The 117,814-nt window shown below is 39.2% G+C and overlaps 3 protein-coding genes and 3 pseudogenes across 7 annotated transcripts; 2 read left to right on the top strand and 4 right to left on the bottom strand.

Annotated features, from left to right (window-relative positions):
- Positions 1-1,504: 1,504 nt before the first annotated feature.
- LOC112848766 (SKA complex subunit 2) lies at positions 1,505-1,866 on the bottom strand. Its single transcript, XM_025912568.2, is given in 2 exon segments — positions 1,505-1,551; positions 1,554-1,866. Coding segments are annotated over 2 exon segments (360 nt in total).
- A 7,470-nt stretch (positions 1,867-9,336) lies between these two features.
- ARNT (aryl hydrocarbon receptor nuclear translocator) lies at positions 9,337-88,727 on the top strand. Of its 3 annotated transcripts, none has more exons than XM_086718137.1 (23): positions 9,337-9,520; positions 35,883-35,994; positions 43,408-43,452; positions 50,522-50,566; positions 54,237-54,281; positions 56,736-56,949; positions 61,272-61,485; positions 62,616-62,718; positions 64,415-64,480; positions 64,895-64,980; positions 66,810-66,880; positions 72,187-72,327; positions 74,902-74,976; positions 78,269-78,420; positions 80,911-81,021; positions 81,213-81,285; positions 81,427-81,550; positions 81,727-81,829; positions 82,219-82,360; positions 83,570-83,732; positions 84,327-84,493; positions 85,208-85,307; positions 88,615-88,727. In XM_086718137.1, exons 1-22 carry the CDS (start codon positions 9,496-9,498, stop codon positions 85,295-85,297), a joined length of 2,367 nt encoding a protein of 788 aa, XP_086574263.1. In that variant the 5' UTR covers positions 9,337-9,495; the 3' UTR covers positions 85,298-85,307; positions 88,615-88,727. The 3 variants fall into 3 exon arrangements, with proteins under 3 accessions (XP_086574263.1, XP_086574261.1, XP_086574262.1); XM_086718135.1 differs by having other exon boundaries at positions 9,338-9,520; positions 82,213-82,360; XM_086718136.1 differs by having other exon boundaries at positions 9,339-9,520; positions 82,213-82,360; positions 83,573-83,732.
- On the bottom strand, positions 28,597-28,670 carry LOC112848986 (U2 spliceosomal RNA; annotated as a pseudogene).
- Positions 75,336-76,921, bottom strand: LOC112872253 (small ribosomal subunit protein eS1 pseudogene; annotated as a pseudogene).
- CTSK (cathepsin K) lies at positions 88,616-98,231 on the top strand. 3 transcript variants are annotated; one of them, XM_025934796.2, is made up of 8 exons: positions 88,616-88,735; positions 90,190-90,313; positions 90,785-90,907; positions 90,993-91,148; positions 92,139-92,357; positions 96,339-96,504; positions 96,768-96,873; positions 98,001-98,231. In XM_025934796.2, the coding sequence occupies exons 2-8, from the start codon at positions 90,191-90,193 to the stop codon at positions 98,098-98,100; spliced, it is 993 nt and encodes a 330-aa protein (XP_025790581.1). In that variant the 5' UTR covers positions 88,616-88,735; position 90,190; the 3' UTR covers positions 98,101-98,231. The 3 variants fall into 3 exon arrangements, with proteins under 3 accessions (XP_025790581.1, XP_086574265.1, XP_086574264.1); XM_086718139.1 differs by having other exon boundaries at positions 90,136-90,313; XM_086718138.1 differs by having other exon boundaries at positions 88,617-88,735; positions 90,080-90,313.
- Positions 98,232-107,703: 9,472 nt separating this feature from the next.
- LOC112871743 (glyceraldehyde-3-phosphate dehydrogenase pseudogene) lies at positions 107,704-108,908 on the bottom strand (annotated as a pseudogene).
- Positions 108,909-117,814: the final 8,906 nt, after the last annotated feature.

Raw genomic sequence — 117,814 nt, 5'->3', positions numbered from 1 at the left:
ACCAACGGAATGGGAAAAGATATTTGCAAATGACATATCGGACAAAGGGCTAGTATCCAAAATCTATAAAGAGCTCACCAAACTCCACACCCGAAAAGCAAATAACCCAGTGAAGAAATGGGCAGAAAACATGAATAGACACTTCTCTAAAGAAGACATCCGGATGGCCAACAGGCACATGAAAAGATGTTCAGCGTCGCTCCTTATCAGGGAAATACAAATCAAAACCACACTCAGGTATCACCTCACGCCAGTCAGAGTGGCCAAAATGAACAAATCAGGAGACTATAGATGCTGGAGAGGATGTGGAGAAACGGGAACCCTCTTGCACTGTTGGTGGGAATGCAAATTGGTGCAGCCGCTCTGGAAAGCAGTGTGGAGGTTCCTCAGAAAATTAAAAATAGACCTACCCTATGACCCAGCAATAGCACTGCTAGGAATTTATCCAAGGGACACAGGAGTACTGATACATAGGGGCACTTGTACCCCAATGTTCATAGCAGCACTCTCAACAATAGCCAAATTATGGAAAGAGCCTAAATGTCCATCAACTGATGAATGGATAAAGAAATTGTGGTTTATATACACAATGGAGTACTACGTGGCAATGAGAAAAAATGAAATATGGCCTTTTGTAGCAACGTGGATGGAACTGGAGAGTGTGATGCTAAGTGAAATAAGCCATACAGAGAAAGACAGATACCATATGGTTTCACTCTTATGTGGATCCTGAGAAACTTAACAGGAACCCATGGGGGAGGGGAAGGAAAAAAAAAAAAGGGGAGGTTAGAGTGGGAGAGAGCCAAAGCATAAGAGACTGTTGAGAACTGAGAGCAAACTGAGGGTTGATGGGGGGTGGGAGGGAGGAGAGGGTGGGTGATGGGTATTGAGGAGGGCACCTTTTGGGATGAGCACTGGGTGTTGTATGGAAACCAATTTGACAATAAATTTCATATATAAATAATAAATAAATAAATAAATAAATAAATAAATAAATAAATAAATAAAAAGAAATAAGGGGAAAAAAGTTAATAAAAAAGTTAATAAAAGTTCACAGTAAAAATTACCCTGAAGGATGTAAAAGTGTGTATGTGTGTGTGTACACATTAAAATAATTGTGGGCACTGGGCACTAAAGTGTTAATAGTGGCTGTTGCAGCTTTGAATTTCTAACGATTTTTGCTTCATTTTGCTTTTATGTTTTGATTAAATTTCATTTGCAAAGCACATTTTATGATTATATAAACAGAACAATAACTAATGAAGGATTTCTGACTGGAGGGCAGTCAGACCTGAGGGATAAGAAGAGGGAAGGGGAAGAGTCTTCCATATGCACAAGAAGATGCTAAGAGACTCTGTATTGCAGCAACTGTTCATAGTTTTTTCTTCCCTAAAGTTATTGACATGTTAAATAAAATCACAATTTGTTATGGAAAAAAAAATAAATAAAATTTTCTGGAATGGATCTCTTCTCCATGAGAGTTCTCTTTGGCAAGTCCATTTCTTCATAACTCTGACATGTGAGATTTTAATTGCTCTGCCACAGTTTTCTTTTAGTCCACAGTGACAGCTCCAAGTCTGTTTGCTTTTGTAGTTCTTGTATTATGGTCATAGTCTTAAGGACAGTGGCACAAACACAGCTCTTAGTCTCTTTCTCCCCAACAGCTAATGGCTTAAAGCATGCATGCAAAGTTTGATACTGAGACTTTATTGCTAATGATTCCGTTAAGAGTGTAACTGGATTTTTCTTGCTTGCTGACTCAGGATGATTAGTCTTGATTTCATATTCTGGTCTGTACTGAATGTAATCTGGATCAGAGTCAGTTTTCTGGAACATCAGTTTCATCTTGTTGACCTCTGCCTCCATCTTGAATAGTTGACATTCCTCAGACTGAAACAGGCATTTCTTGAGGCATTTTTTGTGTCCTTTAGCCTCTCTCTTTTAACTAAGGTGCTAGCATTCTATGAAACCACAGTGTCTTGCAGTTGGTGAAGTTTACATCTAGGTCCCAACCTCTCTTTTGGGCAGATGCCCTATGATTTCATATGCTTAATAAGCATTTTTACCTGGCTGTCCTACCAACCAATCCAACAAATAAATATGAACAGAACAAACCTGAACTTCCAGTTAGCCCCTATCTCTGTTATTGATATTATCCCAAATCCTTCTTTTGACGTCACAGCTTCCTTTCATTCCATACACGTACAGTTCCATGGCAAACCTTTTTGATTATTTGTCAAAACGGTACTTGTGGCAATCATTGTCTTTTCAGTTTCATTGACCTGTGTCAGATCCTTGTAATTGCTGTCCTGGGTTTCTGCAGTAGCTACTTACCTAAGTGGACTTTCTGCCTGCAGTCTCTCCCCAACCCCCCCCCCCCCCCCCCGCCGGCAAAAACCTGGATCAGTGTTCCTTAAAATTTTAACCTCCAGGAGTAGGGTTTCTGGATGAAAGATGAATGTTTAAAAACACATAAATATGTCCTATGCAACATTTGGAACATACTTTTACCAAAAAAAGTCACTTGTGGGGCATCTGGGTGGCTCAGTCAGTTAAGCATCGGACTTTGGCTCAGGTCATGATTTTGTGAGTTTGAGCCCCGCATGGAGCTCTGTGCTGACAGCTTGGAGCCTGGAGCCTGCTTTGGATTCTGTGTCTCCCTCGCTCTCTGCCCGTCTCCTGCTAGCACTCTGTCTCTCTTCTCTCTCTCAAAAATAGATAAAGTTAAAAAAATTTTTTTAAGTCATTTGTCATTTATCTGAAGTTTAAATTGACTAGGCAACCTGTATTTTTATTTGCTAAATCTGGTAACTATATATGGAGACACTAAAACTGGTGCATCCGCAGATCACCATTTTAAATAATTAAAAAAACTGCCTTGCCATCATTATCAAGGTAACAAAACAACTTGTAACAGGTAAAAAATTAATAGTAGCAATAGTAACTTTAATATCGGTAAACTGAAAACATGTGCAATAGGTCATTTTTTAAACAAATTTTTAACAGTGTTGATTTTTGAGAGAGAGAAAAAGAGAGCGTGTGTGCAAGCACGCGAGCATGAGCGGGGAGGGGCAGAGAGAGAGGGAGACACAGGATCCAAAGTGAGTTCTGGGCTCTGAGCTGTCAGCACAGAGCCCGATGTGGGGCCTGAACTTGTGAACTGTGAGGTCATGACCTGAGCCAAAGTCAGACACCTAACCAACAGAGCCACCCAGGTGCCCCAGTTATTTCTTAATCAACTTCTTAATTTTCATTTCTACTAGAATTAGAAAATCTGAATTCACAGTGGGTTGTCAGATATTGCAATGAGTGGGGCTATCATCAGGTCATTCTGAATGAATGGTTTTTTTATCTAACATGGACTTTGTATGATGTAGAGTTTCTTTTTAATTTTTTAAATGTTCATTCATTTTGAGAGAGAGAGAGAGAGCCAGACAGAGCATCAGTGGGGGAGTGGTCAAGAGAGAGGAAGACACAGAATCCAAAGCAGGCTCTAGGATCTGAGGTGTCAGCACAGAGCCCAACGTGGTGTTCAAAGTCAGGAACCGTGAGATCATGACCTGAGCCAGTTGGTTGCTTAACCAAGGTGCCCTGATGTAGGGTTTCTAACTGAAGGACATGTGTAGAAGGGCATACAGCATACAGCAACCTCAAAAGTGGAATGTTTCAATTTGGGAGAGAGCAGGAGTTGTATTTAGTTGTATGGGTTACATTCAACTTTGAAAAGTTTTTCTCCCCCCATTCAGTTGTGACATTTTGATGTGGTTAAAACATGTTCAATCATGTGTCATTCTTTTTTTTTTTTTCTCCAGTGAAGAAATAAAATTATCATATATTGGGAAATCATAAACTCTTGGTGGTCAAGGCATTTGCACAACTGTCTGGTTTTCTTACAAAATCCTGATACTTTGTTCTTAAAATTAAAAGTCATGGCATTTTTAACTTGAAGTCATAAATTCAACTTAGTGAAAATACTGAAAACGGTGCTCAGATAAATCTACTTGGAAAAAATGCTTTTTGTTGGTATTATCTGTATAGTAGAAAAGGGATATTCTACTCCAGCCCTTGTGACAGCATCTTCGCCATTACTTGCCCCTTACTTTACTGCAGAAAAAAGTCTTCCAACATTTACCCATTTCTTTTCAAAGATTATGCTCACTGGATGCTATTTTACTATATTTACAGTTTTTACTAATTTGTTCTATACTTAAGCAGGCTCAGGAGAACTACTCCTTGGCTACCAACTGTTCCCTGAATAAAACAGAAAGTGGACTGACATTTTCTTTTTTGTAGAAATAATGGCCTTCCCTCACCCAAGGCTACAACTCTATCAGTGTTGATCCCAAGATATTTTTTCAGACTTTCTCACACCTCACAAAATAATTCTATTTTATTTTATTTTATTTACTATTTTAATGTCTATTTATTTATTTTTTTTTTTAATTTTTTTTTTCAACGTTTATTTATTTTTGGGACAGAGAGAGACACAGCATGAACGGGGGAGGGGCAGAGAGAGAGGGAGACACAGAATCGGAAACAGGCTCCAGGCTCTGAGCCATCAGCCCAGAGCCCGACGCGGGGCTCGAACTCACGGACCGCGAGATCGTGACCTGGCTGAAGTCGGACGCTTAACCGACTGTGCCACCCAGGCGCCCCATAATGTCTATTTATTTTTGAGAGAGACAGAGACAGAACGCAACTGGGTTGGGGCAGAGAGAGAGGGAGGCACATAATCTGAAGCAGGCTCCAGGCTCCGAGCTGTCAGCACAGAGCCTGATGCAGGACTCAAACTCATGAGCTGTGAAATCATGACCTGAGCCAAAGTCGGATGCTCAACCGACTAAGCCACCTGGGTGCCCCTTTATTTATTTATTTTTTAACGTTTATTCATTTTTTGAGAGACAGAGACAGAGCGTGAGTGAGGGAGGGGCAGAGAGAGAGGGAGACAGAATCCAAGCAAGCTCCAGGCTCTGAACTGCCAGCACAGAGCCCGATGTGGGGCTTGAACCCACAAACCGTGAGATCATGACCTGAGCCCAAGTCAGACGCTCAACCGACTGAGCCACCCAGCCGCCCCCAAAATAATTCCTTGTTAAATGAAAGTTTTTCTAAATGAAAAGGTCTTTTTCTGCAACTTCAATTTTTTTTTTCTTTTTTACTGTGTCAGTGTTTTTATTTCTCTTAGCATTCTCCAGACCTACATATAAGCTTTCTACCTTTCAAAATATTACAAAAAAATTCAGTGGAAACTAAGAGTTTCTCCCATTTAGACTCCAATTTGTTGCCCTGGAACTAAGTATAGGTAATGGTTTTCTGTGCATCCTTTCAAAAGTTTTCTTTTTTCTTATCTTTACTATGACATATACTTTAGCAATGTATAAAATATATATGATTTTTATTTTATTTTATTTTATTTTTTTAAATTTTTTTTTCAACGTTTATTTTTATTTTTGGGACAGAGAGAGACAGAGCATGAACGGGGGAGGGGCAGAGAGAGAGGGAGACACAGAATCTGAAACAGGCTTCAGGCTCCGAGCCATCAGCCCAGAGCCTGATGCGGGGCTCGAACTCACGGACCGCGAGATCGTGACCTGGCTGAAGTCGGACGCTTAACCGACTGCGCCACCCAGGCGCCCCGATTTTTATTTTATTTTTAAACAAATTTTTATTTATTTTTTAATTCCAGTATAGTTAACATACAGTGTTATTTCAGGTGTTCAATACAGTAATTCAACAATTCTATACATTACTCAGTGATCATCAGAGGAAGTGTACTCATTATCTCCTTCACCTATTTCACTTCTCTCCCCCCCACCCCAACCCTTTTGGCAACCACCAGTTTGTCCTTTATATTTTGAGTCTCTTTTTTTCTTTGTTCATTTGTTTTGTTTCTTAAATTCCACATATGAGTGAAATCATATAGTATTTGTCTTTGACTTATTTCACTTAGCATTTTATTCCCTGGATCCACCCATGTTGTTGCAAATAGCAAGATTTCATTCTTTTTTATGGTAATATTCCATTGTATACCACATCTTTATCCATTCATAGGTCCATGGACACTTGAATTGCTTCTATATCTTGGCTATTGCAAATAATGCTGCAGTAAACACACAGGTGCATATGTCTTTTAGAATTAGTGTAACTTTAATTTTGAATGATAATCCTAACAGGAAGTTTCTGGGCATTTTTCCTTATGTACTGCATATATGCTGTGAAATGGTTCATATTATGTACATTGGTGGTGTCCACTGTTAGCAAGTACAGGGCTAATATTGCCCTTTCATGCTCTATACCATGATTCTGTGTGGTATTTGATTAGGGATTTTTGCCAATAGCTTGTTAAACTTTCTCTAAGCAAAACATTTATTGTTAACTTTTTTAAATTTTATTTTTTATTTTTTAAAATTTACATCCAAATTAGTTAGAATGTAGTGCAACAATTATTTGAGGAGTAGATTCCTTAGTGCCCCTTACCCATTTAGCCCATCCCCCCTCCCACAACCCCTCCAGTAACCCTCAGTTTGTTCTCCATATTTATGAGTCTCTTCTGTTTTGTCCCCCTCCCTGTTTTTATATTATTTTTGTTTCCCTTCCCTTATGTTCATCTGTTTTGTCTCTTAAAGTCCTCATATGAGTGAAGTCTTATGATTTTTGTCTTTCTCTGACTAATTTCACTTAGCATAATACCCTCCAGTTCCATCCACATAGTTGCAAATGGCAAGATTTCATTCTTTTTGATTGCCGAGTAATACTCCATTGTGTGTGTGTGTGTGTGTGTGTGTGTGTGTGTGTGTGTGTGTGTGAGAGAGAGAGAGAGAGAGAGAGAGAGAGAGAGAGAGAGAGAGTGTGTGTATAAATAAATAAATATATATATATGTATATACATACCACATTTTCTTTATCCATTCATCCATCGATGGACATTTGGGCTCTTTCCATACTTTGGCTATTGTTGATAGTGCTGCCGTAAACATGGGGGTGCATGTGTCCCTTAGAAACTGCACACCTATATCCCGTGTATAAATTCCTAGTAGTGCAATTGCTGGGTCGTAGGGTAGTTCTATTTTTAGTTTTTTGAGGAGCCTCCATACTGTTTTCCAGCGTGACTGCACCAGCTTGCATTCCCATGTTGTTAACTTTGTAGCTAGTTGTACAAGCATTGCTGAAACAAAATGACTTTTGCCATTTTTAAACCAGGGATGTAACTTGATCTTTTTTATCCACAAATTCATCTATTTCATACTGGAAAACATTATTTTGCATTCATTCTGGAAAAATACATTTTACATGGCAATGAGGTCATTGTATTTGGTTCAAATATGACTTGAAAGCTTTGATGGCTTTTTGAGTCACTGACAAAAGTTCCTAACAGCCAAAATGTAGCAGGCAATAGACAAATGGATTGCTGGCCCAATAAAATCCAGTTTTTAGTTATTCATAGTTGTACTTTCTATTTACATTTTTATTTATTCATTTATTTATTGCTGCTTGGATGAACTTACCACATGAAAAGGCACAAAACTTACAGTCTATATAACTGCAGACTTTTAAAAAATGTTTGTTTGTTTGTTTGTTTGTTTGTTTATTTATTTATTTATTTATTTATTTATTTATTTATTTATTTATTTAAAGAGCTTGTGTGTGCACAGGGAAGGAGCAGAGAGGGAGAGAGGGAGAGAGATAATCCCAAGCAGTACCCGTGCTGTCAGCATAGAACCCAAAACCAGGCTCAGTCTCATCAACCATGAGATCATGACCTGAGCCAAAATCAAGGGTTGGCTGCTTAAATGTTGAGCCACCCAAGCGCCCCCTAAACTGCGATCTTGTTTAATAGCTGGCTATCTTTACTACATAATTTTGATTGTTTTTTTTTTTTTTAATGTTTATTTATTTTTGAGAGAGAAAGAAAATAGAGTGTCAGCTGAGGAGGGGCAGAGAAGGAGACACAGAATCCAAAGGAGGCTCCAGGCTCTGAGCTGTCAGCACAGAGCTCAATGTGGGGCTCCCACTCAGGAACCTTGGGGTTTGAACTCAGGAACTTTGAGGTCATGACCTGAGCCTAAGTCAGACACTTAACTAACTGAGCCACCCAGATGCCCCTAGCTTTACTACACAATTTTGAATTGAAATACTGTACTTGTGACTTTTTTTTATCACTACTTTTTATTTTTCAATATACTTCTTTTGAGTGGGTGATTTTTCTTTTATGATGAACTGGAAATACAACACAACAAAATAGCAACAAAGAAAAAATTAATTTAACAAATGTAAACAATCATATACAAATTATGTTAAGCTACCTCAGCTAAGATAAACTGTGCTGTTAACTAAACGAGAGAAATGGATCAATGTAATCCTTGTATTACATATATAACCTATAAGAATGCAAAGATGCTCAATAGCATGACGGAGTTTGTTAAAATTCGAATTAAATTTATATTAAACAATTTGTGAAAGATATGTAAGGTGAGCTAAAACTGTAGTGTAAAACATGTCCCTGGAGTCAAACTTCTCCAGTTTGCCTCGCACACCATTACTTACTAGTTGGTTATCACTTGCTTAATCTCTTTGCTTCTGTTTCCTTCTCTGCAAAATGGAAATAATAATAGAATCTACATCACTGTGTTGTGAGGACCGAATGAGTAAATACACATAAAACAGTTTGGACAGCTTCTGGAGCGAATGCTCAATGCTTTCCGATTATTAAAAAATTTGTTCAGTACTCATCTTAGCACTTCCCTACTAAAATCCCAGCAGTATGTCCCTAAGTTTGACCAAAGGAAGTCATCCCACTCACTTCTGCATACATTGCCTTCCGTTTTCGCAGTAGGTATCTATCTCCCTTACCAGACCTTAAATACCCAGATCCTTTTACACTACCAGTTCCATAGCAAGCACTCAAAAATTAGTTATTGAACTTTTTCCACCAGGGAAAAGATCCTTAAAGGAGAAAAAAAAAAAAAAACTCTAGAAAGGATTACAAATCACTGGGTAAAGTTCAAGCATTAGAAGATTTACAAAACCAATCGTCTGCACAGCGGTCAGCCAGCGAAACCACTACTTAGCGAAGCTTTTTAGTAAAATTGTTTTTCGCTGACGTCACTTGATCACTGACCTCTGACGCACAGGAGGCGGGATTAGAGAGACAGCTGGACTTCTTTTTCAGGGCCCCTCCTCCAATGAACCGGCAGGCACAGTGGCCGGCCCTACCTCTTGGCGTTTCTATTCGCCAGTTTCCCCGAGCAGGCGGGTCTCGGCGAATGACTCCACCCACTCTGTGGGTGGGGTCTGTGCTCCTCAGGGGCTGGGGCCGAAGGGGCGGGGGGGGGGGGGGGGGGAGCCGCAGCCGCCATCTTAGATTCCGCGGTAGCGGTGGTGGCTGTAGGGTACCGCGTTTGGGGAGTGGCTCTCCCCTCCCCCTTCCCCCAGTTCGGTGGCGGCGGCTCCTCCCACTGGGAGGGGGGTGGTGCGACGGCAGTGGCATCTGCGGCCATGGCGGCGACTGCTGCTAACCCGGGTGAGTAGAAGGAGGACTGGGGCGCCTCCAAAGAAGAGGGGCTGAAGAGGTTGGCAGCTGAGGAGACCCTGGGCTGAGGGGCCGTAGTTGGGGCTGAGGGAGCTAGGACACGCGGGGACAGCGAGGGTGTTGTGGGGGAGGGGAGGAACGGGGGGAGGGGCCGACCTAGGGAACTGGGGAGACCCGGGGTGGAGGGAGGGAGCGTGCGGGTGGGACTTGCGTGGGGCGAGTGCTGCTGGAGCGGCTCCCCGCGCTGGGCTTGGCCTGCCTCCGCTCTGCTGGCTGCGTGCTGGTGTGCGATGTGGTCGTCTTTCAACTCTGCCCGCGGAACGGCTTGATACAGAATGACTGTGGGCAGAATGGCTCGTTTTACCTTAAAAGTAATTCGGGTTTAGAAACACTGGACCGCCTTGCTGTTTAGCTGAAGTGTTAAACTTCCAAACGTTTAAACATTTACATTTAAAATAAAAAATCTTTGGATACTCTGTTTCTCTAGGCTGTACCCCCCCCCCCCCCCCCGAAACTGGTATTCACGTATTTAGTGCCTCTAGTATCTTTAGCTGCTGAGGACTGAAGTTTGAGTAATGGTTGTTCAGGGCAGATCTTGCCCTACAGCAAGAACCCCAGGTTTAAATCTTGTTTGGTGTAGACCGAGGCAGTCCCCATTCTTTAAGAAAAGTTCAGTTCCTTGTCATTTTTCAGTGAACATCTCTTCTAAAGGGGGAGCTTGAACATTAACAACAACAAAAAAAATCTAGCCAATCATGTCTAAGTGATGGATTGGGGTGTAGTGCAGATGAGGTCTCTAAATTCCTAGCCTCTTTCCACTATATTGCAGTTATTTATCCCTGGGAAGTATTTCATTTTAGGGATCCTAGTTTACCTTGCAGACTTTGGCGATTCTCTTGCAAAATAAAATCCTTAAAAAAAAATGCTTAAAAAAGAAGCCAGAAGTTGGTGGTGAGTTGCTTGAAAATACAGCAGGGGAAGGGATTCACTGGTGTTCCCACCTTGAAACTGAAATTGGATTTTTTCCATGTCTGTGAACTGCAGTATTATTTTGTGGTACCCAGGTTTTGCTATAAAAGTTGTCACTATCAAATTTATTACCTTTACTACCATGTTTTTGGGAACAGAGCTATTTAAAGAAGTTAATTTGTCACATGTCAATATCATATTTGTCACATGTCAATATCATATAATCTTTTTAAAAATTTAGAGGAAAAGTAGATAAAATTAATGGCTAAAGTTCTATTGTGGGAAGTTCTGAATGATGGAATAAAATTGGAAAGATGCTATTATTACGGCCACCTGACCTTATAGAAGAATAACCTATGTGTTAAAACTAGGGAGTAAATAAACATGATTTTAAACTGATAACACATTGCAAAATAGTTACATAACCCTAGTCAAGTTGCAAAGCATTTCTCTTATTAAGAGGTGGCCTTGGTAAACAAGTTTAGTGCATATGTCAGAAGCTTTTTTCCAGCAGTGTGGGTGGGGCTGCTTTATTTTGTTTTTTTAAACAACAGTGACCAGAATGACAGTCTTTTGACCACATTTCATTAGCTGATCGATATCAGCTTAAATCTGAAGCAGAAAATAGTATTTATTTGTGCAGAATCCTTGCTGATGAAACATTTAGTTTTGTTTAATATCCTTTGACAGCCTGTTTCTGTATTTTGTAGATTTCCTTTTTGATGTTGAAACATTCTCACATCTCTTCCAAGTTATTGATACATTCCACACCTGATAATTAAATTAGAAAATGTATTTTCTTCCCTCCTTTCTTCTTTTGCCCCTTTATTTCAAAAGGAAGCAGTCATAGATGCATTGTGGACTTTTATAGCCTGCTGTGTTTTGGGATATGCGGACTGAGTGGAGGGACAAGGGTGGAAATGTACTGTGCTCAGTGAAAAGAAAGTAAATGGTTTTCAGGTCAGAATTTTTTATTGCATGGTCAAATCTTTCCTCAGAGCCATTTTAGGGACTAGAGACATTATACCTATTTCTTTGATTTTTTTTCTGTTTTATCTTTCTGCTTTTTGTTAAGATTCCCTCCAATTCTTGCTAATTCCATCTTCACATATGTCTGCAAAAGATGTTTGTGATCATTATTTAACTTTTCTAAGGTTCATTTAAGTTCATCTGCAGTGTTAATAATGCGTGAAGATCGTGTCAATTGTACGTAGAGTATGATTTAGGGACTGTTGGTCGCCATTCCGTATCTTGCAGGGAACCTGGTTCCTTTGCATTTTCACTATGTCTTAACATGGTGCTGGATCACAAGTAGAGTAAGATGTGGTTTATACTCTACTCTCTTACAAGTTATGTTAAAGTAATAGGTCTAATGCGATAATGCCTTTTTCTTTGCATGAATTGATAATTCCCCATATTCTGTTATTGTTCACTAATTCTACTTACCGTTGGCAAGTAGAAGTGGGTGGGTAGGTAGTTAATGAAGGTAGGCTGGCTGTTTTTTGTCTGTGGAACACTAACAATTTTGAGGAACACTTTTTAAATTGCATGCATGATTCGTAATGCATTGGCTAAGGTGCTGGTTGGGGAAAGAGCAGGTATTTGACTTCTAATTCAGTATTCATACCAGAGATGTGAATGAAAGTGTAGGAGTGTAGGTATTTCTTCCCTTGATTCTGGTATTCTCATTAGTAGACATCTCCTCTTGTGCTATTAGGTACCACTTATTGTGGATAGAGAATGTAGCGGAAGGTAAAGGAAGGAACACTCTTTGGGTTTGTGAGGCTGACATTTAGGAAGAATTTTTCTTTTCAACAATTTAAATTATAGCTTTGAAAACATTAATTAACAAAATTCTTACCCATTACTTTTACTTTTTGCCACTTATTTATTTATTTTTAAATTTACATCCAAATTAGCATATAGTACAACAATTTCAGGAGTAGATTCCTTAGTACCCCTTACCCATTTAGCCCATCTCCCCTCCCACACCCCCTCCAGTAATCCTCAGTTTGTTCTCCATATTTATGAGTCTCTTCTGTTTTGTCCCCCTCCCTGTTTTTATATTATTTTTGTTTCCCTTCCCTTATGTTCATCTGTTTTGTCTCTTAAAGTCCTGATATGAGTGAAGTCATATGAAATTTGTCTTTCTCTGACTAATTTCACTTAGCATAATACCCTCTAGTTCCATCCACGTAGTTGCAGATGGCAAGATTTCATTCTTTTTGGTTGCTAAGTAATACTCCATTGTGTGTGTGTGTGTGTGTGTGTGTGTGTGTGTGTGTGTATATAATATATATATATATTTATATATATATACTATATATACATTTATATATATATATATACACACACACACACACACACACACACACACACACACCCCACATGTTCTTTATCCATTCATCCATCAATGGACATTTTGGCTCTTTCCATACTTTGGCTATTGTTGATAGTGCTGCTATGAACATGGGGGGTGCGTGTGTCCCTTAGAAACTGCACACCTATATCCCTTGGATAAATACCGAATTACCGAATAGTGCAATTGCTGGGTCATAGGGTAGTTCTATTTTTAGTTTTTTGAGGAACCTCTATACTGTTTTCCAGAGTGGCTGCACCAGCTTGCATTCCCATGAAAAGTATATTAAATATAATTTACTAATTCAGCATTTGAAATACAATTAACATTTTTTAAAAAGAACCTTCATCCGCATATTAGATCTGTGCAGATCTATGATTTAGATTTGTGGCATCAACTGGAATCTTCTCTTTTCTTAGAAATTAAGAAGTAGATACCACTGCATTATTGGAACTCTAGTTTTCTTATTGTTATAAAATAGTGGTCTCTAATCTTAGTTTTTGCATTCCAGCCCTACCCCTCTACTCAATCCACTAACAGATGAGAACAATATGCTGTTTATGGATATTTTATGAAAAGTTTTTTGTGGTTCTCTGCTGTTGATGACTTTCTTAAGGCAATAACAGTAGGGATTTTCTTTTCTTTTTTTTTTTTAAATTTTTTTTTTAACGTTTATTTATTTTTGAGACAGAGAGAGACAGAGCATGAATGGGGGAGGGGCAGAGAGAGAAGGAGACACAGAATCGGGAAGCAGGCTCCAGGCTCGAGCCATCAGCCCAGAGCCTGACACGGGGCTCGAACTCACAGACCGCAAGATCGTGACCTGAGCTGAAGTCGGACGCTCAACCGACTGCGCCACCCAGGCGCCCCCAGTAGGGATTTTCATAGCGCCAAGTGGTGATCTTCAGAAACTAAATTGTAATAGTCAAGGAAACAGACCCTTTTTTTTCCCCTTGATTTTACTCAGGTCATGACATATTATGGGTATTTCATTCCAAAACTAGTAAAATTTGAATCCTTGATAGTGGAAACTGTTTTCGGAGCCATCCTTTTTTTTTTCCTTCAAGCTGTTCACTCACAGTATTTATTTTAAAGGTTAATTCCTTAGTGGTACAATCCTATGTAGGGGTGCAAGGGTAACATTTCTATCTATAGTGGTATAGCAGATTTCATTTAGATGGAACAGAAAAAGAATACATTTTTTTTAAAAACTTCTATTTTTTTTTTTTAAGTTTTGAGAGAGAGAAAGAGAGAGAAAGCATGTATGTGTGTGCAAACGCACATGTGGGAGGGGTGGGAGGGGGTGGTGTAGAGAGAATCCCAAGCAGGCTCTGAGCTGTCAGCACACAGCCCAACAGGTGCCTCCATTCCATGAACCGAACTGTGAGATCATGACCTGAGCTGAAATCAAGAATTGGATGCTCAACTACTGAGCCACCCAGGCGCCCCAGTAAAAAAATACATTTAAGACCTTTCTGAAATCCAAGGCTTGAGCTCGCTGGATTGTATCTGGTGGGTCCATCATGCACACCCAGTGATAGGCCTTGCTTGTAGAGCCATCTATTTTTAGGAATGATTAAACATTTATTAAGTTCCTACTATAGGCCAGGTTGCACTTTTTGTTTTGTTGTTATTCTGTATGTTAGAAATGTCTCTCACTTTCCAAATTAATTTTCTAAATTTACATCTCTTCATCCCTTCTTTCTTTCTTTCTTTCTTTCTTTCTTTCTTTCTTTCTTTCTTTCTTTCTTTCTTTCTTTCTTTCTTTTTAAATAATCTCTACACCCATTGTGGGGCTCAAACTGACAACCCTGAGATCAACAGTTGTATGTTCTGGCAACTGAGCCATCCAGGTGCCCCTCTTCATCATTTTTTCATTTTGCATTTTCCCCTCTACATTTTCACTATAGTTGAATGGACAAAGTTTATGACTTTTACAATTAATTAGAATTTAAGTTCCATGAGAACAGGATGTTTACCTTCCTTTTTCACCACACTCTCCACTGCTCCCAGTGGTGCCTAGGACATTCAGTGAGTATTGGTTGAATAAATGAATGTTGGGGTTCATATCTTTATGCACTGTTAACGTGAAAATATCTCTGAAAGGGTAGTACTAATAAAGTCATTAACATCATGAATTAATTTATAATAGCATTTATTAATATATGCCAGTTATTCTAAATGTATTATTTCATTTAGTCTTCATATATATGTATGTATTATTTAATTTTTGCAACAGTCTTATGAGGTATGTATTATTGTTTTACAAATGAGGAAACTAAGGCACAGAGTGAATAAGTGGTTTGTCTGAAGTCTCATAACTAGTAGGGGGTAGAGACAATTTGATTGTTGGCAATTTGTCTACATTGTCAACATTTAAAAAAAATATTTTTTTAACATTTATTCATTTTTGAGAGACAGAGAGACACAGAATCCGAAGCAGGCTCCAGGCTCTAAGCTGTCAGCACAGAGCCCGATGAGGGGCTGGAACTTGTGAACTGCAAGATCGTGACCTGAGCCGAAGTCGGAGACTTAACTGACTGAGCCACCTAGGCACCTCTATATTAAAGATTCTTAAAAAAAATTCCCAAAAATTTTTATTCCTGTTCTCTCACATAAACTTCTTTTCTATATTTTCATCTGTTTAAGAGCTATCTCTATTTGAATAATATTTAATACACTATTTATGTATATACTCACAAGCATTTCCTTCAAATGTGTTGCCCTTCCTGACTTTTCTGTATCTTTCACGACTGTCACAGTTTTTTCAGTTCCCCAGGCTAAGCAACTAGAGGTGTTTTAGGTTCTTTCATGTATTTATCTGATTGGTTATCACGTCATCTTTTTTTTCTCCTCCATAAAACATACGTATATTTAAACATATGAAATGTTTTAATCATGTAAATATATTTAAAATATTTATTTAGGGGTACCTGGGTGGCTCAGTTGGTTAAGCGTTGGACTCTTGATTTTGGCTCACATCATGATCTCACGGTTTGTGAGTTTGAGCCCACATCAGGCTCTGTGCTGACAGTGCAGAGCCTGCTTGGGATTCTCTCTCTCCCCCTCTCTCTGCCCCTCCCCTGCTCATGCTCTCTCTCAAAATAAATAATAAAATAAATAAACATTAAAAAAAATGAAATAAAATTGGGGCGCCTGGGTGGCTCAGTCGGTTAAGCATCTGACTTCAGGTCAGGTTGTGACCTTGCGGTTCATGAATTCGAGTCCTGTGTTGGGCTCTGTGCTGACAGCTGGGAGCTTGGAGCCTGCTTTGGATTCTGTGTGGGTGTCTCTCTCTCTCTCTCTGTCTCTCTGCCCCTCGCCAACTTGTGCTCTGTCTCTCCCTGTTTCTCAAAAATGAAGAAAAAATTTAAAAAAATGAATTAAAATACATATATTTAAACATTTAAATGTATGTTTGTTATTTTAATCAAAATTATCCATGCATTGGGGCGCCTGGGTGGCGCAGTCGGTTAAGCGTCCGACTTCAGCCAGGTCACGATCTCGCGGTCCGTGAGTTCGAGCCCCGCGTCAGGCTCTGGGCTGATGGCTCAGAGCCTGGAGCCTGTTTCCGATTCTGTGTCTCCCTCTCTCTCTGCCCCTCCCCCGTTCATGCTCTGTCTCTCTCTGTCCCAAAAATAAATAAACGTTGAAAAAAAAAAAATTTAAAAAATTATCCATGCATATATTTAAAGACTTAGTTTTACGTGATTTCTTACAAAAACAGTCCTCTACTCCCTCTCTCAGTTCCTTCTCCCCAGTAACAACCATTTTCATCTCTTTTAACCAAGCTTTGTTGTTTTTGTTTAAAAGAATGTTCCAGCAGTAGAAGACATGAGTTTTCAAATTGAAAGGGACAGACCAGTGAATGAAAACACACCCACATCAAGGCACAATATCATGAGATTTCAGCATCAGATACAAAGAGTATCCTGCAAGCTACAGGGAAAAAAAAATTGGTCAGTTCAAAAGAATCTGGAATCAGATTGGTCTTGCTTCTCAGTAGTCACACCCGACAGTAGAAGACAATGGAGCAATGCCTTCAGAATTCTTAGGGGAAATAATTTCCGACGTAGAATTGCATACCTAGGCAAACTATCAGTTAGTGAAATATAAGAAAGATGTTTTCATATATCCAAGCTCTCCCTTACACTGTTTCTCAAGAGCTTAGTAGAGGATACTCTTCACCAGTAGGAGTAAACCAAGAGGAAACATGGAATACAGGGAAGAGGCAGTACAGCAAGGGAAGAGTGAAGCACCCATTTTGCATACGCTGCTGTTAGTTTCCCTGTTTTCAGTATGGTACTCTCACTTCCAGCTTTGCCTGGTTTCCCCCGACTAGGGCAAATAGATCAAAATGATTTATACTCTCCAGAGAACAAATCAGTCTTTTGACAGGGTGGAATTAGGGCAGTTTCTTTCTTTTCTTCCTTTTTTTTTTTTATCAGATAGTCAATAAGTTTAAGAAAAGGTGTTCAACATCATTAGTTAAAGATAAACATCATTAGGGAAAGATAAGCCAGGACGCCTGGGGGACTATTGGTTAAGAGTCTGACTTCTGCTCAGGTCATGATCTCACAATTTGTGGGTTCGAGCCCTGTATCGGGCTCTCTGCTGTCAGCACACAGTCTGCTTTGGATCCTCTGTCCCACTCTGTCTCTGCCCCTTCCCTGCTCAATCTTTCTCTCTCTCTCAAAATAAATAAATAAACTTATTTTAAAAAGATGAACCATGATGAGATACATTATCAACCATCAGTGCACACCAGAATGGCTAAAATTAGAAGGACTGATGAGCAACTGGAATCCAATACACTGCTGATAGGAGTGTAAATGGGTATGGTCACCCTGAAAAATAATTTGGAAGTATCCACTAAATGAAGCATATGTTTGCCATATGTCCCAGAAATTTAAATTCTGTGTATACCCAACAAAAATGAATACATATTTGTGTTCCCCAAAGACATATATAAGAATGTTCATAAAAACTTCATTCATAATAGTATGAAACCGGAAACAATCCAAAGGTCCAGTTACAATAGAATGTATAAAATAAATTATGACACAGTTGCATAACAATATTACACAGCAATAAACTACTATTTTGCAAAATATGGATAACTCTCATAGATGCAATACTGTGTGAAAGAAGCCAGATATATTCCATATGATTCTGATGATTTGAAGATAAAGGTAGCAAAATTAACCCATAATAAACATAGGTCAGAAGAGTAGTTATTTTTATGATGGAGGGGGTAAGGACAGTGCACAAGAACGCTGTCTGGGGGCGCCTGGGTGGTTCAGTGGGTTAAGCATCCAACTTCGGCTCAGGTCATGATTTCGTGGTTTGTGAGTTGGAGTCCCACATCGGGCTCTGTGCTCACAGCTGAGAGCCTGGAGCCTGCTGCGGATTCTGTCTCTCTCTCTCTCTCTCTCTTTCTTTCTCTCTCTCAAAAACAAATAAATAAACTTTAAAAAAAACCTAAAAAAAAGAAAGCTGTCTGGAGTGATGGTATTCTGTATTATCTGGGTTGTGGTCACATGGGTATATACATATATAAAAATTAATTGAGTTGTGTAATATTTTTACACTTTGCTCTGTGTAAGCTATACCACAATTAGAAATGAAAGGAAGGGGGCACTGGGGTGTCTTTGCTGCTCTGCTTCTATTTCCTTTAGGTGTGCTGTTAGATTTTGTATTTGGGATTTTTCTTGTTTCTTGAGATAGGCCTGGATTGCAATATATTTTCCTCTCAGGACTGCCTTTGCTGCATCCCAAAGCGTTTGGATTGTTGTATTTTCATTTTCGTTTGTTTCCATATATTGGTCAGTTTCCCTGCTAGAAGGAACAGGGTGAGGACCTGGAAATCCACCTGCTGCTTAAGCAGATGTTGAAGCAATCCTTTTTTTTTTTAAATTTTTTTTAATGTATGTTTATTTTTGAGAAAGAGAGAGAGAGAGAGAGAGCGCACGCGAGCACAAGCAGGGAAGGGAGAAGGAGACACAGAATCCAAAGCAGGCTCTAGGCCCCGAGCTGCACAGAGCCCGACACAGGGCCCGAACCCATAAGCCATGAGATCATGACCTGAGCCGAAGTCAGACGCTTAACTGAGCCACCCAGGCACCCGGAACCAATCCTTTTTACTTTAGCTTTCATTCATACACACCTCCCACTACTATACCTGGAGTCACCAGTTCCTGAGACTTTGGGGGATTCTAACATATATTGAGGTAGTTTTCTGCTTCTCCCTTTGTTGGCTTAGGATTCAGTTCTTTTTTCTTTTCTTTTTTTTTGAAAGAGAGAGTGTGCATGTGCGAGTGTGCCAGAGGGGGAGAAGCAGAGAGAAGGGGGGACAGAGGATCCAAAGTGGGCTCTCTGCCGACAGCAGAGAACTGGATACGGGCCATCAACCAGAGCTGAAGTTGGATGCTTAACCGAATGAGCCACCCAGGTGCCCTAGGATTTAGTTCTTGTGGGTCTATCAAGGCAAAGGTTCCAGTTTCCAAAAATTTGTTGCTCTTTTCTTTCTTCCATTTTTTCTATCCATGGATTTTATGTCTTGTATAAAATTGTTTTTCTTCTTTATATAAATGTTTAGTGGAAGAGAAAAAAAGTAGATGTATACACTTACCTCACTATTTTTTTTTTTTAATGTTTATTCATTTTTTTGAGAGAGATGGAGTGTGAGCCGGGGAGGGACACAGAGAGAGGGAGACACAGAATCTGAAGCAGGCTCCAGGCTCTGAGCTGTCAGCACAGAGCCCGACATGGGGCTCGAACTCACAAAACTGTGAGATCATGACCTAAGCCGAAGTTGGACACTTAACCTACTGAGCCACCCAGACACCCCTACCCCCTTATTTTTATTCAGAAGTTATATAGCTTAAAATTATAGAGGTTCCTTTACTTTTTATCCCACTGTCATACTATGCCTTTATCACCTCATTTTGGTTAGTCTCATTCATTTCCCTGCTTCTATTACTTCAAACTTTAAATATGTCAGATTAATCTTTAATTTACATTTTATTTTTGTCACTCTCACTTAAAGATATATTTTGTCTTTGTTAAATCAAATCTAAGATTTTATCTTGTCATTCAAGGCCTTCTCACAATTAACACTTGAGATCTTTTTTTTTTTTTTTTCCCAAATACAGACTCTGTGCTCTGTATAGGTCTGACAGTTCTTCACAACTATTTTCATACCTCCCTTTAGGATTTGCTTATGTCCTTTGTCTATGTGGAATGCCTTTTTCCTCTCCTTTACTTTTTCTGAGGCCCACATTCACTTTACTTTTTTGAAACTGCTGGCTGGCTGCCCTGTTTCCTTTACTTTTTCCTGTTACTGAGCACCTTCTCTGTGCTACAGACTGTGCTGCATCTTAATTTAAACCATTTCAGAATCATCTTTTCTTTCTCTAAATTCCTCTAACTCATGGATTCTATATAAACCTATTACTAGAAGTGAGCTTTATTTTTTTATGGGAAGATTTTGCTTTTTCTTAGGGATGTTACATGTAATCACTATTTAAATTTTATAGGATGAAATAGAAAAAGTATTAGCAATAGTATAAAAATATACTCAGTCTTACTAATAACAGATAAATGAACATTAAACCAACAATGATAATCATTTTATACCTAGAAAATCAGTAAAAATTTGAAGGATTGCCAGAACCCAGGGCTGGTGGACACATGGATAATTTGATATTGTTGGTGAGGCTCTTCATTGGTGTAGCTTTCTTGGAGGGTAATGTGCAAAGTATTAAATATGTTCCCTTACATCCAGGGAGTCATTTTCAGAAATTTGTTAGTGTAGAAATACTGTTACCACGCATAAAGATACACAGTTATATTTATTGAAACATTTATGATAGTGATAGTTTGAATGTCATAAATGTATACATTTGTACTGTGAAGTACCGTATAACTATTAAAAAGAGTGTGCTACCTGTATTTATTGACATGACACACCTTCCAGTATATTATTACATGGAAAAAACAAGATTCAGAATAAATATAATATGATCTCTCCCTGTCTTATGTAAAAATTACCCACGCTATAATATATGATATATAGAAAAAGATTTGGAAGGTTTCAGAATACTAATACCATAGGGGGGAGGTGGGATTGGAGTACGTGTGTAGAGGATTTTACTTTTATTTTATTTAATCTTTTTTTTTTTTTTTTTAAGTTGTCTCCATGCCCAGTGTGGGGCTTGCACTCATGACCCTGAGATCAAGAGTTGCATGCTCTAAGCCAGCCAGGTGCCCCAAGGATTTTACTTTTGATTGTTTGCTTCTGTATTGTTGAATATTTTTAGAGACTTTCACATTTGGTTTTCTGGATATGTATAGCATTTTCTGTATATCTATAATATTGTGTGTGTGTGCAGTATATATATATATATTTTTCTAAGTAGGCTCCACACCCAGTGTGGAGCCCAGTGTAGAGCTTGAACTCAAGACCCTGAGATCAAGACCTGAACTGAGATAAAGAGTCGGATGCTTAACTGACTGAGCCACCCAGGCACCCTATATATCCGTATTTTAATATATTACTTTTGTAATGAAAAAGTTAATAATCGCAAAATCAGTTAACATTTTGGTGTTTGATATATATTTATAAAGCTACTATTTAAGTACTACTTACACTGTGTCAGATGCTATGCTAAGTACTTTTCACTTGCAGTATCTAATATAATCTTCCCCAAAGGTAGGTATTATTATTAGTTGCATGTTACAGATAAACTCAGAAAGATTAAGTAATTTGCTTATGTTCATACATGTGGTAAGTGGTAACCCTAGGATTGGAATCCAGGTTTATCTAATTGTAAAGTTTGAGCTGTGTTCTCTCAGATTTTCAATGCATGCCCCCCCACCCCCCCACACACACATTCATTTTCTTTTTTAAAAACTTGGGGCGCCTGGGTGGCGCAGTCGGTTAAGCGTCCGACTTCAGCCAGGTCACGATCTCGCGGTCCGTGAGTTCGAGCCCCGTGTCAGGCTCTGGGCTGATGGCTCAGAGCCTGGAGCCTGTTTCCGATTCTGTGTCTCCCTCTCTCTCTGCCCCTCCCCCGTTCATGCTCTGTCTCTCTCTGTCCCAAAAATAAATAAACGTTGAAAAAAAAAAAAACAAAAAAAACTTGGGATCGGGGCGCCTGGGTGGCGCAGTCGGTTAAGCGTCCGCCTTCAGCTCAGGTCACGATCTCGCGGTCCGTGAGTTTGAGCCCCGCATCGGGCTCTGGGCTGATGGCTCAGAGCCTGGATCCTGCTTCCGATTCTGTGTCTCCCTCTCTCTCTGCCCCTTCCCCGTTCATGCTCTGTCTCTCTCTATCTCAAAAATAAATAAACGTTAAAAAAAAAAATAAATAAAAATAAATAAAAACTTGGGATCATGTATTTCCCAGTTATAAAAGTAATATATGCTTAATGTAAAAGACAAAATAATATGGATATACAGAAAATTAAATGTAGAAGTCTCTAAATGCCATCTCAGAGATAACCACTATTAGTTTATTGTGTAACCTTTGCTCACTTCATTCTAGCCATGATATCATCCATACTATTTCTAGAACTTAACAGGCATGTTCTCACCCTGTGTCTTTGCACTCTGTCTGGAATGCATTTTCTCCAGATACCTGCATGGTTAATTCCTTTATCTCCTTTTCTTATCTCCTATTTCCTATTACCTTTTCAATGATGTCTTTCCTCACTATCTAAAATTGCTGTCCTGGGGCGCCTGGGTGGCTCAGTCGGTTGAGCGTCTGACTTCAGCTCAGGTCACGATCTCGCAGTCTGTGAGTTCGAGCCCCGCTTCGGGCTCTGGGCTGATGGCTCAGAGCCCGGAGCCTGCTTCGGATTCTGTGTCTCCCTCTCTCTCTGCCCCTCCCCCGTTCATGCTCTGTCTCCTTCTGTCTCAAAAATATATAAATGTTTAAAAAAAATTAAAAAAATAAAATTGCTGTCCTCCTATCCTTCAACCTTGTATACTTCTTTTTTTTTAAATATATATTTTTTAATGTTTATTTGTGAGACACACACACACACACACACAAGGAGTGCGAGCAGGGGAGGGGGAGCGAGAGGGAGACACAGAAGCTGAAGCAGGCTCCAGGCTCCCAGCTGTCAGCACAGAGCCCTATGCAGGGCTCAGACTCATGAACTGCAAGATCATGACTTCAGGTGTAGTTGGACAGGGCTCAAACTCACAACCTGCAAGATCATGACTTGAGGTGAAGTCGGCTGCTTAACTGACTGCGCAACCCAGGTGTCCCGACCTTTATATACTTCTGATTTGACTTCCTATAGTTTATTTTTCTCCCTATTTATCACTGTATAACAAATTATTAGTTTGAACCATATGAAATTTGTTATTTACCTATTTTTTCCTGTAAAATGTCACTTTCATATTGTCATCCGGTTTACATTTTAATTATTTCTCTTGTTGATTTCTCTCTCCCACTAGCATATAAAGTTCGTAAGTATTGGGATCTTTGTTCTATTTATTGCTTTATATCTGGGATCTGCAACAGTGCCTGGCATATAGTAGGCATGCAGTTAATATTAAATGAGTTCTTCCAGGCTTTTGTTATACATATAAATTTTAAAAAAGAACATTTTATATGTTTTTTTCTGTAGCTTATTTTTTCTATAATCATATATGGTAGATAACCTTCCATTTCAGTGATACAGAGCCACTTCAAAATTTTTCTGGAAAAAAATTTTTTCTGATATATTATAGTTTTTTTTTATTGTGGCAAAATACACATAACATAAAATTTGCTACTTTAACCATTTTTATGTGTACAGTTCAGTGCCCTTAGTATATTCACATTGTTGTACAGCCATCACCACCATCCACCTCCAGAACTTTTTTCATCTTGCAAATTATCTTCAAGAAGTTACGAAATTCATTGTCATGATACTTTCCTCCTGTGCTTTCTTCTAAGAGTTTACTAGCTTTAGTTCTTACATTTAGGTGTTTGATCTATTTTGAGCTGATTCGTATATGTGATGTAAGTAAGGGTACTTTTGTATGTGGATATACAGTTTTTCTTGTGCCATTTGTTAAAAAAAAATATATTGAATTGTCTTGGAACCCTTGTTAAATCATTTAACTATACATATAATGGTTTATTTTTAGACTCTCTAATCCACTGGTATGTATATCTTTGTGCCAGTACCATACTGTTTTGATTACTGTAGTTTGCAATGATGTGTCATCATTTTATTTTTTTTTAAAAATTTTTTTTTTTCAACGTTTATTTATTTTGGGGACAGAGAGAGACAGAGCATGAACGGGGGAGGGGCAGAGAGAGAGGGAGACACAGAATCGGAAACAGGCTCCAGGCTCCGAGCCATCAGCCCAGAGCCTGACGCGGGGCTCGAAGTCACGGACCGCGAGATCGTGACCTGGCTGAAGTCGGACGCTCAACCGACTGCGCCACCCAGGCGCCCCGATGTGTCATCATTTTAATTGTATTTAAGTACATTCTTTATCCAGTATTAAGGGCAGTTATAAATGCCTGGACTTATAATAAAAGACATGCATAAAAGAGGTTTTGTGTTTTTAGGTTAGGTGCAGTTTATTGTAAATATAGTTTGGAGGTAGATTTTATTTTATTTATTTATTTTTTCCCACCTTTTTTTTTTTTTTTTTTTTTTTTTTTTTTTTTTATTTTTGGGACAGAGAGAGACAGAGCATGAACGGGGGAGGGGCAGAGAGAGAGGGAGACACAGAATCGGAAACAGGCTCCAGGCTCCGAGCCATCAGCCCAGAGCCTGATGCGGGGCTCGAACTCACGGGCCGCGAGATCGTGACCTGGCTGAAGTCGGACGCTTAACCGACTGCGCCACCCAGGCGCCCCTGGAGGTAGATTTTAAGAATAATAAAGAAAAAATTAAAAACATATCCAAAGTAATTCATATTTTATTTTGCTTAAAGTTTATGTATTTATTTTGAGATAGCACGACTGGAGGAGGGGAAGAGAGAGAAGGAGACAGAGAATCCCAAGCAGGCTCTGCACTGTCAGCATAGAGCCTGATGTGGGACTTGAACTCACGAACTGTGAGATCATGACCTGAGCCGAAATCAAGAGCCGGACACTTAACCGGCTGCAGGTGGCTCTCAAAGTGACTCATATTTTAGACATTAAGAATATGATGGATTATTGTTCCAGTATTTCTTTATGAACAAATGTTCATATTATGTATTCAACTTTTTTCTTTTATTAAGAGAGAAAGTGGGAGAGGGGCAGAGGGAGAGGGAGGGGCTTGATCTCACAACCTTGAGATCATGACCTGAGCTGAAATTAAGAGTTGGATACTTAATTGAGCCACCCAGGCACCCCTTGTCTATTCAGCTTCTAATGCTTTTTTATCAGTTCTGATTTCCTCAGTCCTGTTTTCAGTGAACTTAGTTTTGTATTATTCTCATATTTCAGGAAAGGAAGTTATGTTTAGAAGTAGCTTTTTGGTAAATCTGGGAGACTATGTTGACTGACTAAAATATGTTATATTTATTGTTTTTCTGTAATTTCTGTCAAATTGTGATCTGAGTAGAAGGTACTTGACTTCAGTGGAATAAGAATATTCCTTAACTATGCTATCCTAAGTTCTTCTTCCATTTAAAAGGAGCTAATCTTGGGGCGCCTGGGTGGCTCAGTCGGTTAAGCGTCCGACTTTGGCTCAGGTCATGATCTCGCGGTCCGTGAGTTCGAGCCCCGTGTCGGGCTCTGTGCTGATAGCTCAGAGCCTGGAGCCTGTTTCCGATTCTGTGTCTCCCTCTTTCTCTGACCCTCCCCCATTCATGCTCTGTCTCTCTCTGTCTCAAAAATAAAATAAAAACGTTAAAAAAAATTTTTAAAGGAGCTAATCTTAGTAAATCAAATCCAGAGTATGTTAAAAGAATCATACATCATTATTGTATTAGTTTCCCAGGCCTGCTGTGGCAAATTCACATACTTGGGGATTTAAAACAAACAAACAAAATACTCTTTCACAGTGCTAGAGGCTCAGAATATGAAATGAAGATGTTGGTAGCTTTGGTTCCTTCTGGAGTCTCTGAGGCAGAAATCTCTCCTTCTTCTCTAGCTTATGGACATGTCACTCCGTTTTCTGTCTCCCTGTATCTAGGTTTCTCTCCTTGCTCTTATAAAGAGAGTAGTCATTGAATTTAGAGCCCACCCTAACCCATTTCGACCCAGTCTTAGCTAATTATATCTTCAGAGACCCTGTTTCCAAGTGAGGTCCCATTCTGAGATTCTAGGTGGACATGGAGTTTTAGATTATTCAGTCTTCTGGAATTATTGAGTAAGGTTTAGTCCAGGAACTCAAAAGATGGTTCAATCTGAGAAAACTTCTATAATTTATGTCATTAGCAAACTAAAAGAAAAAACTTTTATATTAATAAATACTTTACAAAAGTATTTGCTTCAGATTAAAAAAAATCCATTCCTGATTTTTTAAAAAAAGCTGTTAAATCCATAGAACTACCCCCCCCCCCCCAAATTAAGTCCAATGAAATCATGAATAAGTCAGATATATCCACGTTTGCTTTGGAGATTGTCTAGATCAAAGTTGCTTAACCTTTTGTAGGACGTGGACGTCTTTGGTGAGAACTGTTGAACCCTTTCTCACTTCCTTTGGGTCATTATGGGAATAAATGAGAGGCACACAGGTTGTTCACAGTAGTGCCTAACCCACAGTGAGGGCTGAGAAAAAAGTGTTAGGTATTACTATCCATGCACTCTCTACTCCCCCTTTACTCCTTGTAAAACTCAGGAGCAGAACTTCTGCTTTGTAGGTAAAAAAAATTCTTACCTCACTTTTATGTCACCCTTACCCCTAAATAAAAGGCTCTGCTTCTTCGGCCATGTTGGAACCCTTAGACTCAGCTGGCACGTGCTTGGAAAAGCTGGAATACAAGGAGACAGCTTGCTCTCCTTGTTGAACCTTTCTTAGATAATCCCTTAGTTATTCAGTGCATAAAATAGCAATATATAGTGGAACTACTAGAGATTGAAAAGTTTTATCTCCTGGCTTACTGCATCTTTTCTAATTTTTCTATAGTAATGCACTTAAATAATAAAAATATTTAAAAATGTTAGTATTACAGGGGCACCTGGGTGGTTCAGTCGGTTAAGCATCTGACTTTGGCTCAGGTCATGATCTCACAGTTTGTGAGTTTGAGCCTGCATCTGGCTCTGTGCTGACAGCTCCGTGCTTAACGGCTCTGAGCCTGGAGCCTGCTTCGGATTCTGTCTCCTTTTCTCTCTCCCCTCCCTTGCTCGCTCGCTCTCTCTCTCTCTCTCAGGAAAATAAATGTTAAAAAAAAAAAGTTTATTTATTTTAAATGCTTGTGCATGTACAAGCAGGGGAGGGGCAGAGACAGGGAGAGAGAGAAAATCCCAAGCAGGCTCTGTGCTATCAGTGCAGAGCCTGATATGGGGTTTGATCCCACGACCCTGGGATCATGACCTGAGCCGAAATCAGGAGTTGGAGGCTCAGCCACTCAGGCATCCCATAATTACCCTATTTTTGAGTAGTATTGGATGTTAATCCTAAATATTTTTAGTAATTGTGATATAAAAATATCTGATTCCTACTGATGACAGTCACAGTTACTAATACTGTGGTGGTTTACTGTGTACTTTCATGGTTGAAGGAAATGCTAGATTTCAGTTAGAGATTAATGAGAATAAAGATAAAATTTTTCCTCCAAGTTCACAAACCAGCCTCCCCTGGTGGAGGGAGGGTTTTATCCATTGACCCATGGATTAAGAACCTTGCAATAATGCTGTAAGAGAAGAAAACAAAATACTGTAAATATTGAGTAAGGAAAGGTAAAATAATCATTCCTTGTAGATGATGTGATTTTATACTAAAAAAATCCAATAAATACTTTTAGGTAAGACAAATTAGTAATTTGGATACAATATAAATATACTGAAATCAATAGTTTTGTTTTATTCTAGCAAAAACCAGTTAGAAGTTGAAATGGAAAAATGATTTAATTCACAATAATACTAGTAACTATAAATTACCTAAAAATAATTAGAGGAAGAAATACATAAGACTTAGGAAGACTATAAAATTTTATTAAAGGACATTAGAAAAGATCTGAATAAATGTAACACATACCATATTCCTGGATGAGGAAATTCAAAGTCATGATGCTCTTCTTCTTTCAAAATTACTATATAAATTTAATGTCATTGAATTAATTTCATGAATTGTTTAATAGTACTTGACCGATTTTAAAGTTCAAAAGGAAGATGAAGTATATGACTTTAAAAGTGTTTTGGGGCGCCTGAGTGGCGCAGTCGGTTAAGCGTCCGACTTCAGCCAGGTCACGATCTCGCGGTCCGTGAGTTCGAGCCCCGCGTCGGGCTCTGGGCTGATGGCTCAGAGCCTGGAGCCTGTTTCCGATTCTGTGTCTCCCTCTCTCTCTGCCCCTCCCCCGTTCATGCTCTGTCTCTCTCTCTCTCCCCAAAATAAATAAACATTGAAAAAAAAAATTAAAAAAAAAAAAAGTGTTTTAAGGGGCGCCTGGGTGGCGCAGTCGGTTAAGCGTCCGACTTCAGCCAGGTCACGATCTCGCGATCCGTGAGTTCGAGCCCCGCGTCAGGCTCTGGGCTGATGGCTCGGAGCCTGGAGCCTGTTTCCGATTCTGTGTCTCCCTCTCTCTCTGCCCCTCCCCTGTTCATGCTCTGTCTCTCTCTGTCCCAAAAATAAATAAAAACGTTGAGAAAAAAAAAAAAAGTGTTTTAAAAACCTTTACACTTGATCTTAGCCAAAAGGCCGAGAAGCGATAAAAGTGTTTTAAAAACTTTTAAACTAAATGTTACTATTATTTTAATGTTTATTTTTGAGAGAGAGCGACAGAGACAGTGTAAGCAGGGGAGGGGCAGAGAGGGAGGGAGACACAGAATCTGAAGCAGGCTCCAGGGTCTGAGCTGTCAGCACAGAGCCCAAAATGGGGCTGGAACCCACAAACTGTGAGATCATGACCTGAGCCAAAGCTGGACACTTAACTGATAGAGCCACCCAGGCGCCTCCAAACCTATTATTATTTTTTTTTTTAATTTTTTTTTCAACGTTTATTTATTTATTTTTGGGACAGAGAGAGACAGAGCATGAACGGGGGAGGGGCAGAGGGAGAGGGAGACACAGAATCTGAAACGGTCCAGGCTCCGAGCCATCAGCCCAGAGCCTGACGCGGGGCTCGAACTCACGGACCGCGAGATCGTGACCTGGCTGAAGTCGGACGCTTAACCGACTGCACCACCCAGGTGCCCCCAAACCTATTATTTTTAAAGTTTTGCTTATTTTTGAGAAAGAGAGTGTGTGTACCAGTGGGGGAGGGGCAGAAAGAGAGGGGGACAGAGATCCGAAGCAGGCTCTGTGCGGACAGCAGCAAGCCCCATGTGGGGCTTGAACCCGCAAACCGTGAGATTGTGACCTGAGCCGAAGTTGGACACTCAACTGACTGAGCCACTCAGGTGTTCCCAAACTTCTTATTTTGAGATAATTTTAGGTTCATATACAGTTATGAAAAGTAATACAGAGATCTCCTACCCTTAACTCAGTTTCCCTCAATGATAGTGTCTTGCAAAACTAATAGGCACCATCACGACCAAGACACAGATTTCTGCCATCACAAGGGTCCCTAATGGTGCCTTTTGAAAGCCACACCTTTCTTTGTGCCCTCCCCCTCCCTCTGGGCAACCCCAATCTGTCCCTTATTTCTATAATTTTGTCATTTCAAGAGTATTTTATGAATAGGATTATACATAATGTAAGCTTTTATTGTTGGCTTTTTTCACTCACGTGATTCTCATCCAGTTGTGTGTAGTAATAATATTCCATTCCTTTTTGTTGCCGAGTAGTATTCAGTGATTTGGGTGTATATCACAGGTAGTCCACCTATTAAAGGACTTACCACCACCACCCCCACCCCCAGTTTTTGGCTATTACAAATAAAAGTATTATAAACATTTGTGGACAGGTTTTTGTGTAGATACAGTCTTCATTTTGGGGGATAAACACCCACTGGTGTAGTGGTGGTTTGTATGTTAGTGGCATGTTTATTTTTTAAAGAAACTTCCAAACTATTTTCTGGAGTGGCTGTGTGGCTGTACTATATTACATCCACCAGCAATATATAAGTGATCTACTTTTTTTTTTTTTAAGTTTATTTTGAGAGAGATCGTACATGCTCGAGCAGGGGAGGGGTAGAGAGAGAGAAAGAGAATGCCAAGCAGTCTCCGTGTTGTCAGCACAGGTTTGATGTGGGGCTTGAGCTCATGAACAGAGCCATGAGATGTGAGATCATGACCTGAGCTGAAATAGAAAGTTGGATGATCAACTGGTTGAGCTACCCAGGCACCCCTCCTTAGGATTTTCTACAAAGACAATCATGCCCTCTGTGAATGGGGACAGTTTTATATCTTCCTTTTTGATCTTTATGCCTTTTGTTTCCTTTTCTTGCATTTTTGCACTGGCTAGAGCTTCCCACACTATGTTTGATTTAGTGATGAGATGGAACATTCTTGCCTAGTTGCCAATCGTAGAAAGCATTGTCTTTCACCGTTAAGCATAATATTAACTTTAGGCTTCTTTACTTACTTATTTATTTTTATTTTGGGTTTTTTGGTGGTAGGGGGTAGATTCTGTTACCAGGTTGAGGACATTTCCCTCTATTCTTATTTTTCTGGTTTTTTTTTTTTTGTTTGTTTGTTTTGTTTTGTTTTTTTAAGCAGAATTAGTGTGGAATTTTATCAAATGCTTTCTTGCATAAGTTGATGGATCATTTGTTATTTTTCTTCTTTGGCAGTATGGTGGATTATGTTGGTTGATAATTAAATGTTGAGCCAGTATTCTTGCTTCTCTAGAATAAATCATATTTGGTCATGTTGTATAATTCTTTTGCATATTGCTAAATTTTATTTGCTAGTAGTAAGAATTTTTGTTCCTTGGGGCACCTGGGTGACTCACTTGGTTGAGCATATGACTCTTGATTCCAGATCAGGTCATGATCTCACCATTCGTGGGATTGAGCCCCACATTGGGCTCTGTGCTGATAGCGTGGAGCCTGTTTGGGATTCTCTCTTTCCTTCTCTCTCTCTGCCCTTCCCCTGTTCACATGTGTGTACTCTCTCTGTCTCTCAAAATAAATAAACTAAAAAAAAAAAAAAAAGTTTTGTATTTGTTTTCATGAGGAGTATTGATCTCTAGTTTGTTTTTATGTAGGCTTCACAGCCATTGCAAAGCCCAACGTGGGGCTTGAACTCACAACTGTGAGATCAAGACCTGAGCTGAGATCAAGAGTCGGATGCTTAACTGACTACCCAAGGGGCTACCCAAGTGCCCCTGAGCTCTAGCTTTTTGTCAGTTTTGTTTGCTTTGTTTTTGTAGTGAGTTTGCCTGGTTTTGGTATCAGGGTAATTCTAGCTTCATAAGGTGAATTAGTGTCTCCTTTCTCAACCAGTTTCTGGAGCAGATTGTGTAGAAATGATATTAACTCTAAATGTTTGGTAAAATTCATTCCGTCTGGACCTGGAGATTTCTTTTTTGAGAGTCTTTAAATTATGGATTCAATTTCCTAATAATTGTGGGATCATTCAAGTCATCTGTTTTATGTGGGGTCAGGTGTTTTAGTTTGTTTTTGTTTTTGTTTTTGTTTTTAAGGAATTGTCTGTTTTGTCCAAGTTGTCAAATTTACATTTGTAAGTTGTTCCTAGAATTACCACTTATCTCTTTGGTTTCTTCAAGGTCTGTAGTGATATCCCTTTTTTTGTTTCATTTTTTTCCTTCTTTTCATTTCTGATATTGGTAGTGGGTTTTTTTGTGTCTAAATGAGGGCTTGTCAATTTTATTGATCTATTTAAAGAACCAGCTTTTTATTTATTTATTTTTTAAAAATATTTTTCTGGGGCGCCTGGGTGGCGCAGTCGGTTGGGCGTCCGACTTCGGCCAGGTCACGATCTCGCGGTCCGTGAGTTCGAGCCCCGCGTCAGGCTCTGGGCTGATGGCTCAGAGCCTGGAGCCTGTTTACGATTCTGTGTCTCCCTCTCTCTCTGCCCCTCCCCCGTTCATGCTCTGTCTCTCTCTGTCCCAAAAATAAATAAACGTTGAAAAAAAAAAAATTAAAAAAAAATAAAATAAAATAAAAATATTTTTCTGTTTTCAAATTCATTGATTTATGTTGTCTATTACTTCCTTTTGGGTTTATTTTGTTCTTTTTTTTTTTTTTGAGAGAGGGAGACCACACAGCCCAAGTGGGGGAGAGGGACGGAGGGAGAAAGAGAGAATCCTAAGCAGGCTCCACACTCAGCCTGTGGCTCAATCCCACAACCCTGGGATCATGACCCAAGCTGAAACCAAGAGTTGGACGTTCAACCAACCAAGCCACCCAGGCGCCCTGATTTTGTTCTTTTTCTAGGTTCTTAAAATGGAAACTTAGATTATTTGACTTTTCTTCTTTCCACTATAAGCATTTTAGCACAATAAAATTGTCTCTAAGTACAGCTTTTGCTGTGTCCCACAAATTTTACTGTTTTGTGATTACATTCATATTTTATTTCTGTGTACTTTGTATTTCCTTTGAGACTTCATTTTTGATTCATTGATTTTTTTTAGAAGTGTGTTGTTTAGTGTCCAAGTGTATGGTGATTTTCCTGTTCTCTTTCTGTTACTGAGTTCTAGTTTAATTCCATTGTAGTTGGAGAATACAATCTGTGATTTCATTCTTGTAAATTTGTTGAGGTTTGTTTAATGGCTCAGGATATATTCTATCTTGGTTTATATTCTGGGGACAGAATATAAAGAATATAAGAATGTGTACCTGCTATTGTGTGGTGGAATCTTTCTGTAAATTTAATTAGACCCTGTTCGTTGAGGCTGTCATTTTTTTTTTTTTTTTTAATCTTTGCTGATTTTCTGTCTAATTGTTCTGTCAGTTGAATGAGGGGTGTTGAAATCTCCAACTATAATTATTTTCTTCTTTCTGTTATGTCAGTTTTTGTTTAACAGATTTTGGAGCTCTGTTGTTTGGTACATACATACCAACTGTCTTCTTGGTGGCTTGAATATTATATAATGTGCTTTGTCTGTGGTCGGTTTATCTGATTATTAATATAGCTACTCTTGCTTTCCTTTGATTGGTGTTTACATGATATATCTTTTTTCATTCTTTTGCTTCCAACCTGTCTCTGCTGTTATATTTGAAGCAACTTTTTTGTGGACTGCATGTAGTTGGGAGTTGGGTTATGTTTTTTAATTTGCTCTGCCAATCTCTGTTAATTGGTATATTTATATTAATTACATAAAATTATTAATATGTTAGGGCTTAAGTTTGCTGTTTTATTTTTTGTTTTCTGTTTGTTTGGGTTTTTATTTCTGTGTTTTTTTTCTCTGCCTTCCTGTAGGTAATTTGAACATTTTTTAGAATTCCATTTTGAGGGGCACCTGGATGGCTCAGTTGGAAGAGTGTGCATTTCTTGATCTTGCGGTTGTGGGTTTTAGCCGCATCATATTGGGAATGGAGATTACTAAAAAACAAACAAAAAACCTAAAAAAAATCTTAAGTAAGAATCCCATTTTGATTTGTTTATGTTTGCTGGTGTATCACCTTGTATACCTTTTCCAGTAATTGCTGTAGTGAGCATTGCATTATGTCTCATAACATCACAGTCTGTTGGTGTCATTTTAACACTTTAAGTGTTGACATCTTACCACCCTTTAATATCCCCATTTGTAATTGGTATTAATTATTTTTTCTGTATTCATTTAGAAACAGATAGTGTTGTATTTTTTTGCTTCAATCATTAAACATAATGTAGAGGACTCAAAGGAGAAGGAAAGCCTATTGATTTTACCCATATTTTTGCATATTGTGTGTTTTTTTATTTCTTTGATATATGTTGATGTATTGTGTTCCAAAATTCCTTGTTATGTAATTTCTTCCCTGTTTAGAGAATTTTGTTTAGCCATTCTTTTAGGATAGGTCTGTTGGTGGCAAGTGCTCATTAGTTTTAAATCATTAGAGACTGTGTTGATTTCTCCTTTGTTCCTGAATGATATTTTCACAGGGTGTAGGATTCTGGGTTGACTTTTTTTTTTTTTTTTTAACTTTAAAAGATATCATGCCACATTTTTTTGTCTCCATGGTTTCTGATGAAAACTCTGCTGTTGTGAATTATTTTTCTTCTATAAGTAAGGTATCATTTATCTCTAGCTACTTTTTAGAAGTTTAATTGTTATGTATTGGGATGGATTTCTTTAGGTTTGTCCTTTTGGGGTTTACTCAACTTCTTGAATCTGTAGGTTACATCTCTTGACAAATTTGGGAACTTTTCAGATATTATTTTTCAGCTTTGTCCTCTTTCTCTTCTCTTTTTCAGGACTCTAATGGGTAATTTCTAGTGTTGTGTCTTACATTTCACTGATTCTTCTCTTTGTTCCTTTTATTCTGCTGTTGAATCAATCCACTTAACTTTATTTCAGTTATTTTTCAGTTCTAAAATTTCTATTTGATTCTTCTTTATATCTTATCTTTGTTTAGACTTTCTTTGCTGAGGCTTTCAACTTGTGTATTTGTTTCAACTGTGTTAGTAATTGTTGAAGCATTTTTATTGTGGCTGCTTTTAGAATCTTGTGAGATAATTCTAACATTTATGCCATATTGTTGGCATCTACTGATTGCTATTTTTCATTCAATTTGAAATCTTCTTGGTTCTTGGTATGATGAATGGTTCTTTCTTTTTTTTAAATTGAAGCTTGGATATTCTTGTGTTATGTGACATTGGATCTCATTTAAACCTGTTTTAGCCAGCTTTCACTGGCAGCACTTTAGGAAGAGAAAGGTGAGTGAGGCTTTGTTATATTGCTAGGTAGAGTTAGAATTCCAGTTTGTTTGTTTGTTTGTTTTTCATTTTCCAAATAAAATAAGTGAAAGGATATGTTACATGTTTGCTGCATGAGTAAAATGTATAAACTAATTTTGTGTGTGTGTGTGTGTTTTAGATTAACATTATGTCACTATCACAAGCTTTTTTTTTTTAATTTTTTTTTTTTTTTACTGTTTATTTTTTATTTTTGAGACAGAGACAGAGCATGAACAGGGGAGGGGCAGAGAGAGAGAGGGAGACACAGAATCTGAAACAGGCTCCAGGCTCCGAGCTGTCAGAACAGAGCCCGATGTGGGGCTCGAACCCACAAACTGTGAGATCATGATGTGAGCTGAAGTCGGACGCTTAACTGACTGAGCCACCCAGGCGCCCCTCACAAGCTTTTAAAAATTTTTTTTCAATGTTTTTATTTATTTTTGGGACCGAGAGAGACAGAGCATGAACGGGGGAGGGGCAGAGAGAGAGGGAGACACAGAATCGGAAACAGGCTCCAGGCTCCGAGCCATCAGCCCAGAGCCCGACGCGGGGCTCGAACTCACGGACCGCGAGATCGTGACCTGGCTGAAGTCGGACGCTTAACCGACTGCGCCACCCAGGCGCCCCCACAAGCTTTTAAAAGTAAAGGCTGGGGCGCCTGGGTGGCGCAGTCGGTTAAGCGTCCGACTTCAGCCAGGTCACGATCTCGCGATCCGTGAGTTCGAGCCCCGTGTCGGGCTCTGGGCTGATGGCTCGGAGCCTGGAGCCTGTTTCTGATTCTGTGTCTCCCTCTCTCTCTGCCCCTCCCCCGTTCATGCTCTGTCTCTCTCGGTCCCAAAAATAAATAAAAACGTTGAAGAAAAAAAAAATTTTTTTTAAAGTAAAGGCTGCAGATAGAATATAGTACTCCCTTTTCCAAACTCTGTGAAGCAGGGAGAAGTGAAGTAGGGAATGTATACTTTCACCAGTGTAAGAATTTAAGAAGAGCAATGTGGATATGAGCATAAGGGTTTTCTAGCAAACTACTGAGATTTACCCATAGCTTGAGCCTTTCTTCCAAGAAGCTAACTTGATGATGATGATGATAAGAAGACAGGACTATCTTTTTTAAATGTATATTTCCATTTTTCTTTGATAGAAATGACATCAGATGTACCATCACTGGGTCCAGCCATTGCCTCAGGAAACCCTGGGGCTGGGATTCAAGGTGGAGGAGCCATTGTCCACAGGGCTATTAAGCGGCGATCAGGGTGAGTTTGGATATCATGTGTTGTGAGTGTCTCTCCTGTAAGCCAGCCTGATTTAGTTAGTGGCTGAATCCTCTTGGCTATGCTTAACCCTTTCACTTCAACTGGTTACTTACTACACTGCTGTCAGATATCTTTCTTTAGTTCCTGGATTTTTTCCTTACACAGAATTAACATTTTTATCTAACTTTCTTTTGTGCAGGTTTTTTTTTTAAATTTTTTATTAAGTTTTTTATTTTAATTATTATATAGTTAACATATAGTGTTATATTAATTTCAGGTGTACAATATAGTGATTCAACAATTCTGTACATCATTACTCAAGTGCTCATCATATGTGTACTCTCAATCCCCTTCACCTATTTCACCTGTTCCTGCCACGTTCCCTCTGATATGCTTTATTTTATTTTTTAATGTTTATTTATTTATTTTGAGAGAGAGAGAGCAGGGGAGGGGCAGAGAGAGAGGAAGAGAGAGGATCCCAAGCAGGCTCCACACTCAGTGGAATATAGTGCAGGGCCTGATGCAGGGCTTGATATCACGAACTGTGAGATCATGACCTGAGCCGAAATCACGAGTCAGACTCTTGACTGACTGAGCCACCCTATGTCCCAATATGCTTTATTTTAAATGAGTACCCTGAGTTAAAGTGTTTTTTTTTTTTCAAAAAGAGCATTTCTTAATGATGCATACTTGAGAATATATGGTTCTAAAAGATATAATATATAAAACATTCCATCCAAGAAAAATAGAGTGCACATTTTCTTCAAGTACACATAGAAGTACACATAGAAGAATCCATTGGTTAATTCACTTAAGAAAAGGCATAACAAATATTACAAATTTAAGAAAACTGAAGTCATACCAAGTGTATTTTCCAGCCACAATGGCAAAAAACCAAAGATCAACAGTAAAACAAATCTGGAAAATTTACAATGTAAATTTACGTTAAATATTTAATATGTAAAAACTAACACACAACTGCATGAGCAGTGGGCAAAATAAGAAATCAAATGGCAAATGAAAATATGTCTCAAAACAAAAAAAAAGAAGACACAATATTGCAAAACTTATGGGATGCAGCAAAAACAGATGTTAGAGTGAAATTTGTGCTGTCAATCTTTGTATTAAAAACTCAAGACAAGTTAACATTACACCACAAAGGACTAGAAAAAAAAAGAAACATAGCTGAAATTTAGGAGATGAAAGAAATAACAAAGAAAAATCAGAAATAAAGACCATAATAAACAGTAGCATAACATTGAAAGTAATGACCAGTTTTTCCAAAAAAGTAAACAAAATTGGAATTATTTTAACATTAACTAAGGGGAAAAGACTCAAAAACTACAATGAGTTGGGGCGCCTGGGTGGCGCAGTCGGTTAAGCATCCGACTTCAGCCAGGTCACGATCTCGCGGTCCGTGAGTTCGAGCCCCGCGTCGGGCTCTGGGCTGATGGCTCAGAGCCTGGAGCCTGTTTCCGATTCTGTGTCTCCCTCTCTCTCTGCCCCTCCCCCGTTCATGCTCTGTCTCTCTCTGTCCCAAAAATAAATAAACGTTGAAAAAAAAAAAATTAAAAAAAAAAAAACTACAATGAGTACCAAAATGGAAGAGAAAACAATACAACGGGTAACCACAGAAATACAATAGATAACATAGATTACTATAAACTATTATATACTAACAAATCTGATAATTTAGGAAAAAAACAAAAACAGATAATTCCTAAAAACATACAAGTTACCAAGATTGAATTATGAGTGTTTTTTTATTAAAAAAATTTTTTTTTTAAATGTTTATTTTTGAGACAATGCGAGAGACAGAGTGCAAGCAGTGGAGGGGCAGACAGAGGGAGACACAGAATCTGAAGCGGGCTCCAGGCTCTGAGCTGTCAGCCCAGAGCCCAGTACGGGGCTCAAACTCACAAACCGTGAGATCATGACCTGAGCCGAAGTCAGACGCTTAACCAACTGAGCCACTCAGGCGCCCCTGAATTATGAGTCTTGAATGCAACAAGTAGGAAGTCTTCTTAGATCACTGACGTGAATGAAAGTTGAATTTAGGAATCAAAAATCTCCCAGCACAGAAAACCTGAGGCACATGGCTTCATCGGCAAACCCCACCAAACATTAAAAAAAAAAAAAAAAAAATTAATGACAATCTTCATCAAAATCTTACAAATAATGGAATAAAGGGAACACATTCAGAATCATTCCACCAGGTCAGTACTACCCTGATACCAAAGCAGGACTAAAGCAATACAAGAACAAAGAAGTCTACTTTATCTGGTATAAGTATTGCTACTCTTTCTTTTGATATCCATGTGTGTGCTGCTTTTCCACTTCCTCACTTTCAGTTAGCAGGTATCGTTAGGTCTAAAATGAGTCTCTTGTAGGCAACATATAGAAGGGTCTTGTTTTGTTTTTTAAGTTTTTTTTTAATGTTTATTTATTTATTTATTTTGAGAGAGATTGCAAGCAGGGAGATGTAGAGAGTGAGGGAGAGAGAATCCCAAGCAGGCTCCGTGCTGCTCCCATGTGGGACTGGATCCCATGAATTGGGAGATCATGATCTGAGCCAAAATCAAGAGTTGGATGTTCAACCGATTGAGTTACCCAGACACCCCCAAGGGTCTTGGTTTTTATCCATTCGGTCATCCTATAATCTTTTGATTGGAACTTTTAGTCCATTTACATTCAAAGTAATTATTGGTAGATGTGTATATTGCTACTTTATTGCTTGCTTTGTTGTTTCTGGAGATTTTCTTTGATCCTTTATCACTTTTGATCTCCCCTTTGCACTCAAAGAGTCACCCTTAATATTTCTTTTTTTTTAAATGTTTTTATTTATTTTTGAGAGAGAGAGAGCGAGAGTGAGACACAGAATTCGAAGCAGGCTCCAGGCTCTGAGCTTTCAACACAGAGCCCAACACGGGGCTCAGACTCATGAACTATGAGATCATAACCTGAGCCGAAGTTGGACGCTTAACGACTGAGCCACCCAGGCGCCCCATCCCCTTTAATATTTCTTGTAGGCCTGGTTTAGTAGTCACGAACTCCTTTAGTTTTTATTTGGGAAACTCTTGTCTCCCCTTCTCAATGATAGACTCTTGCTGGTTAGAGTATTCTTGGCTCCAGATTTTTCCCATTCAACACTGAATATATCATGCCACTCCCTTCTGGCTTGCCAAGTTTTTGTTGATTAATCTCCAGCTAGCTTTATGAGTTTTCCCTTGTACATTAAGGACTTCTTTTGTCTTGGTGCTTTTAGTATTTTTTATCAGTATAGTTTGCAAATTTAATTCCAGTATGTCTTGGTGTTGTCCTTTTATTGATTTTGATGGGAGTTCTTTGTGCTTCTTGCATCTGGAGGTCTGTTTCCTTCTCCAGATTAGGGAAGTTTTCTGCTTTTGTTTCTTGAAATAAATTTTATGCCCCCTTTTCTCTGTCTTTTTCTGAGACTCCTATAATACATATGTTACCATTGTTTGATCGAGTCCCTGAGTTCTAAGTCTATTCTTGTCTTGCATAATTCTGTCTTTTGTTCAGCTTTATTACTTTCTATTATTTTGTCTTCTAGATCAGTAATTCATTCTTCTGCTTTTTCCAGCTTCCTGTTCATTGCATCAAGTCTGTTTCCAATCTTTTTCATTGCATTCTTCATCTCTGATTGATTCTTTTTTAATTCTTTTATCTCTGTTGCAAGGGTCTCACTGATGCTTCTTTTCTCAAGCCCAGTGAGTATCCTTATGATTGTTGCTTTAAATGCCTCCTTTTCCTGAAAGTAGTGAAACCAGTAAAACCAGAAATGTCTGCAAAGCCCAAAGATTTCATGGTTGCTGAGAAAACTCGGTTTTCTTTAAACTTTGTGTCTGCATTTTCAAAATTAGAGAATGCTGAACTGCAGTGTATTTCTCCACTAAGGTATTGATATGTTGCTTGGTTTGGAATGCAGAGTCCATTCATTTCCAGAAGCGTGTATGTATTTATGTATTTCCGGAAGTATTTATTAATTGCCTAATTAGTATAAGATATTGTGCTGATTGCTAGTATGATACAAAGATAAATAAGATACGGTTCTTGTCTTTAAGTTGCTTATGTCCTGAAGGGAATAATCATTATACATATAAATAGAGTACAAGGTAGAATATGCCAAGTTTGCTAAGAAAGGAATGCTTACAGTACTGTGTATTTTTGTGTATGGAAATCCCATAATTAGTAAAGATTGGAAAAGCTTCAGAAAAGAGGTTGCTTTAGAAAAGCCTGAGAGAATTGGTAGTATTTTGTCCATTTTTTGGTGTTAAATTTCTCTTCTTTCTTTCCTTTTAAAAACTGTGGAACCAGTATTACAACTAGTCTTTAAATTTCACCCACTAATAGTAATGCAAGAGTGATCCCTGGGTTTAGGTGGTAACATGAGTAACATTTTAAGAGTTGCTACGTCTCCAAGAGTTTTACACATTTTTAACTCACTGAATAAGTAACTTACTCAAGGTTCTAAAGCCAGTAAATGGAAGATCTTTGATATGAACCTTGGGAGGTTAGGGGGTTTAGCTTCAGAGTACACTCTCTTAAACACAGTTTATGTTTTTGTATAATAGCAAACAATTGGAAATGATATAAATATCAAAATTAGGGGATTACGTATTATATTTGAAAATGGAGTATTGTATAGCTATTAGAAGTGACAAGTATGTATCAGTACACGGTGTGCCTAGATGGCTCTGTCAACTAAGTGTTTGACTCTTGATTTTAACTTAGGTTGTGATCTCAGAGTTGGTGAGGTTGAGCCCCTGCTTGGGATTCTTTCCCTCTCTGCCCCTTCCCGCGCACCTGTGTGTTCTTTCTCTCAAGATAAAAAATAAACTTTAGAAGTGACAGATATGTATCAGTACAGGAAAATGTTCACAATATATTGGAAGGTTACAATTTATGTAATACATCACTCTGTCAGGAAGAAATATGTATAACGTGTGCGTAGCAAAACTGAAGGGATGCTCATCAGATTTCTAGATGATGAGATTATGGGGGATTTTTTTTCTCTTGTTTTTAATTTCTAGATTTTCTGAAATGAATGTATGTTGTAATCAGGAAAAAAAATTTTTAAGTTTATTTATGTATTTTGAGAGAACGTGTGTGAGAGAGCATGAGCAGGGGAGCGCCAGAGGGAGAGGGAGAGAGAATCCCAAGCAGTCTCCATGCCGCCAGTGAAGAGCCTGACATGGGGCTCGAGCCCATGAACCATGATATCATGACCTGAGCCAAAATCAAGAGTCAGATGCTTAACCAACTGAGCCACCCAGGCGCCCCATCAGGAAAATATATTAAAAGAAGTAATACACATTCTTTTAAAGAAAGATTGGAAGATGGAAAGAATAAAATAGCAATAATTCTATTGCCCCACGTCATGTCCTATCATTTTTTTTTTTAGTGTAATTCCTTCATTCTTTATATGTAGATCTTTTTAGTAGTTGTAATCATATAATTATATAGATTTTTTTTGTATTTTGTATTTTTTTAAAGTTTTTATTTATTTACTTAGAGAGAGAGAGAATGAGCCAGGGAAGGGCAGAGAGAAAGAATCCCAAGCAGGCTCTGTGCTGGCCACAGAAGACCCAATGTGGGCCTCAGTCTCATAGACTGTGAGATCATCATGACCTGAACCGAAGTCCAGAGTTAGACACTTAACCAGCTAAGCCACCCAGGCACCCCTGTTTTTGTTTTTGTTTGTTTTTTTTTTTAATTTTTTTTTTTTAATGTTTATTTATTTTTGAGACAGAGAGAGACAGAGCATGAACGGGGGAGGGTCAGAGAGAGAGGGAGACACAGAATCTGAAACAGGCTCCAGGCTCTGAGCGGTCAGCACAGAGCCCGACGTGGGGCTCGAACTCACGGACTGTGAGATCATGACCTGAGCCGAAGTCGGCCGCTTAACCGACTGAGCCACCCAGGCGCCCCTTGTTTTGTTTTTTAAGTGGGCTCCATGCCCAGTGCAGAGCCCCAGTGCACAGGGCTTGGCCTCACAACCTTGAGATCAAGACCTGAGATCAAGAGACTGAAGCTTAACCAACTGAGCCACCCAGGCGACCCTAATTATACAGTTTTATATAGCCTGGTCTTTTCACCTAACCATATATAACCTTTTTTTTTCTTCTTCTTGTTGTTAAATATTTTACATAAATATAATTTTTCATAGTTATATAAGAGGATGTACTTGGTTTCCTATTTTGGAACATTTAAGTTGTTTTGAAGATGTAAATAAATGCTCTGTGAACATCTTTGTATATAAATTTTTTTTTCTTGAGTTATTTCCTTAGGATAGATTCTTAGAAATGGAGTTATTGGGTTAATAGGTAGATTTTGAACACATGATTAGGGGGCTACAGGGAGGAAGAGGAATGAACTGACTGAGCCACCTAAGCACCCCAGTATATAACCCATCTAGAGACTCATAATGTGAGGTTATGATACTAGTAGAGATGCCAAGAGTGGTCACTGGGTTAAAGTGGTATCATTTTAGTTTAATAGAGTACAGAGATTAATAGGAGATTGTCCTATCTTGTTACCTATAATCTTCCTAATCCCTTGAAAGTCACTGCTGCTTTCACTAAATAACATGTCTTATAGCATATTGGTTTTGCTTCTCACATGGCACTTTCCTATTCTCACTTGTTTTATATTTTTGTCTACATAGACAGTCCCTTGAGGTCAAGTCTCTTGTTTTCTTCTCATCTAGCATTGTCTTGAGTGTAGCATATATTATATGTTTATTAGATGTATGATGGAAAGAAGCATTATTTGATAACTTTCTGAGATATTAAATTACTCCCTTATGTATCATCACTGTTTTGGGATATGTTTCAGAAAGCTGGTAACCTAGCTTAGCCTATAGAAATGAAAAATGGGGGCACCTGGGTGGATCAGTCAGTTAAGCATCTGACTCTTGACTTTGGCTCAGTTCATGATCTCATGGCTTGTGAGTTCAAGCCCCACATCCGGCTCTGTGCTGACAGTGTAGAGCCTGCTTGGAATTCTCTCTTTCCTCTCTGTGCCCATCGCCGCCTCCCCAAAAATAAGTAAATGAACTTTTAAAAACTTTCACAGAAATGAAAAATGGACCTGAATTATTCATATTAATTTTTCATTTTGATTTTTGAGTGGATTCCTGTTCCTTGGTAGAGGTTGTACTCTGATGTAAAACTTTGGCAAAGGTGGATTGCCAACTTAGGAAAATGTAAGGTAGCAGTGGGTACTCTTTTGATTGCCCAGTTTAGTGCAAGGAAGTCACTTCTGTACACCTCCTCTTTTCCTTCTTCCATTTGGGTGAGTGTTCAGATAGCTTGTGGGTTGAGAATTTTTAATTTCATAATGCTCTGTATTGGCACTAGGCTTATAATATTTACTCTTGGCTTTCTCCAGGTTGGATTTTGATGATGATGGAGAAGGGAACAGTAAATTTTTGAGGTAAGATTTTGAAAAATTTTCTCTAGATTTCTGATAATAAAAATTAGTTCACACACACAAAAATTAGTTCATGATATTTCTGACTTGTAATATTTTTGTCCTTAGGCCTAAGGAGAGTACTTCATCCTAAAACTAAAGTTTCCTATTATGTTATAACTCATAATAATTTTTTAAAGCAGTTTGTTAATGGCTCTAAGGGAAGGAGCTCAGTGAAGAGAGGGCAGAGAATTCCTAAGGCCCTCTGTTTCTGTTATCTGTTACTGTGTGGTTTAAAAATAATAATGATTTATAGTTTCTCACAATGCTGTGGATTGGCTGTGTTGTTATGGTGTTTTCTTTGTGGTCTTTTATCCTTAAGGAGGTCGTCAGAGTTTTTTTACATGCTGTTGGCTACAATCTAAAGGACAAGTCCCAGTCTAAGTGCTTAGCAAGCCTTTGCTTTATGTTGACATTTGCTTGTGTCCCATTGGCCAAAGCAAATCTTATATCCAAGTCCTGAGTCAGGGTGGGAGGAAGCTAAGGTATAATTCCTTGGGGGGGTCATTAATGTACCTTTCATACCTTCTGATACCTGTTGACTTCTACAGACCAGGAATTGGTATTTGTATCCTTGAATGATGAATCTTCTGGAACACTGAAAATGGATTTTTTTTTCTTTTTTGAATTTTATTAAAAAAATTTTTTTTTTAACATTTATTTATTATTGAGAGACACAGAGTGTGAGCAGGGGAGGGGCAGAGAGAGGGGAGACACAGAATCCAAAGCAGGCTCCAGGCTCTGAGCTGTCAGCACAGAGCCTGACGTGGGGCTCGAACCCACAAACTGTGAGATCATGACTTGAGCCGAAGTCAACCCAACCAGCTGAGCCACCCAGGCGTCCCTTGAATTTTATTTTTGAGAGAGAGAGTGTGAGCTGGGGAGGGGCAGAGGGAGAGAGAGAATCTTAAGCAGGCTCCTTGCTCAGCCTGGAACCCACCACAGGACTCGATCCTGAGACCCTGGAATGATGGCCTGAACTGAAATCAAGAGTTGGACACTCAACTGACTGCCATCCAGGTGCCCCCTGGACTTTTCGATATATTGATGGAGGAGTTTTTTCAGAGAAGAGAAATACTTATTCTGGCTGAAGATCAATGATTTGGCTTTGTTTTTAAGTAAGGAAAGCAGTAAGAATCAAAGAAAGGAAAATAGCCTTGCCTGCAACCTGCCTTTTTTTCTTTCCAGAGTTGAAAATGTTACGTAGGTGGGTCTACTTTGCTGAGTGACAAATATTTAATAAATAAAGTAGCCGTATTTAAAAAATATATGTGTAATATGAATGTCCAGATTTCATTTATTTGTTTTATTAACTAAATCTTTAAAAAGTAATATATGTTGTTAGTTTTTAAGCAGTACAAAGTTATATATAGTGCAATTATATCTTCCTTTCACTTTAGACCCTTCCCCTTAGACAAGTACAGTTTCCAGTTTATTGAGTATCCTTCCAGAAATATTCAGTACATATGTAAGTGTCTTTCAGTGTGTTGGTGTGCATGTATATTCATAATCTCCTTAATTTTTGTTTTTGCATAGAGGATGCCCATATTATAAATTAAATTGCTTGCCATTGTTTAGTTTTTTTTTTTTTGTTTTGTTTTTTTTTTTTTTTTAAAGAAGAGCTTTTTTTTTTTTTTTTTCAAACGGTTTTTATTTATTTTTGGAACAGAGAGAGACAGAGCATGAACGGGGGAGGGGCAGAGAGAGAGGGAGACACAGAATCGGAAACAGGCTCCCGGCTCTGAGCCATCAGCCCAGAGCCCGACGCGGGGCTCGAACTCACGGACCGCGAGATCGTGACCTGGCTGAAGTCGGACGCTTAACCGACTGCGCCACCCAGGCGCCCCCATTGTTTAGTTTTATAATGCTTAAGTGCAGTCAGAGACATCTATTTTTTTTTTTCATTTTCTTTCTTATTTTTTTTTAAAGTAATTTTTAAAGTTAGGCTTGTATTTCTCACTACTTACTAGTTGCTGAATCCTACCAGATATTCTTGAAAACAACAACCATGACTTGGCTACCATAAAGAAATCATTTCAAAATATTGGAGAAAATAATTCTCCAAGAGAGCTCTTGAGAATTAATGAGTATTAATAAAAGTGAAGAGGGGAAGATATTTCAATTTTGGTGGAAGGATGGACTTTCTCAAACAGTTCTGGAAATTCTTCCATTGGGAATCCCTAATTATGATGATAGATGCTATTAGTGGAACTGTGTTGTGCATATGAATGGCATAGTGGTAACCACTAGTCTTACTTATACTTGTCAATTAGCTCTGGCCCTGAGTCATTGCCTCCATTTCCAAAAAATCTAGTAGGTACAAGAGATATGCAATCCAGAAAAGTTCATTTTTTCTTTCCCCAATCATAAAAAAAAAAAAAACAACAAACAAACAAAAAAACTGTCACAGTTCATTTTACCAAGTGGGTCATAATGCCTGAGAGAGGCATCTCCAAATTTCTTCATCTTTTTTTTCTTTTTCTTTTTCTTTTTTTAAACAATTGGAATTTTCCACTCTGGTCAATGTATGAAAGCCTTACTTGCATTGTTTCTGTAAGTCAGCACTAAATCTCCTTGGTGGATGCTACTTTTGAAAGTTTTAATTTATTTCTTTCTATTGATTTGTTCAAACGCCATTTTGTTACATTCTCCAGACATCTATAACATAATTTTTAAGAATGTCAAGGCTTTTAAACTCTAGGTACAATATCAGAGTTACTAGTGTCTAGAATAGTGCTTCTCAAACTTTAATGCATGTACAGAGCCACCTGGGATTTCTTGGTAAGATGAAGATTCTAATTCAGTAGGTCTGGGGTAGGGCCCAAGGCTCTGCATTCTGATTCACTCTTAGGTGATGCTGCTGCTTCCAGCTACTGACCATACTTTAAGTAGTAAGGATCTAGAAGACTCAATCTTGAGATTCCAAGTTAGTATATAAATTATAGGTCTTTTTTTCAGTTTAGGTCACATGTTTTCACCAGGAGTTTATAGCATCTGATTTAAAGCGTGCTTGTGTCCTAGGAACAGACCATTTGTACCTGAGCTAAAATTCCACTACATCTCATGTTTGCCCATTCTTCTCCTGCTCTCCTGTTCTTTTTATTTTTTTTTTTTAATTTTTTCTTCCTTTTTTATTTTAGAGAGAGAACACAGGCAGGGGAGAGGGCCAAAGAGCGCGTGCGAGAGAGAGAGAGAGAGAGAGAGAGAGAGAGAGAGAGAGAGAGAGAATGAGACTATTTTAAGCAGGCTCCACACTCAGCGTGGAACCAGACTCAGGGCTCGATCCCATGACCCTGGAATCATGACCTGAGCTGAAATCAAGAGTCAGAAACTCAACCACCCAGGTGCCCCTCCTGTTATTTGCAACAACTGAAAATTCTTAAGGTTGGACTAGTTGAGGATATACAGCCTATGAAGAAACAATATAAATTTGGCTCTATTTCTTTTTTAAACATTTATTTATTTTTGAGAGACAGACACAGAGTATGAGCAGGGGAGGGGCAGAGAGAGAGGGAGACACAGAATTCGAAACAGGCTGCAGGCTCCAAGCTGTCAGCACAGAGCCCGATGCGGGGCTCGAACTCACAAACTGTGAGATCATGACCTGAGCCAGAGTTAGTTGCTTAACTGACTGAGTCACCCAGGTGCCCCTTGGCTCTAATTTAATAACTGGTTTAACTGCAAATTTCGTGAGACTTAACCTTTCTCCCAAAAGCTCAAAGTTGATAGATCTTTGTTATATCCTGTAGCAGTGAGAAGAGGAAAATTTAAATGATCCAGAGAATAGTGTTTCTATTTTTAATTTAATTTTAACTTATTTTTAGATGATTTTTATTTCTATTCTTGAGTAATCTCTATACCCATCATGGGGCTCAATCTCACAACCCCTAGATGAAGAATGGTATGCTGTACCAACTAAACTAGCCAGGCACTCCTAGAGTAGTGTATTTAAAATTAGGTTTCTCTCCCCCAACAAATCCTGTAGTTTCTGTATTTAGCAGACATGAGTTATTGCTTACTAAGTACCAAAGTTGTTAGGATGAATGGATTGTTTCCTTGATCAAAGCGGTAAAGAGCATTGTTTAAGCCATAACTAAAAATTATCTCTTAAAAATTTCTGTGGATCAACTAAAACAGTGAAAAGATAACCTATGGAATGGGACAAAATATTTGTAGAGCATGTATCTGATAAGAGGCTAATATCTATAACATGTGAAGAACTATCACAACTCAATAAGAAAAAACGCAACCTGATTATAAATGGGTAAAGGACTTGAATAGAAATTTTCCAAAGAAGATACGCAGATGGCAAACCAGATTATGAAAAGATGTTCTACTCACTAGTCATGAGAAATGCAAATAGAAACTACAGTGAGATACCGCCCCACATCCATGATGATGGCCACCATCAAAGAAACAGAAAATAGGGGCACCTGGGTGGCTCAGTTAGTTAAGCATCTGACTTCAGCTCAGGCCATGGTTTGTGAGTTTGAGCCTCATATCGGGCTCTGTGCTGACAGCTCAGAGCCTGGAGCCTGGTTTGGATTCTGTGTCTCCCTTTTTCTCTGCCCTTCCCCCACTTGCCCTCTTTTCTCTGTCTCTCTCAAAAGTAAATATTTAAAAAAAAGAAACAGAAAATAAACGTTAGATAAGGATGTGAAGAAATGAGAATCGTTGTGCACTGTTGGTCGGACTGTAAATGATAAATTTAACCACTGTCAAAAACAGTATGGATTCCTCAAAAATTAAAAACAGAATCATTGTATGATTCAGCAGCCCCACTTCTGGTTATAAATATCCAGAGTAATTGAAAGCAGAGTCCTTGGCACAAAAACAGACACTCAGATCAGTGGAACAGAATAGAGAACCCAGAAATAGACCCACAAATGTATGGCTAACTAATCTTTGACAAAGCCAGAAAGAATATCCAATGGAATAAAGACAGTCTCTTCAGCAAGTGATGCTGGGAAAACTGGACAGCGACATGCAGAAGAATGAACCTGGACCACTTTCTTACACCATTCACAAAAAGAAACTCAAAATAGGTAAAAGACCTAAATGTAAGACCGGAAGCCATCAAAATCCTCTAGGAGAAAGCAGGCAAAAACCTCTGTGATCTTGGCCACAGCAACTTTTTACTCAACACGTCTCCGGAGGCAAGGGAAACAAACACAAAAATGAACTATTGGGACCTCATCAAAATAAAAAGTTTTTGCACAGTGAAGGAAACAATCAGCAAAACTAAAAGGCAACGGACAGAATGGGAGAAGATATTTGCAAACGACATATCAGATAAAGGGTTAGTATCCAAAATCTATAAAGAACTTATCAAACTAAACACCCAAAAACCAAATAATCCAGTGAAGAAATGGGCAAAAGACATGAATAGACACTTCTTCAAAGAAGACATCCAGATGACCAACTGACACATGAAAAAATATTCCACATCACTCATCATCAGGGAAATAGAAATCAAAACCACAATGAGATACCACCTTACACGTGTCAGAATGGCCAGCATTAGCAACTCAGGCAATAACAGATGTTGGCGAGGATGCGGAGAAAGAGGATCTCTTTTTGCATTGCTGGTGGGAATGCAAGCTGGTGCAGCCACTCTGGAAAACAATATGGAGGTTCCTCAAAAAATTAAAAATAGAATGACCTTACGACCCAGCAGTTGCACTACTATGTATTTATCCAAGGGATACAGGTATGCTGTTTCGAAGAGACACGTGCACCCCAATGTTTATAGTAGCACTATTAACAATAGCTAAAGTATGGAAAGAGCCCAAATGTCCATCAATGAATGAATGGATAAAGAAGATTTGGTATATATATACAATGGAGTATTACCTGGCAATCAAAAAGAATGAAATCTTGCCATGTGCAACTACGTGGATGGAATTGGAGGGTATTATGCTAAGCAAAGTTAGAGAAAGATAAATATCATATGACTTCACTCATATGAGGACTTTAAGACACAGAACAGATGAACATAAGGGAAGGGAAGCAAAAACAATATAAAAACAGGGAGGGGGACAAAACATAAGAGACTCTTAAATATGGAGAACAAACAGGGTTACTGGAGGGGTTGTGGGAGGAGGGGTGGGCTAAATGGGTAAAGGGCAATAAGGAATTTCTCCTGAAATCATTGTTGCACTATATGCTAATTAATTTGGATGTAAATTAAAAAAATAAAATTATTTCATAAATAAAAGTCTTAAAGAGATTATTTGGACACTCATGTTCGCTGCCCCATTTTCACAATAGCCAAGAGGTGAAGCTACCCAAATAACCATTTATAGATGAATACCTAAAGAAAATGTGGCATATATGTCCAATGGAATATTGTTCAGCCTTAAAAAGGAAAGAAATCCTGGCATATGCTACAATACGGATGAATGTTGGAGACATTATACTAAGTAAAATAAGCCAGTCACAGAAAGACTGTATAGTCTCACTTAATAAGAGGTATCTAAAGTAGTTAAAATTAGAGACAGAAAGCATAGTGATAGTTGCCAGGAGCTGGGAGTCAGGTGGGGAGGAGATGGGAAGATGATGTTTAGTGGCTACAGAGTTTGAGTTTTACAAGGTTAGAACCTTACATAGATCTGTTGCACAACAATATGAATATAGTTAGTACTACCAAAGTGTACTCTTAAAATTTACCATCTTAACCTTTTTTATGTTCCATGTCCCCCCTCCCCCTCCTAATAATTAAACAGAACAGAACTATCCCTAACCTCAGAGTGGTGCTGACAGGGCAGTCAGCTGGGCCCTCATGAGGTCATCATCTTTTTTTGGAGTGTTTGATAAATAAGGGTAAAGGAGAACATCAGAGACCTGACAAATAAGAGTCGTGGGTTTTTTAAGTTCTGTGGGATGCTATTACTGTCTCTGTTGCCTTGTGATACTTTTCCATTGGCGCTTTTTTTTTTCTATTGAATATTTTTACCCCTTTTCTAGTTTTTATTTCAGAATGAAATAGATAACAAGTATAATGCTTTGAGCTAATCCCAGTTTTCTCCTTCAGGTGTGATGATGATCAGATGTCTAATGATAAGGAGCGATTTGCCAGGTAATGTAGTAGAGCATCTTGGGCCATCTTGTGGAATCAGGCAAACAAGCATATTGAGTTTTAATTTGATCTCATTGAGAGTTAATTTCTCTGTTCAGTCTTCTTCCTATTCTGAAAGCTGACAGAATTACGTATGACAGCTATTGTTAATGTTCAGGTAACATGGCTTCAAACTGATGGTAGAATTTACACAGTGTTTTTATTCATATGATAGGTAGCTATACATTGTGCTTGCTGGGTGTCCACAGGAACACAGGCTATGGATTTCTTGGTTGCATTTTTATTGAATGGGTCCACAAAATTTGTACAGATAATAGTTTTCTTTTAAAAATGACAACAGATTTGTAGCAATGTGGATGGAACTGGAGAGTGTTATGCTAAGTGAAATAAGTCAGGCAGAGAAAGACAGACACCATATGTTTTCACTCTTAGGTGGATCCTGAGAAACTTAACAGAAGACCATGGGGGAGGAGGGAAGGAAAAAAAAAAAGGGAGGGTGGGAGCCAAACCATAAGAAACTCTTAAAAAGTGAGAATAGTCTGAGGGTTGATGGGGGTGGGAGGGAGGGGAAAATGGGTGATGGGCATTGAGGAGGGCACCTGTTGGGATGAACACTGGGTGTTGTATGGAAACTAATTTGACAATAAATTTCATATTAAAAAAAAAAAGACAACAGAAACAATTTTTGTGTAGGTGAGTTTTGATTGGAATAAATTTCTTTAAATTTTGTCAAGATGATGAAAAATGCTTTTATTCAACAACAAATCCTTCTCAAGTCAGATGTTTTGTTTTTAGGAAGTTCATTCTGTATATTATTAAACAGTGAATTGGTCTTTTTCTTAATTGAGTTTGCAGCCACCTCAGAAAAACAAATAATCAAAAATCCAGTGCTTACCTTTTTGCTAGTCTAGGGACCATACTTTTGAGAACCACTGATGTAGAGGGCTAAGAAATGTCAGAGTAGCTTATAACTATCTGAAACAGTAAGATGCCATTATAGACTTGGAATAAAAGATTTTAATAAATAAAATATGTATGGGATTTTTCTCTAGTAGCACTGTACAGGATTGATTAAAGAGAAGCACTGTACTCAGGGAAGTAGATGGGAGGCTGTTGAAGTAATAAGATAGCTCTAAAATCATAGTGCCTAGGCTAGAGTGGAGGCAATGGCAATAGGAAAGAAGTGAATTTAAGAGATTTTCAAAGGGTTTATTTATTGAAGTAGATCCTTGCAAACACTTCAGGATATGAACCATCTCTAAAATGAGAAGTTAGTCATAGATACTTGGGGAACAGTTTTTCGAGCTGCATTAGAAAGTTAAGCCCTCAGGGGCACCTGGCTGGCTCAGTCTGTAGAGCATGCAATTTTGATCTTGGGGTCCTGAGTTCAAGCTCCTTGTTGGGTGTAGAGATTGCTTAAATAAATAAACTTTAAAAAAAAATTAAAAAAAGAAAGTCAAGCCATCAAATAGTACTGATGGTACAGGTTCACAGTCTCTTTTTATTTATTTATTTTTAATTTTTTTTTAATGTTTATTTATTTTTGAGACAGAGACAGAGCATGAGTGGGGGAGTGGCAGAGAGAGAGAGGGAGACACAGAATCCAAAGCAGGCTCCAGGCTCCGAGCTTTCAGCACAGAGCCCCAATGTGGGGCTCAAACTTACGGGCCATAAGATCATGACCTGAGCTGAAGTCAGATGCTTAACTGACTGAGCCACCCAGGCGCCCCAGGTTCACAGTCTCTTGATTGAAATTCCAAAAAGCTATGAAAGCATTACTTGAATTATTTTAGTTTTCATTTGTCATACTTAATATAAATATACATTCACATATTTCATTCAGAGATATGAGAGTAGATAAAGGGATTTGTAGTAGTAGGAATAATGATAATAGGAATTTTAGATATTTAACTTTCTTTCAAACAACTCATTCCTCTAAGAGAGGATTTGTTACGCTGTTCACCTCACATATCCTCCTTGGGAATTCAGTAGAGGGTCTTCAAAAACTGAAAATGTATGTATTTTCTCAAATCTTTGAAAAAAATATTTGTAGTTTGTTAAGGAACTGTAATAACCCAATGAACATTAAGTATATATACTTAATATAATGCAGTTCTCTTGCGCTTCTTATCAACATATGTATATTTTTATATTTTTGTTCTTACTGTGTTATTTTGAATCTTTTCTTCCTGTTGACCATTTATTTTTATTTTTGTTTTGAAGTTTATTTTGAGAGAGAGTGTGTGTGTGTGTGTGTGCGCGGCACTGGTGTGCACATAGGTGTGCGTGAGTTGGGGAGGGGCAGAGAGAGAGGGAGAGAGAGAATCCCAAGCAGGCTTCCCCACTGTCAGCACAGAGCCTGACATAGGGCTAGATCTCACAAACCATGAGATCATGACTTGAGCCAAAATCAAGAGTCAGATGCTTAACTGCTTAACCGACAAGCCTCCCAGGCTACCCTCATTGAGCATTTTATAGAAACTTTCCCATGTACCGATAAAGTCATGGTACATGTCACAAGTGAATAATCTTTCAGCCTGTTAATATGTCATACTTATGTAGACATTTTATTTGAGGCTTCTTTATCTATATTTAAAATGGAGTTGATTACTGATACATTGGCCTACCAGCATGTTGATGTTTCTTCAGTTGCCACCAACTCAAAGTATTTCAGTTTTCCAGAAAAACTTAGTGGTAATCCTTTGTAGCCCCCTCCAGGGGAGTGGGGGCTGGCACTGGGGATCCAGCAGTGTTGGGGCTTTATAACAAAGAAATGGGAGAGTGACTAAATAGAAATACACTACTGGGGTGTCTGGGTGGCTCAGTCTGTTGAGCATATGACTCTTGATTTTGGCTTAAGTCATGATCTCATGGTTTGTGGGATTGAGGCCCGCCCTACCCGCCCCCCGCCATGTCGGGCTCTGTGCTTGGGATTTTCTCTCTCTCTCTCTCTCTCTCTTTCCCTCCCTCCCTGCCTCCCTCTCCCTCTTTTTTCCTCTCCCCACTACTTGTGCACGTACGCACTCTCTTTCTCAAAATAAAAAAAAATTAAAAAAGAAATTTACTATTTAATTACAAAATCAATGATATGGGATGTCCCAGAAACCTAATTCTTAAGTTTTATTTGTATAATTTCTCCAAAGAACCCTGTTTGGCTATTTTGTCTGTGAGTGCATGTGTATGCGTCTGTGTTACAGAGAGATTATATTTTGTGATCATTTGTGACAATGTGATATTCTCATCATGATTTACCTCTTAGATTTTTTTTATTATAGAATAGCATATATGGATATTTTATTTCCAAATTGGGAGCAGTGTGAGAATGGTCTTCCCTTGTTTGGTTCTTGTTCAAACTATATATATCATTGGCCTCTACAGAGATTGGCAAAGTGCTTTCTGTGTTCAGACTATGTTTATTTATAATGAATATTGGCCTTGCTTTTATGTCAACCTTTGTCCTGTAAGTTAATTTTTCTTTATCCTAACAAATGACTTTTGTAGGGTTACAGGCAAGGTTCCTGTCCATATTTTAATGTTCCTTTCTCTGCATCTATTTTGTTCTATTTCCTTTTTCTTTTCCTTTCCCCTCTCCTTCTATCCACCCATCCATCTTTCTTTTTTTCTTTCTTTTTATTTTTATTTTAGCTTAGTTCATTAATTCTATTTTTAGGTCGGATGATGAGCAGAGCTCTGCGGATAAAGAGAGACTCGCCAGGTAGGAGAGTAGTATTTTCAGCATGATGAAGCAGATGCTGCTGCTTCTTCCTGTTTCTTACTCTGCTGTTTTCTTCCCCTTTCTCTTTGTGTTTTTCCTTATCTGTGGCAAGAGAGGACAAGAGCTTTTGGAAGTTTGTGTGTAACAGGAACTTTGGCTTCCCCAATCAGAAAGTGGGTGCGTTGAGGAATTTAAGTAACTGCTATAATTTTATAGTTTTCTGTTTTCCTCATTATCTTAGCACTAAGTTTCACAGAATAAAAGTCCTTAGAAAGGAGGCAGCTGTACCAGGTGGTGCTTCAGCAGGGAAATAATCTTTTATCAGAAGACTCATAGGGGCGCCTGGTTGGCCCAGTCAGTTAAACATCCAACTTCGGCTCTGGTCATGATCTCATGGTTCATGAGTTCATGCTGACAGTGTGGAGCCTGCTTGGGATCCTCTGCCTGCCTCTCTCTTTCTTTCTCTCTTTTTCAAAAATAAATAAGCACTTGAGAAAAAAAAACCAAAAACTAATAAATTTACCTGTGTTTGAAATTAGTGCCCAACATTTAGGCCTTAATATTTATTCCACACTTTTCTAGAAAGCACACCCTTATTTTCCTGTGTAGACTCACAGGCTAGATTACTGTGTCATAGCATTACAGCCTTGCTTTGGTGCTTGAATTTTTCATGGTTTCCCAGAAAAGTTTTAACAGTCTTGATGTGGTTATTGAAAAGGTCAGCCTTGGGGCACCTGGGTGGCTCAGTCGGTTGAGCGTCTAACTTCGGCTCAGGTCATGATCTCGCGGTTCGTGAGTTCGAGCCCCATGTCGGGCTCTGTGCTGACAGCTCGGAGCCTGGAGCCTGCTTCTGCTTCTGTGTCTCCCTCTCTCTCTTCCCCCCTCCCACCCCCCACTCATGCTCTGCCTCTCTCTCTGTCAAAAATAAACATTAAAAAAAGAAAAAAGGTCAGCCTTCTGGATTTCAGTGTTAGAAATCTGTCAGATTCTAGGAGGATGGGTGCTTTAAGTTTGAGAGTAGAATGTTTCTCAGGGATATTAACAAATATGGACCTATGTGGTGAGATCTTTTTGCCATTTAGAAAGGAGAGTCTAGAGTTGTCTTTGGAGATTGTTGTCAATAATGTAGAAATACTAGGATATTAATGTTGTACCCAAGTTTTTCTATTTTCTGGCTTCTGTGATTTGGGACCACTCAGTAGGAGATAGATCACTGATACCAACTACATTCCCACCCCCCACCCCCACCCCCCGCCCCAGTCTATCATTACTTTTTCACCTGGGCCACAAGCTCATTTTGTTGCCATTTCCTGCCAACTCTTTCACTCTTCAGAAAGCTGATTTGGCATGGTATGGTGGGAAGACCATTGCATTCATTGGGATTGAGTGCTGCCCTTGGGAAAGTCACTTACTTAACTGCTTAACCGCTTCTCATAAAGAGATCAGTTTATGTTAGATCAGTTGTTTTCTGTTTTCTTTTTACACAAAGAACTTTTTTTAATAGGATCCTTAAGTGGTAATGGAAGTAAATAAAAAAGATAAAGCAAAGCTGCTCAAGTAGAAGCAGAAACGCAGCACGTTGTTTGGTTGTCTCTGAGGCTTTGTGGGGCTTCTCAGAAATCCACCGTGAGAACTACTGGATTATTTTTAACAATGATGAGATTCTCTCTTGATTTGAGGAAATCAGCATTGGAGATGTGATCCAACTTGTCTCTTTTCAGGCCTTTTCCTCCCCACTCCACTTTCACTCTCCGATTCATTTTGTTCCAACTGGGGACCCACAAAGGACCTCTGGTAGATATCTTAAAATCTCAGTGCACTGGCATGGCACCCGGATAGACACACTAGGACGTTGTGCATTAGTGAGACAAATAAAACTTCAAAATCTTCCAATTCTGCTTTCTAGTATTGAGAGTTAGAGAGAAGCTTAGAACAAGCAACATTTTATAGACCAAAGGAATCTATACTATCAATTCTTGTATCAGTTGTTGGGCAACATACTTGTGTTGGAAAAAGCTGGTAATTTTGTTTTCAGCCTTAAAAAGTTGAATTAGTAAATATGGAATTAGCTAAGCAGAGATCACTTGTCTCAGGAACTAAAGTGAATAAAATCAACATTGACTTTCAGACTATAATTTCATAAAATATTTTATTGTTCTGATGGACAGGTAACTTGCAGAGGAAGTGAAGTTACCAGGAGATAGAATTGCTGGTATCTGCTTATTTTCTGTGTGCCTTGTTAGCTTCTATTCCATTGCTCTGCATGAAGGTTGGCAGATGTGACTCTACCTTCTGAGATTTAAGCACTCCTAAATCTAAACACCATAGTTCTTTAGCAGCTCGCTTGGTATTTATATCACTCTCTCTGCTCTCAGATGGCCAGATGTGACCACCTGGGTGGGGCATCTCTCTCTCTCTCTCTCTCTCTCTCTCTCTCTCTCTCCCCCCATGCAGGGAGAATCACAGTGAAATTGAACGGCGGCGACGGAACAAGATGACAGCCTACATCACAGAACTGTCAGACATGGTGCCCACCTGTAGTGCCCTGGCTCGAAAACCAGACAAGCTAACCATCTTACGCATGGCAGTCTCTCACATGAAGTCCTTGCGAGGAACTGGAAATACATCCACTGATGGCACCTACAAGCCTTCGTTCCTCACTGATCAGGTCACTGGGCTGCACAACTCTGAGCAAGTCTAGAATCTGTTGAAAGTTTTGATCTTTTGGGGATAGATAACCCTAATTCTATTTAGGGCCTTATATTGGGAGTCAGAGCAGAGCTGAGTCTGTAGACTGTTTAAAGTGCAAGAATTCAGCTGTCAAGGAAAAATTCAGACCATGGGAAAGTAGTTTCAATTCCTGGCTGTACATTCATTAGCATTGAAACAGTGAGAAGTACAACAGACTTTTGCAAACTATTTGGCAAGCTTATAGGTATTTTAGATTTCACCCATGAATACAGCCTGTAAGGTGGAAAAAGAGTGGAACTGCAGGAAAAAGAGATGACTATGTCCATGGAACCAGCCCTCTTCATTGGCTTTAAGGTTCTAGAAGATGGAAAAAATCTACTTCTTATTCCTGAAGCAGCGTTCAGTTTTAGTGATAAAAGGAATCTAACAAGGCAGTCATTGTTCCTTAGAGATGTACGATGGTGCATGTAATGAGAAAAATATAGAAGGTAAAAACATTTCCAGCCTTTCAGGAACTCAGTCTAAATATGAACATGTGAGTGGGTGGAAGTCAGTCTGAATATGACTATTTAAGTGGCTGGATACACACATAAGCGAAAAATGAGAGGAAAATGCATAGAGAAGAAATAAATTTTTAAAAAACTTTTTAATAATTTGGGGCACCTGAGCGGTTCAGTCGGTTAAGCATAGGACTCTTGATTTTGGCTCAGGTCATGATCTCACAGTTCGTCAGTTTGAGCCCCACATTGGGCTCTATGCTGACAGCTCAGAGCCTGCTTGGGATTCTCTCTCTCTCCCTCTCTCTCTGTCCTTATCCCGCTCATGTGCACTCTCTCAAAATAAATAAACACTAAAAAATTTTTTTTAAATTATTGATAATTTATATGAGGCTAGATAAATATATACTGGAGGGATGGCAAAAGTGAATAGAATGACCTGGCCTGAGTGAGGATGGTCAGCAAGACTTCTTTTTTTTTTTTTTTTTTTTTAATTTTTTTTTACATTTATTTATTTATTTTTTTAAATTTTTTTTTAACGTTTATTTATTTTTGAGACAGAGAGAGATACAGCATGAACGGGGGAGTGTCAGAGAGAGGGAGACACAGAATCTGAAACAGGCTCCAGGCTCTGAGCTGTCGGCACAGAGCCCGATGTGGGGCTCGAACTCACGGACCGTGAGATCCTGAGCTGAGCCGAAGTCGGCCGCTTAACCAACTGGGCCACCCAGGTGCCCCGCACATTTATTTATTTTTGATAGAGCATAAGTGGGGGAAGGGCAGAGAGAGAAGGAGACACAGAATCCGAAGCAGGCTCCAGGCTCCGAGCTGTCAGCACAAAGCCTGACACGGGGCTTGAACTCACAAACTTTGAGATCATGACCTGAGCCGAAGTCGGATGCCCACCCGACTGAGCCACCCAGGCTCCCCTAGTCAGCAAGACTTCTAAGAGTAAGGAAGCCGTGTTCTGTTTCAATGATTAAATATAACCCGTGGGGAAGGAGGGGTCACCTGGGTGGCTCAGTCAGTTGAGCATCCGACTTGGGCTTGGGTCATGACCTTGTGGTTTGTGAGTTCAAATCCCATGTCGGGCCCTGTGCTGACAACTCAGAGCCTGGAACCTGCTTCGGATTCGTTGTCTCCCTCTCTGACCCTCCCCCACTCACGCTCTCTCTCTCTCTCTCTCTCTCTCTCTCTCTGTCTCTGTCTCTCTCTCTCTCAAAAATAAATAAACATTAAAAAAAGATTTTTTTTTTTTTTAATAACACAGTGGAGGTACCTGGGTGGCTCAGTCAGTTGAGCATCTGACTCTTGATTCCAGGGTCATGGGATTGAGCCCTGTGTGGGGATCTGTGCTGAGCATGGAACCTCCTTGGAGCTCTCTTTCTCTCTACCTCTGCCCTTCTCCCCCACTTGCATGTACGTTCTGTCCCTCTCTGGCTCTCTCTAATAATAATAAAAAATAACCGTGTTTTTGCAGAAAAATTTGGAAAATACAAGAAGTATAAGGAAGAAAAATTGACCCATAATGTTACTCTTTTATTCAAGGGATTAGAAGGAAGGAATGTGGTTTGGAAGAAAGGAATAAGAATAGTTTTCCAGGGCGCCTGGGTAGCTCAGTCGGTTAAGCGTCTGACTTCAGCTCAGGTCATGATCTCACAGTCCGTGAGTTCGAGCCCCGCGTCAGGCTCTGTGCTGACAGCTCAGAGCCTGGAGCCTGCTTCAGATTCTGTGTCTCCCTCTCTCTCTGCCCCTCCCCTGCTCATGCTATGTCTCTGTCTGTCTCAAAAATAAATAAAAACATAATAAAAAAAAATTAAGAAAAAGAATAGTTTTCCAAGTAGGGATTGTCTGTATGATAGCACACATAGTATGGATTTTATATATATGTATTTTGGAATAGTTACTTAGTTTGTTCTAACAACAGACATAGAGATACTGATTCAGTCGACTCCAGTCATGCACCTATTGTGAGTTAACCAAGTGTTTTTGTGCTATGAGAAAAATGAGATAAGAGATAAAGAGGAAAACAAAGAGATAAGAGTCACTGGTGGAAAGAGGTAAATAAATAGATCACAATATAAACACACAATCAGTTCTATCCTAAAGGTACAGTATTAAGTCCTGTAGAAGTATAAACATGGGAGAACAAGAGTAGGGGAATAGTATTGGGAGTAACCCAAGCAAATAGCTGGTAAGAATGATTTGGTTATTCAAGGCAAATGAAGGAAGGAGCTTAGCAAGCCTTGGGAGATGATAATAGGTAGGCTGGGACCTGATGATCCAATATTTAGGTGTTACGTTACCAAATTTAGATATTAATTTTTAGGCAGTGGGAAGCCATAAAAAAATGTATGCATCATTGTAGCATTTTAAGGCTCGGTTGGAGAGAATGAAAGCAGGGAGACCATTTCATTAATTTGGGGGTAAGATGACGGACAGTGATGTAGTATTGGAAATGAAAATGATAAAAGAGAGTTCTCACTAGAGCATAAGAGATTGTAATTAGATTTTGAGTCTTGTAGCCTGAGAGGAAGGTGATACTGTTAATCAAAAAAGGAAATGCTAGGGGTGCCTGGGTGGCTCAGTGAGTTAAGCTGACTCTTGATTTCAGTTCAGGTCATGATCTTGTGGTTTGTGAGATCCAGCCCCGAGTTGGAGAGCCTACTTTGATTCTGTCTCTCTCCCTGCCTCTCCCCCCGCCTCTCCCCACTTTCTCATGCTCTCTTTCACTTAGAAAATAAATAAATTTTAAAAAAAATGCTAGAAGAGCACAGAGGATTGTTCTTTGGAGGGGGAGATAATGATATGTTTTGAGATGTTGAAATTGAATTGCTGATACAGTGTCTAAGAAGAAATGTTTAACAGATAGTTGGAATTCAGGAATTCAGGTCTGCTTAAAGCTAAAGAAGAAAAGTTTAGGCAAGTCTAAAGATGTAGATTTGGGTATCATTTCATAGCACGGAGGAGTGGATATGATTTCTCAGGGAGAGAGTATGGTATAAATAGAGAAGAGAACTTAAGATATAACTTAGGAAATACCTATACTTGAACAAAGAGAAGGGAGCCTGAAGCAGAGAAGGGACATTTAGAAGTGCAGCAAAAGTTGGAGGATGGTGTTGTAGAAGCTAGAAGAAAATAAAACTTAAAAGGATAGAGTGGACAATGTTAACAGATTCTGCAGAAGACATCAAGTAACATGATAAAGACCCAGGAAAGAGGACTTGAATTGGCAGTTAGGACATTGATAACCTGCTGGAAGCAACATGAACGGTTTAGAGTGAAGATTGTAGTGTGATTGAGAAATAATTGAAAGATAAGAGAATGGAGCCAGTGAATATAACATTTTTCTTAACATAAACTTGGCACTGAAAAGGAGATCATTTGGGCAAAGTTGAGGAAAAATTTGCATGGAATTGAGAAAACTTGATCATGTTTATAGATCTGAGGGGAAAGAGTGAAAATGAACATATTTGTAGAGCAAGATCGTAAAAAGAGACCAAAGGGGGTGAAATCAAGAACTCAGTTACTGTTAGTGGTGAGCTTTCTTACTCCCCATCTTAAGTCCTGAGATTGAGGAGGAGGTGGATACTGACACAGAGAGGATGAAGAAATAATTGATAAGGAAAAGCTGTCATGAAGGCCCTTACACTTAGGTTGCAAAGCTGTGACTATGGATCAGGCAGGAGCCAGCAATTGCTTCTGGAGAGAGAAATCAATCCTGTACTATCTTATTCTTTCCATGAATAATACTTGGCTTTTAAGAGTTCAGTATTAACTTGTATTTCTCTTCTTTGAACAGGAACTCAAACATTTGATCTTGGAGGCAGCAGATGGCTTTCTGTTTATTGTCTCATGTGAGACAGGTCGGGTGGTTTATGTCTCTGACTCAGTGACCCCTGTTTTGAACCAGCCTCAGTCTGAATGGTTTGGTAGCACACTCTATGATCAGGTGCATCCAGATGACGTGGACAAACTTCGTGAGCAGCTTTCCACTTCGGAAAATGCCCTGACAGGTGTGAATTATGTGGATGGAAAAAGAATGGGAAGTCCTTTTTTTTTCTGAAACAGAAGAGGTGTTTTAGCTCAATGTTCGTTGAATCTGGCAAGGCTTCTAGAATTTTCTCCTTTAATGAATATGGTCAGTTTTTTCTATCTACATGGAGATAATATAATTTGTAGCTTATCTTTAGAAAATGTTTCTTTAATGATAGGGCACATATAGAAGTTTAATTTTAATGTAAATAAAACAGTAAGTAAAAACCAAATCTAATAAACTTTTTTTTTATTCTAAAAGAATTAATTGCTTCATGTTTTTGTCTTAATTTGTATGGGTAATTACCTGGTATTTTTTTCTACCTGTTTGTGCCTCTCTTTGGCTTTATACTGGGTTCTATGATAATAGATTTTTATTTTAGAGATGTTATCCGTATAAGTTTTTACTTTTTTCTTTTTTTTTTTTTTTTGGTTGTATTTGTACTATTTTTCTGTTTTTTTCCCTCCCCCACTCCCCCACAACCCCATTTTAATGCTGTTCAGTCCTTTTGCCAGAGTTTGGCTATAGGAAACACAAGTGCTCCTTAAGCAACTCTGGAAAAAAAATTAAAGTGGAAGCAGATCAAAACTGGTATTTAAAATACAAGAAAGCCTACTATGGTTAAATTAATGTTGTTTTAGTTTTCCCTTCTTTTAGGTTTTTATGGATTTTATTTTTCTAGTTCTTTTCCCCAGAAGTTGCCATTTGTTTCTAGTTTCTCTGGAAACAGATATGTGTTTCTATAGCATACGAAAATATGTTTTTAAACAATGACATTCCCTCAGTGTGCATGTGTACATGCTTGTGTACATGCATGTGTATAAGCTTTTCCTTATGTTCTTGTTAACCTTTCGCTTACCAACAATACTTTCCACTCCTACTTTCCTTCCTTGCACAAGGTTATATCTCCAGTGGTGGCTTTGAACTTAAGTTTAAGATTCATTGATGCGAATTGAGCTATTTTAGACTTGAAAAAATCCGTCCCCTCCTTGTTATAAGCAAGGAGATTGGAGGGAATGATTAGGATGCTTACCTTTGCCTCCAGTGTCTCTCCGGCTTTCCCCCTCGTACAAGAACACACTCCATACTGCTCTTCATTTCTTTTTTCAGGGCGTATCCTTGATCTGAAGACTGGAACAGTGAAAAAGGAAGGCCAGCAGTCTTCCATGAGGATGTGTATGGGCTCAAGGAGATCATTTATTTGCCGTATGAGGTAAGTGTCAGGCTGTGGACTGTATTTGACACAGGAATAGTAGCAGAGGGTTTGATTTCTGGTTAGAGGAGTTAAACTTTTAAATCCAAGCTCTAGTTGGATTAAATTTAAGTGTTACCACATGGGTTGTAACAGAATAAAGTGTTTGATAAGGAAACTAAATTTTAATGAACTCCTCCTGTGCCAGACATTATGCTAGGAAGTTTATTGCTATAGTCTCATTTCCCACATCTGTCCTTCAGAGTCGAATTCATGGTACCTATTTTGTTGTTAGAAAGAAAAAAAAGGACTCAAAAAATTAACTTCCCAGAATTACATAGATAATGCCTGATATAGGATTTTATTTTATTTTATTTTTATTTATTTTTTAAATGTTTACTTATTTTTGAGAGAGAGAGAAAGAGAGAGGCAGAGAGAGGGAGGCAGAGAACCCAAAGCAGACTCAGCACTGTCAGCACAGAGCCTGATGTGTGGCTCGAACTCACGAACTGTGACATCATGACCTGTGCTGAAGTCAGACATTTAACCGATTGGGCCACCCAGGCACCCCAGGATTTTATTTTAATCCACAGTAATTGGATTCCAAAACCTATATGTTTTCCCCAGTACATCACAAGACAACATCCATGTACTCATGTCATTGCTGCATTTTTCTTTTTTTCATAAAATGTTGATACTTAATTATGTCTTTCTGTTAGTATTTAGTGTTTATAAATTATACATTTTAGTATTGTGAAGAAAGTATGGTGGTACATTCTACACAGGTAGAAAAGATCTCTCTTAAAATTACAAAATAAATTCAGGTTGTATAATAGAAATTTACTAATTTATACCATCTACTAAGGATGCTTATTAGAAATGATGAGTAGGATATTAAGAAAGGTTTCCTGAGAGATTTACAGAATTGAATATTATGTGGCTTAATGCTTTAGAATAACTTCTGGAACTAGATTACTGGATTTCCCACTTAGTATCTTCTGGGACCTTGAGCAGATTACAGGACTACTTTGTGTTGTGATTTCGTCTAATGGAATTATATTAATATCAACCTCATAAAGTTATTTTGAGGATGAGATGAATAAATATATGTAAAGATGCTTAGAATAGTGCGTGGTACATATTAAACTCTGTATAAGTTTTACCTATTATTATTTTAAAGAAACGAGAGAAGGAAAGTGGAGAGGGTGGGAGAGAATGTCCCAGTACGTGGACATGGCCTACGTAGAGACATAGGCAGAAGCAAGAGAAATAATAAGGATATGTAGCAAATAGATTGGGATGTGGTAAAGAACAGGAGTCTGCAAACCACAGCTCTTTATTTGCAAATAAAGCCATATAGGAACATAGCATGTGCATTTGTTTATGTATTGTCTGTGGCTGTTTTCATGCCCTAATGGCAGAGTTGACTAGTTGCAACAGATTTTATGGTCCACGAAAGCTGAAATATTTACCATCTGGTCCTTTACACAAAAAGTATTCTGGCCCCAGTGTAGAGAATTTCTGCATTTGAGGAGTATGTGGAACATTTTGAACTTCAGATTCTGGGCTCAGTTATAAGTTTTAGAAATACCAAACCTGGTTCATTTATCCTTCTGTGTTTCATTGTATCCAGAGCCTGTTATCTGGCTGTTAACGGATGAAAAGTTCTTTAATAGCACAGCGTAATTGCTTTTAATGTCTCCGTTCCTTGAAACAGGTGTGGCAATAGCTCTGTGGACCCTGTCTCCATGAATAGACTGAGCTTTGTGAGGAACAGATGCAGGTGAGATCCTAAACAACGAAGAACCAAAGGGATGGCCAAATTCCTGTAGAGATCATCACTTTTTAAACTATCTTACTGTGTGTAGTACTTCCTTCAGCAGCCCTTACCTTCATCCCTCACTTCCCAGTTACTTAATTTTCTGGCAATATTTTCCTGACCTTCTGCAGCGTCTTTTGCTCATCTTGTTTTAAAGAAGTGGCCCTACCACTTTACCAACTTACTTTCTGCTGTAATACCTTTTGGTTGCTTTACTTTGGCAAGGCTCAGAAATATGGTGGTCACTTTGGGGTGGAAGAGGCCAAAAAGTGACCACTTTTCTAAACATCCAAGAGCCTAAAGTTAAAGGTACTAAACCAGCGTTGCCTTTTAAATGTTACTGGGTAGTTTTTCTCCTCACACATGTACTTCTTCTAGGAACGGACTTGGCTCTGTGAAGGATGGGGAACCTCATTTTGTGGTGGTCCACTGCACAGGCTATATCAAGGCCTGGCCCCCAGCAGGTAGGGAAGTTGGATTTCTTCCGTGGTGCAGCAGGATTGTCACAGAGTCTGAGAAAGTTAGCTCTAGTATTTGTCATGTACCTGGTACATGATATGTACTGTGGTATAAACTATAAGAAAACACGAAAGAAAAAGCAGATAGACTTCTGCTCCTCCTTTATAGTCCAGTTGGGGAGATGGATTACTCAGACTGGAAAATGACTCAATGTTGGCTGTGTCACAGAATGCAATTTTAAATGTGCAGATTCATAATAATATATACTGAATACCTATTTTCTAAGTATTTGTGTGCAAAGAAGCAGTTGGCATTGAATGTAGTTAATTTGAGAAAGCTACATAAAGTAGGAGCACGACTTTGAGGGAAAAGAGGGAAATGGCTTGATTGTAGTAATTTACAAATGGGATATTCCCTGTAAAGGCTTTAAATCAGGATGTGAGCAGAGTAGCTTTACTAGAACTGGAAGTCAAACAGGGAATATGAGAAGGGTGGTTGGGGTGCAGGGGTCAGCCTTTTAAACTGGTTTGTCAGAATCTCCAGATCTTAGCCACTTTATTACTTCCCTGCTGGATGGGTATGATTGGGAAGTGGGATTGTAGAGAGAGGGAAACTAAGAGAAAAGGGAGGCAAGGTGGTATATTGGGGTAAGAAATTGAACTTTGTATTTGGAAAAACCTGAGTTTGATTCTGGCATTGTTACTTATTAATGGTATAACTTAGGGTAAGTTGCTTGACTTTATAAAAAGAACCCCTCAGATTTCTTACCTATGATTTGGAGATTATAACTCCAAACTCAAAATAACTCATGCAGAGTTATTTTGAGGATTAAATTTAATGTAAGAAAATCACTCATCCCAGTGCCTGGCATATAGTACGCATTCAATAAATGGCAGTTAAATGCAATTAAGAAAAATTTAGTTGTTTTTTTTTAATTTTATTTATTTATTTATTTATTTATTTTTTTTTTTTTTCAACGTTTATTTATTTCTGGGACAGAGAGAGAGCATGAACGGGGGAGGGGCAGAGAGAGAGGGAGACACAGAATCGGAAACAGGCTCCAGGCTCTGAGCCATCAGCCCAGAGCTCGACGCGGGGCTCAAACTCCCGGATCGCGAGATCGTGACCTGGCTGAAGTCGGACGCTTAACCGACTGCGCCACCCAGACGCCCCGAAAAATTTAGTTTTAAGTGTAGTGACATTTGAACTTTTTAATTTATATATCGTGTAAACCATACTTTTGCAGTATGCATGGTCTTTCATTCTTCTGTATTGCTCTCAAAGAAATACTATTTTTCTTGGTAAAAAAAAGATGCATATGCAAAGACTAAAGAGAATGCAGTCTTCTTCCTTTTCCACACAAAATATTGAAACATTGGCTTCTCTCTTTTCCAAAGGACATAAATAACTGTTGGTGTTTGGTTTCATTTCATTTTTGGTTGTTTGCTTACTTTAAAAGACACAGGTTGGGCAAGACATCTGTTATCTGCCTATCATTATGGTCACAGAATGAATGACTGTCTTCATATATGTTTGGCTTGGCCAGCATGGTTTTTAAGAATACTTAGGGTGGGACTTGTACTCTGCAATTTATTACAATTAATATGGGTAAAATACATGAATTATTATATGTAAAAATACTTAAAATAGTACCTGGCATATGTGGTAAGTTCTGTGCAATTGTTGTCTTACTGTTATTCTAATCATTCAGCACTCTCTATTGTGCTATACTTAGTCTCTTCATACCTACATGTATTTTAAATCTTTCTATCTGTATTGAAGGCAATTGAGTTTGAAATCCCTGTTAAACCTTTTTAACTTCACCTTCCTGAAGGTGTCTCCCTCCCAGATGATGATCCAGAGGCTGGCCAGGGGAGCAAATTTTGCCTAGTCGCCATTGGCAGACTACAGGCAAGTATGAATTTCCACACCTATATCATCTTTTTTTTTTCCTTTTTTCCTTCTTTCTTTATTTTTCAGTTTTCTTTGAGTATTTGTTTTTTAACTTTTAATCCCAATACAGTTAACATATGGTATTATATTAATTTACTAGTGTATTAGTTATATTAGGTGTATAGCAGAGTGATTCAGTAATTCTATACATTACTCAGTGCTCATCATAAGCATATTCTTGGGGGGATGGGAATGGGTTAAATAGGTGATGGGTACTGAGGAAGACACTTGTGATGAGTACCGGGTGTTATGTGTGTGATAAATCACTACCTTTCTACACCTGAAACTTAATTACACTGGATGTTAACTAATGAATTTAAATAGACACTTGGAAAGAAAATAGTGTTTTCTTAATCTTCTTCACCTTTTTCACCTATCCCCTGACCCAGAGTTTGTTCTCTGTAGTTAAGAATCTTATTTTTTGTTTGTCTTTTTTATCTTTGTTTTGTTTTTTAAGTCCACATATATGTGAAATCATATGGTATTTGTCTTTCTCTGACTTATTTCACTTAGAATTATGCTCTCTAGATCCATCCATGTTGTAAATGGGAAGATTCCATTCTTTCTTACGGCTGAGTAATATTCCATTACGTGGGTGTGGGTGTGTACGCGTACGTATATATATGTATATATATACACACCCACACACACACACACATATATCATCTTTATCCATTCACCTATCGATGGAGACTTGGGCTGCTGCCATAATTTGGCTATTATAAATAATGCTGCAGTAAACATAGTGCATGTATATTTTCGGATTAGTGTTTTTATATCCTTTGCATAAATGCCCGGTAGTGGAATTACTGGATCATATGGTAGTTCTCTTTTTAATTTTTTTTTTTTTCAACGTTTATTTATTTTTGGGACAGAGAGAGACAGAGCATGAATGGGGGAGGGGCAGAGAGAGAGGGAGACACAGAATCGGAAACAGGCTCCAGGCTCCGAGCCATCAGCCCAGAGCCTGACGCGGGGCTCGAACTCACGGACCGCGAGATCGTGACCTGGCTGAAGTCGGACGCTTAACCGACTGCGCCACCCAGGCGCCCCTCTCTTTTTAATTTTTTGAGGAACCTCCATACTGTTTTTCACAGTGGCTGCACCAGTTTTGCATTCCCGCCAACACTGCACAGGAGTTCCTTTTTCTCTTCATCCTGGCCAACAGTTGTTTCTTGTGTTTTTGATTTTTAGCCATTCTGACAGATATGAGGTAGTATCTCATTGTGGTTTTGATTTCCATTTCCCTGATGATTAGTGGTGTTGAGCATCTTTTCATGGGTCTGTTGGCCATCAGTATGTCTTCTTTGGAGAAATGTCTGTTCATGTCTTCTCCCATTTTTTGGTTAGATTATTTGGGTGGGGTTTTTTTTATTTTTTTTGTTTTTTGGTGTTGGGTTGTATAAGTACTTTATATATTTGGGTACGAACTCTTTATCGGATATGTCATTTGCAAATAGCTTTTCCCATTCAGTAGGTTGTCTTTTAGTTTTTTTGGTTGTTTTCTTTGCTGTGCAGAAGCTTTTTTATTTTGATGTAGTCCCAGTAGTTTATTTTTGCTTTTGTTTCCTCTGCCTCAGGAGCCATATCTAAAAAAAATGTTGCTGTGGCCAATGTCAAAGAAATTATTTCCTGTGCTCTCTTCTAGGATTTAAAAAGAATGTGTATTCTACTGTTTTAGGATGGAGCATTCTGAATATATTTGTTAGATCCATCTGGTCCAGTGTGTCATTCAAAGCCACTGTTTGCTTGTTGATTTTCTGTTTGGATGATCTATCCATTCAAGACAGTAGCATGTTAAAGTCCTTTACTGTTACTGTATTACTACAGATTACTTCTTTTATATAATATATTAGCTGCTTTATATATTGGGTGCTTCCAATATGTTGAGTGCATAAATACTTACAATTGTTCAGTCTTCTTGTTGGTTTATTCCTTTGGTGATTATATAGTGTCTTTCTTTGTCTCTTGTTATAGTCTTTGTTTTAAAATCTATTTTGTCCAATATAAATATTGCTACCCTGTTTCTTTTCACTTCCATTTGCATGAGTGATAAATGCTTTTCCCTTCACTTTCAGTCTTCATATGTCTTTAGGTCACAAATGAGTCTCTAATAGGCAGCATATAGATGGGTCTTGTTTTTTATATATTGTCACCCTGTGTCTTTTGATTGGAGCATTTAGTCCATTTACATTGAAGGTAATTCTTGGAGTGCCTGGCTGGCTCAGTCGGTGGTGGAGCATCTGACTCTTGATCTCAGGGTTGTGAGTTCAAGCCTCATGTTGGGGGTGAAGCCTGTGCTTTGTTTCTTCTCTTGCTCTCTCCTCTAATGATGGTTTGTTGGCTTTATTTAATGATATACTTGGATTCCTTTATTTTTTGCATATCTATTACTGGTTTAATTTGTGGTCACCATTAGGTTTGTGTATAACATCTTTTGCATATAGTAGCTTATATTAAGTTAATGGTCACTTAAGTTTGAACCCATTCTTTATTATACTTTACATTCTTCTATTTTGTGAATCCCTGGACTGATATTTATAAACCTACTTAATTTTACTGCTTTTGTGTTTCCTACTTTTTTTACTCCTCCTTACTGTCTCAAAGAGCCCCCTTTAACATTTCTTGTAAGGTTGGCTTAGTGGTCATGATTTCTGTAACTTTTGTTGGTCTGGGAAACTTTATCTGTCCTTCAATTGTGAATGATAGCCTTGTTGGATAGAGTATTCTTGGCGGCAGGGTTTTTTCTTTTCAATACTTTGAATATATCATGCTGCTCCCTTCTGGTGTACAAAGTTTCTTTTGAAAAATCTACTGATTATGTTATGGTTTTCCTTTATATGTAACTGTTATCCTTTTCTTTTTTTCTTCTTGCTGCTTTAAAATTTTTTTTTTCTACTTTTTGCCAATTATTGTATGTCTTGGTGTGAACCTCCCTAGGTTGATTTTATTGGGGAATCTCTGTGCCTTCTGGATCTGGATTCCTATTTCCTTTCCCAGAAATTTGGAAGTTTTCAGCTATTATTTATTCAAATAAATTTTCTGCCCCTTTTTCTCTCCCTTCTCCTTCTGGGATCCCTATAATGTGAATGTTCTTAAGCTTGCTGGCATGACTGAGTTCCCTAAGGCCATTTTCATTTTTTATTTATTTATGTTTTCCCTCTTTCCTGTTCAGCTTGATTGCTTCCCATTATTCTATCCTCCAGGTTACTGATTCATTTTTCTGCTTCCTCTAGTCTACTATTTATTCCATCTAGTGTATTTTTAATTTCAATTATGGAGTTCTTCATCTCTGATTGTTTCTTTTTTATGTTTCCTGTCTTTTTGTTAAGGGTCTCACTGAGGTACTCCACTCTTTTCTCAAGTCCAGTGAGTATCTTTATGTCCATTACTTTAAATTCTCTATCAGGCATATTACTTTATCTCTGTTTTGTTTAGGTCTCTTGCTGTGATTTTGTCCTGTTATTTCATTTGGAACATATTCCTCTGTCTGTTTCTATGTATTAGGAAAGGCAGCTACATCTCCTGCTCTTGAAAGTAGTGGCCTTATGAAAAAGGGGTTCTGTAGTGCCCTGCAGTGCAGTGTCCCCTGTTCCCCAGAACCTGGCACTTCAGGGGTGTCTCCTGTGTGTGCCCCGCTATTGTGGCTGGGCTGCTTTTGCTTCGGTCCAGTCGTCTGCAATGGCTCTTTGTCCGTTGTGGGCAGGTTTGGTCCCTGTGTTGTTAGTAGGCTAGTCTGGGGCCACCGTGGCCTTAAGTTGAGTCTGACCAGACGTTTGCCAGAGATAAATAGCACTCAGCCACGGGAGGATGCATGAGCAGAGTGCGAGGTGTTCACAAGGTTTGCAGGGTTCTGCTATGGAAGGAAACCTGGAGCTGCAGCCTGGCTGGAGGGGGTGTGCCTGGGTGGGGCACACTGTTCGTAAGTGAAGTAATGAGTGTTGGTACCCCACTGCTCCTGCAGGTGTCTGCTTGTGCTGGGGGGTGGAGGAAGGTAATGGCACCAGCAAGCTCCATTGTTCCTGGAGAAGTTTTCAGATGATCCCTGCCCCTCCAGCACATCCTCTGAAGTTAGTAAACAAATCTCCTTCCTGTATACCTCAGGTGTTTTTCATAGTGCTGCTTCCATGCTGTATCTCCCTCGGACTGTTTGTTGTGCTGTTTCTTTAAGAGCAGGGACTTAGTTTCCTCTTGCCCTCCCAGCTTTCCCTTGAGATTGCTGATTTTTAGTGTTCCAGGTTTTAAGCCCTGCTATTTGTAAGAATTCTTGAAATTCCACCCCTCTGGTTTTCAAAGCCAAATGTTATGGGGATTTGTCTTCCCCATAGGGGCTCTGCTGTGTGAGAGTATGTTTCTCTCCCTCCTGCTGACAGTCACACAGGTCTGCTTAGTGGGTCTGTTTAGCTCCTAATTGCATCTCTACCCTTCCTACCCTCTTAAGTGTGGCCTCTTCTCTACGTAGCTGTGGAGAGTTTGTTCTGCCAGCCTTTGGGTCATTTTCTGGATTATTTACACTGATGTGGCTTTTATCTAGTTGTATCCATGGGACAAGGTGAGTTTAGGGTCCTCCTGCTCCACCATCTTCCCTGGAAGTCCTATATCATCCCTATTCAGTGAGAAGAAATCTCCTCAGGACTTGTTCATGTTATTTTTATTTTACTCTCTGAATATAAATGAAGAATTATATAAAACTCTAGATATTTGGAAAAATATGGCATTCATAGTTTGCTTCTCTTAGATTTAGAAGAATCTGAAAAGGATGAGAAGAGGAGGGAGATCTTTTCCCTTTATCTTTCATACTTTGACCTTTACAAGTGCTGAATTTTCTATTTCCAACTAATTTCTTCTGCTTCTATCAGGAGAAGAGAGATCTTTTCATTTTGTCATTACATGACTAGAGAAGTGGAAGTATTTTGATTCTTCCCATAAAGTTAGATAAGTTTCTTGGTTACCGGAGACTATAATTTTCCAATCTGAATAATGAACACAGCGCAGCCAAGCTGAATGACAGTAGGTGAATTTTGGGTTGAATGAATTTTTATCTTCTTTACAGAGTTGGTAAAGAGTACAGATGTGGGGGTGAAGCTAGGCCTCTTGGTCTCTCTAATTGTGATTGTAATTTTTTCCTTTCTGAGTGAGATGTGAAAGCACAGAAATTCCTTAAACTGGGATCCTCGTGTTTATGTATATGATCACGAGGACATGGGAAACGCATCTATAAAGAATGGAATCGTTTTATCTTGTTTTTATCTCTTTACTTTCAGGTAACCAGTTCTCCCAACTGTACAGACATGAGTAACGTTTGTCAACCAACAGAGTTCATCTCTCGGCACAACATTGAGGGGATCTTCACTTTTGTGGATCACCGCTGTGTGGCTACTGTTGGCTATCAACCACAGGTGAGGAGGTACAGCTGTTACACCACTAATACTTAAACCTGTTTACCTTGGCTTTGTTTAGATTATTCAGTCATGTAATTCCAGAATAGCCAAAACATGTTAGCCGCAGGTCAGAAAAAAGAGATGATCCTATTCTATCAGTAGCTAAGTTTATTCTCCGCTTCCTGCCGGTGTTATTCATCTAACCTAGAAAAATACATTTTGTGAAACCAGGTTGGGACAGCAGGCATGAATGTGTATTTATTTTTTCTTGTTGATATTAATATAGATAATAATAATGCAAAAGTGTCATTTTAATTTTTATAATGGTATGACCATTGTTAGATAATTTTTGTAGTCACCTAGGTACATAGTAACCCACAAAATATGCAGATTTGGCACCAGTTATGATTTTATTGAAAATTTTTTATTAAAATTTTTTTTAATATCCATTTATTTTTGAGAGAGAGGGACAGTGTGAACAGGGAAGGGGCAGAGAGACAGGGAGACAGAGAATCTGAAGCAGGCTCCAGGCTCTGAGCTGTCCGCACAGAGCCTGATGCAGGGCTCAAACTCATGAACTGTGAGATCAGGACTCGAGCTGAAGTCAGACACCTAACCGACTGAGCCATCCAGGTGCTCCTTTATTGAGATTTCTCATTTAACAGACTAGGAAGCTATACCCAGAGTTGAGAAATAAGTCATTATACAAACTTTCAAAGCCATATGGCCAGGAGGGACTTCCGATTATGGTTCTGTGAAGAAGTTGGTAAAGAAGAGGTCTTGGAAAAAAAGAACGAAGTTGGAATCACTACCTGATTCATCATCTGTCACATAGTTGTCATCAAGCTAGTGTGGGAGCAATGTAAAGATAGGTATATAGATCAATAGAACCAGAGTGTCTTTTCACATTTATGGTCAGATGATTTTCCAAAAAGATGCCAACAATTAAGCAGGGAAAAGAAGTCTTTCTAACAGATGGTGATGGAAAAGTTGGATATCCACCCGCCTCAAAAGGATGTAAACTCTTACCCACACCATGCACAAAGATCAACTCAAAGACGTAAATGCATGAGAGCTAAAGTTATAAAACTTCTAGAAGAATATAGGAGAATATCTTTGTGATCTTAAGTTAGGCAAAGATTTCTTATAAAAGAATTGGTATCCAGAATATATAAAAGAACTCTCAGAACTCATTAAGATAAACAGCCAGTAAAAAAGGGGCACAAGATTTGAATAGACATTTCACCAAAGAAGCAATAGGAATGGCATATAAAAAGATGTTCATCATGGGGCACCTGGCTGCTCAGTCAGGGGAGCATGCAACTGTTGATCTCAGGGTTGTAAGTTTGAGCTCCATGTTGGGTATAGCAATTACTTAAAAAGAAAATCTTAAAAAACAAAAACAAACAAACAAAAAACCAAGATGCTCATCATCATTAGTCAATAGGAAGGTACAAATTAAAACCACAGTGAGATACCACTATATGTCCAATATTATCAAAAAGTGGGGCACCTGGGTGGCTCAGTCAATTGAGCATCTGACTCTTGATTTCAGTTCAGGTCACAATCTCACACTTAGTGAGATCGAACCTCACATTGGGCTCTGCGCCGACAGTGCGGAGCCTGCTTGGGATTCTCTCTCACCCTCTCCCTTTGTACCTCCCCCACACGCATGTGCAAATACTCGTGCTCTCTCAAAATAAACATTTTTTTAAAAAAGTGTTGTGAGAATGTGGGGAAATTGAAACCATCACATGTTGTTGGTAGACATGTACGATGGCATAGTCACTTTGGAAAAACATTTTGGAAAAATGGAAAAACAGTTTCATAAAAAATTAAATGTGACTTACTCTACAATGTAGCAGTTGCACTCGTAAGTATTTACTTAAGAGAAATGAAACATATGTGCCCATAAAGAAAGATTTTTATTCACAGTTGTATTTCATAATAGCCCCAAAGTGGGAAAACTCAAGGATACACAAACTGTGATACCTTCATGTTAGAATACTGCTGAGCAATAAAAAGGAATATACTTTTGATACATGCAACAACATACATGAACTCCAAAAATCTTAAGTTAATTGTAAGAAGCTAGACACAAAAAACTACATATTATATAATTCCATTTGTATGAAATTTCTAGAAAAGGCAGCACTAAAGTAGAAAGCAGATCACTCACTGGTTGGCTAGGAGATTGGGAGCAGGTGTTGACTACGAACAGGCACAAGGGAACTTTTGGGGGCAGTGGACATATTCTAAAACTGGATTGTGCTAATAATGGTAGTTGCACAACAGTATAAATATGTTAGAGACCATCAAATTGTAGATTTAGAATGAGTGAATTATATGTTGTACATTAGACCTCAAATCTATAAAAATGCAGTTAAAGTAAATAATGTTCTGAAAAAGAAAAATGTTCTAGAGGCCATTTGCTTAGCAGATTCTGTATTTTGGTTTTGTTTGTTTGTTTTTCCTCCTCACTTGTAATCCTGGGATAAAGACAGGAGAAATAAAATCCAAGTCCTTTACTGATGGGCCATGAAGTTAGATGATCATAAAAGTGTCCATCTTACTCTTCTTTTCCATTTTTAGGAACTCTTAGGAAAGAATATTGTGGAATTCTGTCATCCTGAAGACCAACAGCTTCTAAGAGACAGCTTCCAACAGGTAACTTTCTCCCCTGGTTTGGATCTAATATTTTTATTTAATATTTGTTATCATATTAATTCCTCAAATATTTATTGACCACTGACGGAGTACTGTGACAGGCACCACCATAATCTTATGTTTGGTACATAGCCTGTATTTTTAAGGAACAGAAAAGAGAAAAGGACTGGTATTTTGAAACTGTGGATAATGGCCATATTTTGGCTTTGGCTACTCACTGTCTTATATCTAGCTAGCTGTATCCAAAAGACTCTTTAAAGTATTTAAAATACTTTAGGCCTCACTGAACTGTGGATGCTAGTAGAAATATTCATTTCTTAGTTGTTTTATAGATAAGTAAGAGTCAATGGCTTTTTTTTTTAAACATCACAAGTAAGATTTTTTGTCACCATTAAATGTCTGAATTTTAAACAGATTTTGTAGATATTCTCATATCCACCAGCTCGTCCCACTTTAGTACCAGTCTTATCCCCAGTGGCTTTTCCAAAACTAATTCCTTAACCATAAAGCTCCATGAGCGTTTCCAATTCAAACTTGGGCTGCTTCAGCATTTTTACCTAACAGTTAAAGACATCATGAAGTGGATAAATAGATTGGCAAGCCTTTTCTATGTCTTTTCTGATGCTATCTGCAATCAGTTATTTACCATTTCTTTGAAGTCATTTGTCTGCACCTCTCAGGTTATGATTTCTGCCATCTTTTCCTGAATTTGGCGGACCTGTCGGTGCTGAGCATAAGAGGTCTTCTGATTAATCTGATTTATGTGTTTTTTAGTGAAACCAACACAAAATAGACAAAGAAAATAGCTATCAGTAGTCTTAACATGAACATGAGCTTCAATCATTGCCATTTTTTGACCATGGAACACATTTTCTCATGGGTAAGATCTATGCCATAGAAATTAGGCAGTTTTTGCCCTGAACATCCTCAGTAATTAGCTTGAATTTTATAAATGCAACTTTATCATTCATGGCAGATCAGCAGGCTCACTTCAAAAACACGACCCTTGAGGCCATCAGATGAGATTTTGATTCCTTGATTTCTCATGAGTAGTGTTTTTCCAGTATTTCTTATATCCAGTGCCTTCACATCATACCAGTCTTTCTTAGAAAATGGATCAACCACTTTCTTCTTGGCTGCCTTTTTGCCCTTTTATAAAGCATCTGTTCTTGCCAGCCTGCATGGCACTGCTAAGGGAGCCAAAAGGCAAGAGTTAACTCTTAGTTGTAAGCTGACTCAATTGTTATTTTCAGGCACTAGATTTTGAAAATATCTGGTGAATTTAATTTTAGTACAGATTTGGCTTTAGGAAGCATTCTTATATTAGACTAATTTCCCTCTTTAAGCCTCAGTAGTGTCCTTAGGAATACAATAGGTATAATAACAGTACTTAAATTCAGAGGATTGTTGGGAATATTAAATAAGGCAATGCATTTAAAGCACATAGTCCAACTTTTTTTTTTTTTTTTTTTTTTAACATTTATACATTTTGAGAGACAGAGACAGAGCGTTAGCAGGGGAGGGGGCAGAGAGAGAGGGAGACACAGAATCTGAAGTAGGCTCCAGGCTCTGAGCTGTCAGCACAGAGCCCGACATGGGACTCAAACTCACAAACTGTGAGATCATGACCTGAGCCGAAGTCGGATGCCCAACCGACTGAGCCACCAAGGTGCCCCATGTATAACCCAACTTCTATAGAAAATCAGAAGATGGCAGTGAAATGTCTGTCTCCTGAGTCCTCAGCATTACCAGTTCCTTGTACTCCGCTGCAGCTCACAGAAAAATCACATTTCGTGTATGTGTAGGCTCAGAAAAACCATTCTGAAAACCATTCTGACTTCTGTTGAATCCATTCAAAACTAAGGACATGGACCTTTAGTGTGAGAAGATATTGTACAGTATATTTTAAATCCTTGAATTCTGAATTCTTGACACTTTTGGCCATAGACTATTATTTTCTCTCTTGTGGAAAATGTTTATTCCAAAACAGCTTTAATGACTCATTACACACTGTATAATCTCAAAGTTATTATTCTGACATTAGTTGCTACTGTGACTTTAGAGTACCTAGATAAAGGTGCTTTTTAATGTGTGGTCTCCAGCTGCTTACTTGGTTGCTGATTTCCTAATATTGCTATTTAAGTGCAGTTGAATTTATATTTATTTTTCAGTAATAAATTTAGTTATTTCCAATGAAGCTTGTTTTCCTTTTTTTCTCTTCCATTTGAGTTACTGTAGTAACCAAGTGTTTTACACTTGATTTGTACAAGGTGTGTGTTTGTGTGTGTGTGTGTATAAAATGTGCCATTTTATTATTACTAAGTGAAGTACGTTCCATTTTCTGCTGTAATTATTTCTCAGTCAGCTTGTAACATCACCAGTTATTTCCACACTGTTTGCAGCTTAAATACAAATGTTACCACTTTTTCTTAAAAAATATATACATAAAGTAGGTATTTTGAAGCATTGGGCTTATACCTCATTGGAATAGATATATACTGCAATAAGCAGGTTTTCAAAGCCAATACTTAGTTGTGTATAGATGTCATATTCATTCTGTATATATTACACAGTAAGCACATGTAAGAGTTAAAGGCTGCTTAGTATTATTAAAATGCAGTAACTCATATTTCTTTTTTATCATGTTGTTAATGTTCTAAACAAAAAAAATAGAAAAGCACAGAGCCCAGTGCTCAATGTATAGTAAGTACAAAATAACTGTTAGCTGCAAATATTATTTTTTTATTGTTAGGGAGGGAGAGTCAAAGGTAATTTTTTCCCATGATTACTTTCTTTTAAAAAACAAAAGCAAAGCAAAACTAAAGCCAATTTAGTTTTAATAGAAATCTCCATGGATGCTGTGAAAACAGAAGTCCTCAGGTTTGGAGTGGGAAGAACCTAGGATTGAGGAGCAACATGTAAGCTATTTCAGTGTCAAACTACAAATTTCTAGTATAGACTTGTAAAGCTAGATCAGCATATCTTTATGGGACTTTCCAAGGGAAGTGGGGAAACAGTCTTTACTCTCCTGGAAAAAATTGTTTCTTTTGTTTGACTTTGACTAAAGTGGTCAGATAGCTACTTAGGACTCTAGGAAGAAAATAAATATACCTCTCATTATTTAGCACTAAGTTTTCACTGTGCATATTGTTTTATCTGTAACATTGAAAGAGACTGGTATATTTCAAGGACAGTGACACAAGAATCTTAGGTTTGTAGAAATGGGAAATTAAAAAAAAATTCTAAAGAAAATTTTTTGTGGGTTTCACTGATAGCATGAAAACTTTTTCAGGTGGTGAAGTTAAAAGGCCAGGTGCTGTCTGTCATGTTCCGGTTCCGGTCTAAGAACCGGGAATGGCTCTGGATGAGAACCAGCTCCTTTACTTTCCAGAACCCTTACTCAGATGAAATTGAGTACATCATCTGTACCAACACCAATGTGAAGTATGTACCATAAAGGCCTTTACCAATATTGGGTATTTCTCCTGGGCCAAATCTGCTTAGCCTTACCAAGCTGTCTCCTCCTCTTCTACTTTTGTGGTAGTAAACACCATTAGTTTGAAGTTCCTCATCTTTAGCTTACTATAGAATTTAGAGTAATTCATCCAGGTAGAATAAGATTTTAACAAACAGTAGCTTAAAAGAGTAGGTTCTAAGATGTGAAGGGTTTGTATTTCAACTTTGTTTCATCCCCTTCTAGAAAGGATATTGTTTTGTTTTTTTAATTTTTTAAAAACATTTATTTATTTTTGAGAGACAGGGAGAAACAGAGCATATGCGGGGGAGGGCAGAGAAAGAGGGAGACACCGAAACTGAAGCTAGCTCCAGGCTCTGAGCTGTCAGCACAGAGCCTGACGGAGGGCTAGAACTCACAAACTGCAGGATCCTGACCTGAGCTGGAGTCGGATGCTTAACCGACTGAGCCACCCAGGTGCCCCCAGAAAACATATTGTTTTCTACACCGGTTTATTGCTCTATTCTGGTAGGATTTTCCTCTAGAGCAGGTGTCTCTAAACTTTTTTTGTAAAAGGACAGATAATAATTATTTTAGCTTTGTGAGGCATATGGTCTCTATTGCAGTTACTAACCCCTGCTATTGTAGCATGAAAAGAGTCCTAAACAAATGAAATGAACAAAGATAGCTATGTTCCAACAGACTTTGATTTACAAAAACAGACAATGGACTGGATTTGGCTCATGGACTGTCGCTGAGAGCAGAGCTATCTATGTCCACTTTTGTTAGTTTCTGTTCCTCATTCCTTTCTTTTTGAGTTTTTCTTCCTCAACTTTGTAAAAACCAGTTTTATTGAGTTATAGATTGCATGTACCATATAGTTCACCCATTTAAAATGTATAATTTTTTTAGTATGTCACAGGGTTGTACAGCTATTACCACAATCTAATTTCAGTACATGCTCATTCCCCCTAAAAGAAATTCTGTACTCATTAACAGTCATCCTCCCCACTCCCAAGCCCTTATGACAACTAATCTATTCTCTGTCTCTATAGATTTGTCTATTCTAGGCGTTTCATATGCATGGAATCATATAATACATGATTCTTTATGACTGGCCTCTTAACACTTAGTATAATGTTTTAAGGGTCCTCTCTTGTAGTATTTATCTGTACTTCATTTTTTTTTTATTGCCAAATAATATTCCTTTATATGGGGATACATTTTGTTTATCCATTCATTAGTTGATGGTCATTGGGTTATTTCTACTTTTTGGCTATTTGGAACATGGCTATGAACATTTATGTACCAGTCTTTATGTGGATGTTTTTGTTCTCTTGGGTGTATACCTAAGAGTAGAACTGCTGGGTTACTTGGTAACTCTGTGTTTAATTTTTTGAGGAATTGCCAAACTGTTTTCCAAAGCTTCAGTACCCTTTTACATTTCCATCAGCAATTTAATGAGGATTCCAGTTTCTCCACATTCTTACTATCTTTTTTATTATAAGTGGATGTCAGTTGTCAGGTTACTACTTTTCCACTTAGTCTAGCTATATAGAATCGCCCTTGAGCTTAGCTCTTGAAGATATGCTTAGAAATAATTATCAAATACCTTGTGACAATGCTGAGTCTGTGTTCTTCTAATTTTAGGTCTTTTAATATTCTTTTCTAATTAGTATAACAGAGTGGATTGAGTTAGAAATTTCTATTTACTCAGGACTCGGATATATGGTCATGTTCACTGTAATTTTCTTCTGTTTTTGCATCTTTATATTACAGAACAACTGTTGTTTTGTGTCTCCATTTTGTTTAAATTTAGAAAATTTTCAGTCCTTTTAAGAACTTGTTTCTGGAAATAATGGTGTTCCTCATTTTTACATACTGTTTTCCCCACCACTATTTATTTTAATTAATTCTTAATATTTTTAAAATAAATATTTTTACATAAAATTTAGAAAGTATGGAAAACTTATAAAGAGAGGGGAAATTTTTCTCACTATCCAAAAAGACTCTTTGTGGTATTTATTTATTTATTTATTTAGTAGACTCTGTGCCCACTGTGGGGCTTGAACTCCTAGCTCTGAGATGGAGTCTCATGCTTTACTGACTTAGCTAGCCAGGCGTCCCCCAAAAGAGCCTTTGTTGATGTTTGTGTATGTATTGTCAGTTTTTTTACTTAACGCTTTTTAAAAACACAGTGTACGGATATACACATGTATACCAACTAGGTATTGTATACCTAGAAGGAGTTCAAACCCAAACAGGATAAACCATTGTGCCATGGGACACAGTTTTTATTTGTACCTTGTTGTCCATGGTATGAAGTATTTGCTGAATCTGAAGTCACAGGTTATTTAAAGGATTAGACTTCTAAGTGGAATTTATTAGTTATTGCCTCACCTATAAGTAAATGTATACAGCTTAAACAGTGCCTGACCCTTTTATTCCCCTGTGTTCTGTCTGCTCTCCCATTTTCCCAGGAACTCCAGCCAGGAACCAAGGCCTACACTGTCCAACACAATCCAGAGACCACAGCTAGGTCCCACAGCTAATTTACCCTTGGAGATGGGCTCAGGGCAGTTGGCATCCAGGTGAGAAATGGTGGAAGAATTCTTTATTGATGAGCCTGGGTAGTGGGTATCTGCAGTCCCATTTGTTTGTTTGTTTGTTTGCTTTCAGGGACTTACCTGAAATTCTCTGCTGGCCAGGGGAGATTTTTTCCCCAGATTTATTTAAAAAAAAAAAAAAATCTTTCTCTTCTTCCTGGCCTTTAAACATATAGGCAGCAGCAACAGCAAACAGAATTGGATGTGGTATCAGGAAGAGATGGACTGGCTGGCTACAATCATTCCCAGGTAAGTGTGTCTTTTTTTGAAGAGGCATGAGCATTTCCTTAGGAAATGTCCCCTAGTGCCAGTTAGAGTTATGTGTATGTTAGGGTTATTGAATTGTCATGTTACATTTTTCATGGTTGTTTTTATCATCGTATCCCACAGGTTTCTGTTCAGCCTGTAACAACCACAGGGCCAGAACACAGTAAGCCCCTTGAGAAGTCAGATAGTCTGTTTGCCCAGGATAGAGATCCAAGATTTTCAGAAATCTACTCTAACATCAATGCAGGTATGTTTCTTCCTCATTCTCCTCTTAAATTCTCATTTAGATCACTTACTGATGTGCCTACTACTGCCCAACATCTTTCTACTTAATTATAATACCTCATGAGTAAATAGGAACTTGCTGGACTAATGTACTACAGCCCCTTGACTGGCCCTCCCCCTGCTCCTTTTGGTCCACAGATCAGAGTAAAGGCATCTCCTCCAGCACTGTCCCTGCTACCCAACAGCTATTCTCACAGGGCAACACATTCCCTCCTACCCCCCGGCCGGCAGAGAATTTCAGGTGAGCCCTTTATGTATGTGCTGCTTTAGGGGGCAACTGAAGCATTCAGTTGCTGAATCCAAGTTTTGTTCTTCCCTAGCTTTCTCTGGTTATTTCAGACAAAGCAGTGGAACTTGTAGGGCTTAAGACAAGGCAAGCTGGCTTTTCTTCCCCCTATTTCTTTGCACCTGTCCTGTTGCTATGTTATAGGTTCCATCTCTCTGTGTCCAGATCAGTGTGTGACTGTCAGTTTTCTCATCTTTTTCAAATTCTGTTATTAAGAATTCCTTAATCCCAGAGAAGTCAAGGGGATCTAGGGATAGTACTAGATTGTCCTGTGATACCTAGATTTTGTGGTAAACCCATCCTTTCAATCTTTTACTGCACTATGTGTTCATTCCTAGAAATAGTGGTCTGGCCTCTCCTGTAACCATCGTCCAGCCATCAGCTTCTGCAGGGCAGATGTTGGCCCAGATTTCCCGCCACTCCAACCCACCCCAAGGAGCAGCCCCAACTTGGACCCCTAGCACCCGCCCAGGCTTCTCTGCCCAGGTAAAGTGTCTGTCTGTCCCCTATGTACTAGTTTTTGTTTATTTGTTTGGGCTTTTTTCCATATGTAAAATTATTGTCATCTGTCTTAGAAATCTTCTTCCCAGCCCCTACCTTCCAATTTTTCTTTTTGTTGGGAGTAGCTAAATAATTAAAATAATAGATAATCCCCAAATATCAGAGTTTGTGGTTTTCACATATTTACTTTAAATCAGAATTGCTCATATAGAAGAACATGTTAAACAGGTTTCATTTACATATTTGTTTTGGAATCCATTCTGAGTTTCCATTTTGGTTAGTACTACAAAGTACAGGAGCAAAGGAGAAAACTACTAATTTACATGCAATGATGTCTATTTACCAAAAAAATGTGTTGAAAAACCTTATATAACATATATGTTAAGATTAAAGCTACTGCTGTTTCATATATTCATGTATGCTTACATAGCACAGTAATTTAAGTTTATTATTTTGAGAGAGCACATGCATGCCAGTGGGGGAGGGGCAGAGAGAGAGAGAGAGAGGATCCCAAGCAGGCTCCACACTGTCAGCGGAGAGCCTGACATGGGTCTCAAACTCATGAACTGCAAGATCGTGACCTGAGCCGAAATCAGAGTTGGATGCTTAACCAACTGAGCCACCCAGGCACCCCAACACAGTAATATTTTAAATAAAAAATCCCCAACCAAAAAGCATACTACAAAATTATTGTATGAAGTATGATCTCAAATGCATAAAAAAGTGTGTAAGAAAATAACTGGAAAAAATTCTCACAACTCTGAATGTATAGTTTATTAATCCCATAGTTCTTTGTGGTTTTTGTTGTTGTTGTTTTTGTTTTGTACTTTGTCATAGGAGATTGGCATTAATTGGAAGAAATATAGAGTGACTCTTAAATACAGAGAACAAACTGAAGGTTCTGGAGGGGCTGTGGGTGGGGGGATGGCCTAAATGGGTAAGGGGCATTAAGGAAGACAGTTGTTGGGATGGGCACTGGGTGTTGTACCTAGGGGATGAATCACTGGAATATACTCCTGAAAACATTATTGAACTCTATGCTAACTAACTTGGGTGTAAATTATAGATACATACATACATAAGAAGAAGTATAGAGTAAAAAATAAATGATGAGCTTGGCTCAGAAGAAATCCAGTGATTGACAGAGGGTTGACTCATAGGAATGGCATGTACAATAATGTTTCTCTCTTTCAGCAGGTGGCTACTCAGGCTACAGCCAAGACTCGTTCTTCCCAGTTTGGTGTGGGCAGCTTTCAGACTCCGTCCTCCTTCAGCCCCATGTCCCTCCCTGGTGCTTCAACTGCGTCACCTGGTGCTGCTGCCTACCCTAGTCTCACCAATCGTGGATCCAACTTCGGTGAGTTCAGATTAGAAAGGAGGGCGGGGGTGCCTGGGCGGCTCAGTCGGTTAAGCATCTGACTCTTGATTTCCGCTCAGATCATGATCTCACTGTTGTGAGATGATGCCGCGTGGGGCTCTGTGCTGGGCACAGAGCCTGCTTGGGATTCTCTCTCTCTCCCTCTCTCTCTGCCTCCCCCACTTGCACACTCTCCCTGTCTCTCTCTCAAAACAACAGTAACAACAATAATAACAAAGAAAGGAGGGTAACAGGAAAATCACACTACTAAAGAGAAAGAATTTGGTGGTTCAAAGTTTCTTGTGTCCTGGATGCACTGACCTCATTATGGGGAAATCAGGTGACTGTCCATTTTGAATTTAAAACATACCCCCATGAAAAAGACTTTATCGTGTATTAAAAAGTTCGTAAGTTATTATACATTAAATAATATGCAAATTTAATCTAAATGATCAAAAGACTCTTGGGAAAGGCTACCCAGAGAAGAAAAATTAATCTGGGGCTGGGTTTAAAATAAAAGAGGCATTGATAGTTTCTCCTCTCCAGTGGAATTAGTAGCTTAAAGTTGTTTGCCCTTCTTTGCTGTATTTCTAGCTCCTGAGACTGGACAGACTACAGGACAATTCCAGACACGGACAGCAGAGGGTGTAAGTGTCTGGCCACAGTGGCAGGGCCAGCAGCCTCATCATCGCTCGAGTTCTAGCGAGCAACATGTTCAACAGCCATCAGCACAGCAACCTGGCCAGCCTGAGGTCTTCCAGGTGAGAGGGTGAAAAGACTTCAGAAAGTTAGAAACTGGAAGAGAAACAGAGAGCAGAGACAGAGAAGGAAGCATGGATTGAGGTGTTTGGGAGTACCTAGGAGAAAACAGAGTGGGGACGTGTAGAGGTAAATGTCATGAACTGGAACCTACTGTGTGATGCACATCGTTAGTGATGAGAAGATGTTTAAGGAAGTCATTTTAGCCATTCAGGAGAGCCACATCCCCACTGCACAGTAGCTTGAGTGTAAACATACTGATTATAGCTCTAAAGACCCATTTACCTAAGTCATGAGGGGACTGCAAGAGCAATTGGAGTAATCTTGGGACAAAGGAAGAGGTGTTTAAGACAGAGGTTGAAAGAGGCAAAGCAGGTTTTGGTGGAAAACAAATAGTAGGATCAGAGATACTCCATATATGTGCATAGGGGGTTATGTGAAATGTGGCAAGCAGATTTTTCCCCTTTTGAAAATATGGGAGGACTAGAAAAGAAGGAAAATGTGGAACTGTAGGAAGAAGCCAGAGAAGGGACTAGGAAACAAAGTTGTCATAAAGGAGTCTGAGAGTTGCTGGGAGTAGGGAAGGCTCAGGGCGTTCAGCCCCACAGACACTGTGGGGCCAGGGGCGTTGCTTTAGGAGAATGTTGGGAAGAAGCTCAGTACATGTAAGGGATTATTAAGGTGTGTGACCCAGACTTGTTTTTTTCTCTTATTAGGAGATGCTGTCCATGCTGGGAGACCAGAGCAACAGCTACAACAACGAAGAATTTCCTGACCTAACTATGTTTCCCTCCTTTTCAGAATAGAACTATTGGGGTGAGGATAAGGGGTAGGGGAGGAAAGTCACAGTTTGTTTTTAAAAAGCAAATCTTTCTGTAAAGAGAATAAAAGTCCCTCTCCCTTCCCTTCCCTCACCCCTAATGTGTGCCCCTTCCCCTTCTGGCCTTTCCTTGCCTTCCTGCCTCTGAGAAGAAATGGGGGGAATTGTGAAGGCTTTGGGGATCTTTGAAAAACTGAGGCTGGGTGAAGTTAAGAATGTCTTTCCTTACACCTCCTGACCAGAGATTTATGCAGAAATGATTTGTGCTAGGGTCAATAGGCAGGTTAGAGAACCTGACATCCATTCATCCACTATTTGCCTTGGATACTGTGGCTTGTTTTTGGAAAGAAATTCTGAATAAGGTTAGGGGGAGGAGAAATGTCCTCATATCTGAGGACCATGAAACATGGTAGGTTACATATTACCTGTATGGCTTTAGGAAGTGAGCATAGGCTCTTTCTGCTGCCTGGTGAGTGAGGAAGTGAGAGAGGGAGAAGGAAAGAGTGTGTGTGTGTGTGTGTGTGTGTGTGTGTGTGTGTGTGTGTGTGTGGGCATGCGTGCGCACGCACGCGTATGCGTGTGCGCACACGTGTGTACGCGGTACGTGTGTGCACATGTGTGTTTCTGTGTCTGTTTCTCCCTATTAGGGAGTTATGCAAAATTTGTCTCAGATTTTATCTTTGTTTTTTCCATGTAATTTTCAAAGAATCCTAAGGAGTTAATCTTCTAGGTATTTTCCACTTAGTATTGCAGCCAAAGAGTATTTAAATAAATGTCTTTGCTGCACTTACATCTATGCCCAGCCAATATGCAACTGTAAGCGGATATATAAAGTCTTTTGATGTGGTTGGTCTCTCATTGAACACATTTAGTAGTAAAGCTGGGTCATCCCCGCTTTTGGTGCTCTCACCTTATAGAGTAGATCTGGAAACATTACAGATGTTTAGGGTGGGAAGATAACCCCCTTTTAAAAGCCCCATACTTGGCCATACTTGCTGCATTTTTCTGTCAGAATCACATATGATGTGTGTTCTGTAGAGGTTATTTCTGCATGGAAACTCAACTTCTTGGATTAGCAGTCCCAGGGAAATCTTCACTCCTGGAGTTTAAACCAAATACCATGTCTTGCAAAGTAGCCTCCTTCATCCCGTTCCCAGTTCAGTCTGACTAGAAACTGAGACTTGGGTCTGTTTTGGACCTGTAGTTCTTCCTCTTTGCTCCCTCCAATCTTAAGATTGGATTTTGCTATGATACAAGAGTATGAATCCATGTGATAGATGGGGCCTGGACTCCCATTCTAACAGGGTCACAGAGTTAACTATAGCCATATAAATGCAGATACAGGTTACTACTCTCTCTGTACCTTCCTCAGGTAACAGTCATGTGTATCAGCCCCCCCCTTTTTTTTTTATTGGCTCAGGCCAGTATCTTAAGTGCAAGACTGAATTAATAAGGAGAAGACATATTAAACGTAGCCATAGGAGACTGAGGGGCATAGATGGCCTTAGAGAGGCTGAGAGAACATCATTACTGGGTTTCTCTCCCTTTTGTCTCCAGTCTGGTGCCAGGTAGTGGAGTTGAAAAGGAGACAGTTTATTTTTTTATTCTATGTGCACACATACCGTATACATATATATTTATATCACAGTTTAACAAGCCAAAAAGTTGAGTTTCCAATGGAATCCTTGTTTTTAATAATTGTTTTTAAATGTGATCAGGACTATAATATTGTACAGTTATTATAGGGCTTTTGGGGAAGGAGGGGGAGGGAGAAGATGCTCTGGGGGTTTTGTTTCTGCTTTTCCTTCAGGGTTTTATTTTTGATTGTTTTTTTTTTTTTTTTTTCTTGTTGGCCATTTCTGTACTGCTGGCATCTGTGCTGAGCTTTACAGTGGCAAAAATAATGACATGTAGCAAAGATTTTAAAACAAAATATTTTTTCCTTTTGTAAACGTTCTTGTGTTGTGTGATCTTGATTGCGGCTTTATTATTCTTTTCCAGCTTGTGAACAACAAATACCCACCCACAACTAGTTGAATCCATAGCTTGAGCTCCAAATATGCAAACATAAAACACAGTGTATCTATAATTTCAGGATTCAGAAATCATAAGGCCTCTGATCACTCAGCACTCCTTAGTTGTCCTCCTGATCCTGACTCACTGAGTAAAATCATCAGGGACATCTGACCATGAGATGGGGGTTGGGAAATTGCCCATGTCCTTCAGAGCAGACAAAGATGAGACTTGAGACGGGTATGGCACATCAGATTCCTTCCCCAAGTATCTCTTGCTCTCCTGGAATAAAAGGAATTAGGGATGGGGAAATTTAAACTATGCAGGTCTGGACTTGGTTTCCCTCTAGGATCATGTGGTTCATTACCAAATCTTAAAACTTACAGGCATAAACCTGTGTTCTTGAGGGTCTATATGCAATCCAGCTAGAAACTGAATCTATCCTATGTATTTTCTGTTCCAAGAACCATCTTTTCCTCTTCCTCCGCCTCTGTTTATGGAAGAAAATGGAATTTGGGGATGTGGCTTAGGGACTGAACTAGACTCTTATGATCTGTCACATGCCTGGATGTTGGGGGAATCATTTGGAGAAGCTCATATGACTGGTCCTGGATTGGGGATTTTAATAATTGAAACATAATGTTCAGGCATCCTACCATCTGAAAGTTTTAGCAACAAAGAAGTCACATGTGAGTTTGTCAGTGCTGTCATTAATAACGAGGAGGGCTGGTTTGGGTTACTTTCAGAACCAGCTTCATCTGGGTGTTCTGGGCATATCCTTCCTCAGGAAAACCGTATTAGGCTGGAAGAGGTATTGACAACTTTTAGCCAACAAACTTATAACATACAAATGATTTTTGAGCCTGTGGTTTCCATTACACTCTTTTCTAGTCTTTCATGTTTATTCCCTCATTCTTGCTGGATGTCTGACCCTCAGGTCAGACAGAAATTTGAAAACATGTTTCGAAGTTGGAGAGATAACAGGAAAAGGGCAGGAAAAGATGTAGTTCCTAATACCATAAATACTATGTAATAAAGAAAGATGGAGAAGATCAGGGCTGTGTCCTATTAACCATCAAAGTGAAGGTAAGCCCCAGCTTGAATAAATGTGTATGGAAGTCTTTTTGCCCTCAAAGACAGTCATGAGAAACTACCCAGCAACTTTCCACTTTGGTGCACACACTTGACATGCACACAAAAACACTGCAAATCCACCGCTTCCTTCCCTCTCCGACCCTGCTTCTCTCAGCATTTCTTTCCCTGCCTCCCTCCCCTATTCAAATTTTCCAGCCAACAGCTGGAACTGACTTCCGCAATCCTAATGGAATAAATCCAGCACCCCTAGTCATCCGCCCACATTATCCACACTTCCCCGTCGAAAGGAGCCCGGAGCACAGAACCCCATCAGCAGGTAAAATTTTCTACTTCTCATTCCTTCCTTTGCCCATTTTAGGGGTATTAGGGATGTAGTGACTTGGAGATCGTGGTGAAATTTGTAGTTGTGTGGGTGAAAACAACAATATGCCCTTCAGTCATTTCCTGGCCAAATAAAATTTGCTGGAAATTTTTAGGATTCCTTCTGTGCTTTATATGTATGTATACATGGTTGTTAGTGAAACCCTAGGATATAGGGAATCCTTCACCTATCCCACAAGGAGTGGCCTCTCCCTTTAGGGTTTGCGGTTTTAGCCAAAGGTACCAAAAGAGTTAACTTAGCAGGGAGGAGGAATGGTGCCCAGAGGCACTTTTCTGCTTCATTTCAAAGCCCTTAACACTGCAGATATTAAATATCTTAGAGTGTTTTGCCAGTCTGCAAAGATTGCACAAAAATTAGACTAAATTCAAAAATTTACTTCAGACTGTAAATTCTTAAAATGGAGAACATGGAATTAAGCAAGCTGCTGCAAGAAATGAGTGAAGCTAGAGTAAACTTCTGAAAAGCTGTGAATTTAATGATCATAGAACACTGCTTTTGGGTCTTACATTTTTCTGACAAACTTTGGTTGTGAAGCTTTTTGTCCTGTGAGGCAGTCAGAGAGGTTTTTTGCTGTCAGGAAGAAGAAAGAAAACCTCCTTCCCATAGCATCTGGTTGAGATTAGGACAGTTTCCTGCCTGAGGAGGGAGCAGGAACAGAAAGGAGGAAGAAATACATAACCAAGGAGATAGTAAACATCTCAAAAAGAATAGGAAATACTTCCTTGTCCTCTCCTGGCAAGATCTGAAAAAGTATCAGAATTTAGGCAAGGGAGTGAATAATGCCTTGAAGAAATAAATAGGCAGCAAGATTTAGCTGGAAATTTCTCCTTTATGTATTCTCCAACCCCCCTCCAACCTCGTCTGTCTCCAAGTCTGCTGGGGACATTAGAGGAGGCAGGTGCTTAGTCCATTCTGATTGTCCATTTTCTACCCCAGTTCTGGGTGTGTGTGTGTGTGTGTGTGTGTGTGTGTGTGTGTGTGTGTGTGTGTGTGTGTGTTTTGAATCTCCCTAGGTCAAAATGTTTGGAGTCAGATGTATCAGCACTCAGTCCAAACCCAGACCCTTCCTATCGTTTTATCATGCACAGGTCACTCTCAGTTCTTTGTATCCCTTCCTTATAAATTCTTTTCTTTTGTCTCATGGTCCCAAGGAAGAGGTTCTTCTCTTTGGTTCAGGAATTTCCCAGAATTGTGTGTGCATGCATTTTTCGGATGAGTGGGACTGTGATGGACTGTGAAATTTTATTAGCTTCTCAAAGAAGTCTGTGACTCCCAAAGGTTAAGAACCAGCTGTCTGGGAATATGGCTCCAGCTGTTTCCTCATCCCAAGCCAGGCTGTGAACCCCTTGGCACACAGAAGAACTTCCCCTAATTATCCCCTTTCCCAGGATGTGGGGACTCAAGATTCTACTGCTGCTGCCCACAGCGACCTTTGCTCTATATCCTGAGGCGATACTGGACACACAATGGGAGCTATGGAAGAAGACCTATGGGAAGCAGTATAACAACAAGGTGCCTGGGGACCTGGAGGGAAGTGTGGTCAGGGAGCCAGCACTCGAGATGTCTATTCCTAATTTCCAGACTCCCTTCTTCAGTCTAAAAACCTTAACCACTCCAACCAGCCAAACCCACCCCTGTTCTTGAACTCTTTAACACAGTTTCATTCCTCCTCTTCCACTCACCCTCCCTCAAGTTCTAGCCTTCCTTTTCTTCCTATTTCTCTTTGGGGAAGACTTCTCAGATTAATGCTATTAATCCATAAGCAGTTTTTCTACACATCTCTCCAGAGCTTTTGCATTCTATTATTTGTATTTGTTTACATTTTTTTTGCATGCTCTTAATAATCCCATGGTCAGTTCCCCAACTAGACTGTAAACTCTGTATGATTGTAAATTTCATCTTTTTTCCTAAAAACCTCCACGGTATTTTTTATGTAACTTTGTAGGACATAGTCCATGCCAGTACTGACTATGTTCTGTTTAGGTGGATGAAATCTCCCGGCGTTTAATATGGGAAAAAAATTTGAAGCATATTTCCATCCATAATCTTGAGGCCTCTCTTGGTGTCCACACATATGAACTGGCCATGAACCACTTGGGGGACATGGTGAGTTGAACCTCAGCTCCTGGCCTACCTGCCCTGTTTGCCTTAGTTTCCTGCTTATGGCTGGCCTTTTTGTTCTTTGTCCCAGACCAGTGAAGAGGTGGTTCAGAAGATGACTGGACTCAAAGTACCCCCCTCTCGTTCCCGCAGCAATGACACCCTCTATATCCCAGACTGGGAGAGCAGAGCCCCAGACTCCATTGATTATCGAAAGAAAGGATATGTTACTCCTGTCAAAAACCAGGTACCCTCCTTTCTCCTATGTAGGTATGTAAGCTGGCATGACCTATTTCTGTGTCTTTGTTCTTAACTAGGAGGGAACTGGGAGGATGGTAAGGAATTAAGGGATGTGTCCCACTGCTCAGAGAATATAGCCTATTCTATTTAAGTCATCACCTATTTTTGTACATGTATATTGTTTCTGTTTTTTCTTTTTTACAAGTCACATTGCTGTAAACACCCTTGTGCATATGTTTATGAAAACGTGCAAATATTAATACAAAATAAAGCCTAAAATTGTAATTGCTAGGTCACAGAGAATCCTTTCCAAAAAATTTTTTACAATATTAACATTCTTACCAGCAAGAGAATGCCAGTTTTCCCACAACCCCAATGCTCATTTTATCAGCCAGATGAAGAATTGATTTAACACTCATTCAACAAACACAACTTTTTCAGAACTGACCAAGTATAGTGCTAGCCAGTGGAGATTCAAGATAACCAAGACATACCCTATGTCCTCCAGAAATCCTCATTCTTCAAAAATAGAACAGGAAAGAAAGAAAAATCTACAATCTAGCTGCACAAATACTAATAGTTATGGCATTTTTTGAGACGTTGTATGTCAGAAACTTATAAATCCTTTACATGAATTAACTTTTTAAATCTCCATAATCCATAATTAAGTACATTATTATCCACATTTTACAGATAAGGAACTAAGGCACAGAGAGGCTTAGTAACTTACCCAAGGTCACATATCTTCTGGGTTGCAAAGTCATTGCCCTGCTCCTCTACAGCTAATGGTGACAATGTAGCAATAGTTATCAGTGGAAACAATAGCAATAGAGCCATGCAGCAAATATTAAATGAAGGGAAATAGGAAGCCTTCACAGAAAAGGGGACACACGTGTGTTGGAATTTGTAACACATATGGGGCTCCAGCAGACAGTGTAGAGGGAAGAAACAAAAAGTGTGAACAGCAGTGACTGACAATTTCTGTTATGCTCCTCAGGGTCAGTGTGGTTCCTGTTGGGCTTTTAGCTCTGTGGGTGCCCTGGAGGGCCAACTCAAGAAGAAAACTGGCAAACTCTTAAATCTGAGTCCCCAGAACCTTGTGGATTGTGTTTCTGAGAATGATGGCTGCGGAGGGGGCTACATGACCAATGCCTTCCAGTATGTGCAGAAAAACAGGGGCATTGACTCTGAAGATGCCTACCCGTATGTGGGACAGGTGAGACTGCCCGGTAATGGCTCCTCCTTCCCCAGCACAGTATTTTATGCTGGAGATAATCCCATAAATCTTGGTTTCTGTTCCCCTATCCTGCCTTCCTGATGGGATAATTACCTATAGAAGGCCAAGGAGAGTCCCATAGCTTTGGAGATTTGGGGGCCTTAGGCCCCACAGCCCTACCCACCTCTTTGCCCTAGAGAAGACAGAGCACAGGTGACCCCACGGACTTCTGGGGGGTCCTCTGCAACCTGTTACTCAGCTCCTCTGCTCCCGTCACCGATTCCCCAAACCCACACATGCTAATTTACCAAATCGCATGTCTTTATTTTGCACAATCTCAGTGTGGGTTTAGGGAATGTTTATGCAAATTATGTAAGTTAACTACTGACATGTACAAAATGAGAGAAAAAATAAGTTGCTTCATGTTTGTTGCAACTTCAGGGTTCAACTCACTTCCTCCTTTAGGAATAGGAAGGTCTGCTGACCTTTTTTATCTAAAAAGAAGAGAATCTAAGGGTTTTATGTACATAGGGTTGATAGATAATATAACATAGGGCCTTTGCAACAGGAGCCTTTGAAGCAGGGATAGCAAGTTTGAGTAATCAGGATGGCTACTATGTACTAAACCGTGTGCTGAGTTCATTTTCTCATTTAATCTTTGTAACAGACATGTAAGGTAGACTTATCCTCACTTCAGAGGAAATTGACACTGAAGGAGATAAAACAGATGATCAAATTCATAGCACTAGTCATGTAGCAGCGCCAAGATTGATCTACCATATCTGTTCATCTGCAAACATGCTCAGCATATCTTCTGTGCAAATGTGCAAACATGTCTTTAGTAGAATATAATACCTTGGGGCACCTGGGTGCCTCAGTCAGTTAAGCGTCTGACTCCGGCTCAGGTCATGATCACACAATTCGTGGGTTCAAGCCCCGCGTCGGGCTCTGTGCTGACAGCTCGGAGCCTGGAGCCTGCTTCCGATTCTGTGTCTCCCCCTCTCTGCCTCTCCCCTCTTTGTGCTCTCTCTCTCTCAAAAATAAATAAATAAACATTAAAACAACAACAACAACAACTTTATAATACCTTGGAACAGAATTGTCTGAGTCTTGGGATACATGCGTCTTCAACTTGACTAAGTCATGACAAATTGTTTACCAAGGTATTTTGAAACATTGATATTCCCACCTGAAGTATGTAAGAATTCCCTTGGAGTCCCATTTTCATCAGTATGTTTATCTAGCCATCTGCCTTTCTTCTTTAGTGAATTGACTGTTTATATTTTTGGCACATTTTTATTAGGTTATTTTGCTCTTTCTCACTGATTTTTAGGAATTTTTTTTAAAGTTTACTTATTTATTCTTTTGAGAGAGACAGAGACAGTGTGAGCAGGGGAGGGACAGAGGGAGAGAAGAGAGAGAACCCCAAGCAGGCTCTGTGCTGCCAGCTGCAGAGCCCAGTGGTTGCTTCGAATACACGAACTGTGAGATCATGACTTGAGCCAAAACCAAGAGTCAGACACTTAACTGACTGAGCCAGCCATGTGTCCTGATTTTTAGGAATTTTAAAAAGAAATCTAGATACTAATACTGTGTGTGTTGTAGGTGAACATTTGTCTCTTTATTCTCTTTATATCTTTCAACTTTGAAAAGTTCTTCATTTCAGTCTAGTAAAATGATTGTTTTCCTCTGCAATTTGTGCCTTTAAAAAATCCAGTAGCAGTGAATTTTATTCATTAGTGTTTAGTCATCTGAAATGATGTCTGTTGCAATAAAATGCTCATTAATGTGAATGACTGAACAAATCCATTTCACTGGATACTCAACAAGTATGGTCACTTCAACACATCTTCATGACATTGGCCATATCAAAACAGTACATTAATCTGTACATTTCAGCCCATTACTATTCCATGCTGTGGTTTTTTAGCTGTCAGGTATATAAGGCAGAGAAATTAGAGGTTGTACCTGAAAAAAAAAATTCTTTCATCCGTATACAATTTTTAGAACTCCTGGATCCCAAGTCCATGTTTGAACTTGGGCTGCTACTTACTATAAGGTGCTAACTTGAGGACACTGTACTAAATCTGCCCTAGCAGATTGGCTTTTAAATTCTGAATACTTCGGACCAATTAGTGAGATAACCCGAACATGGCAAAATACTCTTTTTTTAAATTCTCACATACTCTTTTGACACAGTTTTGTTGTCACTTGATATCGAAAAGTTAAATCCCAAGAGTATACACAAAACAAAAACAAAAACACCCCAAACCAGGCTTATGTTTACAATTTTTTCCATGTTGATTAACCCAGGCAGCCAACTTAAAGGATTGTATAACTATATTAAAGAAAAAGAAATTAAATACTATCAGAACTAATAGTCGATCATTATCCATTGATACCTTATTTATTTGGTACTATATTAATGAGTTTTTTGAGAGGCAGTTTAATAGCTCAGAGAGTTGAAATAATTTGAATGAATGAAAATCATATAATAAACCTTCTTTTGGAATAGAAAGAACATCTGACTTCTTGGTGCACCTCGATGGCTCAGTTAGTTAAGTATCTGACTCTTGGTTTTGGCTCAGGTCATGATCTCAATGTTTGTGAGTTCAGGCCCCACATTGGGCTCAGCGCTAACAGTGTAGAGCCTACTTGGGATTCTCTCTGTCTCTGTCTCTGTCTCTCTCGTTCTGCCCCTCCTCCGCTCATTCTCTTGTCATTCTCAAATAAACTTAAAAAAATTTTTAAAGAAAGAGCATCTGACTTCTAATTTCTGCTAGCCTGCCCCCTCAAATGATCTCTTTAGTATTTGAGGGCAACATGGAATGATTTTGGTCTCATAATCAATTAAAATGAAGAATTTGCCATATAAGACACATATTCTATTTTTAATATTCTGAATCTTGGGGGTTTGGATTATATGGCAGAGAACAAGGGAATCCTGAGAAATTAAGAAAGGAGACTACTGTGGTCTTAGAAGATCATATCACATCCTGCCATTATTGTTAATAATTTGATAATATGTTCTTATAGATTCAGTTTTAGGGTTTTGAAAGGGTAGTCTGAGGAAAATGAATTGCCAAGAAGAATATACCATGTTGACATGGGTTGCCATTAGATTTTGTAACTGTGGCTTGCCAGTGAAACATATCATTGTTAACTAGACCTCCAAAGCACAGTGTTAGAAATTCACAGGCAAAATTGCCAAGTTCCTCAATATGTTTTAGTGTCATGTTTTGTGGTTTTACCAAAGTCTCTCATGAGAGCACCAGCCAAAACTCTGCCTCACACTAGCCCCCCCCAGTATATGTGTATAAGGCCCAGGTCTTCCTCCCAGCTGGGTCTTGGCCTTGGCCTCCTCCCCACACAGCAGCTGGTCCCTCCCTGCCTTCTGAGGCTCACACATACTACATGGCCAGAAGATGATTTGTGCCTTTAAAAACAACTTATTTCAGATCTCTCTCTCTATCCTGAGGGAATAAAAATGTTCTCTCTTAAGTTTTACAGTGTTTCCTTTCACATTTATGCTTTAAAAAACCTAGAGCTGATTTTTGTGGATGTGCAAGGTATCCACTTTTCATATTCTTTTTTACAGTTGTCTAAAATGGTAAGGAGGGGCGCCTGGGTGGCTCAGTCAGTTGAGCTTCTGACTTCAGCTCAGGTCATGATCTCATGGTCTGTGAGTTCGAGCCCTGCATCAGGCTCTGTGCTGACAGCTCAGAGCCTGGAGCCTGCTTTGGATTCTGTGTCTCCCTCTCTCTCTGCACCTCCCCCACTCACACTCTGTCTCTCAAAAATAAATAAATGTTAAAAAATAAAATAAAATAAAATGGTAAGGAGAGGACAGACCCTCTCTAAAGACTCTAAGTCGGCCATCTCAGTCAGTTCACCAACATCAAAGCATTGGTGGAGATTCTCACTTACCAGTTTCTGGCCTGTTGCTTTGTCCTAGTCCTATTTTAACCTTGTTTTTTCCAGGATGAAAGTTGTATGTACAACCCAACAGGCAAGGCAGCTAAGTGCAGAGGGTATAGAGAGATCCCTGAGGGGAACGAGAAAGCCCTGAAGAGGGCAGTGGCCCGAGTGGGACCCATCTCTGTGGCCATTGATGCAAGCCTGACCTCCTTCCAGTTTTACAGCAAAGGTAAGGAGCTGTTCCCTCAGAGCACAATGACCCACCTCATGTGATGCAGGCTCGGCAGCTCCTCGAAGGCCACCGAGCATCTGGAGTACTTAGTTTCCATATTTAGACTGAGTCTCCTGGAGGGAAACATAGCTGCCACCGTGCATCTCTGTCATCAGTCCTCCTGGCTGGGCAGGATTTTGCAGAGGGTTTCCTAGACCGGGAGACCCCACGGGGGGATCCTTGGCCTGCAGAAAGCTTCACCTCGACAGTTTGTTTCCTAGGTGTGTACTACGATGAAAACTGTAATAGCGATAATCTGAACCATGCGGTTTTGGCAGTGGGATATGGGATCCAGAAAGGCAACAAGCACTGGATAATTAAAAACAGGTAATGATGGGGACACTAAGTTTGTCACTGAATCACTCTGTTAATGCTCAACCTCAACTCCAACTTCCCAGCATTCCTTGCTCTCATTCGAGAAAGTTGTCTCAGACTTTTTAGTTCTCCCTTCCCAGTTAGAGGCTATTAATTCTAACATTTAATGGCCAGACAGTAATACAGTGTGTGTCGGGCAGGTGCTCCACATGCGGGATGCTTAGTCATACACAAGTGAACAGGACGTCTGCCTTTGGTGATCTCACGGCCCCCTCAGACAGGCAGACCTAACTAACCAGAACATCCAGGAGCACAGGAAACCAGGAGGAGGTCTGGAATTATGTAGTTTTTTCTTTCTTTTTTCTATAATGTGACCAATTTCTTAGGGAGCTTTCCATCATCAGCATGTTTGAAAGCAGTAGGGAACCAAGTAGAGGTTTAATATCCTCCTGTGCAACTTTGTGCCCTTCCATATACACTTAGGATAACACATATAAAAAGTGGCCCAACATTTTGAAGCATGTGAAGAGAAAGACTTTTCAGAAAGTAGGTATGAGAACAACAACAGCAACATTTAATGTTTCCTTCCCTATTGTTGGGAAGAAATAAAACTACAGGGTATTTCAGCTCCCCTTTTCTCTTCAGCCCCTTGTGACTTTGGGGGGGAAACTTACGAGAATTATGCATTTCCTTTCCTCACTGGCCAATACTAGCCTGGCAGCAGCACTAACTAAACTTGCTGTCCTTGGTGCCCTCCAGGGAGCAGGAGTCCTAGAGTCTGGGGAGTTCACAGCTCTCAGCTATCAGCACAGAGCCTGACACGGGGCTTGAACCCATGAACCGTGAGATCGTGACCTGAGCTGAAGTCAGATGCTTAACTGACTGAGCCATCCAGCGGCTCCTGGGCCTACTTTAAATGCCACCTCTTTCATTAGGTCTTCATCCCTTGATCACAAGCGATCTCTCATACCTTTGAGGCCTATAGCATTATGTCTTCTCTCTATTCCTTTACTGTAAACTCTTCAAAGGTAAAAACTTTTATTTTTTATACTACCAGTACCTAGCTCAATAGTCAGTTAAGTGTTTTAACGAATAAATACACTGAGGGTACTAAATATTTTCCTTCATTGATCCCACAGCTGGGGAGAAAACTGGGGAAACAAAGGCTATATCCTCATGGCTCGGAATAAGAACAACGCTTGTGGCATTGCCAACCTGGCCAGTTTCCCCAAGATGTGACTTCAGCCAGCCAACCTCATCCTGCTTTTCCATTCCTTCTACGATGGTGCAACATACTGATGTACTTTGGAAGGGAGTTGGTGTGCCTGTCTGGAAGCAGATGTAGCAATATAGAAATTGTCCAATCAGTTTCCCGGTTTGTTTGTGCTTTGAGTGACACTCCTACTACTTTCCCTCCCTCCACCCAAGGCCTTTATTTTTCATTGTGGCCACAGTAGCAATTTTCCTAACAAGTGTACCTTCCTCAGCTAAGAGATATGACCACAGCCTGCTCTGACTGTTGTCGTCGGGCTGATGCTGTGCAAATAGTCTGAGGCTAGAGATCTTTAGATAGATTCTTATTCACAGGGACTAGTTTGCTTTAACCATCTAGAGTACTAAGGTGACCTGACGTCTCAGTCTCCAAATTCACTTCTTCTGTATCCAGAAGGTAGAAATTTCTATGTTTTCCACCCCAATTCATAAATATATTCATAAATCTTTGGTACAAGTTTATGTGATATTAGAAATATGCCTTCTTTGCATTTTTAAAGTAAACCAAGTATTTATCTGTCTCTAATTTAATAAATACCTATTTAGTAAATATTCATTTTGTGGCAGATACTGTGCTAGGTGCTGGAGACAAAAAGGTGACCAAAAAAACCCCCCAAAACTCACATATTCCTTATATTTGGTGTGCTCCCGGTTTGCTTGGAGTGACTGTCACATAAACAGTTCATCCTAATTCACTCATTTGTTCATTTCTTCAGCCAACATTTATGAAGTGCTTACTGTCTACTAAGGACTTTGTAAATTTTGGGAATTCCGTGGATATAAGGAGACTTCAGTATATAATTCTATCTGTGAGGGAGCCAGGTTAATGACACATGAACCTGAGTCTTGAAAAATACCTTAAGGCTCTTTCTGAAGTTCTACAACTTAAACATTTGCTGTCATCAAAAGAGGAAACTCTTATAATGGTTTCCAAGCAGTATTAACTCTAAAAGACTGTGGCTGGCTAATAATAAATCAGCACAACACGTTTTGCCATTTTTCACATTTTCAAAATGTTTATTGAGTACCTAATATCACCACTAGAGTTTGCATTTATTCAATACTTACCATGTATCAGGCACTATTTTATTTCATTCTATACAAAAATTATTTATTTTTGTGTGTAAATATTTATTACCCTGTTGTAAGCAGTACATTTATAAAAAAGTATTTATTTATTTTGAGAAGGAGAGAGCGAGTGTGAGGAGGGGAGGGGCAGAGAGAGAGAGAGAGAGAGAGAGAGAGAGAGAGAATCCCAAGCAGGCTCCATGCTGTCAGTACAGAGTTCCATGTGGGGCTCGAACTCACGAGCCATGAGATCATGACCTGAGCCAAAATCGAGAGTCGGACGCTTAACACATTGATCCACCACAGCACCCCATAAGCAGTGTATTAAACGGTAGGAGGATGAGGGGCGCCTGGGTGGCTCGCTTGGTTAAGCGTCTGACTTCAGCTCAGGTCACGATCTCACGGTCTGTGAGTTCGAGCCCCGCGTCGGGCTCTGTGCTGACAGCTCAGAGCCTGGAGCCCGTTTCGGATTCTGTGTCTCCCTCTCTCTCTGCCCCTCCCCTGCTCATGCTCTGTCTCTCTCTGTCTCAAAAATAAATAAAAACATTAAAAAAAAAAAAAAGAAAGAAACGGTAGGAGGATGAAACAAACTAGTAAGACACAGCTCTGACTTCACGAACATTATAGACTAGTGAAAGACATATAGACCCATAATGAAATAAATGCTAATTATGCAAGCTCAGGAATGAAGTATTAATTCTTTTTTGTAATGTTTATTTATTTGGTTTGAGAGAGAAAGAACAAACGGGAGGGGCAGAGAGAGGGAGAAAGAGAATCCCAAGCAGGCTCCAGGCTGTCAGTGAAGAGCCTGACGTGGGGTTCAATCTCACCAACCATGAGATCATGACCTGAGCCAAAATCAAGAGTCAATGGCTTAACCAGCTGAGCCATCCAGGTGCCCCATGAGTCATTAATTCTTTTTTTAATTTCTATTTTCTTATTAAAAAATATTTTTTGATGTTTATTCACTCTTGAGAGAGAGAGACAGAGCACGAGTGGAGGAGGGGCAGAGAGAGAGGGAGACACAGAATCCAAAGCAGGCTCCAGGCTCTGAGCTGTCAGCACAGAGCCCAATGCGGGGCTTGAACCCACGAACTGTGAGATCATGACCTGAGACAAAATAGAACGCTTAACTGACTGAGCCACCCAGGCGCCCCATGAATCATGAATTCTTGTGAGCTTCATTGAGAACAGAGCTTTGAAAGATCTGAATGGGTGGGAAAGATGGAGGTGGGGTGGGTAGAGGGAGGGAGGGCAAATCAGGCAGAAAGTTTTGGGTGAACGAGGGGCCGCCGAGAGAACTAAGGAATGGTGAGGGGGTTGGGTTACCCTAGAGTAGGGTGCAAGGCATCTACAGTAGATCTGAGGTGAGCAAAGTGGATTGGAGTTCAAGCCTGGAAGGCCTTGAATGCCTTCCATGTCCAAGAAGTTCATACTTTATTTTATAGATACACAGGCATTTAGTAGACATCAAATATTTTTGAGCAGGAGACAGACATGACCAGATCTATATCTGGCCATGTTGTAAAAAGCAAATAACAGATGGAGAACAAAATGGAGATGCAAGAAACTGGAGAAAAGTCAACACTTAGGAGACACTGCACATACTCTTGTCTCCTCTCAAAGAAACACTACTGCACAGAATGACTCCTGAACTTTTTTGAAGGTTAAGTATGGGTTTGGCAGATGGGGACGTGGGAAAAGGCATTTTGGACCCAAAGAACAGCATATTCAAATGTGCAGGCATGAGAGAGAACTTTCAGCAATCTGCAAGTAGTTTCTGTTGAGCTTTGAAAGGGCCAAAGCTGAGCTTGAGAGGTGTCTAACTCCCCACTGGGCAAATCTACACCATTCTGTTATTTTGATCTGGGATTTTTTTTTTCCTTCTGCCTAAAGAGCCTCTTTTAGAATTTCCTTTGGTACGGATATATGGACAACAAATTTACTCTGCTCCTATATGTATTTGGATTTGTATATAGATTTTCTATTCCAGTGCACTAATATCTACACTTGACCAGTACCACACATTTATACTTGTTTTCATATCTAATGGTTTAGTCTTCCCCCTTATCACTCTCCTTTTCTAGAATTCTTCCTGAATATTCTTGCTTTTTACTTTTTCCATTTGCTCTTTAGAATCAGTTTGGCACTTTATAAAAAATCCTGCTAGTATTTTTATTTAGATCACATTAAATTTATATCTTTTTTTAAGTTTATTTTTTTATTTTGAGGAGGGGAGGGGCAGAGAGAGAGAGGGTGGGTGAGAATCCCAAGCAGGCTCTGCACTGTCAGCGCAGGCTGATGCGATGCGGGGCTCGAACTCATGAACTGCGAGATCATGATCTGAGCGGAAGCCAAGAGTCAGACACTTAAACGACTGAGCCACCCAGGTGCCCCATATATATATCTTAACTAGGGAAAGTTGACCGCATCATACTACTGAATCTTCTCATCTAAGAAGGAGAGATGCCTTTATATTTTTCCTGTACTCTTTTGTGCCCTTAAAGATACTGTTCATTTCTTGCTAAACTTTTTTTCAAGTTTAGGATGTTTACCTGTTATTATTATTTTTTTTTACAGTTTAAATGGGGTCTTTTCCAACATAATTTCTTGTTAGATGTATATTTGAAAGCTGTTGGTTGTTGTTGTTGTTATGTTGGTTTTTGTACTCAGATACCTTATCTTGAATTCTCTTTTTGTTTATATGTTTTTTGGTTGATTCTCTTCGATTTTTTTGAGTCAATAAGTGTCTCATCCACAGAGGCAAATTTTACCCCTTTCTTTCTGATTTTTACATCTGATTTCTTCTTCATTTGTTCGCATTAGAAAAAACTTCCAAAATGATACCAGAATTGATAGGTCCTGACCTAAAAACATTATTATTTTTATAGGTAAAATTCCTGGATGTACATAATTAATTTAACTAACCCCCCAAAATCAAAATTTATAGTTTCCAGTGTTCGCAGTTACAAAAAAAAAAAAAAGACTGCAATTAATGATTGACATTTTTTTTTTTAAAGTTTTTTTTTTTCAACGTTTATTTATTTTTGGGACAGAGAGAGACAGAGCATGAACGGGAGAGGGGCAGAGAGAGAGGGAGACTCAGAATCGGAAACAGGCTCCAGGCTCTGAGCCATCAGCCCAGAGCCTGACGCGGGGCTCGAACTCACGGACCGCGAGATCGTGACCTGGCTGAAGTCGGACGCTTAACCGACTGCGCCACCCAGGCGCCCCAATGATTGACATTTTAACAGAGAAAACTTTAATTGTGCAATTAAATCTGACATTATATAATTTTTTAATTTTAGAGAGGGAGAGAGAGTGCAAGCAGGAGAGAGGAGGGTAGAAGGGGGGAGAGAGAGAGAGAGAGAGAGAGAGAGAGAGAGAGTGACTCTTATGCAGGTTCCACGCTCAGTGTGGAGCCCAAGACAGGAATCCATCTCATGACCATGGATCATGACCTGAGCCCAAATCAAGAGTTGGAAGCTCACCCGACGGAGCCACCCAGACACCCCTGAACATTTTAAACTATACAAAAAGTGAGAGAGTAGTAGAGTGAAGCCTCATTTACACATCATCCATCTTGAACAAGTGTCAACATTTTCCAATCTTATGTCATCTATTCCTCTTCCATTTTTTAAAATTTAGTATTTTAAAGCAAATCGCAGATATCATTTCACTCATAATCATTATACGTCTCTGAGGAATCTTTTAAATATAATCACCATGCCATTGGCATGCCAAACAAATTTAACAAATTAGCCAAACAAAATCGTTTCCTAATATCATTTACTGTTCAGTCCATTTAAAAATTTTTCCCGTTGTTTAAAGGTGTCTTTTTACTGTCTATTCAAATCAGTATCCAAACAGTTTTACACATTGCACTTGGCTGTTACTAAGTGTTCTTCATTCCATGACAGTCACACCCCTACCTGCACTCCCCCGAACACACACTTTTTTTTCTTCCTATAATTGATTTCATGGAGAAGCCAGATCATTTGGCCAGCAGAATGTGTCATACCCTAGATTTGGCTGATTGCTTGCTCTTTCTGAATCTAAGGTCCTAGCTCTCTTCACCACTGCAATACACCTTGTTTCTCACTATACGTCACAGATGTTGTGACGAGGAAATGAAACCTTGCAAGTGATAGCCCATTAAACTTTTAGTGACACAGATATTCTAGAAATCCTGGGCAGTTTCATTCTTTTTACAATATGTATCCTTTTGGCTGAATCTTCAGGCTCTTCTGCCCTTGAAAAGCCTTTATGAGTCATTGACAGGCTTCATAACACTTATAAGCTGAGTTTGTCCAAGGACTTCAAGAATCTACTTTTTCACTTCTGGGTGAAGTCTAAGCCTAAAGGCTTGGTTTCCTCAGACTCTATATATATAGATTTGACAAGGTAAAGATGTTACGCTTTTGCAGATGACAAGATTGTATATATACAAAATTCTAAGGAATTAACTAAAAAACTATTAGAACTAATAAATGAGCTCAGCAAAACTGCAAGGTACAAGATCAATATATGGAAATTAATGTTGGGACACCTGGGTTGCTCAGTTGGTTAAGTATCTGTCTCTTGGTTTCAGCTCAGGTTGTGATCTCACAGTTTGAGTTCAAGCCCCGCATCAGGTTCCATGTTAACAGCACAAGCCTGCTTGGGATCCTCTCTTTCCTTCTCTCTCTCTCTGCCCCTCCCCCACTCGTTCTCTCCCTCTTCCTCTCTCAAAAATAATAGATAGATAGATAGATAGATAGAAATTAAGGTTATTTCTATAGAGTAGCAATGAACAGACTGACAATGAAATCAGGAAAAAAATGTCATGGTGCCTGGGTAATTCGGTCGGTTGAGCATCTGACTCTTGATTTCTGCTCAGGGCCATGATCCCAGGGTCGTGGGATCGAGCCCTGTGTTGGGATCTGAACTGAGCATGGAACTTGTTTAAGATTCTCTCACTCTATGGGGCACTTGGGTGGCTCAGTCGGTTAGGTGACCGACTTTGACTCAGGTCACGATCTCGCAGCTTGTGAGTTCAAGTCCCTCATCAGGCTCCCTGGTCTCAGCAAGGATCCTGCTTCGTTCCTCTGTCTCCCTCTCTCTCTCTGCCCCCCGCCCTGCTCATTCTCTCTCAAAATAAAATAAAAGATTCTCTCCCTCTCTCCCTCTGTCCCTTTTCCCCTGCTTGTGCACTCTCTCTCTAAAATAATAATTTTTAAAAATGTCATTTATAATAGCATCAAAAAGAATAAAATACTTAGGAACAAATCTAACTAAAGTGTAATATTTATCCTCTTAAAACTACAAAACACTGGTGAAAGAAATTCAGAAAACCCAAATAAATGGAAAGACATCCCATGTTCATGGATTGGAAGGTAATATCATTAAGATGGCTGTATTCCCCAAATTGATCTATAGATTCAAAACAATTCCTATCAAATCCCAGGGCTGCTTCTTTGTAGAAATTAACAAGCTGACACTAAAATCATATGAACATTCAAGGGACCAAGAATAGCTAAGACAGTCTTGAAAAAACAAAGTTGGAGGACTCACACTTGCCAGTTTCAAAAGTTACTACAAACCAACAGGAATGAAGACAGTGTATTACTGGCATGAGGATATAGATCAATGGAATAGGATTAAAAACAGAAATAAGCTCATGTATGTTCAACTGAATTTCAACAGGGGTACCAAGATAAATCAATGGTGAAAGAATAGTCTTTTCAACAAATGGTGCCAGGGCAAATGAATAACCTCATATAAAAGAATAAAGCTGAAATGCTACTTCACACCATATACAAAATTAATTCAAAATGGTTTAAAAATCCAAATGTAAGAGCTAAAACCATAAAACTCTTAGAAAATATATAGGGATAAATATTCTTGGCTTTTCTTAGACATGACACTACAAGTACAAGCAACAAAAGAAAAAAACAGATAAATGGATTTCATCAACACTAAGAACTGCATCAAAGTGTCACTCAAATGAGTGAAAGACAACCTAGAGAATGGGAGAAAATATTTCCAAATCATATATCTAATAAGCAATTGCTATCCAGAATATACAAAGAACACCTGCAACTCAACAACAAAACAACCCAGTGTAAAACTGGGCAAAGGACTAAACAGACATTTCTCCAAAGAAAATATTCAGATGATTGTTAAATATATGAAAATATGCTCTTTACTGGTTATTAAGGAAGTGCAGATCAAAACCATAATGAGATGTCACTTCACACCCATCAGGATGGCTATTACAAAAAAGCAGAAAATATTAAGTGTGGCAAGGGTGTAGAGAAGTTGTAACTCTTGAAATATTGCTGCTGGGAATGTAAAATGGTGAAACTGCTGTGTAAACAGTTTGATAGTTCCTCAAAAAATTAAACATAGAATTACCATGTGATCTGGGGTGTGTGGGTGGCTCAGCTGCTTGAGCATCTGACTCTTGGTTTCAGCCCAGGTCTGATCTTACGGTTAATGAGTTCAAGCCCCACATTGGGCTCTGCACTGACAGTGTGAAACTTGCTTGAAATTCTCTCTCTCTGCCCCTGCCTGGATCTCTCTCTCTCTCTCTCTCTCCCCCTCTCAAAAATAAACATTAAAAAAATTTACATAAAGGGAATCATACAGTAGGAATTCTTTGTTGCTTGGATTCTTTTCATCAAAATTGTGTTTGCGAGATTCGTTTATTTTCTGAAGGCATAGTTCATTCTTGTAGTAGCACTAGAGTCTCTGGGAAAATATACTGCTATTTTTGTATCCACTTTACTTTTGACAGGCAGTTTAGTACCTTCCAATTTTAAATGTTTAAAAATGATGTTACTATTGGGGCAGTTAAGCATCTGACTTCGGCTCAGGTCATGATCTCATGAGTCAGGTCCGTGAGTTCAAGCCCTGCATTGGGCTCTGTGCTGACAGCTCAGAGCCTGGAGCCTGCTTCAGATTCTGTGTCTCCCTCTCTCTGTTCCTCCCCTGCTCACACTCTGTCCCTCAAAACTGAATAAACATTAAAAAAATAAATAAAAATAAATTAAAAAGAACTGTTCATGCCTACATGAAAGACTACTTACCAATACCCCCTCCCTGGTGAAAAAACCCAGGTCTTTACCTGGTTATTGTGTTCAGCTCTAAGACCAGGATTTTTGGCTGATATATACACATAGTCTTCTTCGTCAATTTGGAAATGGCCCCTTGAGGCCTGGCAACCTAAAATGTATCTGATATCTAATATAGCTTTAAGATAAAGAAGAAACAGGGTAACTATATGAAAAGCCTACCTCTGGAAAGGGGTGAATGTATGGAAAATAGCACACAGCTGTCATTTTTCTACAGCATCTATTATATCCTGATCGGCAGGAATATAGAAGAGTCTCCTTGTTGGTAAAGTGAGTTTCTTGGCCAGCCAACTGGGAACCTCTAGGTCTGTTCTCTGTAAAGATCTTCCTTATTGTCCACCATGACCTCTGGCTCTTCCTACTAGATGATCTTTCTGGTCCTTATTCTCCATGGCTATGCCAGAGGTGGGCATAAGGAAAATGCCCTTTTTGGAGACTACTCAACTTTAGCTGTGAGCCTAGAAAAGAAACAGACTGTTAGGTTTGGGGTTTCTTTGGAAATATAGTTCCCATAAAAGGTTCAATGCTTTCTGCTAGTTATCACAGCCAAAGAAAAGAAAAAAAATTTTTCCTAGTCACTATAGCCAAAGGGATGCAAAGCTTTGAGAGGCTAATGTTGGAGCCTACACCTATTCCTGGAACTAGGGGTGAAGTTGCTTCTATCTCAAGCCCAGGAGTGTGTGTGTTTTGGGGGATGGTCCCCATTTTAAGATCCCCTTCTATTGCCATTAGAAGGGGAAATGGAAACTAAGTGACAAAAATAATTTACATTGTCAGACATTCTTTGGGTCAGGTGTTTTCAACTTTTCTTCACTATTGCAGAGAAGACAGATGTTCACATTTATGACATATTTCCATGATACATTCACAGCATAATGCCAGTCTCTGATAGCTATCTATAAAATTTCCCCCCTTCCTCTCCCAGAAGGCATATTGAAATGCACACATATCAAAGTGATGTTATTATAGAGATAACCTGAATCTGCTCCAATTAATTCTTAGATATATCACTTGCAAATTTCAGTACTTTATTACTACTAACAAATTTATTGTGACTTACCTTGCAATTGATTGTTAACACACCAAGTGTATCACAGTCATTATATACTTGTGGGAAGGGTCTTATCTTTGGTACCCCAAGTACTCCTTAGTTATGTCTTAATTTATCTCTTGGTAAAACTAAACTTCCTCCTTAGAGCAAACATTGCCAAGTAATAGAAAGAAACACCCAGGATAAAGGGGCATGTCCACTGGGATCAAGTATTTCTAGTGAAAAATGCACCAGATAATCTATACAGAAAGTATTAGAAATAATGTGTATTTTTAATTTAGAACATTCCTATTATCCCCAATTATTCCCCATATTCTCTTTTGAGGGGGGCTGGGTACAGTATACTTTATTGATGGTCCATGACAAGGCATGACTCCCCAAACCCCTCTCCTTCTTCAGGGGATCTGGGATGGAAATGGTGTGGAGATTGGGAGATTCTCAGTGTGTTGGGGGATGATTTGGGGAAGAACTCCCCAACAGCTGAGGGCCTCTCACTTCATCTTGCTCTTGCTGAGGCTGGCAGCCGGGGGCTGTTACTCCTTGGAGGCCATATATACCATAAGGTCCACCACCCAGGTGCTGTAGCCAAATTCATTGTCATACCAGGAAATGAGGTTGACAAAGTGGTCAAAGTGGTCACTGAGAGCGACGCCAGCCCCAGCATCAAAGGTGGAAGAGTGAATGTCTCTGTTAAAGTCACAGGAGACAACCTGGTCCTCAGTGTAGCCCAGGATGCCCTTGAGGGGGCCCTCTGATACCTGCTTCACCACCTTCTTGATGTCATCGTATATGGCATCTTCCTCCAGGTGGCAAGTCAGATCCATGACATTGGGGGTGAGGACATGGAAGGCTATGCCAGTGAGCTCATTCAGCTCGGGGCTGACCTTGCCCACAGCCTGGCGGCACCAGTAGAAGGATAATGTTCTGGGCAGCCCTTCGGCCATCACACCACAGCTTCCCAGAGAGGCCACCCATGGTCTTCTGGGTGGCAGAATGGCATGGACTGTGGCCATGAGCCCCTCCATGATGCCAAAATTGTCATGGAACACCTTGGCCAGTGGGGCCAAGCAGCTGGTGGTGCAAGAGGCATTGCTGACAATCTTGAGAGAGTTGTCATACTTCTCATGGTTCATGCCTATCACAAACACGGGGGTATCAGCTAAGGTACAGAGATGATGACCCTCTTGGCCTCACCCTTCAAGTGAGCCCAAGCCTTCTCCATGGTGATGAAGACCCCAGTGGACTCCACAACATAGCACCAGCATCACTCCATTTGATGTTGTCAGGATCTCGGTCCTGGAAGATGGAGATGATGGGTTTTCCATTGACGACAAGTTTCCTGTTCTCAGCCTTGAATGTGCCATTGAATCAGTCATGGGTGAGCTTGATAGAAATAACAGAACTGCATTAGCTGTGGGTGGAATCATACTGGAGCATGTAGACCATGCAGTTGAGGTCAATGGAGAGGTCACTGATGTTGAAAGCAGCCCTGTTGACCAGGTGCCCATATAGCCAAATCCATTTACTCCGACCTTTACCATCGTGTCTTCGGGACACGGCTGGCACTGCACCAGAAGATGTAGCTGTCTGTAGAATGGGGAGGAGTAGAGAGTCCTGTTTTCTTTCCTCAAAGTGTAAACTGGATAATTTTAGCACAAAGGTAATTAATTTTCTAGTCTCCTATATTCTATTCAGGGTATTCTTCATCTCATTTTTGTGTATTTCTTGGGCAGAAGGGTCAGTCATAAGTGAGCTATTTCAACTATGGAAATAATGTTATTTGTTACTAAACCCCGAGCACAAAGTTAATCACTTGGGTAAATTAACAGAGAATAAAACTAACATCAGTATCATCCTAAAATTCAGAGCCTTTTTCTTTAAGACTAAACAAGAAGTTCCTCAGAGAAACGTGAAGCAGCTAACGTTGAGGGTACATAAGGCTAAGAGAGGGTGACTTTAAAACCTGGAGAAGGCACTAAGCTTCCTTATTCTGCTTTCATTTCCCTTTTCCATATCATTCAGGCGATGTTTCTTCATCTGTGATGGAAAGGAAGCAGCATTCTACATAAAATTTAGTACTATAGCAGATTTCTTTGTTTTTAATCTCTCTATAGATCTTCTTCAACATATGATGGAGTTACAACCACACAAACCCATCATAAATTGAAACTATTATAGTTGAAAATGCATTTGATACACCAAACCTACTAAACACCATAGCTTAGCCTTGTCTACCTTAAACACACTCAGAACACTTATATCAGCCTACAACTGGGTAACATCCTCTAACACACACAAAGCCTATTGTATAATAAAGTGTTGAATGTGACCTCATCTAATGTCTAATGTAATAAAGTGTTGAATAGCCGATGAATACTGTACTGAAAGCGAGAAATGGAATGGTTGTGTGGGTACAATTATAAGTGCCCTGGTGGTTTACCCTCGTGACTATGTGGCTGATGCCCTGCTGCAGATGATGTGGATGGAGTATCGTACCACACTTCACCAGCCTAGGGAAACATCAAAATTCAAAATCTGAAGTAAGGTTTCTACTGAATGTGTATCACTTTTGTACCATCATAAAGTTGAAAAATTGTAAGTCGGGGATCATCTGTGGCAAACTTGCAACTGCCAGGGTGGCCCATTTCAAAGAAACCTACCATACAAAAACCCAGTTTACAGCGTTAGAGTGTTGCAGGATGATTTTGCTTTTATAATTTTTTTTTAAAAATTTTTTTAACGTTTATTTTTGAGACAGAGAGAGACAGAGCACAAATGGGAGAGGGTCAGAAAGAGAAGGAGACACAGAATCTGAAACAGGCTCCAGGCTCTGAGCTGTCAGCACAGAGCCTGACACAGGGCTCAAACTCATGGACCGTGAGATCATGACCTGAGCCGAAGTCGGACGCTCAACCGACTGAGCCACGCAGGCGCCCCAGATTTTACTTCTATAAAATGGATTACGTGTACATGGGGTAGACCAGGTAATGACATGCTCCCTTAATGTATTTAAATACTATACATTTTTGTAGACTTATACATACCAGGAAAACAAAATCTGCAGAGAAACTTGAGACTAAAAGCCTCAGGGGGGAGGGAAAAAAAAAAGAAAGAAAGAAAAAAGGCCTTAGAAACCACTGCCAAATGGGTTATGAATCAGAAGTGAAGATAAAACATGTAGAAAATTATAATTAGGAGAATCAATCCAACAAATATTCCTCAGTTATGGCCTACATATGTGTTAAGCCACAGAACAATACAAAGATGAGTAAGATAGGATTCTGTATTCTCAAGTTAGCTGGTGAGATAAAACTGCCTGGGTGGCTCAGTCGGTTAAGCATCTGACTTGGGCTCAGGTCATGATCTCAGGGTTCGTGAGTTCGAGCCCCGCGTCTGGCTTTGAACTGATAGCTCAGAGCTGGGAGCCTGCTTCGGATTCTGTGTCTCCGTCTTTCTCTGTCCCTCCCCTGCTCTCTCTCACTCTCTCTCTCTCTCCTCTCAAAAAATAAACAAACATTAAAGAAATAAAATGAAAACAATCTTATGTAATAAAATATGGAATAAGTTCAAACTCTGGGGTATAATTTGCAAATGTCATAAAAGTATGTAGAAAAGATGAGTGGGCTAGTTAGAGAAGGCTCCATGGAAAGGCAGTGCTTGCAGTACGTCTTACAAGACAAGAGAAGTCAAGACAAGACAACACGAATGACCACACAATGTGGGAGGCCCACAAGACCAGCCTGACCAGAGCAGAGGTTGAGTGTTAAAAATCTGTTCTAAACTGAGTAAAATGCTCAAGTATGGGCCAGATTATGAGGAAACGCAGCACACCACAGAAAGCATTGGATTGGCAAAAAATGGCACGACAAAAATGTGTCTTAGAAGTACAGTGTAGACTAGATTGAAGGCTGTTGAAATAATTTACATCACGTCAGTAAATACTTACTGAGTACCTACTACATCATTGCCTTACATACTGTGGAGGACACAAAAATGAATACGATGTACACAACTCCTGCGCTCAAGAAGCTAATCTGTATGGCAAAGACATAAATAATTGTAATACTAAGTAGAAAATTAAAAGGATGGGGGCACCTGGGTGGCTCAGTCGGTTGAACATCCGACTTCAGCTCAGGTCATGATCTCACGGTTCTCATGGGTTCGAGCCCCGCATCGGGCTCTGTGCTGACAGCTCAGAGCTGGAGCCTGCTTCTGATTTTGTGTCTCCCTCTCTCTCTCTGCCCCTCCGCTGCTCGTGCTCTGTCTCTGTCTCTCAGAAATAAATAAATGTAAAAAGAAAATTAAAAGGGTGATTTTTCTGTTCTCAGCATCTATGAGATTCTCAAAGAGTCTCGAGGCACTGTAGAGATTTAAAAAAAAAAAAGATATCAAGTTGGGGATAAAGAAAGGGGTTTTTTTTTTTTTTTTGCTTAAAAAATTTTTTTTAATGTTTTTATTTATTTTTGAGACAGAGAGAGACAGAGCATGAGCAGGGGAGGGGCAGAGAGAGAGGGAGACACAGAATCCAAAGCAGACTCCAGGCTCCGAGCTGTCAGCATGGACTATGAGATCATGACCTGAGCTGAAGTCTGATGCTTAACCAACTGAGCCACCCAGGTGCCCCTCCCCCCGCTTTATTTTATTTTATTTTATTTTTTGCTTTTATTTTTTTTTTTAATTTTTTTTTTCAACGTTTATTTATTTTTGGGACAGAGAGAGACAGAGCATGAACGGGGGAGGGGCAGAGAGAGAGGGAGACACAGAATCGGAAACAGGCTCCAGGCTCCGAGCCATCAGCCCAGAGCCCGACGCGGGGCTCGAACTCACGGACCGCGCGATCGTGACCTGGCTGAAGTCGGACGCCAACCGACTGCGCCACCCAGGCGCCCCTTTATTTTTTGCTTTTAAAGGGGTGTATTCTTAAATGGGCCCTGAAGGAACAACAGGATTTCAAGAGGCAGAAGTGAAGAGAAGGAAATTCCAGACAGTAGGAGGCAAAAATAATACTGTTGGGAAAAACACTACTATGCTAACTGGGTTCAGTCCCAGGTCAGGAACCAGTTCTGTCCTCTTGAACAAGTTTTATAACCTCTCAGAACTTCAATTTCTCCCCTGTAAAATGAGGATGACAATTGTATCTAATTCATTGTGTTGTAAAGATTGAATAATAAAACATGGAGTGCTCGCTTCAGCAACACATATACTGAATAATAATGTACGAAGAGCATAGCACATCCATCGACATATAATTGGCACCCAACAAATGTCAGCTGGGCTGTTATAGACAGAAAGCGTGAACTGCAGAGGGTGGTAAGCACAGATGTTCTGGAAACATTAAGAAAACTAGTTGTTTTAAGTATGAGGTTCATGTGTGAGGATAGATGTCTTAGTTCGTTCAGGTTTCTATAACAAAATACCTAAACTGGGTACTTTATAAACAACAGAATTTATTTATCACAGTTTTAGAAGCTGGGGAGACCAGCCCACTGCAATATAGAATCCTCAATCCAGGCAGCGAGGGGCAGTAAAAAGAGTGTGGACTTTGAGTCCCAGATCTACCAGTCACTTCCACAGTAATCTTGGACAAGTCTCGCTTAAGTCCCAGTTAGGCCATGTCCAGGAATGAAGGCAGAAAATACCTATCTTTTGCCCAATGACTACATCCATGCTCTGTACTGAGTGTAGGTTTATAGACTCAGTCAGGCAGAGAAATAATGACAAAAAAAAAAAAAAAAAGACCCTTCTAAAAACAGTTGTCTACATTTTTTCATTTTGTTGAAAGAAATTTGTTTTTATGTATATTTCCTCACTAAGGAAGTTATACCAGGAGGTATAAATACATATAAAGGCACCAAGGCTAAAAGCAAAAAATTAGATATGATATCAGATGTATAAAAAAGGACAGAGAAAAAGACAATCTGAGGTAATTGAGAGTCCCCAAATAGCTTTCTTCTGGAGTTTCTTCTGTTCCTGGGAACAACACCTTTCCAATCTACCTGCTGAGTCTCATCGCTTGTTTCTCCAAACTACACTCTCTGTGGATGTCATCATTGGGTTCATCTATCTGGGTGCTACAATTTATTTTAAAATAATAGGGATGCCTGGCTGGCTCAGTTTGTAGAGCTTGTGACTCTTGATCTTAGGGTCTTGAGTTCAAACCCCACATTGGGTGTAAAGCTTACTTTAAAAAAATTATAGGTGCGCCTGGGTGGCTCCGTTGGTTGAGTGTCCGACTTTGGCTCAGGTCATGATCTTACGGTTTGTGAGTTCGGGCCCCCCATCAGGCTCTGTGCTGCCAGCTCAGAGCCTGGAGCCTGCTTCGGATTCTGTATCTCTGTCTTTCTCTGCCCCTCCCCCACTCGTTCTCTTCTCTCTCTCTCTCAAAAGTAAAGAAACATTAAAAAACTTTTTTTTTTTTTAATTATAAGAAGCTCACAAAATCTCTGTAAAGGCCAGAAAGGCTTGGAGATTATGTCCCCCCTCTAAAATCCCAAACCACACAGAGAATGCTGCTCATCCTATAATGCTACTGAACAGACACAATGCTTGACGTGAACACTCATGCAGGTGACACTGGAGACCAGATGCACGGGTACGGTGCAGCCACTGTGGAACATCTCCTCTATCATCCTCCTCGGAAGGCAGATTCTACAAGGCCTGGTTCATCCCATTCCCATCCTGAAACGATGTCTTACACGAGTGTGTCTGATTGGCAAAGACTAGGTCACTTTTCTGTGCCTTAACCGCAATGCAGGCTTGGAGACAAAATTTTGGCTTCTAATTTGGAGAAGCAAAATTTATAATGAGAGAAATTCTCCAAACCTGACGAGATTGTTCAAAAGATGGCCATAAAAATAAATGAGGACTATATATACTACTGTGGAGTTGTTTTCAGGATTAATTGCTTAAGTATAGTTTCCAAAAATATGAGAATATGACTTGTACAAATATAAAAAGAACATGGGTCAATATTTTATTCAACTCATCAGCTGGTAAGGGATCAGAAAGATATTAAAACTGGTTCAAGTAAGAACTGAAGTGACGGCTATTTACATTCTCTATTCAGTAGAATCTACTAGAGAAAATTCATTTGCATTTTTATGTACAAGAATCATCTCCATAGATACTCATTTTTTATAACCTACCTTTCTCTACAGAGTTATAAAATAGCCTGGTTGATATAAAGTCCATCAAAGTTGTGCACCCTCGTAGAATCAGATCAGCCTGCCTCCCTGCCTCAGAGTCTACTAGCCAATGCCCAGACTCCACTGAAAGTATGCCAAGTAATCTCTTTTGCCTATTTCTAAGTATTGAAAAAATTTCTTAACACAAGTGGAAACAAGCAAGGTGGAGAAAGAAGTGATACTAATACATTTGCATATTTTCTTATTTTTTAAAATGGGAAGACAAACCATAAATTGTTTAAATGGGTACCTATTATCAAAGGAGGAAGGGAATAATATCGAGAGGACAGATCTACAAGCTAGACTTCTTTGAATATACTTCATTTTGCTAATTTGGCTTTGCATCCCTATAAATGTTTTACATAATTATAAAACAAAATTGCATAAATTCTAAAAAGTGTCTCTAAAAATTAGAAGTAATATGAGGGGTGCCTGGGTGGCTTAGTTGGTTCAGTGTCTGACTCTTGATTTCAGCTTGGGTCATGATCCCAGGGTTGTAGGGTTGAGCCCCATTTGGGATTCTCTCTCTCTCTCTCTCTCTCTCTCTCTCTCCCTCTGCCCCTCTCCCCTGCTCACACACACACACACACACACACACACACACACACACACCCTCTCAAATTAAAAAAAAAAAAAAAAAGGAAGAAGAAGAAGTGAAATGAAACAAATGAACAAATGGTTATACAGGTGGTGGCATAACCATACAGGAAACTATTCCAGGTGACTTACATCCTTAGCAGAATATGGCTGAAGAGGGTGGGGGTGGGGAATCTGTCTCCCCCCCCTCTAAAATCCCAAAATTATTCTCAGTAATAATCTTACTGGTGGTAGACTTGATATTATTATTATGGAATATCATGGGATAAACTGAGTACTTATGTTGATGTTTTAGAGAACTGAAATTTTCAGCATGTTTGAAAGAGGTACAGATGAAAGATTGGTGAAGTTAAGGTAAAAACTCCATAGCCTTCAATTTGGGTCTGAAGTTTCAGTGTGAGCTTGGGATTTATTTAATCTATTTATATAATAATTATATAGAATATATATAATAATTTTATATAGAATATATTATAAAATTATATATAAATCAAATCCCCTAGCTCTGTCTATGGAAAGGCTTAGAAACAATGGTCAATCTGGTATCAGTGACACTCCTACTGCTTAGATTTTGGTATGTAAACATCATTTCCACTAAAAAGAATCAGATCTCCTTGGAGAAATGGCTGATTCCAGGTCTGAGGCAGGAATTGTTCAAAATAAGCCTACAACAGTTCATCATACTAGAAAGAAAAGAACTTATTTAAAGAGTACTAATGTCATGCCAGATACAGAGACTCGAGAACTTAGGAGCCAATTTGAGTAAGTTCCCACTGACCAAAGATGGGACAATATGGATATTGATGAGAACAAAACTGTAATGGGTCAAAACACATAAAATATGGTTAAATCATGAATTCTTAATGATACAAAAATAGCTCAATGTTTTGTAACGTAGGGACCTTATTTGGATCTCAATTCAAACAAGTTATTTTTTTAAATGTATGAGACAGGAGAATGTGAATGCTGACATCGGTGGTTTTAAGAAATTGTTGTTAATTTCTTTCAGACCTGATAATGGTCTTGTAGTTAGATTTGTTTAAGAATATTTTATCTTTTAGAGACACACACTGGAATATTTATAAAGGGAATAGTATGATATCTGAGATTTACTTCAAAATAATCTGGGTAGTGTGAGTGTAAATAACACAAGATTGGTCATGTATTGATAACTTGAAGCAGGATAATGGTTTCATGGTGGCTCATTTCACTATTATCTCTACTTTTATATATATTTAAAATATGAAAAAAAATTATTTTAAAGTTAAATGACCATAAACCTGAAAATGTCTACTATAGAAGATTCAACATTATAACATTGAGTCTCCCCAAATTTATAAACATATATACCTGTAATTATATATACAGCAATTCAATATAAATATAAATATAGCAATTCAAATAAAAACTCTGACAGGATTTTTCAGAAAACTGATTCATTTGGAAAATTTACATGGAATAGATAACATGCACAAAATACTAAGTCAAGTTTGAAAAAGAAAAACATAAGAGTGGTGGTGTGATTGCCCTATCAGACATGAAGAGATATACGGAGCTGTTTTAATCCCCAAAACTCTGTGGTATTGAAGGAGGAATAGAAAAAAAGAACAGATCGGTGAGCTCAGAAACTGATCTTTGTAGGGGCACCTGGGTGGCTCAGTTGGTTAAGCATCTGACTTCGGCTCAGGTCATGATCTCACAGTTTGTGAGTTCATGCCGTGTCGGGCTTTATGCTGACAGCTCGGAGCGTGGAGCCTGCTTCAGATTCTGTGTCACCCTCTTTCTCTGCCCCTCTCCTACTCATGCTCTGTCTCTCTGTCTCACAAATAAATAAACATTAAAAAAAATTTTTTAAAAGAAAAGAAACTGATCTATGTATATATGAGAATTTGGTTTATGGGTTTCCCATCACAATGGGAAAACAAATAAAATAAGCTCCCTATTTCACACCATAAACAAAACTAAACTCCAGATGAAATAAAGACTTAAAAACAACAACTATAAAAAAGAAAAAATAATACACACTCTAAAACTATGAAAATTAAATGAGTATATCTTCTTTATATTGGAATGAAAAAATTTTTCTTAAATAAGACAACTGGATGGCTCAATTGGTTAAGCGTCCAACTTTGGTTCAGGTCATGATCTCATGGTTTGTGAGTTTGGGCCCCTCGTCGGGCTGTGTGCTGACAGCTCAGAGCCTGGAGCCTGCTTCCGATTCTGTATCTCATTCTCTCTCTTCTCCTCCCCCACTCATGCTCTGTCTCTCTCTGTCTCTCAAAAATAAATAAAAGTTAAAAAAAATTTAAAATAAGACAAAAAGCTTATATCATAAGGTAAAAGTGAATAAATTTTTCCATATCAACATTATAAAAGTCCACAGAGAAAAAGCCAATATAAGCCAAACACCTGTGAAAGACTGAGAGAAGATATTTTTAGTATTTATCATTGTCAAAGATTAGAAGCCAGAATACACATATGTATGTATGTATGTATGTATAAAACAACTACAAGACACAAAGTAAAAACAACAATACAGTAGAAAAGTGAACAAAAGATATGAACAGTCATTTCACAAAAAACCCCAACGGTCAGTAAATGTGTGAAAAGATGCTCACCCTCATTAGTAATTAAGAATATGCAATTTATAAAAAATTGTAGTTCTC

Source organism: Puma concolor, chromosome C1, assembly GCF_028749965.1.
Source record: "Puma concolor isolate L17-30 chromosome C1, mPumCon1.1.hap2, whole genome shotgun sequence".
Lineage (NCBI taxonomy): Eukaryota > Metazoa > Chordata > Mammalia > Carnivora > Felidae > Puma > Puma concolor.
This window is presented reverse-complemented; position numbering and strand designations above follow the sequence as displayed.

Bases quoted from the DNA above. Each gene is read 5' to 3' on its own strand.
- ARNT (XM_086718135.1), top strand. From the start codon at position 9,496: ATGGCGGCGACTGCTGCTAACCCGG. The intron at 50,567-54,236 runs GTAATGTAGTAG...TTCTATTTTTAG, and splicing joins GATAAGGAGCGATTTGCCAG to GTCGGATGATGAGCAGAGCT. The intron at 78,421-80,910 runs GTATGTACCATA...CCATTTTCCCAG, and splicing joins TGTACCAACACCAATGTGAA to GAACTCCAGCCAGGAACCAA.
- CTSK (XM_025934796.2), top strand. From the start codon at position 90,191: ATGTGGGGACTCAAGATTCTACTGCTGCTGCCCACAGCGACCTTTGCT. The intron at 96,505-96,767 runs GTAAGGAGCTGT...TTTGTTTCCTAG, and splicing joins CTTCCAGTTTTACAGCAAAG to GTGTGTACTACGATGAAAAC. The intron at 96,874-98,000 runs GTAATGATGGGG...TTGATCCCACAG, and splicing joins CACTGGATAATTAAAAACAG to CTGGGGAGAAAACTGGGGAA.